Source organism: Eptesicus fuscus, chromosome 6, assembly GCF_027574615.1.
Source record: "Eptesicus fuscus isolate TK198812 chromosome 6, DD_ASM_mEF_20220401, whole genome shotgun sequence".
Classification (NCBI taxonomy): Eukaryota; Metazoa; Chordata; class Mammalia; order Chiroptera; family Vespertilionidae; genus Eptesicus; species Eptesicus fuscus.
In genome coordinates, this window is record NC_072478.1 from 9,096,247 (window position 1) to 9,240,425 (window position 144,179).

Here is a 144,179-nt window from a genome sequence, read left to right on the forward strand (position 1 = left end):
CTCTCATCCTGGCTGTTCTGTTTGCCTCTCTTCCGGCTCCAGCCTCAAATCCTCATCCCTGTTCTGAGGCTGACCCTCTCCTCCCAACAACGTCACCCCCTCTCTGTGCTTCCAGTTCAGGTGGGATGTGGGGGGCAGTGCTGAAGGATCCAGCGTCAGTGGGTGGAGGAAGGGGGAGTGGGGAAGGGGACATAGGGGCCTGGAGGGGGAGGGCACACAGGTGTCTGTAGGGCAAGGCAGGGGAGAACACCTGGGACGGTGGCCCAGTCTGTGGGGTGGCTGGGAAGTGTGACCTGCCCCGGGCGTTGGTGGGGCCACTGGAGTCAGTGGGTCGAGAGGGGACAGGAGGATGTACCCGGGGAGGGGATTCCAGGGCTCGAGCCTGGCTGGGACAACAGATGTCAGCAGGGGATTTCTGTGGTGTGTGTGTGTGGCTGCAAGAGCGTGACTGTGTATGGGTGGAACTGTTATGTGACTGTGTGCGGGTGTGTGCCCATGTGACCCTGTGTGAGGCTGTGTGTGCCTGTGTGGCTGTGTGTGTGTGTGTGTGTGTGTGTGTGTGTACCCAGGCCAGGCCAAACCCCCAGCCCCTCCTCCCAGAAGGCAGGAGGGAGGCAGGCAGTCTGGGGGAGGCTGCCAGCAGCTGGAGGAGGAAATGCCGCGGAAAAGGCCCGGAAACAGAGGCTCCATCCCCTCCCCGGGATCCTGGAGGGACCCGTGGCTCCACACCCAGACCTCCTGGGCCAGCTAGCAGGACAGGGCTGCCGGGCCTCCCCGTGGAGGCCAAGACCTCAGCTGCCCAGGCAGAGGCCTCGCCAGCCCAGGCTGCCAGCTGCCTCCGGGCGCTGCGCATTTGGCCAGGCAGACCCCGTGAGGCCAGCAGACAAAGGCTGGCCGCCCACCCCACCCTACCCACAGCCCCGTGGGTCCCCCTAACCAGCCGCTAATTAAAGGCCTGGAGCCGGATGGGCTGGAGACACCCTGAGACAGAGTGGCCTCGCTGACCAGCTCGGGGGAAGTGGGCGGTGCCACGCTCACACCCAGACACACAAATGCACACTGGCAGCCACACACACTCCGGGCAGCCCCACCTGCGCAGCTGGGGACCAACAACTGGACACCAGAGACCCACAAAGGACCCCCCCCACACACACTCAGCACATACACCCCCCAGACACAACTACACACTCCCCAGCCCTATGTGCACACACAGAAATACACAGGCAACCTAGAGACAAACACAGACACACACAGACACACACACACACACACACACACACACCGGGCTTGCACACACAGACATGTACACTCATTCACACAACCAGACCAGGGACAAAGTAACCAAGTCCCACAGACCCTGACACACACCCCGGACCCTCTTACATACAGGCATTAGCAGTTACACTCTCACACGTCTGAGACAAACAGATGTTTGGAGACACACACTCAACTAGACATTGACACACACTTTGTGCACACACGCTGGCTTACGCTCACACTCAGGCAGACAAACAGCACCCCCACCTCAGCACGCACACGTTTCCACGCAGACGCACACATGCAGAGGCACATTCACTGACACATACGTGGATGTCCACACACACACACCCACCCCCCAGCCCGCCGCTCATTTGAACTCAGCGTCGCACACGCTCAGGGACACGGCACACCAACACCTCCCCGCGGCGGGACGATGGCCGGGGCCGTCCCCATCCGACACAGACCCACCAAGGCCCCCACGCCGGGCACCCCCGCCCGGCCCGCGAGCCCCAGCGCCTTTACCCGCGGCCGGCCGCCCGCCCGCCGGGCCTCAGTCGCGTCTCCGCCGCCGCAGTCTCGCCGGCCGGGCCCGGGAGGAGGGAGGCGGGAGGCGGGAGGAGGGAAGAGGGAGGAGGGAGGAGGGAGCGAGCGCGGCGGCGTGGCCGGGGGAGGGGGCGCGGGGACGGCACTTCCTGAGCCGCCGGCCAGGGTTATAAAAAACCCCCAAACCGCGCGCCGCCAGGACCCCGCCCGCCGCCGCCGCCGCCCGGCCTGGGCCGCGGGCTGGACCCGGGCCAGGGACCCGGGAGCTCGGGCCCCCGCTGGGCCTGGCGCCCCGCCGTGGGGATGGGAGTCTGGGGAGGGAGCGGATGGGCCGGGAGGGGTGAAGAGGGCGGGCGGGGGGTGGAAGGGAGAGGAAGGTGGGAGGGCGGGGGAGGGGGGGGAGACCGGAGGGGGAGTGGGAGGGAGGAGCAGTTGGGTGGGGGTAAGGGGCACCTGGAGGGGAAGGGGGACCGGATGGCTGGGGGAGGGGGAGATTGCCTGGCAGTGGGGGAGGAGGGGAGGGCTTGGAGGAGGAGGCCGATCGGGTCGGGGGTTAGGCGAAGGAATGGGGTGCGAGAGAAATGGGAGGAGGGGTGGCCGGGTGGGGGAGGGTAGAGCCCGCTGCTGGCCCGCATCCACAGCCTCGACAACAGCTGTTATTTATTGAGAGCTAGTCCTCCTTCAGACATGGGGCGCCTCCCGTGTGCCCGGCGCTGTGCCCAGGGCGGCTGGACCCACCTCCCTCTCCCCTGCCCTCTCGGAGGTCCCCTCTGGGGTGGGACCTGCTCCGGGCCACCAGGCCGGTCCCATTTTTCGGAAGAAGAAACTGAGGACAGAGAGGGAGAGAGTGAAAGGTGGGGGAGGGGTGTTGGGTGAAAGCTGAGGGGGAGGGCAGAGGTGGGGGTGGGGGGGAACCCTGGCTCAGTACTAAAAAGAGGTGGGGCTAATGCGTGAATGGGGGTGACCTGGGCAGTTGGAAGGGATGAGAAAGGAACCTTCGTGGCCAGTTGCCCCACAGGCTTCCAGGTGCCTGGCCAGGAGCTGGTCCTCCCGGAGGGGTTAAGGGGGTGACTCCCAGAGTTCACAGTTCCAGGCATTTCCCAGGCCTGGCCCCTAGGCAGAGCCTGGCTTGCCCTTGGCCTTCTCTGAGTCTCTGTTGCCTCATCCATGGTGGTAGTGGAGCCTTTAAAGGGCCGCTGGGGTGGGGTTCAGTCAGTAAACGTTTGTATTGTTTGTCCTGAACTTGGAGTGCCAGGCCAGGGCTCATGCATACAGCAGGTACCACACAAATACCAGTCTCCCGGAGCTCCCCCTGCACCCCATCATCATCCCAGGCCAGCCTAGAGGGGCAGGGTGTTCTCTACCCACGGCTCCCGGGGCTTCTTGAGCCCCCAGCTCTGGCCGTGGCCAGAGGGCCCTCCATTACCCAGGGCCTGCTGGGAGCCCGCCCGGAGCCGCCTTCCGCGGACCTCTTTCTCCACCCAGAGGTGGCTGCCTTTGCGTTCTGTCTGCCCTTCAGCCCAGTGGCTGCTCGGGTGATGGCGTGACCACTTCAGCTCTAGGAATTTCAGAGATGCTCTGAGCGGGGAGTTCCACACTCTGCCACGACTGGAAACCTCTTCTAAGCTGGCCCTCCCCCGATGCCACAGTCCCAGGGGTCCCTTGGGCCCCCCCTCTCCCCTCTGGATATGGTCTGGGTGGGGCGTGAGACTTACCCGGAAACCAGTCTTGGGCTCGCTACTGATTGGGGGATGGGCAGGTAGGACTTTTGCAGGGAATCCTGGGAAACAGACTTTTGGATCTTGAGTGGCATTTGAAGCTGTCCTCCTCTTAGACAACCTCTTGAAGGAATGAAGCCACCAGGTGGAGGAGGTTAATAGTCCCCAGGGCATCATTTCATCCATAGCTGGGCTTCCATTCATGCAATCTTTATTGAACACTCGGATTTAGGTACTGGGGTCACAGCCAAGAACAATAACACCCTCCCTCCCCTACTCCTCACCCCCCCCCCCCCAAGGTCAAGGGTCTGCCTCAGGGCCTCTGTGCTTGCTGTTCCCTCTGTTTGGAATGCTCTTCCCTCTGATATCCCCATGGCCTACTCCATCTCATTCTTCAAGGCTCACCTCAAACATCACCCCCTCAGTGAGGCCTTCCCACCCACCCCACACTTGAAGATGACACCCCACACGCCTTCTCTTTCATTCCCTGGTTTGCTTTAATCTTAGCAGGAACCACCCCCTGACATGCTCTGTGGAACACGTATGTTTGTAGATTCTGTCTCCCTCACCGGAATGCCAGCGTTGAGGGAAGAGGTCTTCACCTCAGTATCTCTGGTGCCTAAGACATGGTCTGGCACACAGTTGGTGCTCAGTATTTAATAAATAGAGAATCTGGAAAAGCTCCCTGTGTGGCATTGACATTGGGGTTTGAATGTCAAGAAGGAGATGGGGGAGGGGAGAGAGGAAGGAGGAGGGGTGAGGGCACAACAAGTTCAAAGGCAACTGCGGCCAGTAGGTTCTCTTTTGACTTAAATCAGTTTGGACTGACTTAATTTTTTTTTTTTTTAACTTAACCTTTCAACCTGGAGTGACGTAATGAGTTGCGTCTGGAGGATGCAGTACTGGGCGCTGCCACAGGAGGGCGCAACGGAATCCCATTGTTGCTCTTGGACTGTAGAAAATGGGAAAATAAGAGGATATAACCATGAAGTTGAAGGTGATAGAGTACTTGCTTTGAGCCCTGTTTTATTTATTCTTTTTGTTGTTGTTGTTAATCCTCACCTGAGGATATTTTTCCATTGATTTTTTTAGAGAGAGTAGAAGGGAGGGAAGTATGCGGGAGAGAGAAGGGTAGGGAGAGGGAGAGAGATGTGAGAGAGACATATTAATTGGTTGACACCTGCATGTGCCCGGACAGGGGCCAGGGAGTCGAACCCGCAACCCTTCAGTGCGTGGGCCGACGCTCTAACCACTGCAAACACTGGCCAGGGCTGGAGTCCTGTTTGACATTTACATCAGCCCTATGAAGTAGGTACCCTACCCATTTCTCAAATGAGAAAACTGAGGCACAGGCTGAGTCACTCGCTCAAGGTTGCTCAGCTGGGAGCGGCAGAATCAGAAAAGAACAACAGCCTAGATTAAAGTCCCAGGTTACTGGACTACTAGGGTACGCACAGGTGAGCTAGGGTGTGGAGATCCCCCAGAGTGGGAGGGCAGGGGTGGGAACCTTTTCTCTGCCAAGGGCCATTTGGATATTTATAACAACATTCACTGGCCATACAAACTTATCAACTTAAAAATTAGCCTGCTGCCCTAGCCGGTTTGGCTCAGTGGATAGAGTGTTGGCCCGTGTACTGAAGGGTCCCAGGTTTAATTCTTTTTTTAAAAAACAATATATTTTTATTGACTTTTTACAGAGAGGAAGGGAGAGGGACAGAGTTAGAAACATCGATCAGCTGCCTCCTGCATGCCCCCTACTGGGGATCAAGGCTGCAACCAAGGTACATGCCCTCGACCGGAATCGAACCCGGGACCTTTCAGTCCTCGGCCTGACGCTCTATCCACTGAGCCAAACCAGTCAGGCCCAGGTTTGATTCTGATCAATGGCATGTACCTTGGTGGCAGGCTCGATCCCGGCCCTGGTCTGGGCACCTGCGGGAGGCAACCAAGCCATGTGTCTCTCTCACATCCATGTTCCTCTCTGTTTCTCCCCCTCCCTTCCACTCTCTGAAAATCAATGGAAAAATATCCTGGGCGAGGTTGAACAACAACAAAAATTAGCCTTTATATTTGGTCAAACATTTAATTAACTCACCTCTAATGCCTTGGGAGGGCCAGACCAAATGCCTTAGCGGGCCTTATACGGCCCGTGGGCTGGGTGTTCCCCACCTCTGCTCTAGGGGCTCTGGGATCATTGCACTGAGGGTAGGGCTTCCTCAGAAGCCGCAGCCCCATCTCTAAGCCGTGGAATTGGTGCCTCTAAATTTTTTAAAAAGTAAATTGATTCTAATTATTAAAAAAAATTTTTTTATTGGTTTCCAATAGGAAGGGAGAAGGAGAGATAGAAACATTAATGATGAGAGAATCATTGATTGGCTGCCTCCTGCACGCCCCTACTGGGGATCGAGTCCGCAACCCAGGCATGTGCCCTTGATCAGAATCGAACCCAGGACCCTTCACTCCGCAGGCCAATGCTCTATCCACTGAGCCAAATCAGCTAGGGAGGTGCCCCTAAATTTTTTAAAATATATATATTTTTATTGATTTTAGAGAGGAAGAGAGAGGGAGAGACATAGAAACATCAATGATGAGAAAGAATCATCGATTGGCTGCCTCCTGCATGCCCCCTACTGGGATCAAGCCTGAAACCCAGGCATGTGCCCTGTCCGGGAATTGAACTGTGACCTCCTGGTTCATAGGTTGACATTCAACCACGGAGCCACACCAGCTGGGCAAATTGGTGCCTCTTTAAATGTTGAGATGAATGACACCCACTTAAGTTTAAGTGAGATGGACATAAAGCCCCACCTCGCCCAGTTTGGGAGTCAGGGAATGCTTCCTAGAGGGAGTCTCATTTAATAGGGGCTCTGAAGGGTGAATAGGAGTTGGCCAGCTGAAGAGGTGAGGAAGGGGGAGTCAGGCAGAGGGCATAGCATAGGCAGGGAGGTGGGAGAGTGAAGGGCATGCGGTCAGTTCCCTTTGGGATTCCTCCTGTGTCTGGAGCGAATATTGATTCAAACTCCACCCAGCCAGCAAGTCAGACAGAGAAAGACAAATACTGTATGATGTCACTTATATGTGGAATCTAAGTAGATTGGTCGTTGCCAGGGGCTGGGGGAGGGCGAAATAGGGAGACGTTGCTCAAAGGGTACAAACTTCCAGTTATGAGATGAATAACTCCTGGGCACCTAATGTACAGCACAGCGATTATCTATAGTAATAAAAGCATAATATGCTAATTAGACTGGACATCCTTCCGGACGAAGCCGGGGCTGCGAGGGAAGCCCGGGTCCCGGGTGCCTGAGGGAAGCTGGTGCCAGCAGCTAGCCAGGGGAAGGAAGGCCTACTCTTGCACCAATTTCGTGCCTCGGGCCTCTAGTAGTTAATAATAATGTATTGTGTACTTGAAAGTTGCTAAGAGACTAGATCTTAAATGTTCTCACCACAAAAAAGAACTGGTAATTATATGAGATGATGGAGGTTTTAGCTGATGCTACAGTGGTAATCATCTCACAATACAGTGTATACATATAAGGTATCCCCAAAAATACACACTTTGAATGATTTTAAAGTCAGTTGTTCATTAACATACAGTTCATTTCAAAATTTAAAAGACTCCTCCAGAAATGAATAATTTATTTTGCCAACACCTGTTTTCAAACTGATGACCATTCTGGTCCAGGCACTGCTGATAACGCAGAGCAATGGAATCGCAAACATCAAGAATCATTTCGCTCACTATTTGTGAACTGTTGCCAGTTTAGTACCATAAGCTTTATCTTTTATGTATCTCCATAAAAAGTCTAGTGGATACATTTTCTTTATTCAAAGCTTAGTCTGGCTTCACACATTATTTCAAATCAGTTAAACCTGAAAAGAAGTGAAAATTAAGTGAGTTAGCCCAGCTGGTGTGGCTCAGTGATTGAGCATCGACCTATGACTCAGGAGGTCACGGTTAGATTCCCAGTCAGGGCACAAGCCTGGATTGCGGGCTTGATCCCCAGTAGGGGGCATGCAGGAGACAGCCAGTCAAAGATTCTCTCTCATCATTGATGTTTCTCTCTTTCCCTCTCTCTTCATCTCTCTGAAATCAATAAAAGCACATTTTAAAAATTAAGTGAGTTATTAGCTGTTAAAGTGTGTATACATTTTTTGGGACACTTTGAATAATTATAAAGGTAGTGTTTGTACTCAAACTGCGTTTTCAAACTTCCAGGAGCATTTTAGGATGAATTTCCTTTGTTGAAAGCTTAGTCTGGCTGAAAAGAAAGAAACACCGACTGAGCTATCAGCTGTGAAAGTGTGTGTACATGTTTTTGGGACACCCTGTATATAAAATCACTATGTTGTAGGCCTTAAACTTAAAGAAAGTTAGAGGCTAATCATATCCCAGTAGAGCTGGGGCAAAAGAAAACACAACTAAAAACCAAGCTCAGCAAATGGACCACAAACCTTCCACCAGTTTCCAGTGAGTCCTGAATTTCCCCTCCTACCTCCCACCCTCACCCCACCCTGGCATCCACAGGTTCCCCCCTTTCATCCTCCCCAGCTTTGGGACCTGCTGCTGGGAACATCACTCTTTTTTTGGTTTTGTTTTTGTTTTGTTAATCCTCACCCAAGGATATTTTTTTCCATTGAATTTTAGAGAGAGTGGAAGGGAGGGGGAGAGGCAGAGAGAGAGACATCGATGTGAGAGAGACACATCAACTGGTTACCTCCCCACACACCCTGACCAGAGCCTGGTATCGAGCCTGCAACTGAGGTACGTGCCCTTGGCCAGAATGGGACCCGGGACCTTCAGTCTTCAGGGTGATGCTCTATCCCCTGAGCCAAACAGGCCAGGGAGGGATCATCGCTCTTGATCTCAGAGTGATGGCCTGAGGGCTGGCCCCTCTGCTGCTGGGGGCAGAGATGGCTCAGCTGGCTCCCTGTGCCACCTCCGGTGTATGTGGCCGGTGATTACTCTGGAGCTCAACAAGCTGTGACCTTGATCTACACCTCAAGCTCGGCTGCTTCCTTGTCCTGCCTCCCCTGGGCCCTCTGGGAGTGGTGGTCCTCGGGCTTTCTGCTCCTGTTCCACCCAGAGGCGTCCGGCCCTTGGGAGGGTGGGAGGAATCCCCCTCGTGCCCGAATGGGCGCTAGTGTGGTGTGACCTTGCATCTTGGCTGCGTGTCTGTGTGGCAGAGGTCAGTGAGCGGGACTCTCGGGCGAGGGGGTCTGGCTTCAGCAAGACCGAGTTGGCCTGTTGGATTCCAATTCTTTTTTTTTTTTTTAATATATTTTATTGAATTTTTTACAGAGAGGAAGGGAGAGGGAATAGAGAGCTAGAAACATCGATGAGAGAGAAACATTGATCAGCTGCCTCCTGCACACCCCCTACTGGGGATGTGCCCGCAACCAAGGTACATGTCCCTTGACCGGAATCGAACCTGGGACCTTTCAGTCTGCAGGCTGACGCTCTATCCACTGAGCCAAACCGGTTTCGGCAGATTCCAATTCTTCATCCTGAACCGGCTGTCCACCAGCTTTGGGGACCAGAGACCCCCCGGTGGCCTGTTTGTCTGGACAGCCATCTCACCGCCCCCAGGGAGGTTGCACCCAATGGAGCACTCATGCAGATGTGCTCCCTTCTCCAGGGGTGCTGGTCTCGCTGAGGGGGCCTGCGTGCTAAGTGGGAGCTGGCGAAGACCAGGAGGGACGAGGGGGCCTGGGATGGGAGGTCCAGCTTGAGAAGGAAGCAGATGTGGGGAATACCACGGGAGGTACAGTTTCCACTCCGGAGGATCAGCTGAGGGGCAGTGTCCAGGGCAAACCAAGACCCCAGTGGACACCCAATCCCTGGCCTTCAGCTGGGCCCCATCAGGGCTGTGACCTTGGCCCCAGGTGGCAGAAAAACCTCCAGAGAAGCCAATGTGTGATGTGGTCCTTAGCGCTGTGCATGCAGGGATGGTTCAGTGGGACTGTGAACTTGGAAGACAAAATGCGATGGTTCCCCAGGAGGGGCCCTGGAGAGATGGAGGGGGAACCTCGACTCTGGCTTAACTGCTGTGTGTCCCTGGAAAGTTGCTCCGCCTCTTGGAGCCTCATTCTGTGCACCAGACAGCTCCAGACCAGCTTCATTATTCTCTTGTCGGCCCAGGACATCCAGCACACAGTAGGTGCCACCTGAGAAGGCTTTCCTCCTTCTCCTCCTTCTCCTCCTTTAATATTTTTATTGATTTCAGAGAGGAAGGGAGAGGGAGAGAGATATAGAAACATCAGTCATGAGAGAGAATCACTGATCGGCTGCCTCCTACACACCCCGCACTGGTGATCGAGCCCGCAACTCAGGCATATGCCCTTGACCGGAATCGAACCAGGGGCCCTTCAGTCCGAAGGCTGATGCTATATCCACTGAGCAAAACCGGATAGGGCTGAAGGCTCTTCTTTAAATCTTGAGCTTCTTTCTTTATGTCTCACCTGTCCCACTGGTCAGGCAGGCACACATGGTGTCGAAGTGTAGACTCTGGGGTCAGGCAGCCTGGGTTCGAATCCTGGCTCTGCCACTTATTAGCTGCGTGACCTTGGGCAAGTCACTTCACCTCTCTGTGCTTCCAGGTCTGCAGTTGCAAATGGGTTTAATCACACTCTCTCATCATGGGGTCCTTGTGAGAATAAAATGAAGGATTAGACCTGGGGTGCCTGGCACATAGTAGGTGCTATGAACCCATATTGCATACCACGGATTGCTACTCCTGGCCCATGTTTTAGGCCCCAGACTCTTTTGGGGGCTGCAGGTGACAGACCTCTCCATGCTGATCACTTCCAATTCCACCCCAAAAGGTAGAATGAAGGCAGTGGTCTCCCCTCCCCCCCCCACCCCCCCCTGCCAAGGGACATCTGGCAATGTCTGGAGACATTTTGGGGTGTCACAACTGGGGGAGGGTGCTGCTGGCACCTAGTGGACAGAGACCAGGGGTGCTGCTCAACATCCTACAATGCACAGGATCTCCCCCATTATAATGTCCTGGCCCCAAATTCAGACTATATGGAGGTGGACAAACCCGGGGGTAAGTGAGAGTAGGGGCCCAGAGTCACACCCTCTACTCCTTGGCCTTGCTGAACCTCACTTTCCTCATCTGCAAAATGGGGATAACTGATAGTATCAATGACAAAGCACTCTTGGGAGGATTAAGTGAGTTAAGAATGTAAGGGATTTAGCCTTGAAGAAAATGTAGGCAGCAAAATATCAGACATGTCACGTAGCAGAATTTTCACTGTTACACCACCTAGGGCAAGAGAAACAAAGGAAAAAATAAACAAGTGTGACTACATCAAAATAAAAAGCTTCTGCACAGCCAAAGAAACCAGCATCAAAATGAAAAGGGAGACCACTGAATGGGAGAACATATTTGCCAATGATACATCTGATAAGGGTTAATTTCCAAAATATATGAAGAACTCATATAACTCAACAAAAGAAAGATAAATAATCTAATTAAAAAATGGGCAGAGGACTTAAATAGACACTTCTCCTAAGAGGACATACAAATGGCCAAGAGACATATGAAAAAATGCTCAACATCACTAATCATCAGAGAGATGCAAATTAAAACGATAATGAGGTACCACCTCATACCTGCCAGAATGGCTCCCATTCATAAATCCACAAATGACAAGTGCTGGTGAGGATGTTCAGAAAAAGGAACTTAGCACACTGCTGGTGGGAATGCAGGCTGGTACAGCCACTGTGGAAAACAGTGTGGAGTTTCCTCAAAAAATTAAAAGTGGAACTGCCATTTGACCCAGTGATCCCCCTTCTAGGAATATATCCAAAGAAACCCAAAACACCAATCAGAAAGGATGTATGCACCCCTCTGTTCATAGCAGTACAATTTACAATAGCCAAGATCTGGAAACAGCCCAAGTGCCCATCAGTAGACGAGTGGATAAAAAAGCTGTGGTACATTCACACCATGGAATACTATGCAGCAATAAAAAAGAAGGATCTCTTACCCTTTGAGACAACATGGAGGGACCTGGAGAGTATCATGCTAAGTGAAATAAGCCAGTCAGAGAAAGACAAGTATCACATCATCTCACTTGTATGTGGAATTTAATGAACAAAAGAAACTGACAAACAAAAGAGATGCAGAGACACAGGCATGAAAGAGGGGCTGTGGGAAGAGATCAACCAAAGAACTCATATGCATATATGCATGACCCATGGACACAGACAATAGTGTGGTGAAGGCTTGGTGAGGGGATGGAAATGGGGAGGAGGGGTCAGTGGGGGAAGAGGGAGGGGCATCTGTAATACTTTCAACAATAAAGATATATTAACAAGGATGTATTCACAAGCTTCCAGCCTGGTCCAGACCACCCCGTTCTCTCATCTGGACTATTGCTATTTTTGCCCCACAGTGTATCCTCCACAAGCAGCTGGGGGGTGTGTGTGTAGGTGATCTGTTTGAATCTGTCTTACATTATGCCATTCAAAACCCTGTGGTGGCTCCATCTCACTCAGAGTAAAAGCCAAGTGTCCCCCAAGATCCAGCCCTGATTTCCTCTCTGCCTCCCCCCACCCCCACTCTGCTCCTGCCACACTGGCCTCCTCACTGTTTCTCAGGCATATCAGGCAAACTCCCACTCAGGACCTTTGCACGTGCTGTTTTCCTTTTCTGGAATGATCCTCTCCTAAATATCTGCATGGCTCATTCCCCCTGCTTCCTTCACATTTTACTTAAGTCAACTTCTCAATAAGATCTTCCTTCCCACCCACTCCAAAACTTCAACTCATGTCAACACATATCTCCCTATTTTGCCTTATAGTTTCTCCTTAGCTTTGACCCAACATGCTACACATTTTATCTTCTTTACTGACTGCCTCCCCCACTAATACCTCAAAGCCGTGAGGGCAGCCATTTTTATCTGTTTTGTTCACTGCCATCTTCCTAGCACCAAGAAGAAAGTCTGGCACATAATGAATGCTCGATTATTTGATGATTAAATGAAAGAAGTTCTTCAAGAAAAAAAGAATGGCCCTGACCGGTTTGGCTCAGTGGATAGAGAGTCGGCCTGCAAACTGAAGGGCCCCAGGTTCGATTCCGGTCAAGGGCATGTACCTTGGTTGCAGGCCCATCCCCAGTAGGGGGTGTGCAGGAGGCAGCTAATTGATGTTTCTCTCTCATCGATGTTTCTAACTCTCTATCCCTGTCCCTTTCTCTCTGTAAAAAAAAAAAAAATCAATAAAATATATTAAAAAAAAAGAAAAAAAGAATGTAAGGGATTAAAAAAATTTATTTTATTGTTTAAAGTATTACAAATAATAGTACATGTGTCTCCTTTTTTTCCCCATTGGCCTTCCCCGCCTTCCCTACCCCCCGGCACATGCCCTCACCCCACATCCCCCAGTGTCTTGCGTCCATTGGTTATGCTTATATGCATGCATACAAGTCCTTCGGTTGAGAATGTAAGGGATTTAGGATAGGATCTGAGTTAGTGTGGACAGTTGTCATTATTATTAGTGACAATGATGTGGAGACAGTATGTGTCTCCTGCTGAACTGTCCCCTCATTTCAGAACTCAGCCCGTGTTTGACCCCCACCCAGGCCCCAGAGCCACAAAGGATCACGGACCACTGCTGACATCAGAACCGGCAGTGCTCAGCTTACCCACGGCTGGAGAAGGTCCTGTGAGCACCTAGGCTGGGACTGGACATCCCTCAGGGAGGCTTGTGGATCACGCGAGAATTCGATATATTATAATCCATCTTAACCTCTATTCAGAGCCCACAGTCAGCTGCAGGGGGTGGGAGGGAAACCTGAATCCCCATGAAGTCAGGTGCCCCCGCGCGGAGGTGGGTTAAAAGAAGAGAGAAGCATCAGTAACCAGGCAGCCTGGGTTGGAATCTGGCTTTGCCATTTATCAGCTGTGTGATTTGGGGACAGTGAGTTAACCCCTGAAAATGGGGACAATAACAGTAACCTCTTTACAAAGGGATCTATCTCTATGAGGAAAAAATGGTCAATGTGCATCAAGCACTTAGAACAGGACCCGGTACCCAGTAAGCACAGCAAATGTAATGGATGACGGTGACGATGGTGATGGCCGTGGTGGTGCCTGTGGTTGACTACACGAAACCAGTGTGGTGGGTGGCTGGTCCATGGTTTCTCACCCTTAGCACCACTGACATTTTGGGTTAGATGGTTCTCAGTTGTGGGGGGCTGTCCTGAGCATTAGAATGAGCAGCATCTCTAGCCTCTACCTACCAGATGCCAGTAGCACCCCCTAATTCTCATTCTGTCAATCAAAGTTGTCTGCTGACACTGCCCAGTGTCCCGGGGGGTGGAGGCAGAACTGGCTGGGTGAGAGCACTGATCTCTCTCAGGTCATCTTCAGTCCACACTGGCATCTACTGGAATGAGCTGTGTCCCTTTCAGCCTGTGGTATTAATTCTTTCAGCATCCCAACTTCTTTTTTTTTTTTTTCTGAGACAACCCCTCTTTTTTTTTTTTAAGTTAATCTTTTATTAATTTTTTAGAGCAAGAGGAAGAGAGAGAGAGAGAGAGAGAGATAGAGAGAGAGAGAGAGAGAAACATCAATGATGACAGAAACATCATTGGTCAGCTGCCTCCTGCACACCCCCTACTGGGGACCAAGCCTGCAACCCGGGCATGTGCCCTAACCGGGAATCGAACCAGTGACCTCTTGGTTTGTGGGTCAACACTCAACCAACTGAGCTACATCGGCAGGGCCTGAGATAGCCTCTCTAAGACAGTGGGAGCCGATGTATCAGCTCTTGCTCAGATGAAGGAAGGGGCTCCATAACTGGGAAACCCCTGGGTGAGACCGGCATCAATGAATGTTTTAAATCCTATCCCCTGGCGCTCCTGGTGACAGCCATTAGCAGCCAGGGACCCAGAAGCTCAGATAGGCGAGTGCACTGTCTGAGGTCACAAGAGCATGTGACGTCGTGTGGGCCTTCCCCCTCAAGCTGGACACACCCCCTAGAACCATGTGCTTGACCATCCCTTGGCCTGTATCTCCCCATCCAGCCAGCCTGGCCACCCTGCCCCCTCCTTGTGGTCTGGCCTTCTCACATTTGAATTTGAGGCCATGAGCCTGGTGGCCTCTCTGATGCCTTTGGCTTCTGGACTAGATATGTCTTCTTAATTTTTATTTTTTGACTAGAGGCCTGGTGCACAAAATTCGTGCATGGGTAGTGTCCCTAGGCCTGGCCAGCTATCAGGGCTGATCAGGGCCTTCTGGCTGCTGGCCAGGGCCTTCCTTCGTTCTGCGCCACCTCCTGGTGGTCATCACATGTCATAGCAAGAAATCGAACTCCTGCAGAGACAATTTGCATATTAGGCTTTTATATATCTAGATTCTCACTGGAAGACCTGTTTTTATTGATTTTAGAGAGAAATGAAAGGAGAGGGAGAGAGAGAGAGGAAATCATCTATGTGAGAGGGAAACATCCATCAGTTGCCTCCCATATGCACCCAGACTGAGAATTGAACCTGCCACCTGGGCACGTGCCCTGACCGGGAATGAAACCTGCGACCTTTCAGTGTATGGGATGACACTCCAACCATCTGAGCCACACCGGCCAGGGCTCCCCTTATTTTTTTGATGCAAACGCAGTTGATTCTTTTTTGTTGTTAATCCTCACCCAAGGATATTTTCCATTGATATTTAGAAAGTGGAAAGAAGGGGGAAAGACAGAGAGAAACATTGATGTGAGAGAGACACATCAATTGGTTTCCTCCCACATGCACCCCAACCAGGGCCGGGGATTGAGCCTGCAACTGAGGTACATACCCTTGACCGGAATCGAACCAAGGACTCTTCAATCTGTAGGCTGACGCTCTATCCACTGAGCCAAACTGGCTAGGGTTGCAGTTGATTTTTGTTATTCGAGGTCCTCACCTTCTTTAAAGTCGCTGTGAACACTGAATTAGTGAACACTGAGTCACTGCTCCTAGGAGGAATCCAGGGTTAGGTTCCTGTGAGCCTCTGGTCACAACACTTTTATCAACTGGTCAATACAGCACCTTGTGTAATATGTGTTTTGGTTGAAAGATGCTTCAATTAATATATATTGTTGATTCATTAACACTGAACTGATGGCCAACAGCAGGATAACTGAGGCCTGAACAAAGCTGGTCTAACACAAGTGTTTTCTTTGCAAGATGCCCTCAGCCTTACCGTGATCATGAGTGCTAGACAGAGCTTCAGCACTGTGCTCAGGGCCATTTACAACAATGAAATCACCAACAAAAAGCACAAAATTGTGAAAACTGTGGCAGTGCAGACTGTGAAAGGGACACGGTTCACAGTACAAGAGCTGAGGAAGGCAGAGCGTTGTGCTGACCTCAGCTGGGAACCTGCCTCAGTGTGCTCTGCGCATGTCTGCGAATGACCATGCAAGTCCCACCAGTATTTAAAAGAATATATATTTTTATTGATTTCAGAGAGGGGGAGAGAGAGATAAAAATATCAGTGATGAGAGAGAATCATTGATTGGCTGCCTCCTGCATGCCCCTCACCGGGGATCGAGCCTGCAACCCAGGCATATACCCTTGACTGGAATTGAACCCGGGATGCTTTAGTTCACAGGCCGACGCTCTATCCACTGAGCCAAACCAGCTAGGGCAGTCCCAACAGTATTGATTTTGGGGTTGCAGATACATTTTAGTGAGTAAGGAAATTTACATTGATGGGATCCATAAATAATGAGGATCACGTGCATACATTTCAGGTGGTAACGAGTGCTGAGACGAAATGGGAAAGCTGGGCTGGGGATAGAGACAAGATGGGGTACATTAGTTTCCCAAGGCTATCATAATGGAATACCATACACTGGGTGACTTAAAGCAACAGAATCCCATTCTCTCTCAGTTCCAGAGGCAGAAGTCCAAATTCGAGGGGGCGCAGGGCCGTGTTCCCTCCGCAGGCTCCAGGGAAGAGCCCTTCCTGGCGTCTTTCTCGCCGCTGGTGGTGGCCAGCAATCAATTTGGTTCCTTGGTTCATAGATGCACCATTCCAGTCTCTGCCTCTGTTGTCACTTGGCCTTCTTCCCGCATGTCTGTGTCCCTGTACCCGATTTCCCTCTTCTTATGAGGACACTGGGTCATGTTGGATTTAGGGCCCACTTCAATCCAGTATAACTTCATCTTGACATGCTTACATCTGCAAAGACCCGATTTCCAAATAAGGTCTCATGTAAAGTGCCAGGTGGACATGGATTTTGGGGAGACCTTATTGAACCCCATCCAGGGGGTTATTTTATTTTATTTATTTTAAAAATATATATTTTATTGATTTTTTACAGAGAGAAGGGAGAGCGATAGAGAGTTAGAAACATTGATGAGAGAGAAACATCGATCAGCTGCCTCCTGCACACTCCCTACTGGGGATGTGCCCGCAACCAAGGTACATGCCCTTGACCAGAATCGAACCTGGGACCTTTGAGTCCACAGGCCGATGCTCTATCCACTGAGCCAAACCAATTAGGGCCCAGGGGGTTATTTTAAAGAGAAAGGTCATTGCCCTGGCTGGTGTGGCTCAGTTGGTTGACCACTGTCCTGTGCTCCAAAAGGTCACTGGTTCGATGACCGGTCAGGGCACATGCCCATGTTAGGGTTCAGTCCCCAGTTGGGGTACAACGGGAAGCAGCTGATTGATGTTTCTCTCTCACACTGATGTTTCTCTCTCTCTCTAAAATCAATAAAAACATATAAAAAAACAAATAAAAAAACAACAAAGAGGAAGGTTATGGAAAGCCTCTTGGAGGAAGTAACATTTGAGCATAGACTTGACTGAGGTGAGGGGGATCTGGGCAAAGAGCATCCTAAGCAGAGGGAACAAGTGCCAAGGGCCTGAGGTTCTCTGCGCCTGATTTGTTCTAACATCATACAGAGGCCTAAGTAGCTGGCAGGGAGTGAGCAAGGAGGGAAAGGGACGTGCGGACAGGGAGGGGCTAGGGCAGAGCATGCAGACCTTGTGGGCAAGGGGAGGACTTGGGATTTTACCCTAGGGGAGGTGGGAGCCCTGGAGGGCTGTGAACCGAGGAGCAACAAGAGCAAGCCAGGCCCTGAGTTCTGTATCTCACACAATCCACACAGTCACCCAGCGATGGATGCCTCCGCTGGCCCTGTTTTCCAGGTCACAGCATTGCTGAGTGGTGATTCCTGATTCGCACGCACACCCTTCTGCCCTCCTGGTGTGAGAACATACATGAAAGGCTAACTGCTGGTATTGTCTTTATAAAGTAACCACCTGGCATTTTGTGGGTTCACGATGCATCTATGATAACGCCTGTGGCCTTCCAGATGGCCAGGGCTGAGGAACAGGAGACAGGCACCGAGGGAATTTGAGGGCTTAGCAGAGGACAAGGGGTTTGGTCCAAGAGCCAAGAGCTGGACTGAGGACCAAGATGGTAGCCGTGGGGGCTGGGCCCCTTTCCTGTGTCTTGGGGACATTCTGGTCTTTGAGTCAGGGTGGCATGCAGGGCCCCCAGGCCTGGCTTTGTGTCCCCTTGTCCCCTCCCCCCAGGGCCAGTCAAATTGAGGTGACTGCCCCTGCGCCTCTGGGCTCTGACAATGGGCATTTACTTGTGGCCTTGGATTCTCAGAGTGTGTTCCCTAGAATCATGGCCAAGTGTGGGGTTAAGCAAAGATGAATGGCGGTGCTCAGTACAGGCCTTCTCAGAGCCTTTCATATGCTCACGTGCTTTGTGCTGTGAGAAGAAACAAGTCATCTTTTCTGTCAAAGAACAGTTTAGACAGCTGCCATTTTGGACTGTGTAACTTGGCAGCCGCCATGTTGGCTGCATGGCTTGCAGCTCCCCTGGGGGCCGCCATCTTGAAACGGCAAAGGCCAACCCCTCCCTTTGAATTAGGCAATCATGAAAGACTGTGCGCCTGAGCTCCAATCAAGAGCAAGGGACAGGTCATGTGTGTCAAGGATTATAAAGCCGAGCAGACCACCTGCTCGGTGAGCGCGTGCTTCCAGACCGTGTGTGCGCACCCTTCTACGTAGAAGTAAAGATGTTTGCCTTGCTGCCTGGCTCCCAAGTATGTTTTGTGTTCTACCAGAACTGCTGAATTTAGGGGCTCGCCTTATTTCTAACAGTGCGGCTTTCCAGAATTTATCTGCCCCCTTGATGGTTTTTCCTCTGAAGCATGTGTGGGGCACTAGGGGTTTCTGGAACAGATAAAGGAAACACTGCCTTAACCCAAAGGGGAAACTTGAGGGGTGGAATTTCAGGCACAGACTTCTGGCTAAGCATCAAAGCTTTCTTCCCTCCTCCTCTTCCCAGGACCTGGGCACTGAGAACAAGGCGGGTGTCCCACAGCTCTCTCTGGGGTGGCCCAGTGGGGTTGCAAGCTCTGGGCAGCCAAATTAGGAGCTCAGGACGAGGCTGGATGGGGTCAGCCCGGGCGGAGCTGGGCCTGGGCTTGTGGGGATGAAGGGGCTAAGGGGGGATGGGAGGCACAATTCCTGAATCTGTAGTATCTCTTGACCTTTGAGGGTTTTCCAGGGGGGAGGGGTGTGTCTTCTGGGAAGGCTGTGGAGTCCCCTGGGACAAAGCCCAGGGATTAGCTCAGGAGAGAAACATCTAATCCCTGGCAGGGTCCAGGCCAGGGTCACAGAGGCAGGCCACAGATTGGCCCTGCTCTTTGGAAAGTAAACACGAAAGAAATGCTGGCCTGGCTTCCCCTGTCCAGCAGCCAGGGCTTTGCCCAGCCCCTTCCGTGGAGGCTCCAGCGTGTCAGCCCCCACCCGCTTCATACTCTATCTCCTCTGTTCACCCCTCTGGCCTCTCCCAGCATCTCTGACTGTGGGGGCCTGGGGACTTGGTCACTCCAGGCCTTGTCCCTGTGTTCCCTGGGGGGTATGGTCTAGACAGGCACAGGGAAGTGGGGCAGATGTGGGCCGGCCACCCTGCCGGGTGGTTGTTATGATGACTGTTGTCATTGTTACTGTCAGTGAGACAGGGAGGCTGGGACAGAGCTGAGAACGCAGAGGAAGTGCACGTCTCTAGGACACCTTGACCTTGACCTTGAGCCTTTCACAGGGCTGGAGGGGTGGGGGTCAGCCCCCTGCTGCTCTCTGCCTCATCCGCCTCTGGCTGCTGGAGCTGCACCTGTGCCACCACGGTGTGCAGCTGCCTGGCTGCCCTGAGGATGGGTTCCTGCCTCAGCCTCCTCATCCAAGAACAGCTTAGCTATTCCCACCTCTTCTCTTGTCCTGGGACAAGCCCCCACCTCAATGCCTGGCCCGGATTCTCTGCTGGGGGTGGGTTGGGGTGAGTGGGGTGCAGCTGGGAGGTAGAGGGGTTGGTAGAGAGTGGGTGTTGGGGGATGGGGGTGTGGAGGTGTGGAGCAGCTCTGTGAGTCCACAAGGCAGGGCTGGTGGATTTGGGAGGACAGAGAGGAGAGGAGACAGTGTACCCAGTGGAGGCCCCGGCATGGACAAAAGTCTGGAGGTGTATTAGAAGGACGGCGAGAGCCCAGGTCAGCTGGAGCAGAGGGCTGAGGAGTTTACATTCAGTGAGGCAGGCAAGAGGGAGCCATGGCGGGTTCTTGCTTTTTTTTTTTTCTAATTGTGGTAAATTGCATAACATAAAATTTACCTTCTCAACCATTTTAAGTGTCCAGTTCAGTGGTACTAGGCACATTCGCAATGTTGTGCAAACCACCCCACCATCCATCTCCAGAACTTTCTCATCTTCTCAAACTGACACTCTGTCCCCATTAAACACCAAGTCCCCCTCCCCCTCCTCCAGCCCCTGGCACCCACCATCTACTTTCTGTCTCTAGGGACCTCTTGTGAATGGAATAACACAGTAATTGTCCCTTTGTGTCTGGTTTATTATACTTTGCATGTTTTCAAGGTTTATCCATGTTGTAGCATGTATCAGAACTTCATTTTTTTATTATTTTATTTTAGAGAAGGAGAGAGAGAGAGAGAAAAAAAAAACATTGATGAGAGAGAAACATTGATTGGCTGCCTCCTGCATGCGCCCTACTGGGGATTGAGCCTGCAATGCAGGCTTGTGCCCTGATCAGGAATCAAACCAGTGACCTCTTTGTGCATGGGGTGATGCTCAACCACTGAGCCACACCGGCTGCCAGAACTTCCTTCTTTCAAAGGCTGAATAATATTCCATTGTCTGGATGGACCACATTGTGTTTAATCATTCATCTGTTGATGGACACTGGGTTGCTTGCACATTTAAGCTATTGTGAATCACGCTGCTATAAACAGTGTACAAATATCTGTTCAAGTCTCCACTTCCAATTCCTCTGAGTGTACACCTCGGAGTAGAATTGCTGGGTCATATGGTAACTCTTGGCTTAATTTTTTGAAGAACCGCCAAACTGTTTTCCGCAGTGACCACTCCATTTTCTATTCCCACCAGCACTGCACGAGGGTTCCAGTTTCTCCATATTCTCACCAACACTCATTATTTTCTGTGTTTTTTTTTAATAGTCATCCTAGTAGTTGTGAAGTAGTATCTCATTGTGGTTTTGACTTGTATTTCCCTAATGACTAATGATGAGACTCACCTTTTCATGTGTTTATTGGCCATTTGTATGCTGTCTTTGGAGAAATGTCTATTCAGTTTTGAATTGTGTTCTTTTTGTTGTTGTTGTTGAGTTGTAGGAGTTCATGGAATGTACTGGATATCAAGCCCTATCAGATATGTGATTTGCAAATATTTTTTCCCATGTCTTTTTTTTTTTTTAAAGTTTAAATTCTTTACTGTTGAAAGTATTATATATGTCTCCTTTTTTCTTCCATTGTCCCCTCTCTGGCCGCTCCCACCCCCCAGCACATGCCCTCACTGTCTGTGTCCATTGGTTATGCTTATGGACATGCATACAAGTCCTTTGGTTGATCTCTTACCCCTCTGCCCCTTCCACCCTGCCTTGCCTTCCCTCTGAGGTTTGACGGTCTGTCCGATGTTTCTCTGTCTCTGGATCTATTTTTGTTCATCAGTTTACGTTGTTCATTCTATTGCACAAATAAGTGAGATCATGTGATACTTATCCTTCTCTGACTGGCTTATTTCGCTTGGCATAATGCTCTCCAGGTCCGTCCATGCTTTTGCAAATGGTAAGAGTTCTTTCTTTTTTACAGCAGCATAGTATTCCATTGTGTAGATGTACCACAGTTTTTTAATCCACTCATCTGCTGATGGGCACTCAGGCTGTTTCCAAATCTTAGTTATTTGTGCTGCTATGAATTGTGCTGCTATGAATATAGGGGTGCATATATTGTGCTGCTATGAATATAGGGGTGCATATATTCTTTCTGACTGGTGTTTCTGAGTTCTTGGGATATATTCCTGGAAATGGGATTACTGGGTCAAATGGGAGTTCCATTTTTAATTTTTTGAGAAAACTCCATACTGTTTTCCGCAGTGGCTGCACTAGTCTGCATTCCCACCAGCAGTGCACAAGGGTTCTTTTTTCTCCACATCCTCACCAGCACTTGTCAGTTTGTTGATTTGTTGATGACAGCTCTTCTGACAGGTGTGAGATAGTACCTAATTGTCGTTTTGATTTGCATCTCTCAGATGATTAGTGACTTTGAGCATGTTTTCATATGTCTCTTGGCCTTCTGTATGTCCACTTTCGAGAAGTGTCTATTTAGGTCCTTTGCCCATTTTTTGATTGGATTGTTTGTCTTTCTTTTGTTAAGTTGTACGAGTTCCCTATAAATTTTAGAGATTAAAGCCTTGTCAGATATAACATTGTATGCTGTCAAATATGTTCTCCCATGCAGTGGGCTTTCTTGTTATTTTGTTGATGGTTTCTTCTGCAGTGCAAAGCTTTTTATTTTGATGTAGTCCCATTTGTTTATTTTCTCCTTAGTTTCCATTGTCCTAGGATATGTGTTGGTAAACATATTGCTACGAGATATATAGTATTGGAAGTGTTAGCCATAGCGATCAGACAAGAAGAAGAAATAAAAGGTATTCAAGTTGGAAAAAAAAGAAGTAAAACTGTTATTATTCACAGATGACATGATATTGTACATAAAAAAACCCTAAAGACTCCATCACAAAACTACTAGTTTAATAAATGAATTCGGCAACGTAGCAGGATACAAAATTAACACCCAGAAATCTATGGCATTTTTATACACCAATAATGAACTCACAGAAAGAGAAACAAAAAAAAAAAACCCCCTCATTTACCATTGCAACAAAAAATTTAAAATATCTAGGAATAAACTTAACTTAGGAGGTAAAAGACCTGTACTCAGAAAACTATAGGACATTGAAAAAAGAGATAGAGGAAGATATAAATAAGTGGAAGAATATACTGTGTTTATGAATTCATGGATTGGTAGAATCAACATCATTAAAATGTCTATACTACCCAAAGCAACCTACAGATTCAATGCAATTCCCATTAAAATACCAACGACATATTTCACAGACTTGGAACAAACACTCCAAAAATTTATATGGAATAAAAATAGACCCCCAATAGCCACAGCAATCCTGAGAAAGAAGAACAAAGTTGGAGGGATCACAACACCAGATATCAAGCTATATTACAAAGCCACTGTTCTCAAAATGGCCTGGTACTGGCACAAGAACAGACATATAGACCAATGGAACAGAACAGAGAACTCAGAAATCGACCCAAGCCATATGCTCAATTAATATTTGACAAAGGAGGCAAGAGCATACAATGGAGTCAAGACAGTCTCTTCAATAAATGGTGTTGGGAAAATTGGACAGATACATGCAAAAAAGATGAAACTAGACCACGAACTTACACCATACACAAAAATAAACTCAAAATGAATGAAGGACTTAAATGTAAGACAGGAAACCATAAAAATCTTAGAAGAATCCATAGGCAGCAAAATATCAGAAAAAAAATCATTTTTACATTTCCATTAAATCAGTGATACCGACCGAGATATTTGGGTTAAGAAGCAAGCAAAGGAAAGAAAAAAAGTATGTACAAGAAACAAATAGATCGTTTTTCTATACACTATGGTATTTTTTAGTACTTTGGTCAGAGAAATCCAAAGTTCACTATCCTGGAGGGATTCTGGAATCCCAGGCTGTTTCTGAGACTGTAGGCTGAATGGCCTTAGCTTGTCATCCTGGATGAGGTTTGCCCAAACAATAGAACTAAAGCTGCATCAGCAAACATGCTAAGAACCCTTTTCTTCTCGCTGGGGCCTGTGGGTGAGATACTGATATAGGGAGAGGAAAGAACAGTCGGACGTTTCCTCCTCATCAGGAAAACTGTGTAGTTCCTACGGTATAGGCATCAGGAAGCAAAGCAGGAGCTGAGGGCTCCAACCTCTCCAACTGAGCATCTTGCACTTGGACATCACTTGTGGGACTCTCGGTGATGACAGAGTCCCGTGCCAAACTGGAAGGGCCTACAGGCTGAGGTGGGAGGGAGCCAAGGGAATCTGAAACTACAGGGGGAAAATAGTAAGGACCGGTTGATGTTGTGGGTGGGGTGGGCACATTCTTGGCTGGAAGAATCTGATTTGGTTGCTTTATTGATAGCTGTAGTTGCTGCCTCTGCTTCCTTGATTTGACTCAAGTCTTTATTGTTGACTCCAGTGGGTAGAGTTCCAAGGCAAGTTCCTTCTGGAGATTTTTTTTTTTTTTGGAAACCTGTTGCCATTAAATTGAACCTCCAACTGTTCATGCTGCAGACACATGAATGAGGCATGTTTTCAGTACTTCTTCCTTGTTATGGGACCAGCTGGATTCTGTGGTATCAAGTTCATGCTGGAATCAGCCATGTGGTTAAAAAGGTCTGGCTGGGGATTTTCAGGGGCCATGCTGTTCATCAGAGGTACCTGACATCGTACAACTTTGTCTTGTAGCATATTAATGCTGTAATCACTTGTGTGGACAAAACAGTAGGGTGAGAAATTCCAGGGGCTCCTCTGTTCATCTGGGCACCAGAGGGCTGCATTGGTAGGTCAGTCCCGAATCCCCCTGGAGTGCCCATTTTCAAGCTGCTGGATGTGTCTCTCTGAAAATGCAGTTCCTTTAGTGTCTTCTCCTATGCCTTTAAAAAATTTATTTATTTTTAGAGAGAGGAAGGAAGGGAGAATGAGAGCGAAACATGGATCAGATCAGTTGCTTCCCACAAGAGCCCTGACTGGGATCAAACACGCAGCCTGGGTATGTGCCCTGATGGAATAGAACCCGCTGCCTTTTGGTGTACTGGATGAAGCTCCAACCACATCGGCCAGGACTTTTTGCTTTCTTAATAAATATCTTTTGATGCACAAAAGTTCTTAATTTAGGTGAAGTTCAATTTCTCTATTTTGTCTTTTATTGCATGTGCTTTTGATATCATATACATGGAATCACTGCCAAATTCAATGTCATGAAGATTTTCTGCAATGTTTTCTTCTAAGAGCTTTATAATTTTAGCTCTTAAGTTTAGGTCTTTAATACCATGGTAGGTTCTTGAGCAAAGGAAAGATCAAGGAAGACTTTCCAAGCGGTATCTTGAGACCCCAGAGCCCAAGTCATGTGGGAAACAGATGGGGGTTCAGCCAACCACAGGGACATTATGAGCCAGATCTGGATTTCAGGTCTTGTTAATAGAAATAGCTTTTGGAGATCCAAGGAGGTGATATCAGCACAAATTGGCCTCTTGAGAGAGACCTGAGTGGGTGGGTGGAGATGTTGGCAGCCCATGAAGCCACTGACAGGCTGGCCCAGGTAGAGAGTTGAGGAGTTGGGGAAGGAGACAGAGCAGGAGTCATCAGACACAGAGGAGGCAAGCTGGGGGTGTGGCATATGGACCTGAGAGAGAGGAGAGAGGGCTCACCAGTGTCCACTGCTCATGGGACTTAGCGACAAGGAACGAAAAGGGAATGAATGGGGTGAGGGGGTCCTAGCCACCTGCCTGGTACTCAGCCAGTCAATGGAGTAAGGTCAGCAAAAACAGACTTTGACACTGGACTAGAGGATGGGAGAGGATAGGCAGCCCTTTCTTTCCTGTTCAGCTATGATTTTTACTGTACAGTGTGCCTTTTCCTCTGGCTTTTATCCTCTTATTAAAAAAACTAGAGGCCTGATGCATGAAAATCGTGCAAGGGTAGGCCTTCACAGCCCTGGCTGCCTCCCAGCCCAGCTACCTCTCGGCCCCATCCCCTGCCCACACCCGCCTTGGCCTGGCACTGCCCGCATCCACCACCACAACCCCCCACCCCACCCCCATTCCCCAGTTCCATGGAGCCCCCCGATTGATCGCCCCACAGAGGGTGGTCTGGGTCTCCTTCTTTGGGGGGATCATGGAGCCCCCCGATTGATCACCCCACCTGCCGATGGCCTGGGCCTCTCACTGCGGGGTGATCATGGAGCGATGGTGGGGCCCCCTGACCAATCGCATTGCACCCGCCTTGACTGGCCTGGCACCAGTGGTTGTCCGGAAGGTTGTTTTGCTATTCGGCCGTTTGGTCGATTTGCATATTACACTTTTATTATTATAGATTAAGGTATAACTTATATACAGTAAAGTTTATCCATTTTAGTGCACAAAATTTGACAAATATAGCCATAGAACCACCATCTCAATCAACATAACAGAATAGTCCTCCTTCCCCAGGCTCTGGCAACCACTGATCTGCTCTGTTACTATAAGCTGTCTTTTCCAGAACAGGTGCAAATGGAATTATACACTCTGTATCCTTTTGAATACGGCTTCTTTCACTCAGCAGAATGCACTGGAGATTCAACCATGATGTTGTTGGTGCATCAGTACCTCACTCTTTTTTTTAAAAAAAAATATATTTTATTGATTTTTTACAGAGAGGAAGGGAGAAGAATAGAGTTAGAAACATTGATGAGAGAGAAATATCCATCAGCTGCCTCCTGTACACCTCCCACTGGGGATGTGCCCACAACCAAGGTACATGCCCTTGACTGGAATCGAACCTGGGACCTTTCAGTCCACAGGCCGACGCTCTATCCACTGAGCCAAACCGGTTAGGGCACCTCATTCTTTTTTTATTGTTGAGGAATATTCGGTAGTAAGAATGTGGCACCTTTTACCCATTCATCTATTGAGGTACATTGGAGTTCTTTCCAATTTTTGGAAATCATGACTAGAGCTGCTATAAGCATGTGCAAGCTTTTGTATGAAGGTACGTTTTCATTTCTCTTGATAAATATTTAGGAGTTTTGACTCTCTCTTCCTCTTTTTAAAACAGTTTTGGTCACAGTTCACATACCATGCAATTCATCCATTTTAAGTATACAATTTACAAGCATCACCATGATCTAATTTTAGAACATTCTCATTTGCCTGAAAAGAAACCCTGTACCCATTAGTAATCATGCCCTATTCCCTGACCCCCTAAACCTTTGCTTTCTATATCTATAGTTCTGCCTACTCTGGGTATTTCACATAAATGGAGCCACATCATATGTGGTCTTTTGTGAGTAGCATCATGTTTTCGATACTCATTCATGTGTTGTAGTGTAAATCAGTATTCTATTTCTTTTTGTGGTTGCATAATATTCCATTGTATGGATGGACCACATTTTGTTTACCTGATGGACACTGGGCTGTTTATCTTTGGCTAGTGTGAATTGTGTTGCTATGAACATTCCTGTACAGGTATATAATTTTAAAATATTTACTGTTGAGACTAGTACAGATGTTCCCACCCTGTCCCAGGCCTTCACCACACTATTGTTTGTGTCAATAGGTAATGCACATATGCATATGTTCTTTAGTTAATCTCTTCTCACCTCCCACCCCCACTTCCTCTGAGATTGTCAGTCTGTTCCATGTTTCCATGCATCTGGTTCTATTTTATTCAACAGTTTATTTTGTCCATTCATTTTGATTTTTAGATTAAATCGTTGATAGATATGTATTTACTAGAGGCCCGGTGCACAAATTCGTGCATGGGTGGGGTCCCTTGGCCTGGCCAGCAATTAGGCTGATCTGGGAGGTTGGCCTGAGGTGGGTAGTGGGGGCTGTGGGAGGTTGGCTGCCCTGATTTGGGCCATTGGGGCTAGGGAGAGGGACCATGGGAGGTTGGCTGGCCGGGGGGGAGGGACTGTGGGAGGTTGGCTGGCCGGGGGGGAGGAACTGTGGGAGGTTGGCTGGCCGGCCCCCATTGGGGTCATTGGGGCCAGTTGGCCAGGGACAGGGACTGCGGGAGGGTGACCAGCTGGGGGGAGGAATGACGGGAAGTTGGCGGGCTGCCGGAGGATGGCTGTGGGAGCGCACTGACCACCAGGGGGCAGCTCCTACACTGAGCATCTGGCCCCTGGTGGTCAGTGTGTGTCATAGCGACTGGTCAACAAGTCGTTCTGGTCATTCAGTTGCTTAGGCTTTTCTATATATTGATTGCCATTTTATTATTTACTAGAGGCCCGGTGCACAAAATTCATGCATGGCGGGGGGTTGTCCCTCAGCCCAGCCTGTACCCTCTCCAATATGGGACCCCTCAAGGGATGTCTGACTGCCTGTTTAGGCCCGACCGGGATCGGGCCTAAACGGGCAGTCGGACATCCCTCTCACAATCCAGGACTGCTGGCTCCCAACTGCTTGCCTGCCTGCCTTCCTGATTGCCCCTAACCGCTTCTGCCTGCCAGCCTGATCACCCCCTAACCACTCTGCTGCCAGCCTGTTTGTCCCCAACTTCCCTCCTCTGCCGGCCTGGTCACCCCCAACTGCCCTCTCCTGCAGGGTTGATCACCTCCAACTGCCCTCCTTGCAGGCCTGGTCCTTCTCAACTGCCCTCTCCTGCTGGCCATCTTGTGGTGGCCATCTTGTGTCCACATGGGGGCAGGATCTTTGACCACATGGGGGCAGCTATATTGTGTGTTGCAGTGGTGATCAATCTGCATATTACTCTTTTATTAGATAGGATAGAGGCCTGGTACAGGGCTGGGGGCCAGCTGGTTTGCCCTGAAGCGTGTCCCGGATCAGGTGGGGGTTCCCTTGGGGCGTGGGGAGGCCTGAGTGAGGGGCCTGTGGTGGTTTGCAGGCCAGCCACGCCCCCTGGCAACCCAAGTGGAGGCCCTGGTATCTGGAATTTATTTTCCTTCTACAATTGAAACTTTGTAGCCTGGAGCGGAGCCAAGCCTGGGGCTCCCTCGAGGCCGGCAGCCATTTCTGTTGGGGTTATAATTGAAACTTTTTTGCCTTAAGCGGGTGGGCCCGGCCAGGGTGTGCGGAAAGCTTTGCTTCCCCTGTTGCCGCCGGCAACCCTGGCCTGCTCTCTCAAGCTCCATTCTGCTGCCATTCTGTTTGAATTTGTTTACCTTCTATAATTGAAACTTTGTAGCTTGAGTGGAGGCTTAGGCCTGGCAAGGGCAGGTGGAAAGCTTGGCTTCCTCTGTTAACTAGGAAACCTTGCTCTCTGTGGCTGTAGCCATCTTGGTTGGGTTAATTTGCATGCTTGCTCTGATTGGATGGTGGGCGTGGCTTGTGGGCATGGCTTGTGGGTGTGTTGGAGGTATGGTCAATTTGCATATTTGTCTATTATTAGGTAGGATACTTTTGATCTTCTTTTTTATTATTATTAAAGAACTAGAGGCCCGGTGCATGAAATTTGTACATGGGGGGAGGGTCCCTAGGCCTGGCCTGCACCCTCTCACAATCTGGGACCCCTTGGGAGATGTCCAACTGCCTGTTTAGGCCCAATCCCACAGGGGACAGGCAGTCAGACATCCCCCTTGCAATACAGGACCGCTGGTTCCTAACCGCTGGCCTGCCTGCCTGATCACACCTAATCACTCTGCCTGCCTGCCTCATCGCCCCTAACCACTCTGCCTACCTGCCTGATCATCCCTAACCACTTGCCTGCCTGCCTGATTGCCTCTAACCCCTCTGCCTGCCTGATTGCCCCTAACTGCTTGCCTGCCTGCCTGATTGCCCCTAACCACCTCTGCCTGCCTGCCTGATCACCCCTAACTGCTCACCTGCCTGCCTGATCACCCCTAACTGCTTGCCTGCCTGCCTGATTGCCCCTAACTGCCTCTGCCTTGGCCCCCGCCACTGTGGCTTTGTCCGGAAGGACATCTGGAATGATGTCCGGAAGGTTGTTTGGCTGTTCAGTCTAATTAGCATATCATGCTTTTATTATTATAGATACCCTTCAACATTTAATATAATACTGGTTTGGTGGTGATCAACTCCTTTAGCTTTTTCTTGTCTGTGAAGCTCTTTATTTGACCTTCAATCTAAATCAGCGGTCACCAACCTTTCGGACCTCATGGACCACCAGTGGTCCATGGACCACCAGTTGGCCACTGCTGATCTAAATGATAGCTTTGTTGGGTAGAGTAATCTTGGTTGTAGGTCCCTGCTATCCATCACTTTGAATATTTCTTGCCACTCCCTTCTGGCCTGCAAAGTTTCTGTTGAGAAATCAGCTTAGAGTAGTATGGGTGCTCCCTTGTAGGTAACTAACTTCTTTTCTCTTGCTGCTTTTAAGATTCTCCCATTGTCTTTAACTTTTGGCATTTTAACCCTTTGCACTCGCTTGCTTTTTTCTCGATTCCTTTATTCTAATGCTAACCGTGTCGAGTCACACTCGACATCCGAGTGCAAAAGGTTAATTATGATGTGTCTTGGTGTAGGCCTCTTATTTGGGATTCTCTGTGCTTTCTGGACTTATAAGTCTACTAGAGGCCCAGTGCATGAATTTGTGCATGGGTGGGGCCCCTCTGGGTGGCCTGCAGGGATCAGGCTGAAACCCATAGTCCAACACTACCTGCAGCTCCTACCTGCCCCTCCCACTCATCTCGGCTCCACTGCGCCTGCCATGGGCTCATGCCCAATCAGTCCCAATCGGGAGAGGCTCACGCTGCTGCAGCAGCGCTCGCCAGCTGTGAGCCCTGCGTCTGGTGCCCTCCCAGGGGGAGTGACCTGTGGGATCAGGCTGAAACTGGCTCTCTGACATCCCCAGAGGGGTCCCAGATTGTGAGAGGGCACAGGCCAGGCCGAGGGACCCCACCGGTGCACGATTGAGTTGGGCTGGGAAGCGACCACAGGAGGGCTCCAGGGCATGTCTGGCCCTGTCTTGCTCAGTCCTGATCAGCCGGACCCCAGCAGCAAGCTAACCTACCGGTCGGAGCATCTGCCTCCTGATGGTCACTGCACATCATAGCAACTGGTCGACTGTCTGCCCCCTGGTGGTCAGTGCACATCATAGCGAGCAGTTGAGCGGCCTTATCATATCATTAGCATATTATGCTTTGATTGGTTGAACAGTCGACTGATTATCGGATGACTGGACACTTAGCATATTAGGCTTTTATTATATAAGATTTCACCAGGTAGGGGAAGTTTTCTGTCATGATTTCTTTGAACTAGGGGCCCAGTGCACAAATTCGTGCACCTAGAAAGGAACTGTGGGCCGTGAGGCTGCGGTGGGCACAGGGTTGGATCTCGGCTCATCCTCCATGCCCCTCCCGCCGTGGCCCCCCCGTCCCATGTCTGCCGGCAGCCCCGCTCCTGCCGCTCCCACGTGCTGATGGTGCCGGCCCCGCTCGCACTCACTGACTGCGCCAGCAGTAGGTGCGAGCAGCGGCTGCTGCCCCAATTGCCCCTCAGGAGCAGGGGGAGGTGGAGAAGCCCTCAGGGGTGATTGGGCTGGCAGCCGCTGCTCGCACCTGCTAATGGCGCCGAGTGATCGGGACTGGCACCAGACACTGGCAGGGGTGTGAGCAGTGGCTCTGGCGCTGGCGGTGGGTACGAGTGGGGCTGGCGCTGGCAGCAGGTGTGAGCGCCAGGCGGGACTGCGGCACATGGGAGCAAAGAATTTTCAGTAACCACCAGAGGCTTGCCACGATGACAGCGACTGGCACCCCACCTTGGTCTGGTACCCCTGCTCACCTGCTCCACCATCCCGCCATGGCCAATGCCCACCATGTTCTGTACACGCCCCCGGGTGGTCAGCGCATGTCATAGCGACCAATTGTTCGGTTGTTTGGTTGTTCTGCTGTTTGGTCTATTTGCACATTAGCCTTTTATTATATAGGATAGGTTTTCAATATCTTGCTCTCTCTCTTCTCCCTCTAGCATCCCCCTGCCAGCCTGATGGCCCCCAACTGCCCTCCCCTGTCAGTTGATTGCCCACAACTGTCTTTCCCTGCCGCAACCCGCCTCTTCCACTGGGACCAGCCTTCTCCGTGCAGTGCGGAGCTGTGGGACCCCCAGGCCTCACTACGCAGAGCGCCGCTGGGCCTGCCTCCGCTGTGGGTGCAGCCAATTTGTGGTGGCCATCTTTGTGGTGGCCATCTTGTGGCAGCCATCTTTGTGGTGGCCATTTTGTGGTGGCCATCTTTGTGGTGGCCATTTTGTGGCAGCCATCTTGTGGTGGCCATCTTGTGGTGGCCATTTTGTGGCAGCCATCTTGTGATGACGTCCCGTGTGAGGACCACCTAGGCCAGTGATGGGCAACCTTTTGAGCTTGGTGTGTCAAACTTCGCCAAAAAACTGAGCATAACTCGGGTAGTGTGTCACTTTGAGGAAAAAACATTATTTCGCAAATGTTTCATCCTCAGGAGCAGCAGATGTTTCATCCTCGGCGGCTGCATGTCATCAGAAATGGCTACGCGTGTCAGTGCTGACACGCGTGTCATAGGTTCGCCATCACTGACCTAGGCTTTTATTAGTGTAGATGTTTCTTTCTTTAAAAAAAATATATTTTATTGATTTTTTACAGAGAGGAAGGGAGAGGGATAGAGAGTTAGAAACATCGATGAGAGAGAACCATTGATCAGCTGCCTCCTGCACACCCCCTACTAGGGATGTGCCCACACATCCTGGTGCCACAGCAGCCTGACTGCCCCAGGAAGCAGAATGCAAGTTCCCACAGAATGCAAACCAAGGGCTGGTTCCTGCCTGGGGGGTTGGGCCTGGGCCCTTGAGGAGGTGATGGCTTGGGACCTGGAGCCGAGGTGCAAAGATGGGCCTGTGTGAGGGGTGTGCCTGTGTCAGTCCACATGGGGGCCCCTATGTGTTTATGACATGCCCGTGTGTTCGCTGTTGCGTGCCTTTGTGAGTGTGCAGAGGAAGTGCTAGGGCAAAGGAGCTCAGCGCTGAGGAAGCCTGGGAAGTTGGGCTGCCTGGGTTAGAATCTGGCTCCTTCCTGTTAAGGACGGTGGGCCTTGTCCTTTTGCCCAACTTCCCCCTGCCTCTTCTTTGGTTGTGGATTCATTCATTCCGCAAACATTTACTGAGCACCTACTGTGTACCAGGCACTGTTCTAGACACCGAGGCTCACAGCAATGAACCAACCAGACACAAATCCCTGCTCTAGTGAGCTAGGCTGACATTAAGGATGAGGAAATAATGTATACAGTATGTCAGATGGTGGTAAGTTTAATGTGTGTGCATGTGGGGAGGGGGTCACCATTTTAGACGGAGAAGCCTCCCTCAAAAGTTGACGTTTGGATAAAGACTGGAAGAAGGGCCGAAACCGGTTTGGCTCAGTGGATAGAGCGTCGGCCTGCGGACTGAAAGGTCCCAGGTTCGATTCCGGTCAAGGGCATGTACCTTGGTTGCGGGCACATCCCCAGTGGGGGGTGTGCAAGAGGCAGCTGATTGATGTTTCTCTATCATCGATGTTTCTAACTCTATCACTCTCTCTTCCTCTCTGTGAAAAATCAATAAAATATATTAAAAAAAAAAAAAAAAAAGACTGGAAGAAGGTGAGGAGTGAGCTGGGCAGTGCTCCAGGGGTAAGAGCCTCTCTGGCAGAGGAAGAGCACGTGCAAAGGTCCAGTGAGGAGGCCAGAGGCCCGTGTGACTGCAACAGAGTGAGCAAGGGGGAGAGCGGGAGGACATGAGGGCAGGGAGGGTCGGGGTCAGGTGTGCAGGGCCTTGTGGGCCTGGGAGTGGCGGGGGGGGGGGGGGGGGCGTTGGGGTTTACCCTGGGAGGGTATTGGAGCAACTTCCTCTGGCTGCTGTGCGGATGATGATAATGGTATTTGCCCCAAGGAGTCGTTATGAGAATTAGATGGATGACTGTGTAAAATCACAATGTAGTGACTGGCGCATATTAAACATGGCGCTGAATATTAGGTTATGATTAAGTGTGGTGGCCGTGTGTATCTTGGGGTCTGTCTGAGCCACAGCTGAGCTGGGTGGCTTGTTGAGTTTGTTGTTGTGAAAAAAAAAAAAAAAATCTCTCTAAAGCTATTTTAAAAAACTCCCTGCTGGGTGTTTGAAAGCTCTGCTGAGGTTACTGCTTTCTCGCTGGGACAGGCCCTTTTGCGTAACAGATGTTATCCAGATGTCAGCCGGGGTCACTCGGGCCTCAGAATTTTGGCGCCTGCCTCTCTCCCACAACCACAGGAAGCCCAGGGTCCTCCCCGAGAAGCCTGCGTTCCCAGGGCCTGTGTTCTCATGTTGTTTCTTGGCCTGGGTTCCTGCCCACTGAACCCTCGCTCTCACCCACCTTCCTGGGCCAACCCTTCATTGCCCCCCCCCCCCCCGACCACCACATGTGATCTTGGCACACTACCCAATCGCCCACAGGTTGCCCACAAGATGTGGGCGCTCTCCTAACACCCTGCCATTCTGGTGGTTTTAACATGGGTTGAGCTTCTGTAAGACGTTGCTTGACAAACATTCCAGCGCCCAAAAGCAAAGTTTGCACACTTCTTGCACAACCCGACAAAGTTTATGACCTGCTTAGAGTTAACTGGGCTGTCACGCGAGGAGGACTGCCACTCAGGATGCTCAAGGCCAATGGCTGTGAACAGCTGTCAATGCTTTTGATGTGGAGACAGGTAGGAGGAGCAGAGTTGGCTGTGGGGTGTCAAGGCCGGAGGAGATGGGAGCTGGCACAGAACTGAGAGCGAGGCTGGCAGTGAGCAGGACAGCAACCCATTCCGGGGAAACATCAAGAGACTAGTTCCAGCTGCAGAGAGCCAGACTCCCGGAAAATTAGGCAAGGGCTGCTTCAGACAGAAATCTGTTGTCCATTCCCTTGGCAGTGCGTGTTTTCAGGCAGTTAGCTAACTGCTTTCTCAGGGTGTGGATAGTCGGGGCTTAGAGATCGAAGCTGTAGCAACAGAACCTTGTGCCCTGGGCAGGGCAGGACACGGGGGACAGTCCAGAATTCCCTAGTTCCAAGACAAGAGTGCAGGGTGTGTTAGAAAGATGCATTCTACTCAAGCCTACAATGAAGACCAAGGTCATGCTTAGCCTTGACCACAGGTCAGAGCGGCTGTCATAGAGACTGAATTGTGCTCAGGACTGTTCTCTGGAAGGCGCACTTGGTTTTCTGCACAATTGTAATTGTCCCATTTGGTGTAAACTTGACTAGAAACTTGACCCTTGGCATGAACCTTTGAAAGCACATTGTCTGGCGTTTCTTAACCTTTCACAAACTCATTGGGAATTCTAACCCAATCTGAAGACCACCTCTGACCTACTGCCTCCCCCTTCCACCTCAAATATACTTACCCAAAATGTTTTTTGTGGTGGTCCAACCTAGGTTAAAAGCCCCTGACTTTAGTTCATTTCTCTCATTGTACATGAGAGAAAACAGAGTCATCAGAGCATAGCACCTTGCTCAGGGTCACACACACACAATCAGTGACAGAGCTGGGTGTCAGCCCAATGTGGCAATGAACTGTAGAGTCAGAACTGGATGCAGCTTCTTACAGAAAGATGTAATATCCCTGTGCCTCAGTTCCCTCATCTACAAAAGCAAGACAATAATAATAGTTAATTCCTTAGCCTGAACTTCTAACTTAAGCGGCAGTCTGAGCCAGACAAAGAATTCCTGCCACCTAGTGGCTCTGTGGGGAATAAAGCCGAATTCAAGGTACTGAAACATGGTGTCCACACCAATGTCTTTGTGTTCTTGTCAGGGAATTTGTGGCTGCTCTTTTATGAGCGTGGGTTTCTTCTTCCAAAGAGAGTATATTTGAAAATTCTACCAGTTAGCCTTGGCCGTGTAACGAACTACCCTGAAATGTTAGTGGCTTAAAACAATGGTCCTATATTAACACTTGATTCTGTTGGTTGGCCATTTGGGCTGAGTTCAGCTTGGTGGTTCTTCCATTGGTCTTGTTTGGGGTCACTCATGGGATGGCCGTTAGCTGGTGGGTTGGCTGGGCTGGATGATCTTGGACAGCTTTAACACCTGTTGGTCAGTTGCAGGCTGTTGGTTGGGGTGCCTTGTCTCCCCCACGTGGCTTCTCCTGCAGGGTAGCTCAAACTCATTCCCTCGGTGGTTGCCAGGAAAAGCAGAGAGGGCAAGCCTCACTGTGCAAGCCCTTCTCAAGCTTCCCCTTGTGTCGTTTTGTTAGTGTTCCATTGGCCAAAACAAGGCACATGGTCAAATCCAGATTGAGGAGGAAGAGAAATAGAATTTTTTTTTTTAATGAATCTTTATTGTTCAGATTACAATTGTTTCTCCTTTTTCCCCACATATCTCCCCACCACCCAGTTCCTACTCCCCCTCTGCCCTTACCTCCCCGCCCCCCGCTGTCCTTATCCATAGGTGTATGATTTTTGTCCAGTCTCTTCCCATACTCCCCACACAGACACCCCTTTCCCCCTGAGAATTATCAATCCACTCCCATTCTATGCCTGATTCTATTAAGTTCACCAGTTTATTCTGTTCCTCAGATTTTTAATTCACTTGACTTTTAGATTCACTTGTTGATAGATATGTATTTGTTGTTCATAATTTTTATCTTTCTTCTTCTTTTTCCTCTTTTTAAAGAATACCTTTCAGCATTTCATATAATGCTGGTTTGGTGGTGATGAACTCCTTTAGCTTTTTCTTATCTGTGAAGCTCTTTATCTGCCCTTCAATTCTGAATGATAACTTTGCTGGATAGAGTAGTCTTGGTTGTAGGTTCCTGCTATTCATCACTTTGAATATTTCTTGCCACTTCCGTCTGGCCTGCATGGTTTCTGTTGAGAAATTAGCTGATAATCGTATGGGAGCTCCCTTGTAGGTAACTAACTGTTTTTCTCTTGCTGCTTGTAAGATTCTCTCTTTGTCTTTTGCTCTTGGCATTTTAATTATGATGTGTCTTGGTGTGGTCCTCTTTGGATTCCTTTTGTTTGGGGTTCTGTGTGCTTCCTGGACTTGTAAGTCTATTTCTTTCATCAGGTGGGGGAAGTTTTCGTTCATTATTTCTTCAAATAGGTTTTCAGCATCTTGCTCTCTCTCTTCTTCTGGTACCCCCATAATTCTGATGTTGGTTCGCTTGAAGTTGTCCCAGAGGCTTCTTACACTATCTTCAACTTTCTGAATTCTCTTCTCTTCATGCTTCTCTGGAAGAGTGTCCTTGGCCTCTTTGTATTCCAAATCTTTGAGTTGATTCTTGCAATCCTCTAGTCTGCTTTTGGGTCTCTGTATAATATTTTTTATCTCAGTCAGTGTATGTTTAATTTCTAGTTGGTCCTCATTGAATTTATCAGCCTTTTCCATGAAATTCTTGAAAAACCTTATAACCGTGGTTTTGAACTCTATGTCCAGTCGCTTGTTCTCCTCCATTTCTTTGGTTTGTGATCTGTTTCCTTGCCTTCTCATATTCTCTGCTTCCCTAAGTTGGTAGGGTAGTTTTGTGTACTAGGTGTCCTATTGGTTCAACGGGTCAGCCTCCCAGTTACTTGAGGTGAACACTCTTGGTGTACCCTTGTGTACTGTGTGTTCCCCAGCAGGAGCTACAACAAGGGCTAGTTTTCTCCTCCTTTGCTTGGGCGGTTTTGGAGCAGTCTGACTGGAGCTGCAGTTGGTTAAGCTGCTCCAGAACAGGCCATTTATATGCAAAAGCCGCTGTGTGGAGCCTGGGCGGGTTTGTAGAATGTGCGGGGCGGGGCCTCAGGGCGGGGCCTCAGGGCGGGGTCTCAGGGCGTCACTAGGCTGGGGCGTGGCCAACGGCAATGGCTGCCGTCAGCCGTCTCTGCCTTTCCTGTTTCCAAGTCCCTGCGCCCTGCGCTCCAGCGCAGTAAACAATGATTGCTGGGCGCACCACTGCAAAAGTCACTCTCACTTTCCGACCTGATGGCCGAGAGTCCAGCTTCTCCCCGTAGGTGCCTGGGTCCCCCGAGTGTCCCCAGAAACTGGATTTCAGAGTGATTGGGAGCTTGTCTCCCTGCGGGTTGAAGAAAAGCCGCGCACCCAGCCGCCCGCCGCCGGCCCGATTTGCGTGCCTCCGTACCTCAGCTTTTCAGCGATTGTGCTTCTTTCTCTTCTTAGTTGTAAATCTTCCACTCAGCCAGCTTTCCCGTGGTTCTGGGTGGTAGACATTTTCGTCTTTTAGTTGTATTTTTGAAATTGTTGTGTGAGGCAGCAGATTAGTTGTTTAACTATGCCGCCATCTTGGTTCCTCCCAATCCTTGAGAAATAGAATTTTTATCTGCCAAATATTGTGGGTATTTTTTCCCCTCTCAATCTTCCACACATGTTTGCTGATGAGTGGTTGGGTATGCCCAGTTTAAACCTTAAAGCAGTGGTTCTCAACCTTTCTAATGCCGCAACCCTTTAATACAGTTCCTCATGTTGTGGTGACCCCCAACCATGAAATTATTTTCTTTTTAAAAAAAATATATTTTATTGATTTTTTACAGAGAGGAAGAGAGAGGGATAGAGAGTTAGAAACATCCATAAGAGAGAAACATCGATCAACTGCCTCTTGCACACCCCCTACTAGGGATGTGCCTGCAACCAAGGTACATGCCCTTGACCAGAATCGAACCTGGGACCCTTGAGTCTGCAGGCTGACGCTCTATTCACTGAGCCAAACCGATTTCGGCCCATGAAATTATTTTCGTTGCTACTTCATAACTGTAATTTTGCTACTGTTAGGAATCGTAATGTAAATATCTGTGTTTTCCGATGGTCTTAGGCTCTACAACAGCAGTTCTCAACCTGTGGGTCGCAACCAGGTTGAGAACCTCTAGCAGGGTCGCCTAAGACCATCGGAAAACACAGATATTTACATTACGATTCATAACAGTAGCAAAATTACAGTTATGAAGTAGCAACAAAAATAATTTTATGGTTGGGGGTCACCACAACATGAGGAACTGTATTAAAGGGTCGTGGCATTAGAAAGGTTGAGAACCACTGCCTTAAAGGGTTTTGACCCGAGGGGTGCTTTCACTTCTCAAAATAAGAGAACTTATAATGAGAGACTGTAACCTCCAGGTTAGCTCACCAACGACTTCCTCTCTATGGGGCATTTGCATTTCTTTGTCGTGGAGTTCACTTTCTCATCCATCTGCACTGCTCCCATTACTCCTTCCCCATTGTCTACCTCCCACTTTTCACTGCCTTCTGGGCTAAACAGATCATTGTGGGCTAGCCTGAGGACTCTATAGCCCTTCCCTGCATTATTCTCGGTGGAACCTGCTGTTCAAGAATGTTCAACCAGCCCTAACCGGTTTGGCTCAGTGGATAGAGCGTCGGCCTACGGACTAAAGGGTCCCAGGTTTGATTCTGGTCAAGGGCATGCACCTTGGTTGCAGGCACATCCCCAGCAGGGGGTGTGCAGGAGGCAGCTGATAGATGTTTCTGGCTCTCTGTCACTCTCCCTTCCTCTCTGTAGAAAATCAATAAAATATATTAAAAAAAAAAAAAAAAAAGAATGTTCGACCAGGAGAAGTGTAGCAAGATGAGCAAGGAATCAGCCCCGCACACCTCCAGAATGCTGTTTTCCTGGCCCCATGGAGTGGCCTGAACCTCTAATGCCTACACATTCTCGCTGACCCCAGGGCCAAGGTGCTGGCCATCAGGGTGCCAGGGAGAGGCTTTCTTCTGGACAAACACACTCGCAGGATCCTGGGCCATCCACATGGTACCCAGGAGATCAACACACACAAGAGCTTCTTGCAAAGGGGTGGCTACATGTTTTACAAGGTGTTTTACAGATATCAAAACAGCCCAAAAGTGATTTACAAATTTTTTCGCTTTATAAATAAAGATCCTCTGTAATGGAAAAAAGAAAAGAAAAAAAGAATGGATGCACAGCCACCTGCTTGTCCCCGCGATAGCGATTTAGGGAACGCCTCTCTGTTCTTTGACTTAAGAAAAGCCCGCTGGCAAGGTGGGCTCACATCTGTCTTGTTGCCTTAGAAGAGTGCCTGGCGTGTGGCTGACACTCCGTAAATATTTGCCCAGTGAATGAATGTCCATGGGCAGGACCCAAGCCCTCTCTAAGCATTTACACCTCCGAGGGTGCTCACTCACGTACCACCCTAGTGCTTACTTCCTATTGTCCACCGTCCTCCAGTCTTTCTGTAGCTCTGAGTGTAATCCCTTAGTGACTGTTGGTCAGCTGTCCTCTGCTCACCATTGGAAATCTGCACTTGACCCTAGACTTAAAAAAATATATATATTTTATTGATTTTTTTACAGAGAGAAGGGAGAGGGATAGAGAGTTAGAAACATCGATGAGAGGGAAACATTGATCAGCTGCCTCCTGCACACCCCCTACCGGGGATGTACCCGCAACCAAGGTACATGCTCTTGGCTGGAATCGAACCCGGGACCCTTCAGTCTGCAGGCCGACGCTCTATCCACTGAGCCAAACTGGTCAGGGCTTGACCCTAGACTTGACCTTTGCACCAATGGCTCCAAACAGAGCTATGTTGTGGGAGACGTCAGCTGGTTTCACTGTGGGGTGTGAGTGTGCAAGCGCTCCGCTCTAAGATGGCCCCCGTGTGTGTGTTTTGGCCCGGGGCACAGGTTCTCTCTGCACTACCTTTATTTTTTGTTAATCCTCACCCCAGGATTTTCCCATTGGTTTTCAGTGTGGGAGGGAGGGGGAGAGACAGAAAGAGAAACATGGATGTTGGAGAGACACATCCATTGGTTGCCTCCAGAGTGCCCCGACTGGGAGGGTGAGGTTGGTTTCTCCACGTTGGAATCAACTTGATGTGGAGTGCAGGGGCTGGGGAAGAGTGGAGAAACTGAGGCAAGGTGGGTGACTCTCTGACTCCTGCACAGAACCCAACAGAGCTGCATTTCTTTTCCGACCGTGCTCCCCCATCCTCGGTTGTGATTGACTCCAGCCCAGCTCCCAGCCACTACCTTTATGGCCACAACGATTGGCTCAGGAGTGAGCATGTAACCCACTCAGAGTCAATGGAAGGTTTTTTCCCCCTCTGGGGCAACTGAAGAGGATTCCCGCCGCCCTCCAATGTGGCCCTAGATTCTGTGGTTTGGGGTTGGGAGAAATGGCAGTGGTCATTTTGTGGACCACAGGATTGGGATTGGGGCTCGACCTGCTGTATGGAGCCAGAACATACAGCCCAGGCAGCCTGTGAGGGCAGAGGGAAGGCACCCAAGGCTTGGTGATATCATGTGAGAACCTGGATCAAACCATGTGACGTGAGCCCATATTTATTGTGACTGTGTAGCCCTTATCTCCTGCCTATTGAATTATCCCAACAACTGTCTGAGGTATTATTATTATCCTCATTGCACAGATGAGGGAACGGAGAGGTAAAGCAATCTGCCGATGTCCACACAGCTGGGCTAGGCTGAGCCAGGAAAGCTGGCCTCCTGCTTCTGCCATTTATACCCAAAGGAGCCCTGACTGATTCCAGGTGATGCCAGAGGCTGCCCGACAGGAGAGGAAATTAGAATCACTCCTCTCTTGTCTAGAGCAAGCATGTCAAACTCAAAGGCTAACACGGGCCAAATAAACAAGGTTTAAGTTTATGTGGGCCGCAAACAACCAAAAGCTTCAATTTTCATAGAAACGTAGGTTTATTTCCATAGAGACATGCTGAATACAAAGGGCTGAGATAAATGAGCAATCGTTAACATTAAATAATAGAACATTTTAATAAAAATTAATATTTTTTCTTGAACATTAACTTACCAGACACTGAATAATTGCACAAATTAATAAGCGTAATGCAAATAAACCTATTTTTCTTGTTCTATGAAAGCGAAATATTTCCTGTTGTGCACACCAAACAAGTCAGTCCAAGACTAATGATGTGGCAATCGGCTGCTAAAATATTCGCTGCTAGTATTAGTGGACAGAAATGGTGTGCCTGTGTGTAAGGCGTGTAAGGGAAATGAATGCAACACGATTACAGTAATCAGTCATTAGCGAATGTTGTAGTTTGTTATTAATAATTATGTATAACAGGATATTGTAAAAATTAAATTATGAAATTTTTATTAAAACGTTCCTTACATACCGTTATATTGACTGGGCCACAAAAATATTCATTGTGGGCCGCATGCAGCCCATGGGGAGTTTGACGTGCTTGGTCTAGAACCTGTAGTGGCTCCCTGAGGCCCTGCACATTGCAGCCTCTGCTGTAATCTCCCACTGATGTTCTCCCCTCCCTCAGCTCCAAGCCGATGGGACTCCTCTCTATTTCTCCAACTCCCCAAACGTATTCCTGTATCAGGAACTTTGCTCCTACTGTTCCCTCTGCCTACAGTGCCTCTTTTCTCTATGCCTTTTGGTTCATTTTGCCATGTCCTTAGGGACGTGGTCCCTCACCACTCTCCTCCTGACCCAGGTCCAGGCCAGCAGAGCCCAGACACCAAGAACATCCCCTGCAGACAGCCAGCCTGGGTTCAAATCCAGTTCCATCACTTCATTGCTGTGTGACCTTGGGCCATTACCTCGATCCCTCTGTGTCTCAGTTTCCGTATCTGAGAATGAGGTAATAATAGTACCTGCCTCACAGGTTTGGGTGAAAAATAAAGGAGGTTATGTGTAAAGTGATTAGAACAGTGCTGGGCACTTAGTAGTCATGTGGGCAGTTAATAACCCTATCTAATAAAGAGGAAATATGCTAATTGACCATCACACCCCCACAAAGATGGCAGTGCCCACAATCAATAAGGAGGGAATATGATAATTGACTGCTATACCCTCAAAGATGGTGGCGCCCACAGCCATAAGATGGAGGCACCCAGTCCCCTCGGCCCACCAGGGTGGCAGGCGCGTGGCGCAGCACGGCCAGGCCCGCCCCCAGGCGGGTCCGTCCGCTCCACCCACCTGCCTCCGGAGTCCCCCAGTCCCCTCAGCCCCCCAGCTGCCCAGGGCTGGCCTGAGGGACGACCAAACGACTGAACAGCAGGCTGTGTGGGGCGACCAGGCTGGCAGGGGGGGGCAGTTAGGGGTGACCAGGCCAGTGGCGGGGGGGCAATTGGAGTGACCAGGCCAGCAGGGAGGGGGCAGTTGGGGCTGACCTGGCTGGCAGCAGGGGCAGTTAGGGGCAACCAGGCAGGCAGGCAGGTGAGCGATTAGGAGCCAGAAATCCAGGATTGTGAGAGGGATGTCCGACTGCCGGTCTAGACTGGCAGTCAGATATCCCCTGAGGGGTTCCGGATTGGAGAGGGTGCGGGCTAGGCTGAGGGGACCCCCTGCATGAATTTCATGCACCAGACCTCTAGTAGTAGTAGTAATGATAATAATAATAATAATAATAATAATAATAATAATAGTTGTTGTTGTTATTCTGTACTTTTCTGTGACTACTTGGAGATTTTATGTGTTTATTAAAACAGTGAATCATTGCAAACCATGAATTACAATAATTTTCATTGGCAAGTTCTTACATGGACTCTAGTGCTGAATTTGAATAATATCATTAAAGTGGAGACTTATCTTTTTATTTATTTTAGTTTTCCAGTTTTATTGAGAACCATAATTGACAAATAAAATTATAAGATATTTAAAGTGCATGAAACTTATTCTTTTAAAATTATTTCTTGTTTTAACACTAAAAAATGAGTCAAGAAAATAAGATGTTTCATCAGTGGTACGACTTAGTGGCTTCCCAAATTGTACTGTTTGCAAGTATTTCAGTTTCATTAAAATTCATATAGTTACTGGACAATTATTTACATAAAATGTTATATCAGCCATTAATACAATTTTTAACATCTGTATTTTAATGCCACTATTATTATTTGTTTCACTTCATGATTACTGCTGGAGATAAATTTGTTTTATAGGAAGGAGAAATTTAAATACTTTAATGCACCGGGATTACAGCTGGGATCCCAATGTCTGTTGCATGAACCAATGAAGGAGGGTGCAATTCCACACCTCTCCCACCAGAGGCCGCTGTTCCCAAGCCGAGGCCCGCAGGCGAATCTACTTCAAATCTCAAGGGCCAGGAGCCCCCTCACAGGATGTGCGCGGGGCCTCAGGCTCCTCCCCTCCTCCAGGCTCCCAGTCAGTCCCCGCAGTCTGTTCACTCCCTGGGCCATGTGAGGGATCTTTCCTACCAGCCGTTCTAACCACTTCCCTTCACCTCCTCCCAGGGTCCCCCAACATATCCACCCTGATTCTTAACTCTGGGCCTTTGCACGGGCTGTTCCTTCTGCCTGAAATACCTCCACCCGCATTACTGATGTCCACACAGAAAACCCATACTTTAGTCAAATATTTGGCGCCACTTCCCCCTGAGGACATGTTTACTTAATTGTTCTGTACCTTAGTTTCCTCTGTTGGGCTGGCTGGACAGAAAGGGTATTTCCAGAGCAAGGCATTAGAAAATGTGAAAGGCAATGTGGAGCCACAGAGGGTGTCCTCACATGTAAGAAGACAAAGGGTCATTTTCCTTTTGTCCTCCCATCTTTCTAGAAGGGCCTTAGGGGGTTCCTATAAGAGGCTGAAGCTTTGGACAACCGAGACCCCCTGCTTGGGCCCCCAGTGGCTAGACCAGCAGCTCCCTCTGTGAGGGCCCTGTGTACCCTCCTGGTGGGGCTGTTGGCTCCCCAGTGACTCTCCTGAGCCTGGGCAGACAGCAGCTGGGGAGACAGCCCTGCAGGGAAAGCCACAGGCTGGGGACTGGTTGTCACTTTTCCAGAAGTGCTGGTGTCCTCTACACGGCAGAGGAATGGGAGGCCCCAGGAGCTAATGTTGCTCACACAGGATTCGCTGGGGCAACAGTGGCCTGGAGGTGAGCACCCTGCTGGGCTGGCTGCGGGGTCCTTGGGAACCCCACACCCAGACCACTTCCGCTGCTCATCTCAGCCCCTTCTGTCTGGACAATGTCCCTTCCCTCTCCCATGCTCTCTCTGTTGGAGTCTTTTCATTCTCTCACCACTTTCTTACCTTGTCTCTGTCCCTCTGCATTTCTGTCTTATTTCTCTCTCCCTCTCTCTCTCTGGGTCTCTAGCTCCCTTTCAGTTTTTCTCTGTGTCTTCCTACCTGTGTGTCTTTCTGTCTCTGTTGTCCCATCCAACCCCCACTCTCCAGGCGGTGGTGGGGGAATACCGGGTGCCCTCCCCGACCCCTCCCCAGATCCTCTGTCTGTTTAGGTTCTGCCTTCTCTGACACCATTGCCCTGAGAGGGAAAAGGGTGAGGGTTTTCCCTGGGGAAGGATCAGGGAGGGCTGGTTGGCAGGGAAGGGAGCCCAGGGCCCGGCCCCGGTAGCTGTGTGGGAACATCAGGCTTCAGACCCCAGTACTGACCTCCATTTTTGGGGGCTCTCCTGCAGCCACCTCTTCCCTTTCCCCACATTCTTACCCACAACCCACATCCTCTTCAAAGCCCCACTTCCCTCTGCATCCCTACTTCTCCTCCAGCCCATGTTCTCCCCATAGCCCACCTTCTCCCACAGCCCACCTTCTCCCCACAGCCCACCTTCTCCCACAGCCCACCTTCTCCCCACAGCCCACCTTCTCCCCGCAGCCCACCTTCTCCCCACAGCCCACCTTCTCCCACAGCCCACCTTCTCCCACAGCCCACCTTCTCCCCACAGCCCACCTTCTCCCCGCAGCCCACCTTCTCCCCGCAGCCCACCTTCTCCCCACAGCCCACCTTCTCCCACAGCCCACCTTCTCCCACAGCCCACCTTCTCCCCACAGCCCACCTTCTCCCCGCAGCCCACCTTCTCCCCGCAGCCCACCTTCTCCCACAGCCCACCTTCTCCCCGCAGCCCACCTTCTCCCCACAGCCCACCTTCTCCCACAGGCCACCTTCTCCCCGCAGCCCACCTTCTCCCCACAGCCCACCTTCTCCCCACAGCCCACCTTCTCCCCACAGCCCACCTTCTCCCATAGCCCACCTTCTCCCCGCAGCCCACCTTCTCCCCGCAGCCCACCTTCTCCCCACAGCCCACCTCCTCCCACAGCCCACCTTCTCCCCACAGCCCACCTTCTCCCCAGAGCCCACCTCCTCCCATAGCCCACCTTCTCCCACAGCCCACCTTCTCCCCACAGCCCACCTCCTCCCAAAGCCCACCTTCTCCCCACAGCCCACCTTCTCCCCACAGCCCACCTACTCCCAAAGCCCACCTTCTCCCACAGCCCACCTTCTCCCCGCAGCCCACCTTCTCCCCACAGCCCACCTACCCCCACAGCCCACCTTCTCCCCACAGCCCACCTTCTCTCACAGCCCACCTTCTCTCACAGCCCACCTCCTCCCACAGCCCACCTTCTCCCCACAGCCCACCTTCTCCCCACAGCCCACCTTCTCTCACAGCCCACCTTCTCCCCACAGCCCACCTTCCCCCCACAGCCCACCTTCTCCCCACAGCCCACCTTCCCCCCATAGCCCACCTTCTCCCCACAGCCCACCTTCTCCCCACAGCCCACCTTCTCTCACAGCCCACCTTCTCTCACAGCCCACCTTCTCCCCACAGCCCACCTCCTCCCACAGTCCACCTTCTCCCCACAGCCCACCTCCTCCCACAGCCCACCTTCTCCCCGCAGCCCACCTTCTCTCACAGCCCACCTTCTCTCACAGCCCACCTTCTCTCACAGCCCACCTCCTCCCACAGCCCACCTTCTCCCCACAGCCCACCTTCTCCCCACAGCCCACCTTCTCTCACAGCCCACCTTCTCCCCACAGCCCACCTCCTTCCACAGCCCACCTTCTCCCCACAGCCCACCTCCTCCCACAGCCCACCTTCTCCCCACAGCCCACCTTCTCTCACAGCCCACCTTCTCTCACAGCCCACCTTCTCCCCACAGCCCACCTTCTCCCCACAGCCCACCTTCTCTCACAGCCCACCTTCTCCCCACAGCCCACCTCCTTCCACAGCCCACCTTCTCCCCACAGCCCACCTCCTCCCACAGCCCACCTTCTCCCCACATCCCACCTTCTCTCACAGCCCACCTTCTCTCACAGCCCACCTTCTCCCCACAGCCCACCTTCTCCCCACAGCCCACCTTCTCTCACAGCCCACCTTCTCCCCACAGCCCACCTCCTCCCACAGCCCACCTTCTCCCCACAGCCCACCTTCTCCCACAGCCCACCTCCTCCCACAGCCCACCTCCTCCCACAGCCCACCTCGTCCCACAGCCCACCTCCTCCCACAGCCCACCTTCTCCCCACAGCCCACCTTCTCCCCACAGCCCACCTCCTCCCATAGCCCACCTTCTCCCACAGCCCACCTTCTCCCCACAGCCCACCTCCTCCCATAGCCCACCTTCTCTCACAGCCCACCTTCTCCCCGCAGCCCACCTTCTCCCACAGCCCACCTTCTCCCATAGCCCACCTTCTCCCATAGCCCACCTTCTCCCCACAGCCCACCTTCTCCCACAGTCCACCTTCCCCCGCAGCCCACCTTCTCCCATAGCCCACCTCCTCCCACAGCCCACCTTCTCCCCACAGCCCACCTTCTCCCCACAGCCCACCTCCTCCCATAGCCCACCTTCTCCCCACAGCCCACCTTCTCCCCACAGCCCACCTCCTCCCATAGCCCACCTTCTCTCACAGCCCACCTTCTCCCCGCAGCCCACCTTCTCCCACAGCCCACCTTCTCCCATAGCCCACCTTCTCCCATAGCCCACCTTCTCCCCACAGCCCACCTTCTCCCACAGTCCACCTTCCCCCGCAGCCCACCTTCTCCCATAGCCCACCTTCTCCCACAGCCCACCTCCTCCCACAGCCCACCTTCTCCCCACAGCCCACCTTCTCCCACAGCCCACCTTCTCCCCGCAGCCCACCTTCTCCCACAGCCCACCTTCTCCCACAGCCCACCTTCTCCCACAGCCCACCTTCTCCCGCAGCCCACCTTCTCCCACAGTCCACCTTCTCCCGCAGCCCACCTTCTCCCCGCAGTCCACCTTTTCCCCGCAACCCACCTTCTCCCCGCAGCCCACCTTCTCCCCGCAGCCCACCTTCTCCCACAGCCCACCTTCTCCCCGCAGCCCACCTTCTCCCACAGCCCACCTTCTCCCCGCAGCCCACCTTCTCCCCACAGCCCACCTTCTCCCCACAGCCCACCTTCTCCCATAGCCCACCTTCTCCCCACAGCCCACCTTCTCTCACAGCCCACCTTCTCCCCGCAGCCCACCTTCTCCCATAGCCCACCTTCTCCCCACAGCCCACCTTCTCTCACAGCCCACCTTCTCCCCGCAGCCCACCTTCTCCCGCAGCCCACCTTCTCTCACAGCCCACCTTCTCCCCACAGCCCACCTTCTCCCACAGCCCACCTTCTCCCCGCAGCCCACCTTCTCCCACAGCCCACCTTCTCTCACAGCCCACCTTCTCCCCGCAGCCCACCTTCTCCCGCAGCCCATCTTCTCTCACAGCCCACCTTCTCCCCACAGCCCACCTTCTCCCACAGCCCACCTTCTCCCCGCAGCCCACCTTCTCCCACAGCCCACCTTCTCTCACAGCCCACCTTCTCCCCGCAGCCCACCTTCTCCCGCAGCCCACCTTCTCCCACAGCCCACCTTCTCTCACAGCCCACCTTCTCCCCACAGCCCACCTTCTCCCCATAGCCCACCTTCTCCCCACAGCCCATCTTGTTCTCAGTTTTCTCCCTGTCCTTTCTTGTCAACCGGCTCCCAACCTCCTCTCATATCTTCGCATCTTCAGTGGATATTGTCCCCACATCCTGCCCCCTTCTCTACATGGCGCAGCTGCTGATGGCTGATGTCACCTTGTCAGCACTAATGGGATGGAAGGCAGGGACTCCATGTGACTCTGAGAAGGACCTCATAGCATTCATCCTGGTGGATGACTATACACATTTGTGGGTGTGTGGGTGGGTGGGGGATAGGTTGGGGGAGTCAAGGTTTCAGAAGATGGTGCTCAGGGACCAGGGAGGGTCTGGCTGTCAGGATCGTCACTGAGGAGCCTGACTGTGTTCTGGGACCTGGTGATGAGATGTGTCCAGCTGCTGTTCAAACCTAGGGGCGCTGCTCTCAGGGTCTATCTATTGTGGGGTTTGACTGTTGGGGGGTTGGGGGTCTGCATAACTGCTGTGAGGTGCCCATGGCTGTGGGGGAGAGGAACGGTTGTTGCAGACAATTAGTGTGACAGCCTTCCACTGTTGTTTGCTGGAGCCTGTTGTGTGTGGGCTGTAGTTCCTGGGATAGTGGCCTTCTGCTCTTTTTCTCTCTCCCGCTCTCCTCTCTGCCCTTCCTGCTTTCACTGTTTCTTACTGTCCATCTCCTCTTCTCTCTGTTTCTCTCCATCTCTACCTCTCCTTCTCTGTGTCCTTATATTGAACTTTTATTCAAAAATTACCAGGGCAATTATTTTGTGCCACCATCTGGCTGCAGTAGTACCCTGGGGCTCTGGGCCCTGCTGAGCAGCTGGGAAGAAGAGGTGGGACACCCCCACCCATCCATGGTGGGCACAGAGGGTGAAATCACTGGTTCACTTGGAGGAAACGGGCTGGAGGTATGTGTCTCAGAGACCACACCTTCCCAGGCAGGCCTTGTTCCCCAAACTCTAAGTCCAAGGCTTGGGTGGGTGCAGGGACTCTGTCCTGGGGGAGCAGAGAGGATTATGGGCCTCAAGAGGGGATCAGCCATGCATATATTGAAATGGGAGGGCATTTCAGGCAGAGGGACTAGCCCATGCAAAAGGTCCTGAGGCAGGACTGTGCCTGGAGTGTTGCAGACACAGTGTGGAGGCCCATGTGGCTGGAGCAGAGTGAGGAAGGGGCCGAGAGGGAGGAGGTGAGCTCAGGCAGGGATGAGGGCAGGTCACGCAGGGCCTTGTGGGCTGCGGAGAACTTGGGCTTCTACGGGCTGACTGTGTGTGGGGCTCTGCTGACATGCCAGCCCTTGCCCCAGACATAGCCAGTAGCACTGTGACTCCTCCTTTTAAAGTAACTTTTTATTGTGCTAAAATCTGCCGTATTAACTATTTTTAACTACACAGTTCAGGAGCATTAAGTACATTCACATTATTGTGAAACCACCCCCACCATCATCTCCAGAACTTCCTCATCTTCTCAAACTGAAACTCTGTCCCCATTAAACACTTACTCCTCTTCCCCCTCCCCCCAAGCCCCTGCACCCACCATCTACTTCTGTCTCTATGGGTCTGACTCCGCTAGGGACCTCATGTAAGTGGAATCACACAGTATTTGTCCTTTTGTGACTGGCTTATTTCACGGAGCATAATGTCCTCAAGGTTCAGCCTTGAAGCATGGGTCAGAATTTCCTGCCTTTTTAAAGGCTGAGTAGAAGTCCATTGTCTGGATGGACCACATTTTGTTTATTCATCCATCTGCTGGTAAATACTTGCTTCTGTGTTCTGGCTCCTGTGAATCATGCTGCTATGGACATGGGTGTGAAAATAGATCCTCAAGACCCTGCTTTCAATTGTTTTGGGTCTATATCCAGAAGTGGGACTGCTGAGTCACATGGTTATTCTATTTGTAACTTTCTGAGGGATTGCCAGACTGTTTTACACAGTGGTTGCACCATTTTACATTCCCATCAGCATTGAACAGGATTCTAATTTCTCCATATCCTCCCCAATATTTGGTGTTTTCTGTTTTTATTTTTAAAATTTTACATTAGCCATTTTCATGAGTGTGAGGCTGGCATTTCATCATAGTTTTGAAGTGCATTTTCCTAATGATTAGTAATGTTGGGCATCTTTTCAGGTGCTTACTGGCTATTCATACATCTTCTTTGGAAAAATGTCTATTTAAGTCCTTTCCTATTTAAAGAATATATTTTTATTGATTTCAGAGAGGAAGGAAGAGGGAGAGAGATATATGATGAGATTGAATCATTGATCGGCTGCCTCCTGCATGTCCCTACTGGGGATGGAGCCTGCAACCTGGGCATGTGCCCTGACCGGGAATTGAACCTTGACCTCCTGGTTCCTAAGTCAATGCTCAATGACTGAGCCACACTAGCTGGGCTCCTTTGCTGATTTTTAAATAAATTTTTTTTTTAATTTTAAATATTTTTATCCTTACCCAAGGATATGTTTATTGATTTGAGAGAGAGAGAGAGAGAGAGAGAGAGAAAGGAAGAGAGAAATATTGATGTGATTGGTTGCCTCTTGCACATGCCCTGACTGGGGATGGAACCCGAAACCTAGGTATGTGCCCCCATCAGAAATCCAACCCGCCACCTTCTGGACCTTGTGGGGCCCTGCGGGTGGGGCAAGGGAGTGTGGTCTTGACGTGCTGAGGCTTTAAGGTGGAAAGTGGGGTAATGAGATTTGTGTGGTGAAGATGGCTCTGGCAGATAGTGTCTGTGAAGTGCTTAGCACAGGCTGGGCCGGGCACCCAGACAGGGCTCGAATGATGCCCATGGGTGTTTCAGAGACACAGAGAAGGCACAGGGTCCAGGCCCTGCCTCCGGAGGTCCCCAGGGATGCTGCTGCCACCTGTGTCCAGGAGCCACGCCTCTGCCAGGCTCGGGGTCGGGGCCGGAAAGTGGATGTCCCTGGTTTGTGCGCAGTGTCAGAGACGGCTGAGGGACAGCCACCACCGCAGGGGGGCGCAGGGCTCCCTGGGCCGGAAGCTGCTTCTTTCAGAGCACCCCTGGGCCCATTTCACAGGAGGGAGACTGAGGCCTGGGCTCCATGGGCACTGAGTCCTGACCCAGGTCTGGCCTCAAGGTGCCATGGGGCCTGCCATACCTCTGGCTTTGTCTCAGAGCCCGAGAGGTTGTGCTCCGGAGTCCAGCTGCCCAGGTTCCAAGCCCACCTGTGACCAGATGGGTGACCCTGGACCAGACACCACCCCTCTGAACCTGCCCCTCGGGGAAGTTGTGAAAATGAACATGGTTCGCATTCATTCATTTACTCAACAAATGGATATTAAGCCCCTACTGTGTGCCAGGGGCTGTTCTAAACGCTGGGGATACCGAGGGTACTATCCCCGTCCTCACGGACTGCCATCCTCATGGCACAGATGGACACTAAGCAAGTCAGTCAGTCATTGGACAGTCAGGGCGTGGTAAGTGCCCTGAGGAAACACCGCAGGCAAAGGAGAGAAAATGGATGGGGTTGTGGTGTGAGTGGCGATTCAGCCCAGTGTCAGGACAGTCCTTGTGAGGAGTGAGACCGGGATGAGGTGAGGGAGGGGCCATGTGAGGACGTGGGGGGACAGCATTCCTAGCAGAAGGAACAGCTCATGCCACGATCCTGAGGCAGCGCTGTGCCTGGTCTGTGGGGGGAAGGAGGCCTGTGTGGCTGGAGCAGGAGAGAAGGAGCCATAGCCATGAGATGGGCGTGCAGGGCCCAGCAGGCCTGGAGTGGGTCCAGCCATCTGCAGGGGGTTTGGGGACCCAGATGCCTGGAAGGAGACCCTCCAGGCCAGGGCCTGAGCAGGAGAAGGGTCTGGGGGGCCCTGGCCTTGGCTGGACACAGAGCACCTCTGAGCTCCTCCATTGGGCCTGGACAGTGCCTGGGGCGTGGTGCCCTCACCCCTTCCTGGTGACGCCACCTTCAGGCTGGATCGGGGGCTGCGTGGCCACAGGAGATTTGAGGCTTCTCTCCTTTGGGGCTTCCCCCCTGTGTGAGTTGGAAAGAGGGGGCTGTAGAGCCAGAAGGATCTGTCTGGCCAGGAGCCAAGGGCTCAAGTTCTCTGCGATGAATTTTGTTCCATGTGTATTTTCAAGAAGTTGATTTCCATGGAGCTGACCTCCTTGTGACGTGGTCCTTCCATCAAATCAGACCCCGTGAACCCTGTGGGCCCCCCCAAAGCACATGGAGTTCCAGAATGGAGCACCTAACATGCACACCTAGGACTGAGAACGTACCCAGGCTATTTACCAACCCGAGCACCAACCTTGTACCCATTTGACAGTTGAAAAGATTGAGGCTCAGAGAACAGCAGGCCCTTGTCTAAGGTCAAGCAGCATGTCATCGGAAGGGCAGGGATTGCTGCCTCCAATCCCCATGCCCCTCCATTATCAGCCTGCTCCTGGCTCTGGGGACTCTGGCAGGGCCTGTGGGCTGGGCACAGAGGGACCATGGCTTCCAGCCTCGCCATGGGCTCCGGGAGGGGGCGAGGGGAAGGTGAGGTCTGCTGTGGTCCCGGGTGCCTTGCATTTCCCCCTTGAAATCTGAGTTTCACAGCGGGTTCTCCGTCTTAGAAGTCAGTTTCATGGGGCTTTTAAGAGGCAGGGGTTCACTCAGAGTGAGAGTGCCGGACCCCAGGCTCCAGTGGGCTCCCTGAACCTTGTGAGAAGGGAGCCTCTTGGGACTCAGCAGTGATTCCGAGGAAGGGGCGGGGCTTCCCCGGGCCGTGGGAACAGCCCCTGCAGTCCCTGTCCCCCCTGGGCAGCCTGCTCAGAGGAGAGCCTCATGGGTCCGCTTGGGGAGGAGGGTGCCTTCTTCATTCCCCCCTCTCCCCGCTGAGTCTGGGCAGGGAGGTGTGGAGAAGACAGAGAGACAGACTGAAAGAAGCGCTTCCTACCCCTCACTTGCACACCTCCTGTGATGGGCAGCTCATTACCTCTCAAGGCAGCCTCTGCTGGATTAGTAAGCTGGAATTCTTAAGAAAACTCTTTCAGATGCCGGCCCCAAATTGAACCTCCACCCCCTTCTCTGTGGTCCAGGCTTAGCCTTCTGGGACCACATAGAGCACACCCCCCTTCTCCAAATATTTCGCTCCTATGTTTGTTGAGTGCCTGTTCTGGAGACCTGTGGATGTGGGCGATGGAGATCACGAGTGATCACTGCCTCCCCCGGCTGGGTGGCTCAGTTGGTTGGAGCGTCGTCCCTTATACCAAAAAGGTTTTGGCTTTGATTCTTGGTCAGGGCACATACCCAGGTTTCGGGTTCAGTCCTTGGTCGGGAAGTGTTTGATTACTGTATCAATGTATCTCTCTCACATTGATGTTTCTCTCTCTTTCCCTCTTCCTCTCTCTCTCAAATCAATAAAAAATAAAATAAAATCAATAAACATATTCTTGGGTGAGGGTTAATAAAAAAAAGAGTGACCGCCCTAGCTGGTTTGACTCAGTGGACAGAAGGGTCCTGGGTTCAATTCCGGTCCAGGGCACATGCCCAGGGTTGTGGGCTCGATCCTCAGCAGGGGGCGTGCAGGAGGTAGCCAATCAATGATTCTCTTTCATCATTGATGTTTCTCTCTCTTTCTCTCCCTTCCCCTCTGAAATAAATTAAAAACAAAAAGAGTGATCACTGCCCTCATTAAAAAAAAAAGGCGGCAAATAAGTATATGAAAAGATTCTTCGCATCAACTATTATCAGAGAAATGCCAGCTCACTCAGCATGAGACACCCCTGCACACTGATTTGGATGGTCAAGTCTGGAACACGAACACCACCACATACTGATGAGGACGTGGAGCAACGGGAACCCTCATTCATTGCTGGTGGAATGCAAACCCCCTTGAAAGATAAGATGGCTGTTGGTCACAAAAGTCAACATACTCTTATCACAAGATTCAGCAGTCGTACTCCTTGGTGTCTTCCCAAAGGAGTTCAAAAGTCACATTCACACAGAAACCGCTGTATGGGTCTTTATAGCTGCTTTATTCATAACTGCCAACGCTTGGAAGCAACCCAGACGCCCTCCAGTAGGTGAATGGGTAAATAAACGGGTACACCCAGACAATGGATTACTATTCAGCACTACACTGAGCTATCCAGCCTTAGAAAGACATGGAGGAACTTTAAATGCATATTACCAAGTGAAAGAAAGCCAACTGAAAAGCCTACACACCATATGATTCCAACTAGATGACGTTCTGGAAAAGGCAAAGGTATGAAGACAGTAAAAATATCAGTGGTTTCCAGGAGCTGTGGGTGGGTGCAGGGAAGGACAGGTAGAGTACAGAGGGTTGTTAAGGCAGTGAAAATACTTTGTATGGTCCTCTGATGATGGATACATGTAATGACACATTTCTCTAAACCCACAGAATATACAGCACTAAAGTGAACCCAAGATAAACTGTGGATGAAGTGATTATGTTGTGTCAAGGTAGGCTTATGATTATAACAAACTAGAAGCCCGGTGCACGAAATTCGTGCATGGCGGGGGGTTGTCCCTCTGCCCAGCCTGTACCTTCTCCAATCTGGGACTCCTGGAGGGCAGTCGGACATCCCTCTCACAATCCAGGACTGCTGGCTCCCAACTGCTTGCCTGCCTGCCTTACTGATTGCCCCTAACCGCTTCTGCCTGCCAGCCTGATCCCCCCCTAACCACTCCGCTGCCAGCCTGGTTGATGCTTAACTGCTCCCCTGCCAGCCTGTTTGCCCCCAACTTCCCTCCTCTGCCGGCCTGGTCACCCCTAACTGCTCTCCCTTGCAGGCCTGGTCACCTCTCAACTGCCCTCCCTTGCAGGCCAGGTGCCTCCCAACTGCCCTCTCCTGCTGGCCATCTTGTAGTGGCCATCTTATGTCCACATGGGGGCAGGATCTTTGACCACATAGGGGCAGCTATATTGTGTGTTGCAGTGATGATCAATCTGTATATTACTCTTTTATTAGATAGGATAGAGGCCTGGTGCAGGGGTGGGGGCCAGCTGGTTTGCCCTGAAGGGTGTCACAGATAAGGGTGGGGGTTCCCTTGGGGTGTGGGGCGGCCTGAGCGAGGGGCCTGTGGTGGTTTGCAGGCCGGCCACACCCCCTGGCAACCCAAAGGGAAGCCCTGGTATCTGGAATTTATTTTCCTTCTACAATTGAAACTTTGTAGCCTTAAGCGGGTGGGCCCGGCCAGGGTGTGCAGAAAGCTTTGCTTCCCCTGTTGCCGCCGGCAAGCCTGGCCTGCTCTCTCAAGCTCCATTCTGCCTCCATTTGTTTGAATTTGTTTACCTTCTATAATTGAAACTTTGTAGCTTGAGTGGAGGCTTAGGCCTGCAACGGCTATGGAAAGCTTGGCTTCCTCTGTTACCTGGGAAACCTTGCTCTCTGTGGCTGTAGCCATCTTGGATTGGGGTTAATTTGCATACTCGCCCTGATTGGCCGGTGGGCGTGGCTTGGCTGGTGGGCATGGCTTATGTAGCAGAGTGATGGTTAATTTGCATATTACCATTTTATTAGAGAGGATGTGCTACTCTGGTGGGGATGTTGATAGCGGGAGGCCTGGGGGCAGGCAGTATGTGGGAAATCTCTGTACCTTCCTTTTAAATTTGCTGTGAATCTAATTTTTTTTTAAACATACACATTTAACTTTACTTATCATTGCCATTTAAAGCTTGATTTATAAAACACACACAAAAAAACATTAAGAGTTCGATATCAGCAGAATTTAAATAGGAGAAATAGCGACAATGTTGTAAGTGTAAATTATATACATTAAAGTCAAATAATTGGAGGTTTTTTCCAATATAGAAACTATACAAATGAAATAAATGGCAAAAGGACCATCTAAGAATATTGTCACTGTGAGTTATCAGTTACTTTAGGATTAAGCAAACATTCTGAATATTCAGACTTCTTTTGCTGTTTCATATTTACCTATACTCTGAGTCAAGCTACTTGACAGACAGGTCTGATTTAGGAAGGCAGTTAGCGTGATAGCAAAAGTTTTCCATCTCCAGTTTCCACCTTCAAAGGAATTGGCATTGCAGTGCTGATGTGATCTGCTGCTCCCCTTCGAACCGTGTGCATAGTCTAATGAGAGATCCCTTGTAGGTAACTTTCTGTCTCTCTCTGGCAGCCTTTAAGATTCTTACTTTGTCGCTGACTTTTGCCAACTTAATTACTGTTGGGGCTGACTGGTAGACCCTTACCCCCACCCTCCCATACCTTCCCTCTGAGGTTTGACGGTCTGATCGATGCTTCTCTGTCTCTGGATCTGTTTTTGTTCATCAGTTTATGTTGTTCATTATTTCCCATAGATGAATGAGATCATGTGATATTTATCTTTCTCTGACTGACTTATTTCGCTTAGCATAATGCTCTCCAGCTCCATCCATGCTGTTGCAAATGGTAAGAATTCCTTCTTTTTTACCGCAGTGTAGTATTCCATTGTGTAGATGTACCACAGTTTTTTAATCCACTCATCTGCTGATGGGCACTTAGGCTGTTTCCAAATCTTAGCTATGGTAAATTGTGCTGCTATGAACATAGGGGTGCATATATCCTTTCTGATTGGTGTTTCTAGTTTCTTGGGATATATTCCTGGATGTGGGATTACTGGGTCAAATGGGAGCTCCATTTTAGTTTTTTGAGGAAACTCCATACTGTTCTCCACAGTGGCTGCACCAGTCTGCATTCCCACCAGCAGTGCACGAGGGTTCCTTTTTCTCCGCATCCTCTTCAGCACTTGTCATTTGTTGATTTGTTGATGATAGCCATTCTGACAGGTGTGAGATGGTACCGCGTTGTTGTTTTGATTTGCATCTCTTGGATGATTAGTGACTTTGAACAGGTTTTCATATGTTTCTTGGCCTTCCTTCTGTCTTCTTTCGAAAATATTTATTTAGGTCCGTAGCCCATTTTTTGATTGGATTGTTTATCTTCCTTTTGTTAAGTTGTATGAGTTCCCTGTAAATGTTGGAGATTAAACCCTTATTGGTGATAACATTGGCAAATATGTTCTCCCATGTAGTGGGCTTTCTTGTTGTTTTGTTGATGTTTCCTTTGCTGTGCAAAATCTTTTTATTTTGATGTAGTCCCATTTGTTTATTTTCTCTTTAGTTTCCATTGCCCTAGGATCAGTATCAGTGAAGAAATTCCTTCGGCATAGTTAGTTTTTTAAAAAAAATATATTTTATTGATTTTTTACAGAGAGGAAGGGAGAGGGATAGAGTCAGAAACATCGATGAAAGAGAAACATTGATGAAAGAGAAACATCGATCAGCTGCCTCCTGCACATCCCCCCACTGGGGATGTGCTCGCAACCAAGGTACATGCCCTTGACCGGAATTGAACCCGGGACCTTTCAGTCCGCAGGCTGACGCTCTATCCACTGAGCCAAACCAGTTTCAGCATAGTTAGTTTTATATAGTTTTTTTTTTTTTTTATGTCTGAGATTTTGCTGCCTGTGGATTCCTCTAGTATTTTTATGGTTTCCTGTCTTATGTTTAAGTCCTGTATCCATTTTGAGTTAATTTTTGTGTATGGTGTAAGTTGGTGTTCTAGTTTCATTTTTTTTGCATGTATCTGTCCAATTTTCCCAACACCATTTATTGAAGAGACTGTCGTGACTCCATTGACTTCATGCCTCCTTTGTCGAATATTAATTGGGCATAGTGGTTTGGGTTGATTTCTGGGTTCTCTATTCTATTCCATTGATCTAAATGTTTGTTCTTGTGCCAGTATCAGGCTGTTTTGAGAACAGTGGCTTTGTAATACAGCTTGATATCTGGTATTGAGATCCCAACTACTTTGTTCTTGTCAGGCGATGGGATGTTGATGAGATAATGTTGACTTTTTTTTTTATAATGTTGACTTTTGGTGGGTTGGCCTGACCATGTTTATTGGTTTTATTTGTTGGATTTATAGTTTGAGTTATTTTAAAAATTATTTTGTATAGGCCTTGAAAAGAAAATTTTAAGAAAAATTTAATTTTTTATTTATATATAAATGTTTTAAGATTTAAAATAATATGATTATTTTTTTGATTAATTTAGGTGCTTTATTTATTAGATTTATTATTTAGTATATTTATAATTTTAAAAATATTTTAAAAAATAATTGTTTTGATTTTTGTAAATATTTTTATAATTTTTATAAAGTATTTTAATTTTAATTTTTAAAATATATTTTAAATAATTTTTTAAATTTTAGTTTCTCTTATTTGTATAGACTTTTTGTAATTTATATATATTTTTAGTTTATCTTATTTTATTTTTATATTTTTTATTATATGAAAATTATAAATTTTAAAAAATTAGTTATGATTAAAGGTTAGTTTTATATAGTTTTTTTATTTTTATTTTTAGTGTAGTTGGTGTGGTGAGAAGTATGTCTTAGAGTTGTTTTTTTTTTTAGTTGGCCTATTGTTTTTATTTTGTTTATGTTTGTTTAATTGTCTATTATATTTCCTTTAAGGATTTTGGCTTTGAATTTTTTTTAGGGAAAGGAGATGCTGGATTTCATCTGTAATTATTTTGTGTTGAGATGGGTCAAAGTTTTTTTTTCAGAGCCAAGAGATTTTTGCCCTTTGTCAGAGGGATTATGAGGCCTGGGCACAGAAGGAGGCAGCAATGGTGCCTAGAAGTAGTATTCCTTAGGTGCAAGTAGGGCTTGTAAATTGGTGGAGACAAACTGTGTTAAAAAATTTAGTGTATTTGGGCAAAAGTTAGAACAGTTTCTAATAATTTCCTGTTGAAACAATTTTCTTCCCTAAATAAACATCCTTGAAAAAACACATACTAGTACATCCATAATGTCTTTCAAACAAAGACATTTTAAAATCTAAACATAAAAATTCTAATAAAACACCCAAAAACTTAGACTTGTTTGGAAAAATCAAGGCAGGTTCTGCCACCTTTGGCAAGGTCCCCCAAAGACCTCTAACCTTTCAAAAAAATCCTCCTTACAAATTTCTCAACTAAGCCCTATACTTCCCCACAAATTACAATGTGTCTTTGATGTCAGTCTTTTTGGGTTCACCTTGTTTGGGACTCTGTGTGCTTCTTGGACTTGTGTGACTTTTTTCTTCCCAAAGTCAGGGAAGTTTTCTTTCTTTCTTTATTATTTATTCAAATAGGTTTTCTATTCCTTGTTCAGCGTCCTCTCCTTCTGGAACCCCTATTATGCGGATGTTGTTTTGTTTTGTGTTGTCCCAGAGCTCCCTTAGACTCTTCTCCTGCATTTTATTTTTTTCCCCCAGTTGCTGCTCTGCTTGGGTGTATTTTTCTACCTTGTCTTGTAACTTGCTGTTTTGGTCTTCAGCTTCTTCTATTCTACTGTTGAAACCTTCCATTGTCTTCTTTATTGCAGCTATGTCATTCTTCATTTTCTCTTGGTTCTTACCCGTGTTGGTGAATTTCTCATCCAGACATTTGAGCATCCTTATATCCATTTCTCTGAATTCTTTCTCTGAAAATTGATTGCCTACATTTCATTTAGTTCCTTTTCTGGTGATTCCCCCTTTTCTTGCATTTGGCAGTTGTTTCTTTGTCTCCCCATTTTTGTTGTTCTTTTGTAGTTGTTTCCATGTATTAGGTCAAACTGCTATGGCACCCAGATTTTTTGAATTGGTCTTATGTAGTAGATATTTTGTGGGACCCAGTGGTGCAGTCTCTCAGGTCTCCTGGGCTGGGTGTTCTACAGAGGCCCCCATTTGAGATATTTGGGTTCTCCTGATATAGGTGTGTCTTGAATGTTAGTATCCCATTTGTGGATGGAATCTCCTCTCAGGCTGTCTGATAGTGTAGTTTGCTCCCTACCACATCATGCTGACGGAACAGCACAAAATACAACACAACAAGACATGACACAGGAGGAACAGAACATGAATGTACAAAAGACACCTATAACCCCAATAAAAGTGAGCACCAGAGAAGAGAGAATTAGGAAAGAGAAAAGAGCAACAATAATAGTGAGAAAAAAAGAAAGAATATGGGGAGAAAACACAACAAAACAAATAAATAAACCAAAAAGTGCAAACAAAAAACAGCCAGAAAAAAAAAGGGGGTGGGGGGGGGGGGGGAGAATCTGTAGATGAGGAGCTTAAATAGAGAAAATAAGGTTAAGGAATTGGATGAGTAGAGGAAGGACCATGGTTTAGAATAGAGGAGGGAGAAGAGAAATGAGAAGACAAGAAAAAAAATAGAAAATATAAAAAAAATAAACAACAAAAAATTATTTTGAAAAGAAGAATAGAGGAGAGAGCAGATAGGCCTAAATTTAGGAAGTGAAACAAGTTAAAAAATTAGGAGAGGTAAAGAGCAAGAGAGGAGAGAAAAATAAAACAATTGAGTAGTGAAGAAAAAGATAAGAGAAGGGTGAATGAAGTAGGAACAGGGAAGAGGATATTAGGTATATGAATAAACCAACAGAGACTAGAATAATAACACATCAATAAAACAGATAAAGCCCTAACTGGTTTGGCTCAGTGGATAGAGCGTTGGCCTGTGGACTGAAAGGTCCCAGGTTTGATTCAGGTCAAGGGCATGTACCTTGGTTGCAGGCACATCCCCAGTAGGAGGTGTGCAGGAGGCAGCTGATTGATGTTTCTCTTCCATCGATGTTTCTGACTCTCTATCCCTCCCCCTTCCTCTCTGTAAACAATCAATAAAATATATTAAAAAAAATAAAACAGATAAAGAAGATACATTTTTAAAAAGGGGAAGAAAGCCTGACAGGCAGGGCTCAGTGGTTGAGCATCGACCTATGAACCAGGAGGTCACTGTTTGATTCCTGGTCAGGGCACATGCCCAAGTTGTGGACTCGATCACCAGTGGGGGGGAGGGGCATGCAGGAGGCAGCCGATCAATGATTTTCTCTCATCATTGATGTTTCTGTCTCTCTCTCCCTCTCCCTTCCTCTCTGAAATCAATAAAAATATATATTTAAGAAAAAGTAAAAGGGGAAGAAAGAAAGGAAAGAATTTGCTTCCTACCACAAAAAGGAAAAAAAAATGGGAGGAAAAAAAGAGAAGAGAGAAAGAAAAAAGTGCAAAAAGATAAAAAAAAATAAAAATAAAAAAGTGAAGTGTTATTTGTTTCAGCCAAGTTGTAATGCCCCATGGCAGTGGTCTGCAAACTGCGGCTCGCGAGTGTTTGGCCCCTTGAGTGTTCTAACGCCACTTCTTCAAAATAGACTCGCCCAGGCCGAAAACCGACTTCTGAGCTTGGGCCACGAAGTTTCAATCGCACTGTACGTATTTTGTGGAAGAGCCACACTCAAGGGGCCAAAGAGCTGCATGTGGCTCGCGAGCCACGGTTTGCCGACCACTGCCCCATGGGAGCTGGTTGAGGACCCCACTCTTCTGTTCTGTCTGCCAGTCTGGGCTCCCTGTTAGGTCCTTAGGTGCTGACCCCTGTCAGGCACTGTCCTTTGGCTTTTAGCTCCCTGCTTGAAGCTCTGTGCGACCCACCGGTCCTCTGCTTCTGTTTATCTATCTCTGCGGCCTTCCCAGCAGGCAGGCGGGGCCAGTCTGCCCTCTTTGCCTTTCTGCCAGCTGCCAGTCTTACTCCAGCGTCTGTTTCTGACAGGGCTTCAGGTGGGTTGGTCCTGTTTTGCTTTCAGGGAGTAAGGTGGGTGTTTTGTTCCTGACCCAGAGCTATTCCTCTGCAAGGGGCCCAAAATATTACTTTGCCCTTGGTTGGTCAGAGATCCTTGTATGGAGACCAAGGGGGCTGGCTGGCAACCTGGACTTTTTATCCGTCTGGTTCCCAGAATAGCAGGGCGGATGGCCTCTCTTCCAATCCAGTCACTGAGGGCTCTTAGGAACTATTCTGACCCGTAAGCTTGGCCTCTGCCTCTGTTTCCTCGGTGAAGCTCAAACTGCAGCGTGTGGCAGGCTGTGTCCCCTGCCCTGAGGCTACTGGGAGGGGCTAGCTCTTCTGGGGAGAAACTTACCTTTGGTTTGGAAGCTTAAGAACGTCCTAATGCAGGACTCCTGGCCACATCTCCCTGCCCTGCTTCCTCTCAGCCTCTCCTCAGGCACCTCAAGTCTGTGCCTCCCTCCCTGCAAAGCCTCGGCTGAGTGATTGCAATAGAAAAGTCCTGTGTTCTGGGTTTAGAGAATAAAAGCAAAGAACAAAACCAAACAAAAACAACAACGAAACCTGAGCTTTCTCTCCCCCCAGCACCGTGCTGCTCAGGTTGCCTGTTGCGGCTGTGCTCTTGGGTCCAGACTCCCTGGCTGCCAGCATCCCCGTGTCTTTTTCTTTTCACAGGTGGATGTTACACCTGCGGCCAAGGGCTGCGGCTTTGGTGCAACACAGCTTCCTCCTCTCCTTCCTCCCACTGACCTGCTGCCATCTCAAGCCCACGTCCTGTTCCTACCGCTCTCCAGGTGTTTTCTGCCCTTCCTTGTGCTAAGTCGTCTCCTCAGCTGTGCCTAATCTGTTAGTTCTGGGTGGATGTTCTCAGAGTTAGTTGTATTTCCAGTCTGGCCCCAGGACGAGGGGCTGGATACATCTGCCTATTTGGCCACCATTTTTTCTTCCCAATAAGCATTTTTCTCAGGGGAGGCTCTAATAGGATATCATTAGCTTGCCAGGTGTGTCCTTCAATATGTTGAGTCATTAAAATGTGTGTATAGATGGGTCAGGGTTATTTTTTGGTTAGTTTTCAGTTAGCATAAAGCCCTCAAGGTCCATTCTCAAGGTTCATCCATGTTGTAGCATGGGTCAGAATCTCTTACTTTTAAAAGCCTGAATAATATTCCATTGTTGGAATTGTGTTTATCCATTTATCCATTGATGGACACGAGGGTTGCTTCTACCTCTTGGCTATTAAGAATAATGCTGTTGTGAACATGGGTGTAATGACTATCTCTTTGGGACCCTGATTTCAATTATCTTGGGTAAAAACCCAAAAGTGGATTAGTGGGTCATATGGTAATTCTATTCTTAATTTTCCTAGGGACTGTCATACTGTTTTGCATAGCGGCTGCACCATTTTACATTCCCATTAGCAATGTAGAGAGTTCCATTTTCTCCCCATTCTCACCAACATCTTTTTTCTGTATTTTAAAAAAGTGATAGCCATCCTATGAGCGTGAGGCCGAAATAGAGCTTTAAGCATCAGAACATTAGGACATATTTGGTCTGGATGGACCATTCCATAATGAATTGAATAGACTGTGTTCAGGACCCAGCTTTGGGTACTGATGGTCATGCAGCTGTGTGAGAAAGGGAGGTGTCTCCTATTACTACACCTTATTCAGAACATTTATAAAAAGGGGGAATGAGTGGCGTGGCCTTGACCTAGCTCCCAAGACTAGGCTAGGCTTGTGGGAGGTAAGGGAGAGGGTGCCCTTGTTGAGGGGTCCACTTCTCAGTGTCCAGAACTCTAGGAAGGGATAGGGTTCCAATACTCTATGAAAGAGTATCTTTGCAAATTTAGATTACAGCTACTTAAGACAATAATAAACATTTTTTCCCTTTAAAGAATCATCATGACAAGTCAAAGGGATGTTAGGTTACAGCTTGGAATGGAGGTTGGGTAAATTCTCACTGCAACTTGATGACTTAGAAATGGGTGCTAGGTCAATTTTTTTTTCAATAGAAATAGAGGCTCAGAGAGGTGAAGTACCTTGCCCAAAGTCACACAGCTGGGATGGAGGCAGGAGCAGGATAATAACCCAGATAGCTAAGATTTTAGTGACTGACAGTGGTGACTAAGATTCATCCAGGACAGTGGATGGGACTCTCTGAGCCTCAGTTTTCTCTTGGGTAAAAAGGTGGATATGGTGTCTGGCACATAATATTCTGGGGTACCACAGAGAACAGGGCTGAGGGGTCATGATTAGCGGTAGCAAGGCAATGATGGGGTTGAGACCACATCGGAGCCAGCTGCTGGGATTTAAACATGGACTCCTCCACTTAATAGTCAAGGCAAATCATAATCCTCTTCATGCCTCGGTTTCCCCTTCAGCACATTGGAAGTAATAATAGTGTGGCTTCAAAGGCAACTATGAGGATGCATGAGTTGTGAAGTTTTTAGGCCACTGGATGTGCATAGTAACTGCTCTCTGAGCTTCTGTCACATAAATTACAGGTAGTGTGGTCTTTCAGGGTAGGCGTGTGTGAGCAAGTGATAACTGGAAACATCTCAGCATAGCTTTGAAATGGAATTAGGGACTTAGACAAACATTTCTCTTGAAAGGGCATCTCTTGTGCAGACATCGACAGACTTCAGATGTGTGCAGGGAACTTTGGAAGCCCACCTGGGCCAGCACATCCTTTCAGCTGCATCGGAGGTCGCTGGGAGATGATGTGTGCAGCCTCCGCCAGCAGGTGGCGGCCAAAACCAGGAACTTCTTTTCCTTCAGCTAAATCCTTTGTTCTCTTGCTAAGGGGTTCACAACATTGGTTGCAAAATAGAATCACAGGGGAACGCCATAAAAAAAAAAAAGATCTCCATCTCCTGGCTGCACCCCAAACCCACTCAGTTTGAACCTCTGCAGGTGGAGGCCAAGCCTCAGGGATTTTAAAAGCTCCCAGGAGATCTCAATGTGCAGCAAATGGAGATCTACTGATCTGGGGTCTTCAGGTTTCTTACATTCTTCATTTGCCCAGAACATCAGGTAGGATGGACAGTGAGACTGGGGTTGTGAGGCAGTTCTCAGACCAGCAAGCCCTCATGCTTAAACATGAATGAGAACCTGCAGGAGGGCTATCAAACAGACATGGTTCCTGCACAGAGATTCTGATTCCGCAGGTCCCGGCGGGCCCAAGAATCTGCCCAGGTGATGCTGCTGCTGCTGGTCAGTGGAGCCCACACTCAGCATCATTGTCTGCAGCCTCGCAGACATCCGGGCGACAAAGGGAAAACCCAGTAAAGCTGGAACTACAGGACTGAATTATTTTATTTCCAAACTAATTTTTCTGATTTCAAAAATTTAAATTACAAAATATTTCAGGCTTACAAAAAGTACACACACACACACACACACACACACACACACGAGTCAAAGCATCAAAAATACAGAATAAACCACAAAGCCAAGATATGGAAACAACTCAGTGTCTGCCAGTAGATGGATGGGTAAAGATGATGTGTATATATATACAATGAACTATTTACTACTGTTAACTAAGAAACATTAAAACCTGTGAAGAATTTTTGTGAGTTTGTTTGAGCCAAACTGTTAACATGCTGGGAAGCAGAACCTCAATGGATTGAGATAATGCCCCAGAGAATGGTAGTTTTGTACCGTGTTTTATACATTACAATCAAAAGAGGAGATGTACCGTATTTTCTGGCGTATAAGACGACTGGGGGTATAGAAGATTTTCCTGGGTTAAAAAGTCGTCTTATATGCCAGAAAATACGGTAAGTGGGTTACTTGAAATCCATTGATGATGGATTAGGAAGGAGGGAGAAAGCAAAGGGCGGGGGAGGGGGAACTGTGGGATTGGATGAAGAGTAAAAAAATAGACACACACTTCTTTTAGTTAGGTGGGTGCAGGATAGTTTACAGTCAACAACTCAATTACAGCTAGGGGGTATGTGTTCTCCACTGAGTGCAGAGTGGTGCCTGTGCTTTGAGGGGTCTGGAAAAAGGGAAATTACTTTGTTTTTGCAAAGGCATGTTAATCAGGCGTATTATCTTAGATGCAAAAAGACAAATGGACAGGTGCAGTTCAGGTGAAGATTAACCTTTGTTAGGGAAAAATACGGCCTTAGGACACGCAGGCCTCCCCCTGAGTTTGTCAGGTTAGCATGTGGCCCCTTTTTGTCCACACTACTCAGCCATAAAAAACATCTTGCCATTTGCAACAACATGGAGGGACTTGAGGGCATTATGGTGAGTGAAACAGGTTGAACAAAGATAGCTAAGGTGTGATCTCACTTATAAGCAAAAAAGCTGGGAAATAGGAATACTGTAATAATGATGTGTTGTTGTTTTTTCTGTATTTTTGTTAATCCTCATTGGATAGTTTTCCATCGATTTTTAGAGAGAGTGGAAGGGAGGGAGAGAGAGAAACATCATGTGAGAGAGACACATCAATTGGTTGCTCCCACATGCTCCTCCACCAGGGCAGGGGGTGGAGCCTACAACTGAATTATGTGCCCTTGACCAGAATCAAACCTGGGACCCTTCAGTCCAAGGGCCAATGCTCTATCCACTGAGGCAAATCCGATAGGACTGTTCTATGTTTTTGATGTTTTGAGATCTTGTGGGCTTGCTTGGGGAGAGACCATCCCTCCCAAAGTTGGGTAATTGATAGAGGAAGCGAAAACTGGCCTGTGAGTGCTCCTTTTCTGTGCAAACTCACCAACCACATACTACACCCCAGCCATTTTCTTTATGAAGGTCTCACACCCAGGGCCTCCCTCCCCCTGTTTTGATCACCTCAGGGCCGGGTGAAATTATTCAAACTAGCCAATCTCAAGCCTGCTCCTGGCTCACCCATTCTTTCCTGTGAAAACCCTAATAGAGACTCTTGCCCACATTCCCCCCTCACTCCCAGTCTCCTGACCTCCCATGTGGCCCTGATCATTGGTGCTGGCATATCTTCTCTGAGGAACTGTGAGAAACAGTTCTGTTTTCAAGGGCAATTATCTCCTGACCTGCTGGCCTCACCATTCCTGAATAATAATAAACTTTACTTTAAAAGATTCCTTCACTCATCCTCACTCGGAATTCTCAGTGGGACTGGGATTGTTGGCATTTTCAGTTGCCCATGCCAATGCTTTCTCCTTCATTCTTGTGGTTAGAACTGTAATTGCTTTTTCATGCTCTTCTGGGGCAAATTTCAGATAGAGGGCACCCGACTCCAGCTTCTGTTTAGTTTACTCTGCCGTGGGAAGGGAACGCCAGGAGAGATGCCTGATGTGATGCCTTCCCCTGGAACCTCCATTCTTTGACTCGGGTTATCACTGCTTGGGTGAAGAAGGTGCTGGTGGGCTGACCCATTCCAGGGAGGTGTTCTCAGGTCACTGTGACCTGGGAGAGCTGATGGGTGTTTCTCCCCGGATCTGCTCACCCTGGGGTTTAGCAGATTCAGAGGAAGGTGGGGAAAGTACCAGTGGGAGACTGTCTTTTCCTTTGCCTTGTGCAAACAGGATGAGTGCTGGCCCTGTTTTCTCAGCCTGCAGACCAGACATCTGGGTATTTCACATCATCTTTCTACCTGAAGTCCACAGCAGTGTATATTTTTTAGTGAGGCAGGCTCTCCAGATTTGATGGAACTCTCAGATATGAGATGATAGAAAAGCAGTGGGGATTGTTAGGGGCAGAAGAAGAATATTGAGGACTTGCTATAATTATCTATAATAATAAAAGCATAATATGCTAATTAGACTGGACAGCTGAATGACCTTCCAGACGTCCTCTCGGACATCCTTCCGGATGATCTTATGGACAAAGCCAGGGCTTCGAGGGCTGAGGCAGGCGCTGCGGCTATGAGGGCCAAGCCCCTTGTGCACGAATTTTGTGCATCGGGCCTCTAGTAAGAAATATTAATCATGCTCTGCTGACTGTGATTGTTTTGGTCTGATTAAAGAAAGCATATTCTGATCTGGCTGGGACACGGGAGTTAAGAAATGCCTAGTATCATGGAAAGATGAACAACCTTGCTGCCCAAACTATGGAATCCCAGAGCTGCCTGCCCCCACACCCTGCATTGTCTGTAATCTGTAACCATTATACCTATTTTTATTCCTTTTGCCTACTTTTCTCATGCCTGTAATACCCATTTTAATTCTGTTGGCATACCTATTCTTATTCCTTCTGCCTACTTCCTCATATAATCTTTGTCCTTTACCCCTATATAAGCATCTGGCTTATGGGGGAGAGAGGCGAGGGAGCAGATTTCCATAAATGACCTGATGCTCTCCCATACTGCTGGCAGTATCGGAATAAATACGCATATATGATTCAACTCTGTCTGTGCTTAATTGGCTCAAGCAGTGACAGGCAGCCCAGACCCATTGGTTGTCTGGTTTTAGAACCTTAAAACATCACAATAAATTTACAGAAATATTACAAATAATAAGAAAATATTTCAAACACAGTAATTTCATATTGTTTTTTAAAATCAGAACAAAATTGAAAGTTGGGAAACAAAAGCCATTATAAATGATCAATGATGTCAACCTGCATGGCCATTTTTACTGCTTTTAGCAGTAAGTTAAAAAATTTAGTACAAACTAAAAGTTTTGTCCCTTTAAAGGCAGCTACAGAGATGGTTTTGCCAGTACTTATTCTAGTTTTTTTCTTTTGTATAAAATTTAAATAATTAAAATGCCCAAATCTGAATAATTTTCTCCTTTTCACTTTTATAACTGTCCTACATTTCAGCTGCAGAATCAAAATTCAGCATGAAGGCTCTCCTTGGAAAATATTGGCAAATTCCCAGCTTACAAACAATGGATATTTTGATTGCCATGTTTATCTTGATAAATACTGTACAAAATTGCTAGCAAATATTAAAACTTTTTTTGTCACTTGGAGACTAGCTCTTTATTGGTAAAGGCTTTTGCAAGCTTTCTTCAAAGCTCCTATTGTATTGCTAGAACTTTAAAAAAAATGTTTTTATTGACTTCAGAGAGGGAAGGAGAGGGAGATAGAAACATCAATAATGAGAGAGAATCACCCATCAGCTGTCTCTGCATGCCCCCTACTGGGGATGAGCCCACAACCTGGGCATGTGCCCTGACTGGGATTCCAATGGTGACCTCCTGGTTCATGGGTCACGTCCAACCACTGAGCCACAATCCCCAGGCTTACTAGAACTTTTATTTTTTTAGAGCGGAGGAGGCCAGAGAGAGAGAAACATCGATGTGAGAGAGACACACAACAGTGCATGAGTGTTCTCTTTTCTCCATGTCCTTACCAACACTTGTTTGTATATTTATTGATGATAGCCATTCTGATAGGTGTGAGGTGATATCTTATTATGGTTTTAATGTGCATTTCTCTGATGATTAGTAATGTTGAGCATCTTTTCATATGTCTATTGGCCATCTGTATGTCCTCGTTGGAGAATTGTCTGTTCAGGTCCTTTGTTCATGTTTTTAATTGGATTGTTTGTTTTTTTGGTGTTGAGTTGTTTGAATATTTTATCAAGTTTGGATTTTAAGCCCTTATCAGATCTATCATTGGCGAATATGTTTTCCCATTCTCTGGGATGTCTTAATTTTGTTCATGGGTTTCTTTGCTGTGAAAATATTTTTAGTTTTATGTAGTCCCATTTGTTTACTTTTTTGTTTCTCTTGCCTGGAAAGAGATATCAGAAACAATATTGCTGTAAAAAGTGTCTGAGATTTTTACCACCATCTTTTGAGCTACTCATGTCCACATGTGCACATGGGTGAGACCACTTCTCAGACCACTTACAGTTGAGCATGTCATGTGATTATGAGCCTCTTTCCACCATGAAATCTCTTAGGTTTTCAAGATGGTGGCAGTTAGGTTGATCTTCTTGGCACCTCTTCCTGGAACCAAACTAGAAATAAAACTAAATTGGGGAACATTCATCTTGAGTAAAACTAGGAGACTTCAGGAAGGGCAGAAGAGGGTACTTTTAAACAAGGAAGGGCAGAAACCTTACCTTGAGACTGTCAGCTTCTGTATAATAGCTCCCATGACATGGTTGGGGTTGATCCTCACAGGGTGAGATCCCAGCCAGAGGTGAGACAAAAATAATCAAGACCCGATTGTAACAGGAGCGCCCAAATAACACACACAAGGAACATCCTTAGAGCATCCATTTCAGGAGATAAAGGAGACTGCACCACGGGGAGTGGGCCTAAGCCAGCAGTCAGACATTCCTCTTGCAGTCCAGGACCCCTTGCTCCTTACCACCCACCTGCAGCAGAGGCAGGAGAGTCTCCCACCACCGCCGCTACGCTCACCAGCCTTGAGCCCATCTTCTAGCTGTGGAAGAGCAGTCGTTAACAACAAGAGCCAGAAGTATGATCTTGGGCAAGTTGTTTAACCTCTCCTTTACTTTGGTTTCCACATCTGTAATATGCAATGATATAAATAGTACCTATATCATAGACTTGTTGAATAAGAAGATAATATGTGAGGAAATGAAAAATGGTGCTGGCAGCTGGCAGCCAGGCTGTGATGTTCCCAGTGGGACATAAACTTGCTCACAGAAGATAAGCAATGCTCAAAGGACCATGGTTGAAACAAGCTGAGACAAGGCCACTCTGCAACCACAAGAGGATTAACCTTCCCTCTCTTCACACTTATGCAGTCACTACTGCTTCTCTGTTTGTTTCTTAAAGTAAGAATCTCCATTGCTATTTAAACTTGAAATTTTCTCAAAGATACTTATTCTTGCCTTGACTCAGAGCTTCATAGAGCAGCTTGGAATGTGTGTTACTACTACGCCATCAATGACAGCGCGGTTCTAATTCTCTTGCCTCTAAGGTAACAACTACTAAGACGCCTCATCACCAAACTGCCCCCACTTCTAGATGAAATCCATTCTGGAACTGATCCAGAATAGATCCCAATCTACGAGAAGCCCCCACCCACTCCCTCTTACTGAGAAGGCCCCTGAATCCATCTCCAGTAAATGAGGGAAAAGTGCACTGTCTCTTGTGCGGCAAGCTAAGCAAAACTCGCTTTCCCCCCATGAGCAAAGTGTGCATTTTTGTGCAGCCTCTTTTGGCTACTCAGAACCTGCTTTGCTTCTTATAATACATTTAATTTGGCAGATTCCTATTGTCAGCCATCCAGACCCTCTATCTCATTTGACTTTTACAATCCCCCCAAAAAGCTATTTGGAGAATTTCCATAGTAAGTCAGAGGCCTCTGGTTCTAAATGGTACCTGGCTAAATGCCTCCATGCAGCCTTTCCCAACTCCTCATCGAGAGCCCACAAAGTCACAGAGAAGCCATCTACAAATTGAGACTAACAACTCAATTCCAGAACCTTGAAAGAAGTGACACTAATTAGAAAGTGTATGCAACACAGATGAGAATAACCCACCATGCTCTATTTCACATTACACCCATAATTGGCTCACAAATTAGATTTCTGCAAGGTCAGAGATAAAGATGGTTGTACCTCCCTAACAAATGTTCACAGGCTCAGACCAACCAAAAAATAGAGAAAATATTCTTTACCCCGTGTGTGCTTCTCTGGGAGTTACCCAGAATTTTGATTTTCATCTCTACCTGTCCCCAACCCACCATCTTTCTACAATCAGACAAGATGGAGAATCCCAGAAACCATAGGAGAGACATGGGGGAAGAGGTGAGGAAATAGTAAGGAAGGCAAGAAAGACTAGGGATGATGTACCCACAAGTTAAGTAAGGAGTAAGAAAGGGTCTTAGTAGCAGTGCATTCTGGGAATTGTAGTTTCTATGTATTACATCATGATATGCGAGGAAATCCATTGGGGCACAGGCAGAAAATATTATTTTTATTTCTATTTAGATTTTGTTTAAAAAATTAAAAAGAAATTAAGCTACCGTATTTTCCGGCGTATAAGACAACTGGGCATATAAGACGACCCCCAACTTTTCCAGTTAAAATATAGAGTTTGGGATATACCCGCCCTATAAGATGACACCTGGCGTATAAGACAACCCCTGACTTTTGAGAAGATTTTTCTGGGTTAAAAAGTCATCTTATATGCCGGAAAATATGGTAGTTAATAATATGTCAATATTGGTCTATTAAATGTAACAAATGTAATATGCTAATGTACATGATCATAATAAAGGAAACTAGGTGTAGAGTATATGAGAATTCTTAGAATTCTCTGGATTATCTTCTTGATTTTTATGTAAATCTAAAACTGTATACAGATAAATGTATTAAAATACTTAAAAATAAAGAAATAAAAGACTTATTAATATGTAATGTACAATGACACTTGTGCCCTAATTTATGCTGTGTGTCAGATGGTCATTGTCATCTCCAGTAAATGAGGGAAAAGTGGGAGTTCTACAGCATGGATAGTTTATGGAGGTAATTTCACTCAGTTATTAATTTCCATCACTTGGCAACATATTGTGGTTTATGCATGCTTAATTAAGTGGATATATGGATTATGACATCTAGTTTTATGTAAGCCAATCTTCTCAAAGTGATAAATCAGTTTAAAATATTCCAGCAAATAAACTGTGAATTCAGAGTAATGTTAACATAAGTGAATAACAGAATGGGAGAACTGTATTCTCTCATTCCTGGTTGGCATTTTTTTTAGTCACATTAGTGAAAACAGTGACTCTCAAAAGACTATTCGAAATATTATTGATAAACTTTACACCATTTTTAAATTTGACTTTAGGGAGAAGAAAGGGAGAGGGATAGAGAGCTATAGGCATCAATGAGAGAGAAGCATCTATTGGCTGCCTTCTGAACACACCCTTCTGGGGGTCGAGCCTACAACCCAGGCAGGTGCCCTGACTGGGAATCGAACCAGTGACCTCTTGGTTCATGAGGTGACACTCAACCACTGAGCATACCAGCCAGACTTACACCATTTAAAAAAAATTATTTTTATTGATTTCAAAGAGTTAAGGAGAGAGAGAGAGAGAGAAAGAGAGAGAGAGAGAGAGAGAGAGAGATAGAGAGAGAGAGAGAGAAAGGGAGAGAGAGAGGAGAGAGAAACATCAGTGATGAGACAGAATCATTGATTGGCTGCTACCGGCATGCCCCACACTGGGGATTGAGCCTGAGACCCAGGCATGTGCCCTGACTGGGAATTGAACTGTGACCTCCTGGTTCATAGGTCGATGCTCAACCACTGAGCCATGCCAGCTGGTCTTACACCATTTTTAATGATGAATTTTGTCCTATTTGTTTACTATGCCTTTAGTATTAGCTAATTATGAAGTAATTGTCATTACCAAGACATTTAAAAACTTTTTATTAACCCCAGATATAAAGAGAAACCTCTACAATTTTCTCAGTGATGTTTAAAGTCATGCAGTATTCAATCTGGAACATCACAGAACTTTACTAAGCTTCTCATAAATATCCTCTTTTGAGGTTAATATATAAAGACAAAAAGTCTTATGCCAATGTTTTTTCTTCATTAGTAAAAATACCTAAAATATTAATTGCAAAATAAGTGACAAACTAAAATGTATTTATTTGACAGAAGACACTGGTGTAAAACACATGAAGGAATATTGCCAAAGATTTGAAGAAACAACTGTTAAAATAAATCACACATTTTAAGATGTTTGCTGTGTTGCATTGTCATAAATTATGAAATTTTCTAAATTTTGTTTTAATAATAAAATACATGACATATTTCTTGTGAGTCATTGAAGAAGGATATTTTGAAGACAATGTATGTTCAGGATTAAATAACTTTTATTTATTTATTTAAAAAATTACAGAACCAAGATGGCGGCAAAGTTAAACAACTAAACTGCCGCCTCGCACAACAATTTCAAAAATACAACTAAAAAACAAAACGTCTACCACCCAGAACCACGGGAAAGCTGGCTGAGTGGTAGATTTACAGCTAAGAAGAGAAGGGAGCGCAAACGCTGGAGAGCCGAGGTACGGAGGCGCGCGAAGTGGGCTGGCAGCGGGCGACTGGGCGCATGGCTTTTCTTCAAACCGAAGGGAGACAAGCTCCCGATCACTCTGAACTCCAGTTTCTGGGGACACGCGGGGGACCCAGACGCCTACAGGGAGAAGCTGGACTCTCGGCCATAGGTCAGAGAGTGAGAGTGACTTTTCTGCAGAGGTGCGCCCAGCAATCAGGGTTTGCTGCGCTGGAGCGCGGGACACGGGGACTTGGAAACGCAGAAAGGCAGAGACGGCTGAAGGCAGCCATGGCTGTTGGCCACGCCCCAGCCTAGTGATGCCCTGAGACCCCGCCCCGCCCTGAGATCCCGCCCCGCACATTCTACAAACCCACCCAGGCTCCACACAGCGGCTTTTACATATAAATGGCCTATTCTGTGGCAGCTCAACCAAATTAACTGCAGCTCCAGTCAGACTGCTCCAAAACCGCCCAAGCAAAGAGGAGAAAACTGTAGCTCTTGCTGTAGCTCCTGCTGGGAGGCCTCAGACCTGCACCCCATTGGAGATCCAGACACTAGGGTATCTAGTGGTCAGTGTGGATGACACCAGATTTCAACCACTCTCATAAGGGACACATTCAAGAGGCAGACTCAGTGAGCACCAAAGCCCTACTGTGTCTCCAGCACAGCAATTCTTCCATTATAGACACAGCAGGTCCTCACAGCCAATTGGCCTGGAGGTCAATTCCTCCCAGTGTACCAACAGCAATCAAGGCTTTTAACTACACCAAGACTTTCCACTCAGCCCACAAAGGGGTGTACCAAGAGCCACCACCTAGAGTGATTGGGGAAGCTGAGCTACTGGCCCCTATAGGTCACTGACCACACAAAGCCACTCCATCAACACAGGGAGGCAGCCAAAATGCGGAGACACTGAAGTATGTCACGAGTAGGAGAGATGGAGGAAAGCAAACTAATGGACGACACAGTGTTCAGAACCACATTTATAAGGTTACTCAAGAATCTTCTAAAAACTGCTGAGAAACTTGAAGAGACCTTCAAGGACCTTAATGAGAATACCAAAAAAAATGGAAAAGGACCAGTCAGAAATTATGCATACACTGTCTGAAATAAAGAATATACAGACACTCAACTGTAGACCACCATACCTGAAGAGTCAAACCAAAGATCTGGAATATGAAGAAGAAAAAAACACCCAACCAGAGAGGCGGAAAGAAAGAAGAATCCAAAAGTGTGAGGATAGCGTAAGGAGCCTCTGGGATGGCTTTAAGCGTACCAATATCCAAATTTTTGGGGTGCCAGAAGAAGAGAGAGAGCAAGATACTGAAAACCTATTTGAAGAAATAATGACAGAAAACTTCCCCCACCTGGTGAAAGAAATAGACTTACAAGTTCAGGAAGCGCACTTGTAAACCCCAAACAAGAGGAATACAAAGAGGACCACACCAAGACACATCATAATTAAAATGCCAAGGGCAAAAGACAAAGAGAGAATCTTACAAGCAGCAAGAGAAAAACAGTTAGTTACCTACAAGGGAGCACCCATATGACTGTCAGCTGATTTCTCAACAGAAACTATGCAGGCCAGATGGGAATGGCAAGAAATATTCAAAGTGATGAATAGCAAGAACCTACAATCAAGACTACTCTACCCAGCAAAGTTGTCATTCAGAATTGAAGGGCAGATAAAGAGCTTCACAGATAAGAAAAAGCTAAAGAAGTTCATCACCACCAAATCAGTATTATATGAAATGCTGAAAGGTATTCTTTAAAAAGAGGAAAAAGAAGAAAAAAGTAAAGATAAAAATTATGAACAACAAATATATATCTATCAACAAGTGATCCTAAAAATCAAGTGAATTAAAAATCTGAGGAACAGAATAAACTGGTGAACATAATAGAATCAGAGGCATAGAATGGGAGTGAATTGATAATTCTCAGGGGGAAAGGGGTGTCTGTGTGGGGGGTACGGAAAGAGACTGGACAAAAACCATATACCTATGGATAAGGACAACGGGGGGAAGGTATGGGTGAGGGGGGGGGGTGGGAACCGGGTGGTGGGGAGATATGGGGGGAAAAAAGGAGAAACAATTGTAATAATCTGAACAATAAAGATTTATTAAAAAATTACATTTCTTTATTGATTTCAGGGAGGAAGGAAGAAGGAGAGAAAGAGAGAGAAACATCAATGATGAGAGAGAATCATTGATTGGCTGCCGCCTGCACACCCCCTACTGGGGATGTGTCCTTGGCCGGAATCGAACCTGGGACCCTTCAGTCTGCAGGCTGACGCTCTATCCACTGAGCCAAGCTGGCTAGGGCCAGGATTAAATAACTTTTAAACAAATATAATGTTTTATGGGAAAAAACATGCAAGTGTTACCATTGATGCAGTAACTGCTGGGACTGTGGTAAAGAAATAATTCCCAGGAAAGGTGGTAAAGATGGTGTCTCCCTTGTAAAATTCACCGTGTGATTGCTAGGTGAACTCTTGGGGCAAAGAAGTTATGCTAAAAGTGCACAAAGGGCTGCAACAGTTCTTCAATGTCATTTAAAAACATATACCTATATAGAAATATAAAATAGAGTGCATTGAATGAGGTGGAGTGTGATAGTGGAAAATCTTCTGCAGCACACAATTGTTGCTGATTGTTAATGGTGAATGACATAAAAGAGTTATTGTACCTAAAAATGGGCCACTCATTTTTATTTTATTTTATTCCAAATCACTTGCCATGATTGTTTCTGTGTTCCAACCTAGTAGGTGTTTTTGAAGGAATGAATAATCTGTCCCCAAACAAAGTTGAGATTTGGAAATACCACTCGTCTCCTCTTTAAAAGAAACTAGTGATACGGAGAGTGCATTTTGAAAGCAGGTATCTAATGGTTATCTCTGGGTGTTAGGATTTCTCTTCTGTTTTCTGAATTTTTCAAGGCGCCCCCCGCCATGTGTTGCATTATATTATCACAAAATCAAGTTATTTTAAAGACGTGCTTGGCACACAGTTGGAGCTCTGTAAGTAGGAGATCTTTCAAACGTAAAAAGAAAAAAGGCAAAGGCCAAGCAAAGCTTTCTGACGCTGGAATAAAGTAAAACTGCAGCAGGAAATGTCCAAGAGGCAGTGCAGCGTTTTCCTGTGTTGCTCATAAGTGAACTGGAATCTAAGTGGTTGTTTTTCCCCCTTGGTAATCCTGGACTCGTGAACTGTCAGAGATCAAATTTAAAATAATTTCTCAGCCAGGGGCTCCGAGGCTTGGCTTTCCCTTTGCTCTTTCTCAAAGCTTCAATTGATGAGCAAGCTGCAAGGAGTTAGAACCACATGGAGTACATTTCCTCACAGAAACACCTCAACTTCAAGGTCACCTATGGAGTTCCCGGACAGATAGAGTTCGGATTTTGCTGACCCTAAAATGTTGAACTATCTGGAAGTGTTTGGCTAACACAATGTACTGCCAGCTTCTTCCTTCCGAGGAAGCTCAGCGGGGAAAAGATAGCTCAAGCTAGCAACCACGTGTGTGTGTGTGTGTGTGTGTGTGTCTGTGTGTGTGTGTGTGTGTGTGCGCGCGCGTGCACTTAGATTCAGGAAGTGGACTTGTCCATAATGATAGCACTCGGTGATGCCTGGGATCTTGGAAAATCGTTAGATTCTTCCCCTGCTTTTAGAAAAGAATAAGTCCCTTGTTCCTTAAGCAAGCTTTTAAATTTAATTAGAATTAACTTTAAAAAAAACTAGCTATCTTTTTTTATTGATGTGGACAATTCTATCTACTAGTATCAGAGGTGATTTGGAAAATAAAATGCAAAGCTAGCCTCATATGCCCCGTCGTCCACCGTAGCCAGCTGGCCTTACGGTAATACAATGATGTGATTATTTCATTTCAAAATGCAAGGATCTCTGGGGTCTCTCTCTTTTTGCTCATGTACCATAAAGATATTTATCCCACAGCTCTGATTGCAGGGATAAAACTACCAACCTAGCATCAGACAAGCACCCTTGGAGGTATTTTTCATTCAAGTCTCTTTGAGGTTCTTTCTTTCACTTCCAGTGGCAGAAGCCTTGGGAAACATTTGCCAAGATGGGTGCTTTGGGAAGGGGGTGCCAGTGGTGAGTTGAAGCACGGATTCCGAGTTAGAAGACCGGGCTTGAATTGCAACCCTGTCCCTTTCTAGTTATTGGCCTTTGGTAAGTCAGCAGCATTGAGCCTCACTTTCAACCTACGCAGAATGAGGGTAGTACCCCAAAATGAGGGCAATACCTGCCTATCGGATTGTTTTGAGAATTAAATGGCATAATGGAAGGGCAGAGGATGCCTGGAGAATGGTAGGATCAGGGCTGGAGAGAGAAAGAGACGCATTACCTCGGGGACGAGAGGGTCAGAAGGAACCTGCACTGCACCAAGTTCGCATCCCTTAAGGGGCAGGCGTAACATCTGACTACGGAAGGGAGGTCCACAGGGCTGCTGGTGGCTGTGAGAGACTGTGCCAAGAAGAGTTGCCAGAGCTGTGCTGTGCTGGGGGGAGAGAAACTCACAGAGGCACAGTTGTTTTGCCTGTTTTGTCTTTGCTTTTATTCACTAAACCCAGTTCATAAGACCTTTCAAATACAAACACTCACCTGTGGTTGTGGTGCAGGTGGAGGTGCGGATTTGTGGAGTCTGGGGAGAGGCTGGGGAGGAGAGGGGGCGGGGGCAAGGTGATCGGGAGTCCGGCACTGAGTTATTCTTGACCAGCCAAACCCAAGTGGCCATTTTTCTCCTGAGGAGCCAGGCCCTCCCAGCAGCCTCAAGGCAGCTGGTGCAACTGCACCCAGACTAAACCATGGGCGGTACAAAGGAAACAGACTGAAAAGCCTTAAAGAGTCCGTAAGGACTGGGTTGAAAAGGGGCGTTCAGTCCCAGAAAGTGATATAGCACTTAAAGCCCTATCAGAAACAGTCGCTTTAGAGATTAAGATTGACAGCAGGCAGACAGGCAAAGCAGGCAGATTGACAGCAGGCAGACAGGCAAAGCAGGCAGATTGACAGCAGGCAGACAGGCAAAGCAGGCAGATTGACAGCAGGCAAACAGGCAAAGCAGGCAGATTGACAGCAGGCAGACAGGCAAAGCAGGCAGATTGACAGCAGGCAGACAGGCAAAGCAGGCAGATTGACAGCAGGCAGACAGGCAAAGCAGGCAGATTGACAGCAGGCAGACAGGCAAAGCAGGCAGATTGACAGCAGGCAGACAGGCAAAGCAGGCAGATTGACAGCAGGCAGACAGGCAAAGCAGGCAAGGCCGTGGAGACACAAACAGAGGAGAGGTGGATCGCTGGGAACTTTAACACGGTGATGACTACCTAACAGGAGACTGAGAAGTGGCAGACAGAACAGAGGAGTGGTGTCTTAAACCAGCCCTCATGGGGCATTAAAACTTGGCTGAAGTGAATGACACTTCACTTTTTTTATCTTTTATTTAGAAAAAAAATTCTTTTTTCTTTTTAAATTTTTATTATTTTTGTATTATTTTTCTTCATTCTATTTTTATCATTGTTATTTTATTTTTTCCACCCTTTTCTTCCTCACTTCTCCCTCTTTCATCCTGTTTTCCCTTCTCCTGTCCCTGCTTTAGTTTTTCTCTTTCCTTTCTTTTTACTCCTTGTTAAAAATAGATCTTCTTTTCCTGCTTTATTGATATGATATTATTATTGTAGTCTCTATTGGCTTACTCATATATCTCATTTCCTCTCCCCTGCTCCAAGTCCACACACCCTTTTCCTTTCTCTTTCTTTGCTAGTCAATTTTTTATGTTTGTTTTCCTCTCCTTTCTTGCTCTCTTCTTTTCCTAATTGTTTAATTAATTTAACTCAATAAACTCAAGCCTACCTGCTCTCTCCTCTATTTTCCTTTTCCAAAAATGGATGAATAAATGAATAGATAATTTTAAAACTACTTTTTGTTTTATCTTTATGTATATTTTTTAATTTTTTAAATTGATTTTTTATTTTATTTTTCTTCTCTTCTTATTCACTCATTCTCTTTCTACCTCCTCTATACGGAAATGGCCTTTCCCCTATTCATTCAATTCCTTAACCTTGTTTTCTATATATAAGCTCTGCCTCTACATATTCTGTCTTTCCCCGCCCCCCCCCCCTTATCTGGGTGTTTATTGTTTGCATTTTTTGGTTTATCTGTTTGTTTGGTGGTGTTTTCTCCCCATATTTTTTCTACTTTTTTCTTCTTTTTCTTTTCTCTCTTACCTTTTTTCCAATAATAAAACAAAAGGGCAAAGTACCTAAATAGACACTTTTTGAAAGAGGACAAACAGAAGGCCAAAAGACATATTCATCCGAGAGATGCAAATAAAAAAGACAATGAGGTACCATCTCACACCTGTCAGAATGGCTATCATCAACAAATCAACAAACGACAAGTGCTGGCGAGGATGCGGAGAAAAAGGAACCCTCGTGCACTGCTGGTGGGAATGCAGACTGGTGCAGCCACTGTGGAGAACAGTATGGCATTTCCTCAAAAAACTGAAAATGGAACTCCCATTTGACCCAGTGATCCCACTTCTAGGAATATATCCCAAGAAATCAGAAACACCAGTCAGAAAGGATATACGCACCCCTATGTTCATAGCAGCACAACTTACAATAGCTAAGATTTGGAAACAGCCTAAGTGCTCATCAGCAGATGAGTAGATTAAAAAACTGTGATAGATCTACAGAGTGGAATACTATGATGCTATAAAAAAGAAGGAATTCTTACCAATTGCAGCAACCTGGATGGAACTGGAGAGCATTATGCTAAGTGAAATAAGCCAGTCAGTGAAAGAAAAATACCACATGATCTCACTCCTTTATGGATAATAAAGAACATTATAAACTGATGAACAAAAAGATAGACACAGAGGCAGAGAAGCATCAAACAGACTGTCAAATTACAGCGGGAAGGTTAGGGAGAGGTGGGGGAGATAAGAGATCAACTGAAGGACTTGTATGCATGCATATAAGCATAACCAATGGACGCAAGACACTGGGAGGTGAGGGCATGTATGGGAGTGGGGTGGGGAGGCAATGGGAAGATATGTACACATGTAATACCTTAATCAATAAAAAGTAAAAAAATGAAAAAAATACTTTAGTTAGCATAGCACTCTCTGAGGCATTCTTTTTAAAAAGGCATCAGATAATTATTTTTTAAAATACTGTTTTTTTGCCTTAGTACAAAATACATGCTCATTGTAGAATGTTTGGAAAACAAATAGTTAAAGAAGAAAACTAAAGCCTCCTATAGCTCCGGGATGCAGAGAGGAGCCTGGCTTTCTCAGCTGTCACTGTGCCTTTCAAAACACATTTCAGCTCCCAGAGGCGTGACGGGTTTCTTCCGGTGCCGTGTGTCACCCAGCACCATCCTTTCTCTCCAGCCCATGTCTCCAACGTCGTCCTGTCAGTGCTTTGTGATGTCCTGCTGTCTCTCTCACATCACCATGGTCAGCTGTTTTGGTAAAGTGTGGAGGTTTATTGTAAGGTGAAGCTTCAATGTATAGGGTTGAAGTCAGGTGTTTAGGAATCTGAACGTAGATAAACTTGTTTAGTTGCAAAGAATAGAAACCCATTCCCAGAAGCCCAAGTGAAACAAGACTCTCTCCCAGGGCAGCGTCAGAACCCAGTGGCCGGAAGGCAGGGGGCTGGGTAGGGAGTCCTCCCCACTCTGTTCCGGCACCGCGGGCTTTGCAGCAGGCTTGCTGCTCTCTGTGCGCCACTGCCTTCCACCCTCTCACAGACTCACTCCTGGGCCCTTCATGGCTGTCCCCGCCAGGAGAAGGCCTGGCCCTCCTGCAGCCCAGCTCCTTCCTCCTCTGTCTCTTTGTCGCCCACTTGTTTGGTCCAGTGCTGGGGGGCTGCTACTCCCTCCAGGAACATGGATGAGATGGGTCCTCTAAAGAGAGTAAAAGCTGGCACAGAACCTACATGTTGTCCACTCTCCGTGTGGGAAAGAGACTGGAAGGAGCAGATCAGACAAGCATTTCCATGAGGACCATATTCCTCCAAGACCCTCCCAAACATCACCGCTTTAGAGCACCATCTCTGACGAGCTAATATCTGTTCCCACCTTGAACTCCTTGATTGCCCTGGCATTTATCATGTTGCATTTTAACTCTCCATTTACATGCTATACTTTCCTTTAAAGATGGTGAACTCCCACAAGGCAGAAAATCTTCTACTTATCTTTGCATCGCCACTCATGTTCCAGGGTCTAGCTAGCATCACAAGATAATTCCACAAATGTCTGTGGAACTAATGCTAAAAGAGTAGGGTGTGAAGAAGCAAACAAGAGAAGGAGTAAAGCTGTAAGACATTTCTAATTGGACAGGGGACTTTCACAAAAAAATAAGAACTCTCATCTTTAGATGTATACTGATTGGTGTTGTTTAAAGGACGAAATGATTTGCTTTGATTAAAAGAAAAAAATCCGTTCCTTTGTTGCCTGGCTTTGCTCTGACCCTTCCTGAAGGCGTTGAGCTTGATGCACACTGAAAGAATGTGAGGGTTTTGAGCCCTACATCCTGTTTTTCAAAAGGCATGACCCTGAACTTGAAGGGTGCTGTGATGGCTCCAAGACTGTCTGGGAATGTTGGTTGGGTTGAGCATCTGATTGGAGTGGACTTTTTCATTTGCGGTTAGGTGCCGTGGATACTTGGCAAACGGCACAGCAAAGAAAACTAAAAATGTCCCCAGTGAGTGAGGGGGAAAACTTGAGAACTTAGTAGAATTTCCATTCCTGAAGGTTCTCTTGATACTGCCTTTAAAATTTTGACATTATTTTCCCAAATGATCACAGTGGCCTGGCCAAAAGTCATGCATCCAAGAATGACAATTAGAGAAATGGGTCATGTAAAATGCTAGTGGTGGTTAGCGGAGGGGCCATATTAACTTCTGTGGACAGTGTAGTGTTAGGGAGAGAATCCCAGAAGTCATGGTACCTGCAACCCATGTGGACTCCACCAGTCATTAGCTGTGGCATTTGTGTCCGTCATGTAAGTAAACAATACTACGCTGTAATATCCAGGGTGAAACGAGGGGAGGGAATTGCCTAAAAGATATGTCTCGTCCTTTCCCGCCTGGTTGTAGAATCTCATGCTCTAAATTTGTAGAACTAAACATAGACAAAGTTGTTAGTCGTTGCCATTTATTTTCGAAACCCCATCCATCAGTCCCAGTGCCATATTCATTCTCCTAGTTTTCTTAGCTTGTTCTCCACCCATTGCTACTTTGTGTCTTGTCAGCTCATGTTCTATCTGGTGGACTAAGCTTCCCCGCATTTTTCCTTCTTCGATAACAAGTTCAACAAATCCGTGCACCGGGCCTCTAGTATTGTAATAACTATGTATGGTGCCAGGTGGGGACTAGACTTATGGGGAGGAGATCACTTTGTAAGTTATATAAATGTCTAACCACTAAGCTATACACCAAAACTAATATAATATTGAATGCCAACTGTAATTTTAAAAAATTAAAAAATCAATCAATCAATCAATCAATCAATTAATCAGCTTCTTAGGTGTAGGTGAATCTCTCTGTAAAGAGATAACTGCCTTTTGATAACCTAGATGCATTCTTTTCATCTATTCAGATGGAGTTTGAGTAAAAAAGCTCTCTTAGAAAGGATTGAGCTCCACACCAAGGAGTCAGAAAGAGCTGTTTAATGGTGAAATCTTGCCAGGCCTCTGTAATGTGTTTACTGAGCTCCCAGGGGCTGGAGGCTGGACAGTTTTTTTTTTTTTCACCAGCTCTTCAGAATCCTGGAGCCCTAAGGATTATTTTTATGACTCTACCCTACACATTAGACAATTATTCCATTCTGCATTTCCTGACAAGGTGCATAGTGAATATTTACACCTGGTGTTTTAACTGGGTTCATCCACAGTCCTGAAGTGGCATGCCATTCACAGAACATATTTGCTAGCTATTCATTTGCTAGAGATGGCACTGAATGCACTCGCTCAGACGTATTTTGAGGAGACATTTCAGCTGTAGAGATTATGGGCTGCTAGTCTCCTTGAAGTTGGTGCTCTCAGAGCTCCAGTGGGAGACACTGAAGAGACCTAAGGGACATTTTCTCATTATTGATTTGATGTGAACACCTGGTCCATGTCTACAAGATGTAGAAATAGGTTATAATTGGGTTCTGAAATCCAGCACAAGCTGGCAAATCAGTGCATGTATTTAGGTTCATTGACTCTTTTGTTTTGTCTATGAATTAATTTTTATTATTGGCATTGCCCCGGCGTGGAATTTCCATCTCTTTTTTTAAAAAAATATATTTTATTGATTTTTTACAGAGAGAAAGGGAGAGGGATAGAGAGTTAGAAACATCGATGAGAGAGAAACATCGATCAGCTGCCTCCTGCACATCCCCTACTGGGTATGTGCCCGAAACCAAGGTACATTACCTTGACCGGAATCAAACCTGGGGACCTTTCAGTCTGCAGGCCGACACTTAGCCACTGAGCTAAACCGGTTAGGGCTGGAATTTCCATCTTAACCCATACAGAACTTAACACTTAGAATAACAAGTGTTTTGTTCTCTATGATTGAACACTCACTAGGTGACAATACATGAGTCCTTTTGATGTTGTTAATCCTCACCTGAGGATATTTTTTCATTGATTATTATTATTTATTTATTTATTTATTTATTTATTTATTTATTTATTGAGAGAGAGTTGAGGGTGAGGGCAGGAAGAGGGAGACAGAGAAAAAGAAAGATCGATGTGAGAGAGATTGGCTCTGATGGGGACCCATTGGCTCTGATGGGGACCAGGGATCAAATCTGCAACCCAGGTGAGTGCCCTTAACTGGGAATTGAATCCAAGACCCTTTGGAGCACAGGCTGACGCTCTAACCATTGAGCACACTGGCTAGGGCTGAAAAGACATGGAGGAAGCTTAAGTGCATATTATTAAGTGAAAAAAACACCCACATTCTGAAAAAGGCAAAACAATGGAGACAGTAAAAAGAGCAGCAGTTGCAGGAGTTAGAGGGAAGGATGAGTCCGTGGCGCACAGGATTGTGAGGCAGTGAAGCTATTTTGTATGCTACTGATTGGCGGACACATGTCATTATACATCTGTCCAAACCTATAGAATGTGCAGCACCAAGAGTGAACGCTAATATAAACTGTGGACTTTGGTTAATAATGCCGTGCCAATGTAGGTTCATCGATTTTAACAAATGCACCAGTCTGGTGTGGATGTTTATGGTAAGGGAGGCTGTGCTTGGGGTGGGGGTGGTAGGGAGAATATAGGCACTCTTGTACTTTCCAGTTAATTTTGCTGTGAACTTAAAGCTGTTCTAAAAATTAAAGGAGTTTAGTTCAGTGTCTAGTACTTAGCAAGGACTATATAAAATTTTCTTAAATAAAATAAATTTCTGTATGTAACAGAAAAAATGGCAACAAGGTGAGGAAAAAAAAAAAAAAGCAAGGATGTGATGAATAAGAAGGGATGTAAACCCAGGATGGACTGAGGAACACTGAACCCACAAGCAGTAGCATGAGCTAATCTGTCCCTTGCAGTGGGCGGCTGACTCCGGTCCCTCAGCCTGCCTTATCTTCTGGGCCTTTGGCCACTTTGATTATAGAGAATTCAGCTGCTAGGCTGCCCCGTAGCTTCAAACATAGACTTTTCCACCTCATTTACCAGCTCTGCCAGCGGCCTCAGCCTTCCCGAGTGGGGTGAGCGTCTGGGATGGCCTCTATCATCCCATCACGTAGGAACGAGCCCACCCTGACCAGATTCACAGGGACACTGGATCCTTCTGTCACTGCCAGGCACACACTCCACAGAGCAGGCCACACCTCAATCCATGGGTGAGCCTTGAGCCAAGTTTCTTCTTATGCCTCTTCCTGGTTCTATAGTAATCTGAGGAATAACGAGGAGACCAGTATAAGCCATTTCAATTATTTTTCTTGGAATCTATCTCCAAATAATTCTATCTCTTTGTTGGTGAGAAAATTTTAATCAACTTTTTTTTTAAAAAGCAGGAAATGTAATCATTATAGTGAATGTGAGCTGTTACTTGGCTTCAAAGGAAACTTTCTTTGTTTAATCTTTGTTAATTTGTTTCATCATTATAGTTGGCAATTCTGATGTAAAGTTACCTGTATTAATGCCAATATTGTTGTACTTATATTTCACTGGTTTAGAAAGTCTTTGAGCTACAGTAAAAATTATTCTTGCAATAAAAGCTTTTTTTTTTTTTTTTTTTTTTGCTTATTGTCATTATCTTCCTTCTCTTGAAGATTATGGTGGAATGCTTTCTAAATTAGTGTAACTTCATTCAATTTATAATTTTAGTGAAGTATCTAATGTCTTTTTAGAATAGAGTTTGGTTCAGTATGCATTTTCATAAAAAATTGCATAATAGCAGTTGTGGGAAGAAAATTCCTTACTCTGTCATTTCATAAACATAAATTCCACTAGGACACCAAGGCCAATTAATTCATGGGTAATGATGAAAAATGAGTTAATTTTGCTAATTGAGATTTGTATGGACTTGCACATGTCTAGATTTTGAGTGCAAATTGTTTTGTGTTATTTTATTAACTGAGAAATTGAGTCTTTGATTTTCATTTCAAGATACAGATGGTTTTGCCTGGCCAGCACGGCCCAGTGGTTGACCTATGAATGAGGAGATCATGGTTCGATTCCTGGTCAGGGCACATGCTGGGGTTGTGGGCTCAATTCCCAGTGTGGGGCATGCAGGAGACAGCTGATCAATGACTCTCTCTCATCATTGATGTTTCTATCTCTTTCTCCCTCTCCCTTCCTCTCTGAAACCAATTATATATACAGTATATATATATATAGACTAGAGGCCTGGTGCACAAAATTTGTGCATGGTGGGGGGGTGTCCCTCAGCCCGGCCTGCACCCTCTCCAATCTGGGACCCCTCAGGGGATGTCTGACTGCCAGTTTAGGCCCGGCCCCTGTGGGTTAGGGCCTAAACCGGCAGACAGACATCCCTCTCTCAATCCAGGACCACTGGCTCCTAACCACTCACCTGCCTGCCTGCCTGATGCCCCCAACTGCCCTCCCCTGGCATCCTGGTCACCCCCAATGTCTCTCTCCTGCTGGCCTAGTCACCCCCAATGGCCCTCACCTGTAGGCCTGATTGCCCCCAACAGCCCTCCCCTGCCAGCCTGATCTCGCCTCCAACTGCCCTCCCCTGCCGGCCTGATTGCCCCTAACCTGATTGGTCCCTCACAACTGCCCTCCCTTGCAGGCCGGGTGCCTCCCAACTGCCCTCTCCTGCTGGCCATCTTGTGGTGGCCATCTTGTGTCCACATGGGGGCAGGATCTTTGACCACATGGGGGCAGCTATATTGTGTGTTGCAGTGATGATCAATCTGCATATTACTCTTTTATTAGATAGGATAGAGGTCTGGTACAGGGGTGAGGGCCAGCTGGTTTGCCCTGAAGGGTGTCCCGGATCAGGGTGGGGGTTCCCTTGGGGTGTGGGGCGGCCTGAGCGAGGGGCCTGTGGTGGTTTGCAGGCCAGCCACGCCCCCTGGCGACCCAAGCGGAGGCCCTGGTATCTGGAATTTATTTTCCTTCTACAATTGAAACTTTGTAGCCTGGAGCAGAGCCAAGCCTGGGGCTCCCTCCGAGGCCGGCCCACAGCCATTTCTGTTGGGGTTATAATTGAAACTTTGTTGCCTTAAGCAGGTGGGCCTGGCCAGGGTGTGCGGAAAGCTTTGCTTCCCCTGTTGTGGCAACCCTGGCCTGCTCTCTCAAGCTCCATTCTGCCGCCATTTGTTTGAATTTGTTTACCTTCTATAATTGAAACTTTGTAGCTTGAGTGGAGGCTTAGGCCTGGCAAGGGCAGGCAGAAAGCTTGGCTTCCTCTGTTACCTAGGAAACCTTGCTCTCTGTGGCTGTAGCCATCTTGGTTTGGGTTAATTTGCATGCTCACTCTGATTGGATGGTGGGTGTGGCTTATGGGTGTGTTGGAGGTATGGTCAATTTGCATATTTGTCTATTATTAGGTAGGATATATCTATATATATATCTATCTCTATCTATCTATATCTATCTATCTATATATATATAAAATTTAAAAATGTCAAGATAATAATTTCACCATAAAAATATTGGTATTTATTGATACTTAAAAATAGCATGGGAGCCGAAACTGGTTTGGCTCAGTGGATAGAGCGTCGGCCTGCGGACTCAGGGGTCCCAGGTTTGATTCCGGTCAAGGGCATGTGCCTTGGTTGCAGGCACATCCCCGGTGGGGGGTGTGCAGGAGGCAGCTGATCGATGTTTCTCTCTCATCGATGTTTCTGGCTCTCTGTCCCTCTCTCTTCCTCTCTGTAAAAAATCAATAAAATATATTTTTAAAAAAATAGCATGGGAAACCTGATTACAAAAAAATGACAGAAAATATTTTAATCACTAGCTGTAGGATCTGTGGTATGAATTGACAGTGTTTTTTTTTTTTTTTTCTTTTCTCCCTTATGTTTTTATTGGTGGTAGATGGTACCTTGCAGAAATTTTTATTTTTGTGAAGTCTAATTCTTCAGTCTTTTCATTTGTGGCTTCTGGATTTGAGTTCATGCTTAGAAAGAATTTTTCCATTCTTCGTTCATAAAGATATACCCATGTTTTTTCCTAGTACTTTAATGATTTTAGCTTTTATGTGTTTCAATTTTTGATCCATTTGGAATTATTTAAAGAATGAGATAAGAATCCAATTTTTTCTTTTCAGATATCTAACCATTTGTCTGAAAAGTTTATTGAGCAATGTATATTTTCTCCATTGACAGACAGTGCCTTCTCTAGAAATACTAATTATTCATATATATTTGTGTCTATTTTTGTATTTTTTCTTAATTATAGGTCTTTATGGTCCTACAGCCAGTAGGCACAATCCAGATAGCTACTTTTTTTCATAAACAAAGTTTTATTGGAATAGAGTTTTGTCCATTTGATTATGTATTGTGTATGGCTGTTTTTGTACTACGGTATCAAAGTTGACTAATTATGATAGAGACCCTTTGGCCCACAAAGCTGAAAATATTTACCATGTGCATCTTTATAGAAAAACTAGGGGCCTGGTGCATGAAATTCGTGCTCTGGGGAGGGGTCCCTCAGCCCAGCCTGTCCCCTCACATACTGGGAGCCCTTAGGGGATGTCCTACTGATGGCTTAGGCACTCTCCCCTTTGGAGCAGACCTAAGCCGCAGTCTGGCCTCCCTTTGTGGGAGGCCACTGGACTGATCAGGGGAAGGCACCAGCCCCATCACCCCGCTGCTGCAGTCACTGCCAGTCACCGCAGCCGCCAAGGTATTTTCATCAACACGGACTCCAGTCCCTTCACCATGAAAAAATGACAACTTTCTTTAGGCATTTTCAAGATGTGTCTTTCATAGGATATGACATTTCTTTATTTTTCTTTTTATCCTCACCTGAGGATATGTTTCCATTGATTTTTTTCCCGTTCCCTCCGATCCCAGGCTTTAGGTTAGGGAAGTGGGCACCCCCCGCCCCTCCGATCCCAGGCTCGGACCCTTCCCAAGGCCAAAGCCTCCGCCCCAGGCTTTAGGCTTTTTGAAGCAGGCCCCCCCTCCAATGGCCAGCTGGGAGTGACCTGGGTGCCGAGGAGGTTCCCGGGACCCAGGTATGTATGCAAATTAACCACCATCTTTGTTGGGTTAATTTGCATACTCACTCTGATTGGCTGTGGACATAGCAGAGGCACGGCCCATTTACATGTTTCTCTATTATTAGGTAAGATGTTGCCAACTCCTAGTCTAATCCATTCATCAATACCATACTGCTTTAATCACTGTATCGTTATTTAAAAAAAAATCTTTATTGTTGAAAGTATTACGTATGTCCCCTTTCCCCCTCATTGACTTCTTTTAGCCCACCCTCATTCCCTACCCCAGGCCTTCACCACCCTATTGTCTGTGTCCATGGGTTATGCATGTGTGCATTCAAGTTCTTTGGTTGATCTCAGTCACTGTAGCTTTATAATATATTTAGATACCTAGTGAGTTAGTCTTTTCTATTCATCTTCTTTTGTACAAGTATCCTGGGTATGCTTTTTAAAAATATTTTTATCAATTTCAGAGAGGAAGGTATAGAAAGAGAGAGATAGAAACACCAATGATGAGAGAGAATCATTGATTGGCTACCTCTTGCATGCCCTACAATGGGGATCTGAGGCCACAACCCTGGCATGCACCCTGACCGGGAATTGAACCATGACCTTCTGGTTCACAGGTCAATGTTCAACCTCTAAGCCATGCCAACTGGGCTCCTGGGTATTCTTTCTATTAAAAAAAATATATTTATGTTTTTAAATTAAAAAAAATTTTTAATACTCACCCAAGGACATTTTTCCATTGATTTTTAGAGAGAGTGGAAGAGATAGGGAAAGACAGAGAGAAGTATCAATGTGAAAGAAACACATCGATTGGTTACCTCCTGCATGTGCCTGGACAAGGCCCGGGCCAGGAAGGACCCTGCAACCGAGGTGTGTGCCCTTGACCAGAATCAAACCCGAGACCCTTTGGTCCACAGGCTGGTGCTCTATCCACTGAACCAAACCGGCTAGGGCTCCTGGGTATTCTTGATTGTTTTTTCTCCATATGAATTTACTATTAGGTAATGTAGTATGTGTATATTACTGTTAGTGTTATTTTTGGTGTGGGGGAGTCACCTTTAATTTATAAGTTTATTTAGGGAGACTAAATAAATACCGCAGCCGCCAAGGTACTACGGTATCAATTTATTGGTGTTAATTTATGATGGTGTGTTGGAGGTATGTTGATTTATTTATGATGTTAATCTTTCCTAGTAAAGAATAGGGTATGTCTTTCAATTTATTTACATTAGACCTTCTATAATTTTAAAAATTTTCCTTCATATTTTTTGTGTGCATTTCTTATTTATTTGTTATTATTTTATCTATTGGTAGCTATTACAAATGACGTTTTTTCTGCCATTATATCTTCTGTTTTTGTTTCGTAAATAACAAATATATTGATTCTTAATTCTACTTTCAGTCCCAGGCCATTTTTTTTGGTTGCTATCTTGGATATTTTAGATACCTAATTATTACTATGTTATTTTTTTAAAAGATGTTTTTATAAATTTCAGAGAGAGGAAGGGAGAGGGAGAGAGAGAGAAACATCAATGATAAGAGAGAATCATCAATTGGCTGCCTTCTGCATGTTCCCTACTGGGGATCAAATCTGAAACCTGGGCATGTGCCTGGACCAGGAATTGAACCATGACCTCCTGAGCAACTACTGAGCCACACTGGCCATTGTAGGGCATGCAAGAGGTAGCCAATCAATGATAATATACACATAGTACATTACCCCATTATCTAGCATATAATAATAATAATATAATTATAACATAATATAATATGTAATCATACCTTCACAGGCAATTTTACCTCTTCATTTTCAATATTTATACTTATTTTCTTCTCTTGTGTCTTTGTATTGAATACCCTATATAATAAAGAGGTAATATGCAAATTGACCATCACTCCAACACACAAGATGGCTGCCCCATGTGGACACAAGATGGCCACCACAAGATGGCCAGTAGGGGAGGGCAGTTAGGGGTGACCGGCCAGCAGGGAAGGGCAGTTGGGGGCAACCACGCCTGCAGGCAAGGACAGTTAGGGGTGACCAGGTCTGCAAGGGAGGGAAGTTAGGTGTGACCGGGCCAGGAGGGGAGGGCAGTTAGGGGTAATTGGGCCGGCAGGGGAGGGCAGTCAGCAGCAACCAGGCTGGCAAGGGAGGGAAGTTAGGGGTGGCCAGCAGGGGAGGGCAGTTGGGGGTGACCAGGCCGGCAAGGGAAGGCAGTTAGGGGTGACCAGGCTGGCAGGGGAGGGCAGTTAGGGGTGACCAGGCTGGCAGGAGAGGGAAGTTAGGGGTGACCAGGCCAGCAGGGGAAGGAAGTTAGACGTCGATCAGGCTGGCAGGGGAGTGGTTAGGGGTGATCAGGCTGGCAGGCAGAAGTGGTTAAGGGCAATCAGGCAGGCAGGCAGGCAGGCAGGCAGGCAGGCAGGCAGGCGAGCAGTTGGGAGCCAGCAGTCCTGGATTGTGAGAATGCTCGTTTAGGGGTCCCCGATGGAGAGGGTGCAGGCTGGGCAGAGGGACACCCCCTCCCCTGTGCATGAATTTCATGCACCAGGCCTCTAGTAGTATTAATAATAGAAACATATTTTGTATTAATAGTGATTTTGTTACTACTCAATGAAAGTAGGGCATAATAATAGTGATAATTAGGATAGTGATGACAACAAATAATTTGAAGCTATAAAACCAATATTAATAAAATATTTTACAATAATACTCTTTAGAATGATGGGGATAGGAGTGGGTGGAGAATTAAAACTAAAGTATTCTAAAATTTTCATGTTCTTCAGGAAGGTAAAGATATTGAGTAAAATTAAATAGACATGAAAAAATCAAATAGCCAGTAAAAGAATAGAAACAGAATATCTAACTTCCAAACCTAATAGAAAAAAAGTAGGTTAACTAAAAGGAAGACAAGAGATATAGCTTACAAAATCATGGTTAATAGAAAGCCAAAATAGAAATCAATCTCGATGCAGAGAAAATAAAGGACACAAATTCTTACAACTCTCTCACAATAAGGTGTTAGATTAGAATGCTGTACCTTTGTCAGTTTGGGGTATGGATTTAAATCCAGATGAGTTGACTCCGTGTTCTCTCCAGTACGCCCAGCTGCATTTCTACTTTGATTCTCCTGTCCCTAATCTTCTTTATTCTTTGTCTTGGTAAATGTGGGAAGGTTTTCAAGTGGAAAAGACCCAGAGGAATTAGGAGGCTGGGAAGAGTGGTAATGCTGAGCAGTTTTAAAAGGAAAGGCGTATCAAAAATAAGGAATGAAAATGGAAGTTGGAGTGAACTCATAGCACTCCACCCTTCCTTACTATTTGCCTCTGATACCAGGTATCTGGGTAACCACTTCCTTGGAGACAAGAAGAAAATATATGGACATATTTTGCCTCCAGTATTTGAGTAATAACATTTTTTTAAAAATGTAGCTGTTAGTTTTCTACCTATTTCCAAACTCCCAGCCTTATTGTTTTTTGTGTGTGAAACTACCAGGACAGGAAATCCATCTGGTACACAATTTCCAAGGTTTGCAGCAGGGAGCGTAGAATTGCTCCTTGGCTTTGTATCATCCGACAGAGGTACAACTAATTGTCCTTTGTCCATTTTTGATAAGATTCATCTGAAGCATGAACTTAAAATCTGGTTCATCGCTATAGTGAGCATAGGTCCTGGTTTGTTCAGGAGAATCTTAGTTTGGATGACATTTTAGGATCACCCTATTAATAGCACATCAGTGACGAGTTCTCTTAAAGGGACTTAAAGGACTCAAATTGTTTTAAAATACAACTAACTCCTAGCCCGGCCAGCATGCCTCAGTGGTTGAGCATCGACCTATGAACCAGGAGGTTATGGTTCGATTCCCAGTCAGGGCACATGCCCAGGTTGTGGACTGGATCCCCAGTGTGGGGCGTGCAGGAGGCGGCCAATCAATGATTCTCTCTCATCTTTGATATTTCTATCTTTCTCTCCCTCTCCCTTCTTCTCTGCAATAAATAAAAGTATATTAAAAAATAAAATATAACTCCTTCCCTCTATTTTTAAAGGCAAATAACTCTCAATTCCAACTCTGAATTGCCAGAGATTCTTTCTTGATTGATTTGGGGTCATAATTTTTAAATTATATTGCCTATGATGCTAATGTGTAGCCATAGTTGAGTGTGACCATACCAGGAAGTCCTGCTCAAGCAGCACTCACAGCAGCAGGGACCTCCTCCTCTGAACAAGTGCACGGACAGAGCTGGAATTCTCTCAGTTTAGGACAGGGATGCCTCACAAATCAACATATTGTCTTCTTTTTAAATGATCACTTTTTTTTTTTTCCATTTTGACTTGCTATGATCATGGCTTTTAGTTGCTACTGTCTTGCTTTGAAATTGATAAATCAGTTACTTTATCTTCAATATTAGTCATTGAGTTCATTGTGTCTACTTTGGCTAACCCTACAAGGTCTAGTCTAGTGATACAGATTTACAACTGGAATTTCGGCCTAAAATTTCCCAATAACCAGACTTTAAGAATGGTAGGCATTGAGACCAACTACTGTAAAGTAGATAGAAAATAGGATTCTGATGAAGTGATTGATTTAATCAACATTCATTGAACGCATATTATATGCCAGTCACTTTTCTAGGTTTTAAGATAAAGAGGTGCATGAGACATAGTTCCTGCAGCTTAAGAAGGAAAGATGGATATGTGAACAAATCAGTGCAGTAGAATGCTATAGCTTTTGAACTTCTGAGCATGGGATTGAGGGAATGCAGAGAGGTTTGCTGGGAAATGCATGGAAAGGCTCCTGGACATGGGATAAGAGAGCATCGGGGCAGCGGGCAGAGGAGGAAGAGTTCAAGGCAGAAGGAACAGTGTGAGCAAAGACATGGAGGCCAGACACAAGGTGGTTTGTAGACATTACAGGACACTGACTATGCTGTTTATCCACCACTGCTGGTACAGGTTTGTATCTCTTTACACTAACTTGTTTTATATACGTGCATGATATTTGTTTCCTCTCAGCAATGTCTGTTCGCCTTTTGCATGCTTTTAAGACAGTTTAATTGTATTTTTTACCTTTCTAGGTCTTTTAGAACTAATATAAAAATGTAGAAATTGTGGCATAAAAAAAGTAAAAGCACCTACAATTCTCCCCCCACAGAGATGGCCGCTGTAAAGGTTTTATTCTACATCCCCACCTCTGAAGTTTCCATGTATAATTTACACATACTAGTACTATATGAGTATTGTATATATCCCAGCTTTTGTTTATAACAATATACCTTGGACATTTTTCTAGATTCTCAATTCTCTTTACTTTTTTTTTTATTCTATAGGCAATACATGTTCATTGTTGAAAAATGAGAAAATGTAAGTAACCATAAATAAAGTAATAAACATTGCCTTAAATTTTGCAGGGTTCATCCTTCACTATATCATTTTTTTCTTTTTCTTCAAAATCTTCACTTGAGGATATTTTCCCATTGATTTTTAGAGAGAGTGGAAAGGAAGGGAGAAGAGAGAGAACCATCAATGTGATAGAGACACCATGCAACCAGGCTGGGGAATCGAACCTGCAACTGAGGTGTGTGCCCTTGAATGGCATTGAACCCACAACTCTTTGGTGCCCAGGTCTACACTCTAAACACTGAGCCACGCTGGCCAGGGTGCTTCACTATATTTTAAAATGCATGTACACATTTTATCAATTGTTCTTTTTAACATGTTTATATTACTATAACAGCTTCTAGGAAGCCCTTGTTTAATATCATTTTCCCCATTCATTAAAAAATATTGAGCACCTTTTATGTTCTGTTAACCAGTGAGGTTTTTGCATTCATTAGCATATCTTCTTCTCACAACATCGTGGGCTCTGTTTCACAGATGAGAAGACTGAAGCCCAGCAAAGGCCAGTGGTTTATCAAGGGCCTCACAGCCCCTAAATAACAAGGCAGAATTTAAACCCAGGCCTCTGTACCCAAAGGCCATGCTCTTCCAAAGGGATGGCGAAGGTAAAGCAGGAGGAGCTAGGGACACAGGGCTCTCACTTCCTTCCTTAAGACAGCAGATCAAATTGAATCTTGGTCCTCCCTCTCTGGGTGGCTTCCTAGGAGTCTGATATTTCCCTCCAGCTCTTTCACAGCGTTGCAGACACGTGCGTGCCTTTGGCACCAGCACACAGCGCACATCTGCTTTGGAGAGATTCCTGCAACTAAGGACGGAAAAGACACCTGTTGTGAAAGGTAAGCCGCAGGCACAGTTTTGCTGGCTGCAGCAGCCCACAAAATATATGCAAATAGAGACTATGTCCTCCTTGTTTTGGTCCTTTGGAGGAAGACTGCCCTTCCTGATCGGAGAGTGAGAGCAAGAGTCCTCCCAATGCGGCTACGCCCAACAGGGAGCCTGCTGGCTCAGAAGCCCGTGGAAGACCAGGTCTGCAGCCAGCTTTGACCTTCCCAGTCTCCCTGTGAAGAGCTTGCCATAAACACTCCCTTTCTTCAGCTCTTCCACATTCTGGATCAAATCTGTCCTTCTGAAAGGCACTAAAGCGAACCTGTTCTCACGGATCTCTTTACCATTTTTTTTTCTTCTTTTTTTTTTTTGGTTTTCCAAGAGATGTCCCCTTAGACTTGGGGGAGGGTTTTGGAAGCAAGGCAACATTTATTCTGATCGGAGTGTTTAACGTCGGACTTACATGTGGGAAGGAAAGGAGCTAATGTCCGTTAGTCCCTGTGGTGAGCTGGGCGCCTTCACACGCATCATCTCCTCCAATCTCCTCCAATCCCCAGGAGGTGGGACTGTTGGTCCCGATGGACAGGTGAAGAGACTGAGATGCAGACAGATTAAGTCGTCCATGAGCAACTGAGGCAGAGCAGAGCTTTCCCTCAGACCTCTTATGCTTCCGATGCCTCTCACCACGTATTTATGTTGGGAAGTATTCAGAGGACAGTCACTCATATTTAAGAAACACATTTCTGTATTTATTTACAGTCTTAACAAGACAGGAAGCAGAAGAGACCGACAAGAAGAAAACCAAGGGTTTCAGGCTCTGAGCAGCTCAACAACCCGTTTCTGTGATTTCTGGAGTGTTTTTGCTGGTGGCCACAGAGGGGCGCCCAACAGCAGCAAACCTGCTTTTCCTGAGCGTGCTAATCCCAGGCCTTAAAAAAATGATCCAGTGGCTGTTTCAAGTTAGTACCTGGGACTTTACAGGGACCAGCAGGCCTGAGATTGCTGGATAATCGGTGTAAGGACAGGAGGTAAAGGCTCAGGGGTGGAGAATTTTAAGGAGATTCTTTACATGTAAAGAGCCCAGAATAGGATCTAGAATGTAGCAGGAGCCCCATACATGGGAGATCCCTTTTTCAGTTCCTTCTCCTTCCTCTGCCTCCACCCACCACCTCTTCCTTGCTGTTCCACTTATTGTGTGTGTGTTTCAATGAGTCAAGAAATTTTGTAGGAACCAAGCAATTTCGGAACAAGCAAAATCCCACCAACAAACTCAAGAGTCGAAGTGCCCCGTGCCTCTGGGGAAGTGAGTCAGGCACGCATGTCAGCCCGAGCCAGGCTCTCGGGAAGCTGGGCAGCATGCGGAAGCCGAAACACTGGACGTGGGCATGAGATCTCAGTCCAGATTGCAGCTCAAACAGGAAGGAACCAGCTAAGTGAGCTGGCGTATTTTGCAGACCTCCTCTTCTGTAAGGCCAGAGTAATACCTACCTCATAGGACTGGCATGACGGTTAAATGAGAAAACATGGGAAAGCACCACCAATAGTTCTTTGCATTCTGTAAGTGCTGATGAACTCTTTACTTAAAACACAATTCAAGGCCAAAGCTGTCTACAGGTTTTTATTAGGGAGGCTCAGGGGACCTGCTCAGTAACACCAAACTCTGGTGACCCTGTGTCTCCCTGAGAGAGGGCGCTGGGTGCACAAGCCTCCTTTGTTCACCTTGGGGAGACAGACCAGTCCCTGCCTTCCAGGGAAATCCACTTGTTAGACAACTCCTGGTTTGTCTGAGTGGTACGTAAAGGACTTAGCTCAGTATAAGTACATAGAGCGTTCATATGTGCGTGTGTGTAAGATAAAGGCCAGGGCAAGGAGTTCTGGGGCCTCTCTGCTTCTCCACTGTATAAATCATGAACCATGAACAAATAATTTAACAGAATTGTAGTCAGGGTCCCCAAAGAAAGACACGCCATTCTAAACCCATAAAATACACATAGGAAACAGAGAAGTTGGTAATTTCAGGATTAGGGTACTAGGACCAGAGGAGATTGTAAAGATTATTGATGATCGTGGTGGGATAATAAGTTTGACTTACGCCCAATGCCTACCAAAATATAAATGCTTGACAGCTTGGCTCAGTGGATTTATTCAATCTTCCTTGTCACAGGGTCTCTGGTGGAGCCAAGATTTCCTGCAAACACGGAGAGAGCTAGACCTGGCAACGTAAGCCTGGGAGTCAGTCTCCTGGGAGACAGCCTGGGGTTACTGTCTTAGTGCAGGCTGTTATAACCAAGTACCACGGACCAGGCGGCTTATTAACCACCAGACATTTATGTCTCACAGTTCTGGAGGTTGGGAAGGCCAAGGTCATGGCACTGGCAGATTCATTTTCTGATGGGGACCTGCTTCCTGGTTTACAGGTGACTGACTTCTGAGTGTGGCCTTACATGGTGGAAGGGGCCAGGGACCTCTCTTGGGTCTCTTTTATAAGAGCACTGATCTCACTGATGAGGGCTATACCCTCCTGACCTAATCATCCCAAAGGGCCCACTTCCTAATATCATCACACTGGGGTTTGGGATTTCAATATATAGGGTCTCCCCAAAAAGTACACACACTTTGAATGATTATAAAGTCAGTATTTTTTTAACATACAGTTCATTTAAAAAATTTAAAAGAATCTGCAGAAATGTGTGGGATCCCTTATCACGTAACGCGTGGTTCAGGATTCCTGTTCAGAGTCTGCTTTCTGGAGAAGGCCGCAAACAAAATGAAGAGAGACTGGAAAAGAGTTAATTTGGGAAAATGGGGGGCCACGCGGGAGTCCACCTCTAGGGGGAGGACTACCACTCTCTGGCCTTTGCTATTCCTTTTATTGAGGTTCTGAGATACACCCATATCCTTATAATTCCAATAATAGACAATCAGCAAGAATTTACATATGATTAACAGGTGGAGGTTGCTTTAACTACCAATGTCTCAACTAAACAATGAGTGATTAGCTCCGACCATTCAGAGCGATTAAGGTTGACCAGCCTTCCGGATTTCCTTTTCACATTTCTCTATTAGTGACAATGTTCGGTTTCTGGCAGAAATGAATAATTTTTTTGGTCAATGTCTGTTTTCAAACTGAGGACTGCTGTGGCAAAGCAATAGAATTACAAATCAAGAATCATTTCGTTCAGTATTTGTGTGCTCTCAATTCATCAACTGTTGCTGGGTTTGTACCATAAACTTTATCTTTTTTGTTGTTGTTAGTCCTGAGGATATTTTTTTCATTGATTTTGAGAGTGGAAGGGAAGGAGGGAGGAGGAGGAGAGAGAAACATCAATATCAGAGACACATTGATCGTTTGCCTCCTGCATACTTCTCAACTGGGATGGAGATCCTGCAATCCAGGTACACGCCCTTGACCAGGAATGGAACTCCCAGCCCCTTGCTCCATGGGGGATGCTCTAACCACTGGGAAAAACAGTCAGGACAACTTTATCTTTTATGCATCCCCATAAAAAAGTCTAGTGGATAACTTTTTGTTCAAAGCTTAGCCTGGCTTCACCCGCTATTTCAAATCAACTAAACTTGAAAAGGAGTGGACATTTAGTGAGTTATCAGCCGTTAAAGTGAATAATTATACACCCTGTGTCCCCCCAAAATGTATACACACTTTGAATAATTATAAAGGCAGTGTTAGTACTTCAACTGCGTTTTCAAACTTCCAGTAGCATTTTAGTATGAATTGCCTTTGTTCAAAGCTTAGTCTGGCTGAAAAGAAAGAAACACCAATTGAACCAAGAGCTGTGAAAGTGTGTGTACATGTTTTGGGACACCCTGCATGCATTTGGAGGGGACATGCACATACAGTCTGTGGCAGTTCACAGTGGAAGCTTGCAGGCCAGCAGGTTCTCTGGAGAGTAAGAAGATGGTCTTCTCTTCCTTGGACAAACCACACTTGTTCCCACCTTGGGCTCTCCTGTCAGCCTCTCTGCCTGGAACTTTGTTCTCTCAGGTCCAGGTATTGATTCCTGTGGCTCATTAGACTTCAGATTAAATGTCACCTCCTTAGACTGCCCTTCCCTGACTGCCCATTCTAGAATAGTCCAATGCAGACTTTTCTATCACATCATTTTATTTTCTTTAGAACATTGACCATTTCCTGACTTTTTTTTTTTTGCTTATTACTTGTATCCCCTTCAATGGAATTGAAACTCAATAGAGCAACACTTTTGCCCATCTTTCTATCCTCAAATTAGCTCCTGGACTGGTGTCCTGCAATAATAGGAACTCAACAAACGTTTGTAGAATGTTGAAGGAAGATATGCATTTTTGTACCATGAGCCCAAACAAAGCACTCCAGACTTAATTTTTAAAGAAGAAATGGCAGCCCGACTGACATGGCTCAGTGCTTGAGCATTGACCTATGAACCAGGAGGTCATGGCTCAGTCCCCAGTGGGGGGCTTGCAGGAGGCAGCCAATCAATTATTTTCTCTCATCATTGATGTTTCTACCTCTCTCTTCCTCTCTGAAATCAATAACATTTTTTTTAAAAAAAATGAAATGGCACTACTCAAAAGAAAGAAAGAAAGAAAGCCCTGAAAACATAGTTTGCTTAAAAATCCTGGTTTGAGTTTTAAATGTTTGCAAAGGAGACATACTTGTTTCATTCTCCTCCTGGACCTCTGACTGCAAAATTAGCATGATGGAGTGGAGCACAATCCCGTTCTAATTAATGGTAAAAACCCCCTTTTTCAGGACTCTCATGATTGATGTCAATTTAAATGCTTCAGAAAAGCCTTGACCTTGAGCACAGAACTTTGTACATGGAATAACTGTTTTTCGGACACTTCTGAAGTGCCATCTACTACGCTAGGCCCTGGGTGACAGTGATAAACAAGACAACGTCCTCCCTCCGCATCTGACAGGTGGCAAAGATACGCAAAGGTGATCACAGCACAGTGTAGTCAGGGTTATAGGTGCGGCTCTTATGAGTACAGGGGTGGTACTGGTGGCTTCATGAAAACTGTGGCAATGAAATAATGAAGTGGAGAACAATTTAATGGCTCAAGGATATGCCTAAATAGTAATAAAAACTGCTGGGCACCTAAGAAATGTGCAGAAATCAAATTTAACGACAGCAGATGTGACACATCCATCAATCAACAAGCATTCACTAGGGTATGCTCTGTTCCAGGCACTCTCCTATGTGCCGTGACTCAAGCTCACCACTGGCCGTCATGCTAAGTCCGTGCAGCCGTCCAAAAGAGGCATGCGATGTGCTTTCTGCCTTCACGGGGCTCCAAACCTCAGTAATCCACAGGAAGCGCTTTGGCACCTGCAGAAATGATCAGAGCGCTTCATTTCACCCCACTAGCATGCTCTCATTCCGACCAAACTCTCAAAGGAGGTTGAAATGGGAAGAGAGGGTCTGTCAGCGAACTGAGAGGCCAACCCCGGCCTCTGGGAACTTACTCCACGTCCTTTGGAAAAATCCGAGCCCTCACTCGTTCTGTCTACAGTAGACATCTTCCCTTTTCAAAAGCTATTCATCTCTTTCTGTTTTTCTTGCAACTCTTGGACAGGGCCCAAGTCCTACTGAGCTCGGTGGGATGATTTGATTTATGACAGTGGAGAAATAGGCTTTCAGTTAGTTTTTGAGTCAGAAACATTTTCTAACTCCAAAATAAATTGTGACAGGAAGTACAGCCCATGCCAAATGTCCCGTGTCATGTCATGTTGAGTTAAAGCATCAAATTTAAAGAAAATGTTAATAGCATTTGCTCCCTAAGAGATTTGCTACTTCCTTGTGCAGGAAGCCATGATATTGAATTCTCCAAAATGTTGGCCCTCTTCTTTTTTCTGTTTCCTCCCCCTCAAATCTGGTTTACTCCTGGATTTCTCCTTCTTGTCAGTACGATTTTGGTTCAAGAGATTTTGGGGAGATTGATGCAGTCAGGATTAGATTCCGCAGTTGCTCTCCTGGCATAGCCTTTGTGCCAGGAATGTGGACCATGAGAGGGTGCTACTGCTGCTCTTTCTAGTGGTGCCTTGTGGGAGATGGAGTGAGAGCAAGGCCACCAGCATCACTAATAGGGATGAGGGGTCCAACCTACTGTTTGGACAACTCCTTATAGTGCCTAACCTTATTAAGAAGAGATTGGAGATCTCTGGACCATGTCACCAAAGCTTTTAAATCAACATAAGGAGCTCTGGCTGGCTTGGCTCCATGGATAGAGCATCAGCCTTCGGACTGAAGGATCCCAGGTTCAATTCCGGCCAAGGGCACATGCCTGGGTTGCGGGCTCGGTGCCTGGGGGGGGGGGGGGGCATGCAGGAGGCAGTCGATTGATGATTCTCTCTCATCATTGATGTTTCTATCTCTCTCTCCTTCCCCCTTCCTCTCTGAAATCAATAAAGAAGTATATTAAAAAAAATAAATCAACATAAGGAAAGCAACTCCCATAAATCTTGCCAAAGACAGATAGATGATAGATAGGCAGTTTGATAGAGAGGGGCATTTGAGAATGCACTTAAGTCTAAAGGGTTCCAGATTCTAATTATTTTTTTTTCGTTTAAGTGAATTGTTATACTTATTAAATAGAAAGATGAGACACTGCAGTAGAAATAAATAGTAAAGAACCACCTCCTTCCCCTTCGTTGCACATCTCACTTCCACCACCACCACCACCACCACCACCATGATCAAGGGTAGCTGGCATCATCACGGATCTAACATAGGAAAGTCTACTTACAGGTAAGAACTCATTTAATCATGACAGAGAAACCTATGAAGGAGATACTGTTATTTCCATCTAAATAATGAAGTAAGTTAGGATTTGAAAGGTTATATAAGGGGCCCAAGGTCACACAGTGAGTAAATCATACAGCCAGCCCACCAGGCTCTATGACATAATAAGGCTTTCCCTTCTTGAAAAGCAGCTACGAGAAGCGGGGCCTTCCACGTTCTCTCCATCCAGTGTTTCCCAGGCCTTGGCGTGACCTTTGGGGGGACTAATGCATTGCCAGTTTTCTCATTCCCCTAATGGACTCTTATCCCTATCCTATGGACAGAAACCCATGCACAAGACAAATGCCACTAAAGAAATATCAGACCAAGATAGAATCTTTAATTTTGTCCTAAAAATTCCTCCAGAAGAATGATAAATTACACTGCTGAGTGTAATGCTAAATTTCCTCCCCTTCAGTTATTTGCTGGTGCGATCCATTCTTCTCTGTTCTGGTGGTCTCTGTAGAGTCTACTGAGATTTAGTTGAAACCTAGCAATTTTGTGCCTTTCTTTTTACGTATTCCATGGGAACCTCTGGCACCTACTTATTTTCTATCCGGGAGCTGTATAGACCACACTTCTCAGTTGCAGCCTCAGAAGCCGGGAGTCAGTCTTGACTTGGCCCCAGACAGAGTTTTTTTTTTTTTCTAATTTGTTCCTGAACTCAGCCAGTTTCCTGCTGGCCTCTGGCTTTGTTTTTTTCTGCCAGCATGGTCTGCATTGAGGTTTACCAGATACTTCTCTTGAGCCTTGTTTATTTAGGTCAAATTGTTAATGCTGTTGACCCCTCTGTTCTTCCCACTAGATTGTGATCCTGTGGCAGGAACTAGTAGTTCTTAGTTAGCTTTGTGGTTCTGGCATGGGCCTGACATGGGGGGAGTGGGTGCTCCTTACAATTTAGTAAAGAAGGAAGGAAAACAGGGAATTATTACTTCTCTATTATTATTAGGTTGTTTTTACATGGTATGACTTCTGGTGGTGGGACCCGGAGCAGAGAGAGGAGAGAGAGGTGGGCGAAGACTCTTCCACCTGACCTCTTAGACTTTCTTGAGAGAAATGATTCGATGGGAAGTTAAGAGCTCTGACTCTGAAAGCAGAAGGTTGGGTGTTCCGAATCCTAGCTCTGCTGCTCACTACTTAGGTGACCGTGAACAAGGTTCTCAACCTCTGTTTCTCAGGTCTCTCATTTGAAAAGTTGGAAAATTAGAACGCCTTTTTCATAAGGGTTTGATGGGAAGTAAATGAACTAGGAGTAGTGCTGGTACATAGAAAGAACCATTTTACTCTTGTTCTGAGAAAGGGTCTAGCAGCCAAAACTTAGGGACTTGTCACTAGAAAAAAACCTTTAATCATTTATTATATTTACCCAACACCTTCTTTGTGGCAAGCATTGTGCTAGGTGTTAGAAAGGAAGCTCAATCAAGAGGGAATGACATAAAGTCTATATCATTCATCATACAGCAGATCATTAGAGGTGTAAAAAAAGAACAAAGTGCTGTGTTAGTGAATGAGGTAGGGTGTGCAGGGGAGGTGGTTCCCTTGGGTATCATTATCAGACTTTCCCAAATGTTTACTCCTAACTGTACCACACAAAGGTTATCAAGGACATCTCGGTAAACAGAAGATAAGGGCCAGGGCAGGCGTAGGACAGGGCAGAGGTTTTGCATAGGATGAAGCTGATGGAATAATCTGGAAAGTGCCAGAGGATGAGGTCCTGCCTTCATGGGTGAAGGCTCAGAGCCAGCGTCACTTGAACGTTAATGTTAATGTGTCCTCATTTGTATTCAGATGCGGAGATGTCCAGGGCCATTTAGGTCACCAAGATAAATGGAAGTTTTGCAGGTTTTTCAGAAGAGCTTCAATGTCTTCCCCATAGGTCCAAGAACTACAGAGCTAGACTGTAAAATTTGGAATATGCATTAGCTGATAATTATAGTTTTTACTCTTAGGGTATTTTAAAGAATTGATCTCTGTGTTCTTTTATTTTTTAGCACTTGTTTTCTCTTTCTGACCTAGCATTGCTATGCTAGTGTATATTTCTTGAGTGGGATTCATTTTTCAATTGTTTAGCCTCTGGTGATATTGAGAGTCCTTTGGTATTTTTGAATTTTTATATGAACAAGATGTTAAATTCCTGATCTCATTAAATCATTTAAGGATTGGGAACCAGTGATTATTCATATACATTTTACATGAGACTTCTGTTTTCTTTTATATATGAAATTTACCAGATATTATCTCTAAAACAAGCTCTATTTAAGAGAACTGGGCTGATGAACTTGGGAGAGAATACATTACTTATAGAGGTTACATCAATTGTTTACATCAATTTTACTGACAAGTGTATATATAACATTATAACATAATAATTTAATATAATATATAATAATGTATGGTCTATATTATTTCAGAAAGAAAAACACCCATATTATTCACTGTACATATTATAATATGTAAAATATATTATATATACTAAATATCTTCCTATATATTTACAACATGTAAAATGTAAAATGCATGGTAAATATCTTACTAAATGTTTATAATATAAAATATAATAGTAAATATCTTACTAAATGTTTACTATATATAACACTATGCAGCTGTAAAAAAGAGGGATCTCTTACCCTTTGGGACAGCATGGATGGTCCTGGAAAATATGCTGAGTGAAATAAGCCAAACTGAGAAAGACAAATATCACATGATCTCACTTATTTGTGGAATCTAATGAACAAAATGAATTGACCAACAAAATAAAACCCGAAGCAGGGAGGCATGGAACAGACTGATATATCTTGATGTGGGGTTGGTGGGATGAGAAGAGGTAAACTAAAGAACTTATATACTTATATGCACAACCTGTGCACATGGGCAATAGGATAGTGAAGACCTGGAAGGGGGGGTGGGGGTTGGGTAGAGACTGGGAGGAAGTGGGGAAAGGAGGGGAAAATGGAAGATATCTGTAATACTATCAACAATAAAATATATTAAAATTTCCTGTATAATAGTATATATTAACTTATTATATAGTGTGTAGTACAAATGTTAGTTATTTACTATATATAATATTGCAAAAGTGACCCCTTTCCCTCTCTCCATAGGATTGCCAGATAAAATACAGGACACTCAATGACATTTTAATTTCTGGTAACAAATAAATTTTTAATCTAAGTATATGCTAAATATTGCATGGGACACACTTATACTAAAACTAGAGACGCCACGCACGAAATTTGTGCACCTGTGGGGCCCCATACCCCAGCCCCCAATATTCATGTATTTATGTATATGTGTGTATGTATGCATATACATATTTTTTTTTTTGTTAATCCTCACCTGAGGACATTTTTCATTGATTTTTAGAGTAGAAGGGAAGGTGAGAGACAGAGAGAGAAACATGGATGTGAGAAAGACACATCAATGGGTTGCCTCCTGCACATGCCCAGACCTGATTGGGCCGAAACAACTGCTGGTGGCCCTCTGGGGCTGAGGCGTTGAGCATATGGCGATTTTCTATTCCTGCTTCCACTTCTGGTAGAGGTCCGGCTTGTAGGAGCTGCTGATGTAGCGACCACTTTCTGTCTTGATCTTCTTGTCCTCCTGTCCTGACTGTCCCACAAACCGCTTCTTCTTCTGGTCCCACTTGAGCTGCTGCTGGCCCCTGGTCAGGTCTGGGCCTCGTCCCCCATCAGGTCCAGGACAGCGCCAGCCACCTGCTGCTTAAAGGCGCCCCTGTCCTCACCAACGCTCAGGCCCCGTTCACTGTCAAAGTCCTTGGGCCGAAAGGGACTTGGAAATCCTGGTCCAGCGGCCAGGCCTCCTCCTTCCGCCTCTTGGCTCCCCGCTCAGGTCCTGGCTGCTGCCTCTGTGAAGACGTCCTCCAGTCTCTCTCCCTCTTCCTTCTCCTCCCTCCCTCCTCCTCCTCCTCCCTCCTCCTTCCTCCTCCTCCTCCTCCTCCTTCCTCCTCCTCTTTCTCTTCCCTCCTCCTCCTTCTCTTCTCTCCTCCTCCTCCTCCTTTCTCTTCCTCCTCCTCTCCTCCTCCCTTCTCCTCCCTCCTCCTCCGTCTTCTCCACCCTCCTCCTCCTCCTGATCATTCTCCTCCTCCTCTTCTTCCTTCTCCTCCTCCTCTTCTTTCCCATGGTGCTCCACCTGTCACCCTGGGCAGCTCGGGGCTGGGCCAGCCAGGCCCTCCTGCCGCTCCTGCCAGAAGCTGGCGATGGCCTTGCAGTCCTGCTCCTTGGCCTACATCACCTGGCTGCTCAGGACCCGGCTGGAAGTGTTGATCTCAAAGATGGTCACCTGTGAGCGGGACTGCTTGATGCTGTCCACCAGCCTCAGCCGCTGCAGCTCCTCCTCCTTGAAGCTCGAGCTGAAGAGGTGCAGGCCCAGTTCCGCGAGGTCCAGCTCCTTGGCCTGCTTGATGGACTCTGGCGAGGGTGCTGGCTGAGAGTGCATGTACTGCTGCTGGGTGTTGTCGGCCACATGGCCCAGGCCCCGCAGCTCCAGCGACGCCTCCAGGGTGTTCCACAGGCCGCAGTCCTCCTCGTCCACCACGCTCTGTGGCACCAGGCCCAGCACGCTGTCCATGCCAACCACACCTGAGGGCTCCTCGTGGGAGCGGGCGAGCGTGAGGGCACGGTCCTGAAACAGGTGCAGGTCCAGCAGGTAAGGGGCCTCATATGGGGCCACCAAGGAGTAGGCTGTGCCACACGATCCACGCGGTGCAGGAAGAACTTGCCCTTGGCCGGGAAGCTGAAGTTGACCATGTTTTCCAGCAGTGGGATGTCCAGTCACGATGAGGGTGTAGCACTTGCCATGGGTGAACTTGGCCAGGTTGATCTTGCTGGCCATCTGGTCCAGGGCGTTGTAGATATGGGCGCAGCTCACTGGCTGGAGTGGCCTCACCCTGCGGAGACCAAGATGGGGGTGGGTTGGAGTGGGAGAGGCAGATGCTCAACGCTTGAGCCCGGGGTTGGGGGCGGGCTGAGGGAGGGATTTGGAGGGACTGCCAGTGGTTGAGGGGGGGAGGTCGATGGGGGCCGGATTGAACTGGTAGGCCACCGCAGTATGCCTCATAGCGACCAGTCGTTCCACCATTGGTTGATTTGCATATTAGCCTTTTATTATATAGGATTATCCATCATTATCTGAAATTAAATTTAACTAGGCATCCTCTTTTAATTTGAGAAATCTGGCAAACTTACTTGTTTTAAATTTTTTCAGTATTTTTAAGAATAGAAAAAAGTGGCCCTAACCCGTTTGGCTCAGTGGATAGCGCGTCGGCCTGTGGACTGAAAGGTCCCAGGTTTGATTCTGGTCAAGGGCATGTACCTTGGTTGTGAGCACATCCCAAGTAGGGGGTGTGCAGGAGGCAGCTGATCAATGTTTCTCTCTCATCGATGTTTCTAACTTTCTATCTCTCTCCCTTCCTCTCTGTAAAAAAAATCAATAAAATCCTATCTAATAAAAGAGTAATATGCAAATTGACCATCACTCCAACACACAAGATGGCTGCCCCCATGTGGACACAAATGGCCGCCACAAGATGGCCAGCAGGGGAGGGCAGTTGGGAGGGACCAGGTCTGCAAGGGAGGGCAGTTGGGGGCAATCAAGCCTGCAGGGGAGGGCAGTTAGGGGTGACCAGGCCGGCAGAAGAGAGAAGTTGGGGGCGACCGGGCCTGTAGGGAAGGGCAATTGGGGTGGACCCAGGCCTGCAGGGGAGAGCAGTTGGGGGGTACCAGGCCTGCAGGGGAGGGCAGTTAGGGGCAAACAGGCTGGCAGGGGAGCAGTTAGGCATCAATCAGGCTGGCAGGGGAGTGGTTAGGGGGTGATCAGGCTGGCAGGCAGAAGTGGTTAGGGGCAATCAGGAAGGCAGGCAGGCGAGCAGTGGGGAGCCAGCAGTCCTGGATTGTGAGAGGGATGTCCGGCTGCCTGTTTAGGCCCTATCCTACCCTGTGGAGCCCCGTGGACTCCATGTGGGTTTTTGGCTGTTGCTATTTCAGGGCTTTGCACAGAACTTTCCTTACCAGGATCGGGCCTAAATGGGCAGTCGGACATCCCTCGAGGGGTCCCAGATTGGAGAGGGTGCAGGCTGGGCTGAGGTACACACTCCCCCGTGCACGAATTTTGTGCACCAGGCCTCTAGTATATATATAAAAAAAGAATAGAAAAAAGTGAAATTCTGTGGAAACCCTTCAGCCCTTAGTCCTATTATCAAAGCCCAAACTGACCTTCATTTGAAAAGTTTCTGAGAAAAGAAAGCACACATTTTAAATAAAACTGGTCAGTAGGGTCAGAGGTCATCCTTTGCTGACATTGGAGCACGGCATGTGCTTTGCGGACTATGCCTCTGTATTAAACACATGGGGGATGTGGTGCATCTGGAAGAGAAGCAGGACAGCACTCACCACTCTAAGGAGGGCTGTGCAGCTCTCAGTTAGAGAAATGGTCACTAGGAGAAATTCAACAGGGACACATTTCCATGCAGATGCCCCCCTCCGCCCAGGTGCACTGTGGCTGGGCACCCATGAGAATCTGGAAGGATAGAGTTACTGTACAAAGGCCGCCTTGAGGATGGTATTTAACGTTTCTTTCCCATTGTAATAACAGTCTTATTTAAATATGAGAAAAACACAACTATCCACAGTACCAGGTTTCCAACTTTGTTATTTAAAGTTTGAGAACATGCATTTCTAGAATACTGTTCAACTTGGATCAGATGGAGAATAGCATTCATGCTTTTTATGGAGCAGAGAGAGTGGAAAGGACCCTTTACTAGAGCCAAGAGTCTAAGGCCCCCTGCGTGGCACTGCTTGCTGCTCACTGGCTGTGTGATCTAGAACATACCAGTAGGCATCTCTGATCCCTCAAGTGGAGCAGGCCTGAGAACACTAAGGCCCTTTCCTGGCTGCAGACTTCTGAGTCCATAATGATCCATAAACATTAGCACTGGGTCTCCATGGAATTCCCCTTCCAAAATGCTCCATGGACGGGCGTTTTCCTCTCTTCTTCTGCCTCGCTCCCCTTTGCTCTGTATCGTTAACAGCAGGGAAAGTTCTGTGCAAAGCCCTGAAATAGCAACAGCCAAAAACCCACATGGAGTCCACTGGGCTCCGCGGGGACCAGACCCTGCCAAATACCTGTCATCAAGTCCCCAGTAGGACATGGGAAGGAACCGGTGCTCAGGTGGTGGCCGCTTAGACTTGTGACTTGTGTCATGAACCTCCCCAGAAAACCAGGGCCAATGAAGAAGTCTCTCAGAGAGCCCCCTGAAAGCCAAAATACCAACTAGAGCAAAATGCCAGCCGGGCCGGCAGCCCGTTAACCGCCCGGGTCCTGGGTCCTGACCGGGCTGAGAGCTGAAATAATGCCTGGCAGTGTCTTCACATCCTGCTCCCAGAACCCCTGAGCTCCTATGGCACCTCAGAGGGCTTGTTGAAAGAACACTGTAACTGGGCAATTTTATGCCCTGGAATCGGCCGTGGGTACCACCCCAAATCGACAGGGGGTAACATTCTAGACCTTGAAACATGGCTGCTGGCACCCACAGGTTCCAAACTTTCAAAAACAACCATTGTGTGTTCCACATTCTGACCCTTGGGAACATTTACTAAACATGCTTAGGAGAGAACTAGCTCAGGAAGAAGTGGTTTGTGATTCTTGGTACTTGGGAATAGGGCTTCCATGCTCATCATTCCCAGTTTTTCAAAAGTTGGACTTAAACCCCTGGCAATAAAGGTGGCTTTAGCCCTGTGTGAAGAGGTTTGCACCCTCTTCTGAATCCTGTGTGGTAAAAGTTCTCAGGAAATAATTATTCTTTGAAATGCAGATTTATATATTACCCCAAATTCATTCTATTGGGTATCTTAAAACTGACTGTCCATGTACAGCCTGCTCCCGCGCTGAAGAGCAGAATGTGAAATGCTCTGAAATGTGGGTTGTAATTTCCATCAAGAGATTAAAAAGTTCATGTCTTTGAGGATAAGCCATCTGCAATATAAATCACAAAGTTTCTGCATTTAGAATGCAATGCTACTGTAATTTCAGTGAAAAGGGGAAAATAATACAGCTTTTTTTTTTCCTCATAGAGCTTGTAGTTTAGCACAACCTCTCACGCACGTTATCAGTTTGTTTTAAGTCTACCCGCACACACTAAGTACCTGTGATTGGCAGGACTTCACATCAGGGCACTGGAGGTACACACATGAGCAGATATGTAAGACACACTGCATTAAATGAAAGACCTGTGTGATGTGCTGTGAGAACAACAATGAAAGCACTCAATCCAGGAGGTGAGTCTATTGAGAACTTAATCCTTTGCAGTAAAGTTAATATCTCTATTTAACAGAAGAAAACTAAAGCTGGGAAGCTCACGGGAGTATTCTTACAAAGGGCGGAGCTTATGCTGGAATCCATGGTGAGTCCAGGCTCTTTGCAATATCTTGGTACGAAATCTTTCCCACTTTCACTTTTCGCCAAAAAATTGCCAGTGCAATGAATGCAATCATTTTTTATCAGTGAGAATAAATCCTAAACTTCTCTTTAAGCTTTCTCATTTTGACAGCATATTCCACATGGAAAAATCCCACTCTTCAAGAAAATATTATAGTCTGAACACCTGATAATGTTAGCTGCCCTCTATCTCTATATTTTACCAGCATATGAAATCCCTGAAATTTTTTCCTCTGGAAATAGCAGGCTTGACTCTGAATGTTAGAAGTGGCTTCATGTTAAACTCTGATCTGTGAGGAGCCAGACCGCTGACAATATAAATGACAAGCTCTCAGCTAAATATTGAGGTCAGACATTGTGCCAGATATTAGTCTTTTAGAAGATCCTTCATGTTGGAAAACAGGCCAAATAAGAGGACTTTAGTGAGTTGGCATAATCTGAAATTTCTTGGCCAAGAATATAAGGGAAGGTGGTAGGGAAAAGGAGAAATTCCTCCCATACATTGGTGAACCAGGAGATGGAAAAAAGATCCCAAATAAAAGTGCAGAAAGTGAATGAGACTTTTGGAACTAGAATGTAGTTTGACCTACAGCACTGAGAATAGAATAAGGCTTATAAGAATCAGAAATGTGTACTATATGCAGACTAGTGGTTTACAAAGACTGCTGCCTTGGGATTCCCAAGGGAAATGGGCATACATTACAAACAGTAGGCAGGATTTATGTGTGCACAGTGATTTGAGCACTAGTGTTGGAAACGTGACAATCTTTGGAGAATTTTAACTTGGACATAGAGAAACTGGATCTAAACTAAACAAAGACATTCCCAGTATCTCTGGGAACTACCAATGTTTCAATTTTTGCCAATGTTAAAGAAGTGAGAATTGGTGTCTAGTAGTTTTAATTGGCAAAAGGAGATTACAAAATGAGGTTATTGACCTCTGGCAATGACTGATCTTTGCTCGGTTTAATTTTGGCTTTCTAGAATGTCATCCAAGTGAAATTATGCCATATGTAGCCCTTTCAGACTTCTTTAAGAAATATACATTTAAGGTTCCTCCATGCCTTTCCATGGCTTGATAGTTCATTTCTTTTTAACACTGAATAATATTCCATTGTATGAAACAGTTTGTTTATCCATTCAGCTATTAAAGAACAACTTGGTTGCTTCCAAGTTTCGGCAATTATAAATAAAGTTGCTATAAAAATATTTGTGCACAAGTTTTTATGTGAACACTAGAGGCCCAGTGCATGAATTTTCCCTCAGCCCGGCCTGCCCCCTCTCACAGTTCAGGAGCCCTCAGGGGTGGGAGGCGACCTGGTGATCAGGGGAAGGTGACGCCCCCATCACACCTCTGCTGCTGCCACTGCTGGCAGTGCAAGCCTCGGCTGGCCCTGGTTACCTGAGCCTCAGGCGGCTGGGCAGCTGCCATTCGAGACTTGCTTGTGCCTCGGGCCTGCCCTGGGCAGCTGGGGGGCTGAGGGGTCTGGGGGACTCTGGAGGCAAGTGCATGGAGTGGCTGGACCTGCTTGGGGGCGGGCCCGGCCGTGCCACAAGCCTGCTGCTCTGGCGGGGCTTCGGGGACTGGGTGCTGCCATCTTGTGGCTGTGGGTGCCACCATCTTTGAGGGTGTGACAGTCAATTAGCATATTCCCTCCTTATTGGCTGTGGGTGCTGCCATCTTTGTGAGGGTGTGATGGTCAATTAGCATATCCCCTCTTTGTTAGATAGGATAAGTTTTCAACTTACTTGAGTATATACCAAGGAGTGCAGTTGCTGGGTTGTAGGTAAGAGAATGTTTAGTTTTATAGAAAACTATCAAACTGTCTTTCAAAGGGACTGCACCATTTTGCATTCCCATCAGCAATGAATAAGAGTTCTGGTTGCTCTGTGTCCCCTGTGCCATTTAGTGGGGCCAGTGTTTTGGATCTTAGACATTCTAATATGTGTGCAGTGGTATCATCATTGTTTTAATTTTCATTTCCCTAATGACATATGATGTTGGGCATCTTTTCACAAGTGCTTATTTGCCATCTGCTCATATTCTTTGGCTTATATTTATCTTCCGATCTTTTGCTCATTTTAAAGTGATTGCTTGTTTTCTTATTGTTGGGTTAGAACAGGGTTTTTTAAAAAAAATAAATTTTAGGTACAAAACCTTTATCAGATAAATATTTTGCAAATATTTTCTTCAGTCTGTGGCTTTTCATTCTCTTGAAGGTGTCTTTTGCAGAAGAGGAGCTTTGAATTTTAGTGAAGTCAAAATGATCAATTTTTACTTTCACCGATTGTATTGATGGTATTATATAAATGGGCCAGAGATGGTCCCTCGGTTTTGCTTAAAATGGTCCTCATGTTACTTCTTCACATCAGGCTGGGGCCACTAACCCAAAGCCCACAGACACCCAAGTCAAATTCTCACATATCCAATTGCTTTAAATATAATCCAAGTAAACATTCTTAGCCATTTAGAGTCCACCTACTTTGCACACCCTGTGAGACTGCATCCAACACTTGCCAATCATAAATAGGACAAACCCTGTAGCTGTAAAGGACCAGACACTGCTGCTGCCCTTTGGAGATCTCTGACCCAGAGACTCCCGACCTTGCTGCAGAACAACATTGCCCAGTCCTGTAAACCCCTCTCTGATATGCCCTCTTCCCCAGGAGATCCACTGTCCTACTCTCTTTCTGGGTAATGGCCTTGTGCCACTATCTCTGGAAAGTCCCTAGTTGGGAAGTGTGGGGAAGCACGGGACTTAGTTGGAAAGTCTGTAAGGAGGAAACCTCCAAGGGGGAGTTGGCTGAAGGCGGTCACCCTTGCCTTGACTTTTCCAAGCAAGTCTGAGCCCCTGGGTGTTTACTGGAATCTTTATGTTTAGTCTTTAGATGTCCTTGCTTAAAGGACACTGCAGATGCAGTGTCTTCTCAAGGGTGCTTACCCTGCTGATAGTATCTAATAGTTAATTTTAGTTCAAGCTGTTTTTACAATAAAAGCCTGAGGAGGCAGGTGAACAGGTCCGTTTGGTTCCTATAGCCAAGCAGTCCCTTAGCCCTCTCTTTCACAGAAACATGTGTCAGAGTAATCATTCATCCATCGCGCAGGGTCTGTTGGTCAGCCCCGGCAGGGAAGGACTTGCCTTCTCATGTAATCTTGTTTAATAAACATTGTTATGTGTTACTGCTTCTTGTGACCCTGATTCTTCCTTGATCTATCCAAAATTCTCAAATTTACCATGGTGTTTATCTGAAACCTATTTTTTTTTGGAAAGTAATTATTTTATTTTTATTTTTTATTTTTTATTTTTTTTTAAATTTCTTTATTGATTAAGGTGTCACATATTTGTCCTCATCCCCCCATTCCCATCCCACACCCCTCCCCACGCATGCCCCAACCCCCTGTTGAACTTAACCGTTGGATAGGCTCATATGCATGCACACAAGTCCTTTGGTTGATCTCTCCCCCTCCCCCCACCCTCCCCTATCCTCCCTCTGAGGCCCGATATTCCGATCGATGCCTCCTTGTTTCTGGTTCTGTTCTTGTTCCTCAGTCTATGTTGTTCATCATTTCCCCTAGATGAGCGAGATCATATGTCACTAGATATATACTTATAAGAACTGAATGTGAGACGAGCAATAATAGTTATGCTGACAGGCAAATGAATCAGTCTGTAGTGAGTTTCTTTCTGGACCAACAGTTCTTTTGAGACCCAATTTCAATGTCCACCAGTTCCTTATGTGTACATGTCAGCACTGACCCCTCAGCACTGAATGGTGGACAAATGGTGGTAACGGAGGTCCGACTCCCTCTGGTTTGGTTTCGGCCGGACCCAGGGGCACGGCTTCACCCGGACTAAGGGGAACGTGGCCTCACCCAGACCCAGGGGCACATGGCCTCACCCGGGCCCAGGGACCCAGCCTCATCCGGGTCCAGTGGCACGTGGTCTCACCCGGACCCAGGGCCGCGTGGCCTCTCCAAGACACAGGGGCGCGTGGCCTCACCCGGATCCAGGGACGCGTGGCCTCACCCGGACCCAGGGGCGCGTGGCCTCTCCCAGGCCCAGGGGCACGTGGCCTCACCCGGGCCTAGGTGCGCGAGGCCTCACCCAGATCCAGGGACACATGGCCTCACCCGGACCTAGGGGCGCGTGGCCTCTCCCAGACCCAGGGGCACGTGGCCTCACCCGGGCCTAGGTGCGCAAGGCCTCACCCGGATCCAAGGACACATGGCCTCACCCGGACCCAGGGGTGTGTGGCCTCACCCGGACCTAGGTGCGCGAGGCCTCACCCGGATCCTGGGACACATGGCCTCACCCGGACCCAGGGGTGCGTGGCCTCACCCGGACCTAGGTGCGTGAGGCCTCACCCGGATCCTGGGACACATGGCCTCTCCCAGACCCAGGGGCGTGTGGCCTCACCCGGACCTAGGAGCACGAGGCCTCACCCGAATCCAGGGACACATGGCCTCACCCGGACCCAGGGGAGCGTGGCCTCTCCCAGACCCAGAGGCACGTGGCCTCACCCGGGCCTTGGCGCGCGAGGCCTCACCCGGATCCAGGGACACATGGCTTCACCTGGACCCTGGGGCGTGTGGCCTCTCCCAGACCCAGGGGCACGTGGCCTCACCCGGGCCTAAGTGCGCGAGGCCTCACCCGGATCCAGGGACACATGGCCTCTCCCAGACCCAGGGGCGTGTGGCCTCACCCGGACCTAGGTGCGCGAGGCCTCACCCAGATCCAGGGACACATGGCCTCACCCGGACCCGGCGGCGCGTGGCCTCTCCCAGACCCGGGGGCGTGTGGCCTCACCCGGACCTAGGTGTGCGAGGCCTCACCCGGATCCAGGGACACATGGCCTCACCCGGACCCTGGGGCGCGTGGCCACTCCCAGACGCAAGGGCATGTGGCCTCGCCCGGGCCTATATCTGAAACCTATTGCCAAACAGAAAGCCACCCATATGTCTCCATTATCTTCTGGAAGTTTGCTTTTCCATTCTATATATTGCTGCACATGTATTAGAATGGCTAAGATCCAAGCACTGACCACCCTAAATACCGCACGGGATGCAGAGTAACAGGAACGCCCATTCATTGCTGATGGGAGTGCAAAATGGTACAGTGCCTTTGCAAGTCTGCATTTTGAGTCCATATTGAGTTAATTTTTGTGAAAGGTGTAGGTAGGGTCTGTATCTAGACTATTTTTCTTTTTTGCATTTGGATGTCCAGTTGTTTTAGCACTCTGTTGAAAAGACTAGCCTTTCTTCATTGAATTGTCCCTACTTCTTTGTCAAAAATCATAAACCTATTTATGTAGGTTTATTTCTTGGCTCTCTCTTCTGTCCTATTGATCTGTTTTTTTTTTTTCACCAATACCACACTGTCTTGATTATTGTAGCTTTATGGTAAGTCTTGAAGCCAGATAGTGTCAATCCTATGACTTTGTTCTTCTTTAGTATTATATTGGATTCTCTGGGTCTTTTGTCTCTCTATCTAAAGTTTACAATCAGTTAGTCAGTGTCCACAAAATAACTTCCTGGGATCACAATGCACTTTCATCGGGAACATCTCTCAAAACATTCTTAACCAAGCCACCATTACTCTAGTTAGATCTAATAGTTTTCCAGTGAATTCTCTAGGGTTTTCATGTTGTCTCTTCCTTTCTAATATTAACAACTCTTTCCCTCCCAATTTCTTTCTATTGGCAAGCACTTCCAGAACAATATTAAATAAAAATTGCATTTGTAGGCATCTTTACCTTGTTTCTCTATTTGATAATAATGTTTATTTTGCCTGTAAGTTTGACAGACTATTTAAAAATATTTATTTATTAAGTTGATTGAGGTGACATTGGTCAATATGAACATATAGGCTTCAGGAATGGGTTTCTATGTTACAAGTTCTGTATATTGCAGTGTGCCCACCACCCAAAGTCAAATCTTCTCCTGTCACCTTATATTAGGACCTCCTTCTTCCCCACTTCCTTCCCTCTGGCAATCACCACACTGTTGTTTGTGTTCATGAGTTTCAGTTTTCTATCCCACATATGAGTGAAGTCATATAGTTCTTAGCTTTTTCTGACTGACATTTCATTTAGCATAATCTTCTCAAGATCCATCCATGTTGTTGCAAATGGCGCTATTTCATCCTTTCTTATGGCTGAGTAGTATTCCATTGTGTATATGTACCACATCTTCTTTATCTAGTCCTCTATAGTGGGACACTTTGGTTGTTTCCCATGTCTTGGCCATTGTGAATAATGCTGCAGTGAACACAAGGGTGCATATATCTTTGTGAATACATGATTTTGAGTTTTTTGGGTATGTACCCAAGAGAGGAATTGCTGGGTTGTATGGTAGCTCTATTCTTAATTTTTTAAGGAATCTCCAGATTGCTTTCCATAGTGGTTGTACCAGTCTACATTCGCACCAGCAGTGAATGAGGGTTCCCGTTTCCCCATGACTTCTCTGACACTTGTTATTGCTTGTCTTGTTGATAATGGCCACTCTGACAGATGTGAGGTGGTATCTCATTGTAGCTTTGATTTGCATTTCCCTAATTGCCAGTGAAATTGAACACCTTTTCATATATCTATTGGTTGTTCATATTAGACAGACTATTTATCCTCTTTTGTCAGTAGGTTTCCTTCCATGTTTTTTTTTTTAATTTCATCTAATAGATGTTACCTTTTATCAAGTTTGGTTTTTGCATCTCTCAAAATGAATTTACTAATATGTGTCTGTTAATGTAATCATATATGTCAACTAATTTCTCAATCTTGAATCCTTGACTTCCTAGTTTATGCCTTTTTTAAATTTATCTAGAGAAGACTATTTTAGTATTCCCAGAATTTAAGTTAATGTTTTATTCAATATTTTGTGCTTATATTCATAAATGAGATTGCATGTAGTTTTGTATTTTTAAATAATCTGTCTTTCCTTATACTCTCAAGAAGTTTAAATGCATAAGAATTGTTTATCCCATGATAGTTTGAAAAATGTTGTTTATGAAACTAGACTTGATGCTTTCATAATGAGTTATTCTTTGTTTAATTTTATTTTTCAATTACAGTTTATATTCCATATTATTTTGTATTAGTTTCAGGTATACAGTGGTTAGACAATGATATACTTTACAAAGTTGTCCTTTCAATATTTCAAGTACCCACCTGACACCATACCTAGTTATTCCAATATTATTGACTATATTCTCTACACTTTATATTTCCATCGACATCTCAACAGCACGGATAGACCTAGAGGGTGTTATGCTAAGTGAAATAAATAAGACAGAGAAAGACAAATACCATATGATTTTACTTATGTGTGGAATCTATAGAACACTTAAAATATTTTTTTAAAATTTATTTCAGAGAGGAAGGGAGAGGGAGAGAGAGAGATAAACATCAATGATGAGAGAGAATCAATGATCAGCTGCCTCCTGCATGCCCCAATTGGGGATTGAGCCCACAACCCGGCCATGTGCCCTGACCAGGAATTGAACTGTGACCTCCTGGTTCATAAGTTGACACTCAACCACTGAGCCAGCTGGGCTAGAACACTTTTTTATCCACTAGTCTATTGGTGGGCACGTGGGCTGCTTCCATATCTTGGCTATTGTAAAATAATGCTGCAATGAACATAGGTGTGCATATATTCTTCAAATTAGTGTTCTGGATTTCTTTGGATATATACCCAGAAGTGGAATCACTGGATCATAAGGTAGTTCCATTTTTAACTTTTTGAGGACCTTCAATACTATTTTCCACAGTGGCTGCACCAAACTGCATTCCCACCAATAGTACACAAGGGTTCCCCTTTCTCCACATCCTCATCAATATTTGTTGCTTGTTGATTTATGAATGATAGCCATTCTGACAGGTGTGAGGTGATTTTAATTTGCATTTCTCTGATGACTAGTGATGTTGAGCATCTTTTCATATGTCTATTGGTCATCTGTCTGTCCTCTTTGAAGAAGTGTTGATTCAGGTTCTTTGCCCACTTTTTAATTGGATTGGTTTTTTTTGTTTGTTTGTTTTTGGTGTTGAGTTGTGTGAGTTCTTTATAAAATTTGAAATTAATGCCTTATTGGATTTATCATTGACACATTTCTTCTAGGGAGTCATTTTTTGATAAACTCTTAGATTTTTTTCTCTGATGAATGTCTATTCAGTTTTTTTAAAAAATAATTCTTTAAATGTTTATTGTTGAGAGTATTTCAGGTGTATCCCCTTTTCCCCACCTATAGTCCCCCTCCACCCATTTCCCATCCTACTCTAGGCCTCCACTACTCTACTGTCTGTATCCATAGGTAAGATCTTTGGTTAATTTCTTCCTGCCCCCCTCCCCACTTCCCTCTGAGATTCTTTAGTCTGTTCCATGCTTCCATGCTTCTGATTCTATTTTATTCACCAGTTTATTTTGTTCATTAGATTTCTTGTTCATTTATTTTGATTTTTAGATTCAATTGTTGATAGATTTGTATTTGTTGCCATTTTATTATTCATATTTTTAATCCCTCCTTCTCCTTCTCCTTCTCCTTCTCCTTCTCCTTCTCCTTCTCCTTCTCCTTCTCCTTCTCCTTCTCCTTCTCCTTCTCCTTCTCCTTCTCCTTCTCCTTCTCCTTCTCCTTCTCCTTCTCCTTCTCCTTCTCTTCCTTCTCCTTCTCCTTCTCCTTCTCCTTCTCCTTCTCCTTCTCCTTCTCCTTCTCCTTCTCCTTCTCTTTCTCCTTCTCCCTCTCCCTCTCCCTTTCCCTCTCCCTCTCCCTCTTCCTCTTCCTCTTCCTCTTCCTCTTCTTAAAGAATATCCTTCAACATTTCATGTAATACTGGTTTGGTGGTGATGAACTCCTTTAGCTTTTTCTTGTTTGTGAAGCTCTTTATCTGACGCTCAATTCTAAATGAGAGCTTTGCTAGGTAGAGTAATCTTGGCTATAGGTCCTTGCTATTCATCACTTTGAATATTTCTTGACATTCCCTTCTGGCTTGAAAAGTTTCTGTTGAGAAATCAGCTGACAGTTGTATGGGCACTCCCTTGTAGGTAAGTAACTGATTTTCTCTTGCTGCTTTTAAGATTCTATCTTTGTCTTTAACCCTGGCATTTTAACTATGATGTGTCTTGGTGTGGGCCTCTTTGGGTTCCTCTTGTTTGGGACTCTCTGCACTTCCTCCTGGACTTGTAAGTCTATTTCTTTCACCAGGTAGGGGAAGTTTTCTGTCATGATTTCTTCAAATAGGTTTTCTATATCTTGCTCTCTCTCTTCTTCTGGCACCCCTATAATGTGAATGTTGGTATGCTTGAAGTTGTCCCAGAGGCTCCTTATACTATCTTTATATTTTTGGATTCTTTTTTCTTGTTGCTCTTCTGGTTGGGTGTTTTTTGCTTCCTCATATTCCAAATCATTTATTTGATTCTCAGAATCCTCTCCTCTACTATTGAATCCCTGTAAATTATTCTTTATTTCAGTTAGTGTATGCTTGATTTCTGACTGGCCCTTTTCATGTCTTTGACATTCTCACTAAGATCCTTGAAAGTCTCATGAGGATCCTTGAGTAACCTTATAACCATGGTTTTGAACTCTGTATCCAGTAGTTTGCTTGCTTTCATTTCTTTCATTTGCGACATGTTTCTTTATCTCCACATTTTGACTGCTTCCCTGTGTTTGTTTCTATGTATTAGGTAGAGCTGCTATGTTTCCTGGAATTGGTAGAGTGGCCTTGTGTAGTAGGTGTCCTGTAGGGCCCAGTGATTCAGCCCCCCCCACCCACCTGAGCTGGGCACTCTGGGTGCACCCCTGTGTGGGCTGTGTGCACAGTCTTGTAGTTGACCCTTGATTGGTATTGGTGTCACTGGGAAGAATTGACCTCCAGGCCAATTGGCTGTGATGACCAACTGCAACTACAGTGGGAGAGTTGCTGTGCAGGAAACACCCCTATGGAGCAGGACTTGTTTCAGTGGGCTTTGGTGCTCACTGAGTCTGCCTCTTGAGTGTCTCTTGTGGATGTGTAGCATTGTAATCTGCTATGATCTAAAGCTGTCCACCCAGTGCACTGGCTCTAGGGCCTCTCGAGTGGTGGAACATCAGTCACTGTCTGGGGCCACCCGGTAGCAGCTACAGAGGGATCTGCAGATGGCTGCTATTTACTATTTGTATTGGGCTTAGAGGTGCCCAGAAGAGTCCTAGCTGTGAAGTAAGGCAGGCTGATGTGAGTGCTGGGTCTTGAGCCTTTTATTGATAGGTTTTGGGCATGCTGACACTAGCTGAAGCTTGTTTGAGTGATTTTAGCAAAGTCTGAAGCCTGAGCCAGGACAGGCCATTCATATGGAAAAGCTGCTGCAAACAGCTTGGTTGGGGCTGCAAATTGGGTGGGTAAGGGTCTTAGGGAATTCCCAGGGTAGAGAAAATAGTGTGCTCCAGGCTGATAGAAACTCAGATATGGCTGCCAAGTCAGCCCTGCAACAGGGGAGGTTCCAGTCCAAGAGCAATGACTTCTGGGAGCACCCCTGTTTGGGCGAATGCCACCCTGAGTTCCTGCCCCAATGCCAGACAATCCAGTTCCTCCCTATATGTTTCTGGATCCTCCAAAGCCACCTGGTTCTGGGGGGTCTGAGTAAGTTTGTGTGATGTCCTTTTAAATAGAACACCTGGGTCTCTAGCAGTGTCTGTATCACTCAGCCACAATCCCCATTGGTTTTTACAGCCCATAGAACAGGACTTCTCTTCCCAGCTCTGGAACCCTGGGCTGGGGTCTGGTGTGGGGCTGGGACCCCCTGCTCCTCACGGGTGGCCTTTGCAGTAGAGATATCCCTTCCAATTAATAAAAACACCACACATGGGTGTTGGACCAGCCTGTTCCACCCTTCTGCCACACCTACCAGTCTCAATGTGCTGTCTTCTTTACTTATCTAGTTTTAGGACTGCCATTGAGCCAGCTTTCAGGCAGTTCTGAATGATGGTTGTTCTGTATTTTAGTTGTAATTTTGATGTGTTGTGGGAGGCTGTGAGTACAGGCGGTTACTTACACTGCCATCTTGGTTCCTAGAGAATCCTATTCAGGGATTTGAAAAAATGAATTTGTACTCAATTTTGGGCATTTTAATTTTCTGAGAAGATTTCTATTTCAATGAAATTTTCAAATATTTAAATATAGAGTTGTATGTAGAATTATTTCATAGTTGGGAAAATCTCCTCTGACCTATTTTATATCTCCTACTCATTCTTTTGCTATGTTTTCTGTCTCTGTTTTTGATTTGATTTCTCAAGAATCAGTTTAATTTTAAATCATTTTACTATTGTTTCTTTTTAGAGTCATTATCATAAGTCTTTCTTTCTGCTTAACTGGGTCCTTATTTTATTTATCTTAATAATTTAAATTGAATGCCCAGTTCACTTACATTCATTAGTTTATGTTCAATAAGAAAATCATGAAAAGCTATACAGTTTCTTCTAATATGACTTATTTATAGAATTTAATTTTTTATAGGTAATGTTCTCATTGGGATTGGTTTCTTTTTCAAAATACATGACAAAAGTGAATTCTTTGTAAAAAAATGGTAAAAGTAAAAAATAAACAAATCACTGGTAGTTCCACCAGATATAACATGTTTAATTTTGACAACAAAATTTGTTAAAATGCCTGAATGTCAAAAACCCATAATGAACAGGGGTAAGAGGGTAACTGGGAGAAAATGTCTGCCACAAGTATAGGAAGTTTAAAATCATCTCCTGTAAAGCTCTAGGAAAAAGTGGGAGAATAGGCAGAGTGCCTGATCAGGCACTTCAGAAAAGAAAAAGGTGTGTTGGCTTTTAAAAAATCAATTTTATCTAGTAAACAAAGAAATGCAAATTAAAGTCACAGTGAAATATCTTATTTGCTCATAAATTATCAGATTTTTCTTCTATTAGTTATATAATCTCCAAAGTTGGCAATGTGGTAGGGAAATTGACTCTCTCATCATCTTTTGGTAAAAACTGAAAATAAGTTTTAAAAACTTTAAAAATGGATATAATCTAAGAAAATAACAACCCATGTGCCAAAGATTTAGCTAAAAAATGTCTACTACAGTTAAAAACTATAAACAACCTGAATGCTAGGCAAATGAGTATTGACTAAGTTTGCTTGCTTTCATTATAAAGTAAATTAATTGAATAATTTGCTTTATAATAATTAAATAATCATGAAAAGGGAAAGATTGTTGTTATATATTGATATGTAAAAGTCAGTGTACAGACATATTTATTGCCTGATATCATTTTGGAAATATAAATATACATGACATTTGCATTTAAAATGCTTATAGACACACACATTATGTGTAATTTTTCTTCTTTTTCCTTCTCCTTTATTCTCTTACTAGAGGCCTGGTGAACGAATTTGTGCACGGGATGGGTCCCTTGGCCTGGCCTGTGGGGCTGATTGGGGCTGTCTTGCCAGGGGAAGGGACTTTGGGAGGTTGGCTGTGCACGTCATAGCAACCGGTCATTCGGTCAACTTGTCGTAATGGTCGTTTAAGCTTTTATATATATAGGTCTCTTCCTCTTCCTCCTCTTCTTCTTTTGCTTATTGTAAAATTTAGGAAAAAGCAAAAGTTAGGGCATATAAAAATTGACCATAATGTCTTCAGAAAAATGTTTTCAAAAATACTTCAGGCTTTTTGTGGCTATTGTTATAGAAATGTCTTGGTTGTTTTTAATTTTTAAAGACCTTAAAAAAAAAGTGTTTGGTGCATAGCAACATTTAGAAGGCACATTTAGATTTCCCATATTACCCCTGCCCTACACATACACAGACTCTCCACAGTAGATACCAATTGAGCCAGCACTATTTATTGAAAAGACTATCCTTTCTCCATTGAATTGCTTAAGAACGATGTCAAAAATCAGGTGAGCATATTTACGTAGGTCTGGGTTCTGGAGTCTAGTCTGTTCTATTGATCTATGTGTTTATCCCTTCATCAATACCACAGTGTCTTGATTACTGTAGCTGTGAAGTAAGCCTTCATATCTTGTACTTTATTCTTCGTTGTCAAGATTGTTTTAGCTATTCTGGGTCCTATACCTTTCCATATAAATTTTAGAATAAGCTTGTCTATAGTTACAAAACACCTTTCTGGGATTTTAGAAATTGCATTAAACATATAGGCAAATGGAGGATAATTGATATCTTTACTATGTTGAGTCTTGAACGCAATATGTCTTTCTATTTTTTAGCTCTTCTTTGATTTCTTTCATTAGTATTTCATCATTTTCAGCATACAGATCCTGTACATGTTTATACCTAAGTATTGCATTTATTTTAAGCAATGGCTAATGGCATTATATTTCATCTGAGGATATTTGTTCCATTGATTTTTAGAGAGTGGTGGAAGGGAGAGAGGAAGTAGGTGAGAGAGAGAAAGAGAGATTGATATGAGAGAGACACATTGATTGGTTGCCTTCCACTTGCACCTGACTGGGTGGGGATTGAATCTGCAACCCAGGTACATGTCCTTGGCTGGAAAGCAAACCCATGACCCTTTGGTGTGTGGGCTGACACTCTAACCACTGAATCACACTGGCCAGGGCTAATGGCATTATGTTTTTAATTTTGGTATCTTTATGTTCATTGTAAGTATTAGAAATAAGATTGACTTGTTAACTTACTTTTTATTCTGAAACCTTGCCAAACTCACTTTTTGGTTCTAGATTTTTTGTTTAGATTCCTTGGAATTTTTCATATAGACAATCATGTCATATGCAAATAGAAACAGTTTTATTTCTTTCTTTCCAATTGTAGGACTTTATTTCTTTTTTTTTTTCTGGCCTTATTACAGTGGCTAAACCTTCCAGTACATGTTAAATACGAGTGATGAAACATTTCCTTGTTCTTAATCTTAGTAAACATTCCCTCTTTCACCATTAATCATGGTGTTATCTGTAGGTTTTTGTAAATTCTCTTTATCCAGTTGAGATAGTTGCCCTTGCTGAGAATTTTTTTCACAATTGGATTGTCAAATGCTTTTTCTGCATCAACTGCTATGAGCATATATTTTTTTCCTTAAAGATATGACATGAGGGATTATACTTATTGATTTTTGAAAGTTGAACCAGCCTTTCACACTTGAAATAAATACCACTAGGTCATGGCATATAATTCTTTTTATGTAGTGTTGAATTCAGTTTGCTAATATTCTGTTGCAGATTTTTGCAACTTACATTATGAGAGATATTGGTCTATATAGTTTTGCCTTTTGTACTGTCTTTGTCTGGCTTTGGTATTGGGATAATACTGGCTTCATATAATGAGTTGGAAATTATTCCCTCCTCTTCTATTTTCCGGCAAATGTGTAAATTGATGTTAGTTAATTCTCTGCTGAAATCATCAGGTCCTGGAGATTTTTGGGAAGGTGGGCCTTTTTTTTTTTTAAAGTTTAACAGACATTTATTCCTTTAGTTGAACAACCTTTACACACAAAATAGATAGTTTGAGATTTTTGAGTAGAAAGGAATTTAGGTCTTAAGAGGTTTTATGAGTTTGCTATATGTTTTCTGGAAATCTTTGTTGTTGTTAATCCTCGCCTGAGGATATTTTTCCTTTGATTTTTAGGGAGAGTGGAAGAGAGAGGAAAAGACAGAGAGAAACATCTATGTGAGAGAAACAAATCAATTGGTTGCCTCCTGCATGAGCCCCTACCAGGGCCCCAGGGGGCCCAGGCTGGGGAGGAGCCTGCAACCGAGGTATGTGCCCTCAGTGAGAGAGAATCACCGATTGACCTCCAGCTGCATGGCCCCCACCTGGGATTGAGCCTGCAACTTGGGCACTTGCCCTTGACGAGAATCGAACTCAGGACCCTTCAGTCTACAGGCCAAAGCTCTATCCACTGAGCTAAACCAGCGAGGGCTACCCTTCATTCTTAAAGGTATACAATTTGACATGTTTTTTCCCTAGCACTTGTGCCACTTCCTTCTGGCCTCCATATTTCAGATAAGAAATCTGCTGTCATTCAAATTGATGTTCCCCAACTCATTTCTCTCTGTCTGATTTTAAAAATTTTATTTTGTCCTTAGTTTCTACACTTTAACTATTATATGTGTTGGTGTGCATATCTTTGAATTATATTTGCAGTTTGTTCACTTGGCTTTTTTGATCTGTAGGTTTGTGAAGTTTGGGATATATTTAGCCATTACTTTGTCAATCTTCTTTCAGTCTCATTGTTTTTTTCATCCTCCTAGGTCTCTGATGATACAAATGTTGGACCTTTTGTTATTGTCCCATTGGTCCTTGAGGCTGTTCAATTTTTTCAGTGTATTTTCTCTGTGTTGTTCAGATAAGGGGGATTCTGTTGATCTGCCCTCAGGTTACTTATTCTAGCCTTTGTCTTCTCCTTATTCTAGCCTTTGTCTTCTCCATTGTACAACTGAGCCCATCCAGTGAGTTTTTAAAATTTCTGATATTGATTTTTCACTCTATAATTTGAATTTGGTTTATTTCTTTTCTGAGGTTTCCTTTTTTTCCATTTTTCTTAAGAGATTTTATAATTGTTGGAACATTTTTATGATGGATGCTCGAAAATTCTTGTCAGAATTTCAACATCGAATTCATTCCCATATTGGGGTCAGTGGATTGTATTTCCTCATTCAAGGTATGTTTTTCTTGGTTCTTGACACAACAGGTTATTTTCTATTGTAACCTGCACAATTTAACTAATGCCTTAGGAGGCTGTGGGTCCTGATTACATCTTATATATTAATAGGAAGTCTCCATGTTTAGGTTTAGCATTCAAGTCTTGGCCTACTTTTGTGGGCTGTGGTTCCAATGGCTGTTTAGTGTTCAAAGCATTTGTAGTGTTCTTTTGATTCTCTTGGATCATCTTGTCCCTCTGGAATGCACTGTGGTCACTGCTGGTGCTACCTGTGGGGACGGAAAGTATTTTCCCAGGCCAGGCTTCTGGTGCTTTCTGAGGGGAATGCGGTGTTGAGATCCCCAACTGGTGCTCTCTGGCTTCCTTGGTGTCACTGGGCACAAAAGCCCATAAGGTCAAAGAGTCTCTTCAGGTTGGCTGCTTATGGTTGTTTCATCTTTCTAGCTGGCTCCACCCACCCACCCACCCACCCACCCTGGTGCCTTCTGGAGAGTGGGCCTGGCCATGTGCTATGGCTGAGTTCTTCTAGCTGATTCCACCTGCTGGCCTTGGTGGCTCTAGGTAAGGGAAGGAATATCAGGAATATTAGATCTGTGGGAATTACAAGATGAATGAAGCTTCCCAGACTAGGTCTCCCATGGTAAGTGGGCCTCTCTTGCTAGCTCTGTTCCCCTGCCTCAGTATCTCTCAGCAGTGCAGGCATTTGAAGCCAGCAAAAGAGAACACTTCCCCTGCCTCTTACTATTGATGGGGCTCCCAATTGGTTTGCCTTGCTGGTGGTGTTGGGCTCACTGATGTTGTCCAGAGGGTTTCCCATGTAATCCAGAGAAGGAAAGAGCCTACCTGAGCTGCATTTTGTTGCCAGGTTGCGGGTCAGTAAGTAATGGGTCTTGATTGCCTTCCCTGTTGGGTTGTGGAGGAGGGGGTATGAGACACCAGATCACTGTGTTGTTTCTCTCATCCTGGGGTTCCAGACCAGCTCAACCTTTCCTTACCACAACTCAGAAAATTCTTGGTCATCGCTTGCATTATTTCCAGAGTTAATAGATGTGCTTGGGAGGAGGAGTAGGGAGAAATAGGTCTATGCCATCTCATCAGGACTGGAAGTCCTATCATGATGATTTTGCTAAAAACTGAGACATTGATTTCTTGGGAGATTTCACAAATGCAATGTCAGTTTTTATGCATCATCACACAAAATAACTCCCAAATAATCTGAGAAATAAGCATAGTATGAAGATATGTATCATTTTAATGTGATTAGTCTTCTATAGGAATAGGTATCTCTCAGCAGTGCAGGCATTTGAGGCCAGCAAAAGAGAATATTTATGGCTAGTTTGAGAAACATTTTGCTATGTAGTGATAATGTATGAGGTTTCTCTGTCGATGAACACAAGAAAAATTATGCTAAATATTAATATAGACAATGTATATTCTCTAAAGACAACATATTTAAAGCAACTTGCAGAATTTCTACAAGGTTTTAGATTTAAACCTATGATTAAAATCACACCCACTTGCCAAAAATATGTAAACCTTATTTTTGTTTTGCATATTTGTTGTTGTTTCAGGATCCCCTCACCTCTCCCAACTGCAGTTTACAATTATAATTAATTGCGGGTGACTTTGGCTCATGACTTTGTAATTTATTCCAGGCTAGAGATTTCGGAAACAAAGCATCTCCATGTATCTCTCTCTTTTGCCCTCACACGAGAAGCCTGTTTATCAGCCTTCTTTATTGATTTTTTTATTTGGAGAAGTGACACATGTACTAGACATCCAAATAAATTACTGATCATTACCTTCTTTGCATGATTTTGAATTTCAAAAACTATATGTATCTATGACATAGATCATTCTGTTATATATGAATAATTTATAATACCTAGTTTCTGTCTCCCCCACTTAAAACACACATATACAAACAAACATATATATAAAAGCCAGTAAGATTATATATATATATATAATCTTACTGGCTTTTATAGGCTTATAAATGAGAATTCTATTGATAGTGATAATTTAGTTCACATTGTCATTATGATATATCATTGTATTTATGTAAAAACTATTTGGATGTTTTATATTGTGTTCATTAAAATTTTTCGGTACACTTTTACATTTATGATCTTGTTTTGTTTCTCTTACAACCTAGCTTTATAAAGTATCTTCATTTAATTATTATTTTTTTAAGGTCAAACAGTTAACTCCTAGTGGCCCTGAGGCTGGGATATAGATCGTCTGACACCAGGCTTTTTGCAGCAAACATCAATCTCTCTGACTAAAGTCAAAGCACGGGATGAAAGATCCTATGAAGCAGAATACAAAAGGGCTGTTTTTGTGCTGCATTTAGAATGTGTACCCAGGAAACTGCTAATTGTCAACCTGGTGTTAATTTACTGGTCTGTGTCTAGTCTATGACTAAACATTATTCGGCTCATGCTGAATAATTCTGATATGAATCTGATATTTTCAACATTTGTGTTTTAGTCATACCTCTATAAGCAGTCTCCTATCCCATAAACCCCATATCCCAGAGACTATTAGTAGTTATTTTTAATGACTATAAAATGCTTATTAGTGTTATTTTTAAACTGTGATTCACAGAATTGCAATTTATAAATTTCCAAAAATGTTGTCAGATGATTATTATTTAGAAAATGATGTCAGACTCATTATATGCCAATGAATCTAACTTCCATTCAGAATCCTGTACAGAACAGAAGACTAAATTTAGGACTCAATTCTTCATATGCTCACAGATTTAACCAGGGAACCCATCTCCACTTTATATGAGCAATATAATTTTCTCTGTTTATTCAATATGTTGTATTATTTATTTTATTATAAAAATGGTCTGCTCACAAGGTTTTAAAATAATTGAATCTATTTGTTTCATTTCCCTGATGTATTAATATTTTTTGGCATGGTGCTTTAGAAAACATATAACCCAGAAAGCAGCCTAATACTTGTCACAGCTGCAATCTTACTGAGGCAGAAAATTTGGCATTTATATAAAATGAAACCATCTCTAACGCTTTGCTCGCCCTTCTAGAGCTGTCTTTGTTTAATCACCATGTTTGGAACCTCTAAAAAGGGACTGCCTTTAGGAATAAGAAGATAGGAAGGAGGGGGTGCTGGTGACATGTGAATAAAATGGTGATAGAAAAGAAAATTGATTTTCCCCCCTCAAGCTGCAGTCTGTGGAGGTTGCCTGCCTGTCACTGATAGCTGTGTGAGTCAGTCTCGGATTCATGAATTACAGTCCTGACCCCCTCCCAGGCCAGGATCACCCTGCCGCACGTTTCCATGGTGCCAAACTCCCTATCATTGCCCATAATTGTTAGTGCTTATTGTGTCTTCTCTATGCTCTGATAGGTGTTCGGGGTCAGGGATAGTGTCTGCCTTGCTTCCCATTGTTGTATAACATCTAGCATGGTGCTGGCAGGAGTAGGCGGTGCTTAGTAAATGTTTGCTCAACAAAAGAATGAATGCAGTTTATAATTTGAGCTCATTTCCAACTTCCTCTATAATTTTCCATTTCAGACAGCTTTATTGAGGTAAAATTGATATACAAAAACTGCATACTTAATGTATACAGTTTAATGAGTTTAGACAAATGCACACACCCATGAAACCCTCACCATGGTCAAGCTAATAAATATATCCATCACCTTCACAAGCTTCCTCAGGCCCCTCTTTTTGTAGCGATTATACCACAGGAAATTCAGAGCCAAACTTTAATGTATGACCCTTGGTTGTTACATCTCCCCAAACTACCTGTTTTGTGATTTCTCCTGTCTGTCTCCATCCATCTTACAAAAGTTGTACAAAGTAAAGGGAAAAAGAGTAAATATAGGGATAACATTGAATGGGATCAGCTTTCTCTCAGTCCCTCCAAGTGACAGGCATGGGCCCTGATATTCATATTTTCATCATTCATCTAGCTGTTCACACACTGAATGATAGTTTTAGAGAAAGAGGGAGATGGGAATTGAGTGTACATGGCAGTACCATGGTGTTTATCTTAAAAATAATTCTGACCATCCATAGAAGCTGTGCCCTAAACGAACTGCCTATTTAATGTTAATCTCCTCAATATAACAGGTACTCTACACTAAGGCAAGAGACTCTTTCTGTCATGGAAGGAGGTGGGTGGGAAGGGGAGGCATGAATGCCACAGAGACATGAATTCAGACTCCGGAAGGAAATCCTCCCTTTGGCAATGCTGGTGACCCAGAAAACAACAGTGCTGAGGCTGGAGGAAAGGCCTGAACTTCTCCTAGGAGTCAGGGGTGCAGAGTAGTATGTTCTATTCTAACTAGCACCATTCACAGCAGTTAAATAAGTGTAGTTTGTATGTGTGTGTGTACGTAGTGGGGTGGGTCACACAACATCCTTCTGAGTCATTTCCTCCATTGTATCAGAGTAACAAGAGGTCCAGATAGAGGGGGTAGGAAAAATTGCCTGTTTACTGAAAATTTCTAAGCGAAATAAGCCAGTCTGAGAAAGATAAATATCACATGCTCTCACTCATATGTGGGATATAATGGTCAACATAATTTGATGAGCAAGAATAGATCCAGAGACAAATGGTAGGGGAGGGGGCGGTTAGAGAGCAACCAAAGGACTTGTATGTATGCATATTCGCATGACCAATGGACACAGACACTGGGGCAGTGGGGACTTGCCCGGGTTTGAATGGCTCGGGGGTGTGTGTGTGTGTGTGTGTGCGTCAATTGGGGTAAAAGAAGACATATATAAAACTTTAGACAATAAAAAAAATAACTCATCCATTTACTGTCCTTGTAGAGAGCTGAAAAGGAGATGAACCCATCAAATGAGCGGTGGTTCCACTTGTAATTTATACATCGCATTTATTGGTAAACATAGGGTATGTATACATTTCTTTAAGAGTATGGGTGAAGAAAATGAAACTGACATGTAGTGTATAAATAATTTTTAAAAAATATTTTATATAGTCTGAGTTTATTTTTGAGTTTGTTGTTTTACTGTTTAATCCTGTGTATTTATTTTTTTAAAATTTTATTTTGTTTAAAGTATTACAAATAGTAGTACATATGTCTCCTTTTTTTCCCCATTGACCTTCCTCCCCGCTCCCCAACCTCCCCCCCATCTGGCACATGCCCTCCCCACTCTCCCCAGTGTCTTGTGTCCATTGGTTATGCTTATATGCATGCATACAAGTCCTTTGGTCGATCTCTTACCCCCCATAAATAATTTTTTTCAAAAAAGAAAAGAAAACAGCATCCAGAAGACTCAGAGCCACAAATGAGCTAGCAGAGACCTCAGAAGAAAACTACAATTAACTGACATCCTCAGAACAACAACAACAAAAAGGCATGATCTCTAAGAGTTGCAAGCAAAAATTCAAAAGGAGAGAACAGGCTACAGAAAAAAATTGATAGATAAAAAGACAGAGAAATAAAATATAAAAGGACAGCCACAAATCTGAAAATTTATTTGGAAAATATACATAAAAAGTCAAGAAATTCTTGAAAATGGAGAGTATAGAGGTAGAATTTGCTCTTTAAAATGGAAAGTATAGAGGTAGAATTTGCTTTCCTAATATATTATTGAATTAAATTGTGTTCCCTGGGAAATGGACTCTGAGGTAGAGAATTGTATGTAGGAAGTTTATTAGGATATATCCTTAGGATCAACACCCGTGAGAGAGTAAAAAGCAAGATTGGGCAGAGGCAGGCATTGACAGGTGATGCGTCTTCCCTCCAGGGACCAAGATGGCCCCTCAGAGTTGCCAAAATTGAGGCAAGGGGGTCTGATCTTCTACACCTTCATCGGCCAATCATGGGGTTCAAGCTGTCCTCGGGGGAGGGGGAGCAGTTTACCTTGGGAGAGGCAACTCCCTTTAGCAGGCAGCAGTCCTTGGGATGTGACTAGGGAAATTAATGCCCTCACCTTGAAGGGGAATCTTGGTGGTGTCCCACAGCATCCACTGAACTAAAGGAAAATAACTAAAACACAATGATATTGGAGTGGATTCTTACATACCCACATCCTTGGAACTAAAGAAAATGTTCAGAAACATATCCAGGATATAGAAGTGAGTGGTATTACAAATTACTAGGAGCAAGAATGGATTATTCAGTACATTTCAGGGTGACAAAGGACTAATCACTTTTTATAAAATTAAAGTTATGTCCTTAATTTACTCTAATTATTTAGGATATAGATGTGCTCTATGGAACAGAAATCTAGAAAACCCATAGACAAATAGCTATTACTCTCTCATTTCACAGTCCTGGTGGAGGAAGTCTAGGAGTGGATTGGTGGCTCTAATACACGTTTTCATGGTTGTTCCACCATCACTCAAGAGTGCACTTTTGAATGTTCTAGGATGTTACATAAACATGTTGTAAGCAGCAAGATGGGTGATACAGAGAGGAAAGGGGTCCTTTCTTTAAGAACAAAACCCAGAAATTGCATAAATCACTTCTGCTCACATTCCGTTGGGCAGATCATAGCTGCAAAAGAGACTGAGAAACTTATCTTTGTTCTGAGAGGCCAAACACATTGCCCCAAGCTAGGTCTTTCACTTCTGTTTTAGAGAAAATAGTATGAATATTGGAGAATACCTCTGCGACACACATTATAAGCCCAAATAAATTCCAGATGAATAAACTTTTAGATATAAAAAATGAAGCCATAAATTATTGGCAAAAAATTTATGCCAAGGATATAGGAAATAAACTCTCTCAAATACAAATATTAAACATATTTTTGTAATCAAGTCTATTGACCTGGGACTTCCACCTTTAGTTGTTTATTCTGAAGAAGGAAGTAAGAATGTGTGCAAACATTTAAGTGCAATAGGTATCACATTATTGTGCATATTAATAAAATTGAGAACAATGGGAGATTGCTAAATAGTCAACAGTACAAGATGGGTAATTTTATGTATTTATGTCTTTATACAGAGTTGACTCAGCTCTACAATGGAATACTACACAGTCATTAAATATTTTATTGCGAAGAATATTTGATGTAATGGAAATATTCAACACTTTTGAGTGAAAAAAAATCACAAAGTCATACTTATAATATGGTCCCATTTTTCTAAAGAGCATGCGTGTGTAGGTAAGAAAACTTAAAAGGTACAAAACCAAAAATGTTCACAATATTTGCCTATGTACTTTCCCTAAACATTTATAAAGTATTACTTTGTAAGCAAAAAGTAAAATCATTTAAGGGAATAGAGACTCTAAAATGTTAGAGCATTTAAGATGCATTCAGTGTAATGCATGGGTGACTTCATAGTGAGGGGAGCACTGATATGGCTCTTGATGGCTCTCGAGGGACGTTTGGAAGAGGGAGGAACATTTATGATGGCAAATGGACACAGAAGAGTACAGTGTGTTCAGGGAAGAGTGAGACATTTCGTGTGCTGGGGAGATGGGGCTAGAAAGCTAGGCTGGCATCCATTGCAAAGGGAAATGAGTAAGCTTGAACTTTTTCTTTTGGATATTGAAGAGCCATTGAAGGTGTCAATTGGAGGAGGTGATGTGATTAGATTTAAAAAAAATATATATTTTTATTGATTTTTTTTTTTTTTTACAGAGAGGAAGGGAGAGGGATAGTGAGTTAGAAACATCGATAGAGAGAAACATCGATCAGCTGCCTCCTGCACACCCCGCTACTGGGGATGTGCCTGTAACCAAGGCACATGCCCCTGACCTGAGTCGAACCTGGGACCCTTCAGTCCGAAGGCCGACGTTCTATCCACTGAGCCAAACTGGTCAGGGCGATGTGATTAGATTTGACTGCTGAAATAGGCAAGATATATTTTTCTAGTTCCTCACTTTCTCAGCCATGGCTCTCACTTCCTGAGTCACGACTCCCCAGAAGATGTCCAGGAGCACCCTGGGTTTTCAGCTTCCCTCTACTTTCAGGAAAGCCTAACACTCTTAAATTAGTCATTGCACCTGTGTTCCCCTCAAATTCATGAGTGGAACAGTGATGGCACTGGGAAGGCGGTAGAGCTTTTGGGAGGTGATTAGATCATGAGGGTAAAGCCTTCAGGAATGGAATTAGTGCCCTTGTTAGAGCCCCCAGGGAGCTCTCTTGTCCCTTCTGCCATGTGAGGGCACAACAAGAAACTGACCGTCTGTGAACCAAGAAGCAGGTCCTTACCGGACAACAGACCTTGACCTCAAACTTCCCAGCCTCCAGAACTATAAGAAATACATTTGTGTTTATAAGCCCCAATGGACTAAGACACACTTTGTTGTTTAAGTGTGCTTTTTTTTTTGCATTAAAAAAACTTTATTGTTGAAAGTATTACAAATTTCCCTCCCTGCACCCCTCCCCCCCCATTAACCCCTTCCACCTAGCTCCCTCCCAGGCCCTCTAGCTCTATTGCTTTTCCATGGACTATGCATATCCTATATAATAAAAGGCTAATATGCAAATAGACTGAATGGCCGAACAACCGAACAACTGAACAACTGGTTGCTATGACATGCGCTGACCACCAAGGGGCGTGCGCAGAACATGGTGGGTGTTGGCCGCAGTGGGATGGTGGAGCAGGTGAGAGGGGGTGCCATACCAAGGCGGGGCGCCGGTCACTGTCCTCAAGGTGAGCCTCTGGTGGTTACTGAAAATTCTTTGCTCCCACACGCTAAGGTCCTGCCCGGTGCTCACACCTGCTGCCGGTGCTGGCCCCGCTTGCACCCGCTGCTGGTGCCCGGCACCGGTCCTAATCACTTGGCGCCATCAGCAGGTGTGAGCAGCGGCTGCCGACCCCAATCACCCCTGACGGCTTCTCCACCTCCCCCTGCTCCTGAAGGGCAATCGGGGCAGCAGCTGCTGCTCGCATCCGCTGCTGGCGCTGGCCCCAATCACTGCGCTGTCAGCAGGTGCAAGTGGGGCCAGCGCTGTCAGTGTGTGGGAGTGGCGGCGGCGGGAGCAGGGCTGTCGGCAGACAGGGAACCGGAGGCCAAGGCGGGAGGGGCTGGGAAGGGGTGTGGAGGATGGGCTGAGACCTGCCCATGTGCCTACAGCAGCCTCGTGGTCCACAGTACCTTTCAAGGTGCATGAATTCGTGCACTGGGCCCCTAGTCTACACTGTATATATAAAAGCCTAAGCGACTGTTACGACCAAACAACTGAAACGACCAGATGACTAGCCGGTAACTATGATGTGCACTGACCCAGGCCTTGCTGCTGGGGCCCTGACAGCCCCGAATCTGGTTCACCCGCACCCCGGACCCAGACAGGAGGAGGAGGGAGCCCGATTCCTTGCAGAATCAGCTGTTGGTTAGCTTGCTGCTGAGGCCAATCTCCTGTGGTCCCTCCCCCTGGCAGGCCGACCCTCCTGATCAGCCTTGATCACCAGCCAGGCTGAGGGACCCACCTGTGCACGAATTCATGCACTGGGCCTCTAGTATGCATATAAATTCTTTGTTTAATCTCTTCTCATCTCCCTTACCCCCCTTCTGAATACATCAGTCTGTTGCATGTTGTTTAATTTGCTTCTTTTCACTAGACCCCTGTAGCTGCACTACTCCTCACCTCCCTGACTCTCTTAGAAAACTGTATTTCACTTGTATGGTTACACATACACTTTTGAATAAATTCATTAATGTGATTATGTCAAATAAGCTTTTTAGTGCATTTTAATAACAAATTTGATTCCTTCCATAGTTTTTTTCATGCAGAGATAAACATAGCATCACATACACATCCACACATAAACACATACGTAGGAACTGTGTCATCATGTGTTTTGCAAAAAAAAAAAGGAATAATACAATACACACTTTACTGAATGTGCATTTTTTCCTCACAAATAACTGGAAATATCACCAAATTAGTTGGTATAATCCAAAGGCATTGTTTTCAAAACTGCACATCTGTGGTTCCTATGCTTTTAGTCATTTTCTTACTGATAGACTTACTTTGTTTCCAGATTTTCATCATTAAAATGAAATAAATATTCTTAGGTATATTTGTTGCCATGGCATATCCCAAAGCAGGGTTGCTTGGTCAAAAAAATGTGTAATTATAATTGTAACAGGAGGTGGCCAGATTGCTTTCCAAAAAGATCATAGTACTACATTTCCAATGGCATTAGGGAAGATCCCCTGTTGTTCAGATCGCAACCAGTGCTAAATATTATAGCTCATTTTGACATTATTGTTGCCGGCCTGATGGGTATAACATATCTTATTATTCTTTTAATTTGCATTTCTCTGACCACTAGTGAATTTCAGCCTCCTTCTCATGACGTTCTTGTCTAGTTGACTTGCATTTCTATGAATTATTATTTATATCTTGCTTTCCAAATTTTTGTCCCTTCATAACCCTTCTTGATATGGGGCTAGCTGACTGGTCCATTTAGATTCTCCCTGGCCTCTGTTGCCACAATGTCCCTGAGTACTGTTAGAATTTTCATTTTAAAACATGAATTGGCCCCTCTGTATAGGTCTCTCTCTCTTACAAGAATTAGTATTCCCTGGATAAACTCCAGGCAGGACGAACCAGAAGATTCACTCACATCCCTCTTCTGGAGCAAAATGAATGAACAGAACACAAATGTCCAGCTTTTAAAACATCTGATTGAATTAGGTGCTTTATCAAGAAATACAGATCAGTAGCTGTAGAATAAGGTCTCTCTAGCTGTGTCAAATACCACCTTGGAAACATGAACCAGCCTGCAAATAAAGCATTCCCTGGGCATAACAGGATTTCAGAAGGACAGATGTGACTGGGAGGTTTTGAAGGGCACGGATAGGATGGTATGTATCTCTCTTGGTGATTAGTTCTGTGCTCATCATTCTAATCTATCCCAGCCAGCTGCATGTAGCCGATTGCTACCCAGTCAATACAGAATACAGCCAACTGCTGAGGAGGTGTCGGTCATTACGCCGTCCTGCTGAGTACTCACTGAGACCAGCCCTCTCCCCAGGAACCCTTCAATAATTAAAATGATGTTGATTGCTGATCTCCTTGTCACTACCATGTAAAGAAAATAAAAAGTGCTCATCCTTGTCTTTATGACTAACATCATGTAACTTTGTAGGGAGGGGTTGCCGGAAAACTAATGCCCACTTGGAATTTTCTGTTTCCAGCAACCACCTGAAATTATCCATCTGCTCACCTCATCCTCATCCAGCATTAGCTGAGAGCACAGGCTCTTTGCTCCAAAATAATAATAAAAAGAGAGGTCTCTGCTTCCTTTATTCAAAGCAGTAATCTCTTGGATGCCAAAATAATTATATGACCAGAGATGTTAAAGTGGAAAAGACCATACCTCTATGTTTGACAGGTCCCCAAATCAAATCAAGAAAGAGTGATTTGCCCAGTTATAGTTGGTTAATGTTAAGATCAAGACCTTAATATATAAACCCTGACAAGATGAGTATTAGAATGTTCATGAATAATTTTCAAGGAACATGTGAGACCTCTAACATTGCATGAAAATTCTCCTCCTCCTCCTCCTCCTCCTCTTTCTCTTCCTCTTTTCCTCCTCCTTCTCCTCTTCCTCCTCCTTTTCCTCCTCCTTCTTCTTCACAGGAAAGAGTCCATGGTTTTCCTCAGATTCCCAAATGGGTCCCACCTTGAAAATGAGTTACTGTTCTAGAGGAAGCTCAAGTCCTCACTCCAGTTGCCAGGAGGGGACTCTCACATGAGCAAAGACAAGTCAGAAAGCTCAACAATATTCAGTAGGACCCACATAGCAGAAGGCATAGAACTTTTGGTGGAGGGGCTAAGGAGACTAATTCTCTTTCAACTTTTGATTTTATTCTCAATGTGCTCTTGTCTCTCACGAGGTGAATGTGATCAAATGGAGCTCTGAGTGTCCCTATTTAGGACTTTCCTTTATTCTTTGATTGTCAAGAGACCCTATGGTGAAGCTCAGGGGATGGATGACTGGAGAGATGGACTCCGCAGGCTCCCCTTAAGGCTGTTTTTGTTCTCAACTATCTTTAGTGAGGAAGAGGAAGAGGGCCAGCTAAACTAGGTTGGACCAAGAAACAGAAGACAGCTGGTTGGACACTTGACCAGACTTTCTTTGACCCAAAAGAGTAGCAGGACCTGAGACTTCCATGCTGTTCAGACTTGAGCAAGAGACCAGACCTGAGCTTCACATAGGAGCCTAACTAGCATTAAGGCACCCCCTTTTACCTGGAGGGGGCAATATATGCATCCCTTGGAGGACCAGCTCAGGAATAATTGCTTCATGGGGATACAGAACTTACAGACTGGCCATATTAGACATGACTGACATTGATTATCCATGGCATCTAACTACATTTAGGCATCCAGTAGACAGTGGGTTGTGTTGAGGAAAAGCAACTCATTTTAATAGCAATGCCAGGAAAACTGGAATTGCAAAGTAAGTCTGACATACATTGACCAGAACACATTTATACACATACATGTGTGTGCATACGTACACAGGCATACATTTTTGTGTATGTGTAAAATACTTTTCTGTGGTGATTTTGATAAGGGTTAGTTAGCTAGCTTAATTAGGCAGATAGGAAGGGTGCGAGGGTCTAGGTAGGATGGAGGCATTTCTGGCTTGAGCAATTAAAAGCAGCCCTGACCTGAGCAGCTAGGAGAGCCATAAGGGGTCATAAAACATCTCTGGCCAGGACACCTGAGAGAAGGTCCATGGGAGAGGAATGTATAGATGGGGGCTTGGAGACACCAAAATGTGTATATTACTTGTACAGAGGATAGAGAAATGCCACAGGATAAGGAGGGAGGAAGGCATACATTCACAGAGGTAAAGAAAAGTCACAAGATATCAGGAAGAAGGAAACATATTTTTACAGAGGATAGAGGAATGCTGAAAGATAAGGGGAGAGGAAGAGGGGGGCACCACGTGGGCTTTGAGCTTTGAAACTAATATTATGTAGCAGAATGATCAATGAGGAAAGCACGGGAGTCCCAAATTAAGGAAAGGGACCAATTAGAAAACATCATGTTCAGATAAAGAGCTACAGCCTTTATAAACCAGAGACAAAGAGATTCAGTAGATTCAGATTATTTAGATTTTTTTTCCCGAGAGAGAGAGAGAGAGAGAGAGAGAGAGAGAGCAGGCCTTTCCCATTTAGGGCCCCTTCCCGGGTGTCCCCTATCGGGACCCCCCTCCCCAGATGGAGTTTGTATCTGCTTCCAATAAACTTCTACATTCTTATTAAATAAATCTGTTAGTAAATAAATAAAATAAATTAAATAAATTTATTAAATAAATTTATTAAATAAATCATGAATTTATTCTTCAACTTCATAGAACAAGAACCCACAAGAGGAATCTGCACCCCAAACCTCACATTTCAATTTTAAACCACCACTCCTTTAGATGATCCACACCACTAGTGTTCTTCAATATGGAAATACTCAAGAAATAGGGCCTATTCTTCTATCTTCCTCTTTCATCATATATAGATTAATGTTCAAATGTCACACATGTCTAAGAGCAATATGGTACCTTCTTCCAATAACCAGCAAATGTTGCTGTTAATCTGCGTTAAATTTCAGGATCTCCTGCACAGCCTAATTTTAGCTTTGGGCAGCTTTGGTTTCAAAGCTACTCCAACAGCATCCCGTGCCTTCAAAGATTATTCATTTATTCTAAAGTATTGACTGAGAACACACTTTGTGAGTGCCTATTCTAAGAGCTGGAGACACAGAAAGCAAATATCACTGCCTTTTGTAGAGCTTGCATTTTGGTGGAAGGAGGTAAACAAACAAAGAATTAAAAACAATTATACTAGACTACAGGCCCAGTGCACAAAATTCATACACTTGGGAGTGGGGGATCCCTCAGCCCAGCCTGTGCCCTCTCATAGTCTGGGAGCCCTCGAGGAATGTCCAACTGATGGCTTAGGCCTGCTCCCCGGGGGAAACAGGCCTAAGACGTCAGTTGGACATCCTTAGTGCTTCTGTGGAGGCAGGAGAGGCTCCTGCCACTGCCACTGTGCTCGCCAGCCAGCTGTGAGCCCGGCTCAGGGCTTCTGGCTGAGTGGCGCTCTGCCTGTGGGAGCGCACTGACCACCAGGGGGAAGCTCCTACATTGAGCATCTGCCCCCTGGTGGTCAGTGCGCACCTACTATGAGAAAAAGAGCAAGCAAGAGGGATGGAGCTTTCAGAAGTCAGGGAGGGATGGTGTGTGCATATATCATTTAAGACAGAGAAAGATTTATAAAAAAATGGGGGGAAAAAAGACAGAGAAAGACTTACTGAAAGGGAGATATTTAAGCAAAGATCCAAAGGCAGTGAGAATATGCTCTGTTGGTTTTTGAGGAGAAAGAGCTCTACAGCAAGCATGTCGAACTCGCGGCCCACAATGAATATTTTTGCAGCCCAGCCAATATAACAGTATGTAAGAAACATTTTAATAAACATTTTGTAACTTAATTTTTACAATATCCTGTTATACATAATTATTAATAACAAACAACAATGTTCGCTAATGACTGATTACTATAATTGTGTTGCATTCATTTCCCTTATGTGCTTTACACACAGGCACACCATTTCTCTCCACTAATACTAGCAGCAAATATTTTAGCAGCCAATTGCCACATCATTAGTCTTGTACTGACTTGCTTGTTGTGTGCAACAGGAAATATTTTGCTTTTTTTTTTTTTTTTTTTTTTTAAAGAGGACAGAGATGTGTTTTATTTGTAATAAGATTTCCAATACATACACTTAATATTTTAGGCTAATTTTCCCAACCCCCAACTTGTGATACTGTCCTATTACCACACAGTGCCAAAAATCAAATAAACACATTAGTACAATGTTTAGAATCATTATTACCAGTAACTGGTAGTTACACTGTACTAGGATAGAATGAACCACCTCAGTAGCTTCTGAGGCTAATACATTTCTATCACCACAATTACTTTAGCAAACCTGAATATTTTGCTTTTGGAGAACAAGAAAAATAGGATTATTTGCATTAAGCTTATTAATTTGTGCAGTTATTCAGTGTCTGGTAAGATAATGTTCAAGAAAAATATATTAAATTTTATTAAAATGTTCTATTATTTTATGTTAACGATGATTTATTATTTCAGCCCTTTGTATTCAGCATGTCTCTATCAAAACAAACCTACATTTCTATGAAAATTAAAGCTTTTGGAACAGCTGCGAGCCCCAGAACACCAGACCCCAATTGGTGCAAACACGCGGATTCAGAGGAGCTCTATACTCCACCACGGAAAGGTCAGATTTCGCCTGGGATAAGGAGAGAGAGAACTACATAACCAGACATCCGGAGAAGAGAGACCATGGGAAGACAAAGAAACAGCCTGCATATGAAAGAAAAGCAGGCATCACCAGAAAAGGAAGTAAACAAAATAGAGGCAAGCAACCTGCCAGAGAAAGAATTCAGAGAAATGGTCATAAGGTGGCTGAAAAGAATGGAAGACAAATTCGATAATATGAGTAAGAACCAAGAGGAAATGAAGAAGAACCAAGAAGAAATGAAAAGTGACATCACTGCTGTAAAGAACTCAATAGAAAGCATCAAGAGTAGACTAGAAAAAGCAGAGGACCGCATCAGTGAACTAGAAGACAAGGTGGGAAAAAATACCCAAGTAGAGCAGCTTCTAGAAAAAAAAAATTAAAAAGCAGGAGGAGAGCCTAAGGGAACTTTGGGACAACACTAAACAAAACAACATCCGCATAATAGGGGTTCCGGAAGGAGAGGAAACTGAGCAAGGAATAGAAAACCTGTTTGAAGAAATAATGACAGAAAACTTCCCTGATATAGGGAAGAAAAAACCCACACAAATCCAAGAAGCTCACAGAGTCCCAAGCAGAATGAACCCCAAAAGACTGACGCCAAGGCACATTATAATTAAATTGGCAAACACCAATGACAAAGTAAGAATCTTAAAAGGGGCCAGAGAGAGACAGAAAGTTATATACAAAGGAACCCCCATCAGACTAGCAACTGATTTCTCAACAGAAACTCATCAGGCCAGATGGGAATGGAATGAAATATACAAAGTCATGCAAAGGAAGGGTCTGAATCCAAGAATACTGTACCCAGCAAGGCTATCAATAAAAATTGAAGGTGAAATCAGAAGCTTCACAGACAAAAAAGGACTAAGGGAATTTATTACCACCAAACCAGCAATGCAAGAAATGCTAAAGGGTCTGCTGTAAAAAAAAAAAAAAAAAAGAAAGAAAGAAAGAAAGAAAGAAAGAAATAGGAAGCGAAGAAGGAACACAGAGGTAAAGAATAAAAATGGTGACAAATAAGTACCTATCAATAATAACTTTAAATGTAAATGGATTAAATGCCCCAATCAAAGAACATAGGGTAACGGATTGGATAAGAAAACACGACCCATATATCTGCTGTCTACAAGAAACCCACCTCAGAAAAAAAGACACACACAGACTGAGGGTGAAGGGATGGAAAAAGGTTTTTCAGGCAAATGGAAATGAAAACAAAAGCTGGGGTAGCAATACTTATATCTGACAAATTAGATCTCAAAGTGAAGGACATAACAAAAGATAAGGAAGGCCACTTCATAATACTAAAGGGAGCAATCCAACAAGAAGAAATAACTCTGGTAAACATATACACACCCAATACAGGAGCACCCAAATACATAAAAAAAACTCCTGGAAGATATCAAGGGAGAGATTGACAGCAATATAATCATAGTAGGAGATTTTAATACCTCACTATCACCATTGGACAAATCCTCTAAACAAAAAATCAGCAAAGAAACATCAATTCTAAATGGCTGACTAGACCAGATGAAATTAATTGACATCTTCAGAACATTTCACCCCAAACCCACAGAATATACATTCTTCTCAAGTGCACATGGGTCATTTTCAAAGATAGACCATATGTTGGGTCATAGGCAAAGTCTCTTCAAATTCAAGAAGATAGAAATCATATCAAGCATCTTCTCAGATCACAGTGGCATAAAACTGGAAATCAACTACAATAAAAACAATCCAAAGAAATCAAGCACATGGAGACTAAACAGCATGCTATTAAACAAGGACTGGGTTACCAGAGAGATCAAAGAAGAAATAAAAAACATCATGGCAACAAATGACAATGAAAACACAACAATCCAAAATCTACACAGAGAAAGCAGTCTTGAGAGGGAAGTTCGTAGCTCTACAAGCCTACTGCAAAAAACAAGAAACAATTGTAATAAATTACCTAACCCTACAACTCAAAGAGTTAGAAAGAGAGCAACAAGAAAACCCAGTGTAAGCAGAAGGAAGGAAATAATAAAGATCAGAGCGGAGATAAACAACATAGAGACCAAAGAAACAATACAAAAGATCAACAAAACCAAGAGCTGGTTCTTTGAAAGGATAAATAAGATTGATGAACCTCTAGCAGGCTCACCAAGAAGCAAAGAAGAGGACCCAAATAAACAAAATCAGAAATGAAGGAGGTGAAATAACAACAGACCCCACTGAAATACAAAGAATTGTTAAAAAATACTATGAACAATTCTTTTCCAAAAAACTAGACAACCTGGAGAAAATGGACATATTCCTAGAAAAATATAACCTTCCAAAACACAATCAGGAAGAATCTAAACATCTCAATAGGCCAATAACTATGGAAGAAATTTAAGCAGTCATCAAAAATCTTCCAGCAAACAAAAGCCCGGGGCCAGACGGCTTCACAGGGGAGTTTTACCAAACATTCAAAGAAGAACTAAAACCTATCCTCCTCAGATTATTCCAAAAAATTCCAGAGGAAGGAACACTTCCAAGCTCCT

The 144,179-nt window shown here is 45.5% G+C and overlaps 1 non-coding gene and 1 pseudogene across 1 annotated transcript; both read right to left on the reverse strand.

Annotated features, from left to right (window-relative positions):
- Positions 1–16,531: 16,531 nt before the first annotated feature.
- Positions 16,532–109,506, reverse strand: LOC103295123 (ATP-dependent RNA helicase DDX54-like; annotated as a pseudogene).
- A 31,735-nt stretch (positions 109,507–141,241) lies between these two features.
- LOC129149596 (small nucleolar RNA SNORA66) lies at positions 141,242–141,368 on the reverse strand. Its single transcript, XR_008556474.1, has one exon. It is a non-coding gene; the product is annotated as a small nucleolar RNA SNORA66 (small nucleolar RNA).
- Between the last annotated feature and the right edge of the window lie 2,811 nt (positions 141,369–144,179).